The 131,717-nt window shown below is 40.2% G+C and overlaps 1 protein-coding gene across 1 annotated transcript; it reads left to right on the top strand.

Annotated features, from left to right (window-relative positions):
• Positions 1-58,776: 58,776 nt before the first annotated feature.
• LOC308432417 (pyroglutamylated RF-amide peptide receptor-like) lies at positions 58,777-126,665 on the top strand (the record flags this gene model as incomplete). The annotated part of the gene is made up of 6 exons (XM_080932147.1): positions 58,777-59,113; positions 112,306-112,464; positions 118,136-118,197; positions 123,635-123,870; positions 125,118-125,215; positions 126,295-126,665. 6 exons carry the CDS (start codon positions 58,777-58,779, stop codon positions 126,663-126,665), a joined length of 1,263 nt encoding a protein of 420 aa, XP_080788273.1.
• Positions 126,666-131,717: the final 5,052 nt, after the last annotated feature.

Genomic DNA, 131,717 nt, shown 5'->3' with positions numbered 1-131,717 from the left:
CATCTATATTCTTGATGATTGTTCCATTTTGGATTTTTTAAAAAATAAAATTCTGAAAGCCTTAAAAAAAAGAAAAGAGAGAAAGGAAACAGTGACCAAGTGAAGAGATCACACAGAACAGGAAAAATTTTCCAGCTATATATCAGACAAAGAGGGATATGTTAGATAGTAATAACTACAGATTTTTAACATACATACATACATACACACATACATACATACTCACACACACACACACAGAGCAAGCAAGAAAGAAAGAAAGAAAGAAAGAAAGAAAGAAAGAAAGGGAGGAAGGAAGGAAGGAAGGAAGGAAGGAAGAAGGGAGGGAAGGAAAGAATAAATTATTTAAATCATCCAAGCAATAAATGGACTAATGAAACAACAGACAGCCACCAAAAGAAAAAATACAAAAAAAAAAAATCAATAAATACTTGAAAAGGTAACATTATTTCCTCTCAGCGAAATGCAAGTTAAGGCTGCTTTGAGGTTTCATCTCATCCCACTCAGGATGGTTATCATCAAAAAAGCAAATGCTGGTGAGAATGTAGGGCAAGAGAAACCTTTATTTACTGCTTATATGAATTTAAACATTTTCAGTCTCTAATGAAATCAGTGTAGAATCAGCTCTTTAAAACAATAAAACTAGAATTACCATGTGACCCAGTCACTTCTGGGTATACACACTGAGAACTCTAAACCACAGAGATACTTGCACTGTCAGGAACCAATCAGTTTGAATGCTCATCAGCATAGGAATGAGTAAAGGGACTCAAGCTACAACACTATCATTCTTATTAAGCAGCAGTCATGTAAACTAAAATCATAATATTTACAGGGAAATAGTCATATCTGAAAATTATTATGCTGAGTATAATAAGGCAGATACAGCATCTAGATTGTGTGTGAGCATCTTTAAATGTGTGTACATTTGTAGGTCGCAAAACCAGAAGAGAGACCATAAAAAGGGTGTAAGAGACCTTAAAGAAGATGAAAAATAGGAAGAGCAATAGAGCACGTATAATGGGAAATAGAGGAGGTCAATGGCAGGAAAGGGGATGAGATGGGAGGAGGCATAGCAGAGAACAATGGGAAAAATAAGAATAAAGAATAATGTTACATGTGTAAAGACATCATGGGGAAAGTCCTTACTTTGTATGCTACCCAAAAAATATTCATTAATAAAAGAAAAAAATCTGTGGGTTGGGTGTAGGCCTCGGAAATCTGATGCCCCCTGGTAGGAAATGTCTGCTAGCAGACTTGATTTTGTATGTTTCTCTGGCTTCTCAGATGTCCAGGTGACCTGTTCTGATTCCCTTCCCTCAGAGGTATTTTTTTCACTTCCCCTTTGCACCTGTATATAACGACAAACCTTAGCCTTCTCTCCAGCAAGCAATGTGTTAAGGACATGAAAGTCCTTCCAGGCTAAGTTCTTCATGCCGCTAAAAAGCAGTAATATGAATAATTATTTCTCTAATTTAGGAGAGCCTCATCTACCACATGGTGCAAATTGGCTTCTGTTTCTGTTTCCTCAGCCAGTTCCTTGCTTAAATGGGGCCTAGAGCAGCACTTTCCGAAGAATCTCTCTGGAGAGACACAGTGGTACTATCTGATAACCTTGAATATATTATAGACACACTTGCATTCCTGATGTATAAATCTCTGTTCAGATGTATGATTCTCATTGGTGTTAAAGTTTAATTTTACCATCTGTCTGAGAGATTGTTTGATTAAAGACAGAAATAGAAAGATGCAGTTTCAGAAAAACAGGGTCAGTTTTACCCCCCCTTTTTTTTTTTAACTAGTTTTGGGAATTTAGACAACTTTCCCATCATATTATCTAAAGAAGGGTTAATTTTATCTTAGGAACAGTGAGTATGAGGATGCAAACTTAAATCATGCTATAAAGAAAGATTTGTTTTATCATCCTATATAACCATTAAGGTATGCTACTGCATGGGAAGTGTGGTAATTGCCATTTTGCAGTTAAGCAAACAGGTGAGAGGAAAATGCCCATGACATGCAGATAGTGTGGGAATTTTGCACATAGAACCTGGTTTCAAGAATATTCAATGAAAGTCACGCAACGGTAAAATGGAAAGATACTGTCTTGGTTAGGGTTTTATTGATGTGAACAGACACCATGACCAAAGTAACTCTTATAAGGAGAACATTTAATCGGGGCTGACTTACAGGTTCAGAGGTTCAGTCCATTATCATCCAGGGAGGAGCATGACATCATCCAGGCAGACATGGTACAGCTGGAGCTGAGAGTTCTACATCTTCATCTGAAAGCTGCTAACAGAATACTGAATTCCAGGAAGCTAGGATGAGGGTCTTAAAGCCCACACCCACAGTGACACACCTACTCCAACAGGACCACACCTTCTAATAGTACCACTCCCTGGGCTGAGCATATCCAAGCCATCAGTTACCAAAGAGTATGAAATAAAAGAACATGCCTTTTAATACTTTTTGAAACTCAAAGGTGTGTGTTTAAAGCAAGGGCTTTGTGATTAGGGCTGCTTCAGTCTGTGTGTCCTTTGAGTGTTGCTTAGCACTGGGATTCTTCATAATCCTCTCTGTAGTCAACACAGTCAGTGGGCCTCAGGAAGCTTTTGAGCAGTGCATGGAACATTAGGTGAAGTTATATATCTTCTTATAACAAGCTCAGTTTAACTTGGGTTAATAAGTAAACTTACAAAATCCAAGTTTGATTTAACTTGTATTAACAATATTATTGTCACACTCGATTCTAAAGAAGGAGATTCTAATTCTTGTCTTAAATTCTCGTTATAGTATCTGTTTTCTACACATTTTCCAAGCCGGGGGAAGTGGGTGGTGGAGGGATTCTTCACAGGATCCTGGCAGCTTGTTTGCATGACAGCTGTTTTCCCATGGAAGATTCCAGTCATCTGGTCAGGCATGGTCAGAAAAGCCCCCTCATAACTTGCCAGTGTAAATGAACTCTTTGTAATTGCTGCCTCTATTGGGTTGTCCAATGGAGATGCTTCACAAGCAATTTCACTCAAATTAGAAAGCATGATGGGCACTTTATGAGTGTACATCATTTTTATAACCCTCTTTCTTGTGAGCCTGAAAGAGAAAAATGCTCATTCCATTCCAGAAAAGTGGAGTTCACAGTTTTTGTTGTGTTTTGTGTTTTGATGATAGCTCTCGGCTGTTTCCAGCCCCCCTTCTGACTTGCCTGTAACACTGGCTTAGACATTTCTCAGGAGAAGGTGTGTCAGAATACAGAATTGATCAGAGCAGCATCAGTTCCTGATTCCTAGCACCTCCCTGCAGCGCATCCAATCTATGAGGCCTTTAGGAGAAATGCTTCCTTTGATAATTTATCCTCAAGAATGAGCATATGGAAACTTCATTAATTAAACTAAGCCAAAGAGACATCTCCCACCCAACCTATCTCTTTGTGTGCTATCTGTGATGTGGGGAAAGTAGATGACATTTGGCTGATTTCTATAGCCCTAACATTGTAGGGGGTGTCTGTTGCGGTAATTATTAAAAAGTGATGATCTGTTGTTATTCGCACCCAGGTCTCACTCTGTGGGAGCAGCCCTAGTGTGAAGCCCAGCACCCAGATGCTATCACAGGAACCACAATCTGCCTGCTCCACTTGGCTCCCTTCCCAGGCAGTTCACTCCGCCCTCTCTCGACTGTCACTCTTTTAGTCTGGAACTTTGGCTACAGGTTCCCAAGTGAGTGGAGCCACAGGCCACCACACTGAAACCACTCCCCTGACTGCTCCTCTACCATCAGAGAACTTAGCTCACATTCTCCACAGCCCAGTAAAAACATGATTCACAACCATCAACATATCAAACAGGTATATTTGTTAAATTCACAAACCCTCTACACAATAAACTTACAACCAATAGACAAAGACATAAATTGCCCATCTACATAAGATAAACTCGACTCATAAAAAGTCTTAAAAGTAATCATGACAACCTCATCAAGCTAGAGATGAGCCTAGAGTAACATACTTGTCAGCATCCATCCTTTCATCAGTCCCTGAATCTCTGCCTCCTCTTCTGTTCCTCCAGCCTCTTTCCCCACCCACCTCTCCACTGTCTAATCATGTATCAATTTAACATAAACCTACAGGTGTTATTTATCAATGTATCACACACATTGTGAATTAGAACACCACAAGATTTATTATCGTAGTTCAAGAGACCAAAACTTTAGTATCGCAGTGAAATAAAGGAACAAACAAAATGGCGTTCTCTCTGGAAACTCTAGAGACCTAGTTTCTGACTTGACCAGATGCCAGCAGCTACCAGTATTCCTGCCTTATAATTGCCTTTCTCCATCATCAAGGCCTACAGAGCAGTTCATTCAAATACCCTCTACTCTCCTCAGCTTTTTATTCTTGTATCATCTCTCACTCTAACACTCTTCTCTCCAGACGTGGTAAAAGCCTCTCATGGTATCATTGAAATAACTCAGATATTTCAGAATTGTCTCCCTACCTCAAGATCTTAGTCATAGCCACAGAGCCACTCATGCAATGCAGTGAAGGATTTCAGAAACCAGAATGATGTCTGAAAAATTAGAATTGATGTATAAGAAAATTACATGGGTCATTGTTTGGTAAAATTGTCATTGCTGCTGCTTTTACACACACACACACACACACACACACACACACAACACAAACACATGTTTGTGTTTGTGCAAACTCATACATACATTTTTTTCTTTTAATAAACTTCCACTTGACAGTTCAAACTTCTTACATTGAAAAAAAGAGACAGGGGTATACAATTGTTTATCAAGGAAAATCACCAAAATTTCATATTTTCTTCTAAGATAATGCCAAATTCTTGGGACTTAAAATTATTTTCAGTGGTCTATTTTTATACAAGTAGAGAACCCTCAGGCTTCCTCAAGCATAGGAGCAGATCAGGCAACTTGACATGGCAGATCTAAGCATCAGAGTTCTTTGTAATCTGTAGCCTACAACACTATCCTAACCTGAGGCTACCTCTCTGTTCCTTGGATCTTTCTCCAAGGCAGTCTCAGTTGTGTTTGGAGCTAAGCCTGAGCTAACTGTTATGCATAGTGTCCTACCTGCTGTTTATACCTTGTCCTTCTCAGAGAAGAAGTGGGGAGGCCCTCCCCTAACCATATGTAACATATGGTTACCGACTCCTCAGAGCAATGCTTGTTTATCCTCCATGTGATAAATGCCCCTGAAAATTCAATAGCCTTTGCTAATGCTTCTCTCTTACCTCCTTCACCTTAAGATTAAGGATTACTAGTAATTTCTTTTCTACAGTTTTTTGCCTTCCCTTCTCAGGAATTAGTATAGACTCCTATTGCTTGCACATAGTCATTACAGTGATAAAATTAAAAATCAGTAAAAATGAATAGTTTAAAGCAGTTGGGGGAGGGGAGTCCCAAAACCAGAGAAGGGGAGGAATCCCACCCTCTGGAATAATCAATAGGTGAAGAACTTTAAGTTGTTGATTGACAGGGATACTTAAATGGAGTCCATTTGACCCATGAGAGGTGGAGACATGTTGGTTCCCTTTTTAAGGTTACAAAAGGAGATAAATTTTAGACATTTAAGCTTTAACATTGTTTGTAATTTGTACTGAAATCCACCTATTCATGTGTTTGAGTCGGAGCAAGAGCTTTGGAACCAGTTTTAGGCTAAAAGGATGAACACTTTTTAAGATGAGCTCAGGGAAGACAGAAACCTTCCATGGAGTAGAAGAGGCAAAAATTCACCTTATCTTAATTATTCAGTATGACAACTGATTGTAAAAGAGGAGTTTTCCCCTTATATCTAAAAGTCTGGGTGTATATAAATTTAGCATAATGAGAAGCACTTTTAAGTCTATACTTAGAAAAAAAAACAAAGGAAATTTAAGATCTTGAGTTTGTGATTATAATAGCGGATCTGGACGTTTTACCAGAGTTAGACTAATAATTTTCAGAACTCCATTGATTAATGTTAAAACTCTGAGCTTTTGAAGTCTTAATAGAACAGGAGCAGAGCCAGGGGAAGAAATCGAAAGCATTTTTCATTCCTTTTACATGCCTTAAATCACTTTCTCATCACCATTTAAGCTTTCAGTCCTCCAATCTTCAGGGTGTGCATTTACCAACCTTACAACACCTTCTTAGACCCTAAAATCACTTTCTTAGATCCTCACAACTTAAACATCTGTATCCCCAGACCTTTCATAAGCTTGACACCTTTTTCCCCTATTCAAGTATTTACCATGAGACACAAGTGGTGGATTACTGGGAGTAGTCACTGTAAAGTCACTTTATATAAAGGTGTAGTAAAAGCTGTTATCTGAGTCTGGTAACAAGGCGGATTATGTCTAGATCTAGGGACAGCAGCTCTAGAAAAGTGCAGCTTGAGCCCGTTTTTTACACATGAGGCAGATGGAAAGGGTATCTGAAAACTTGGTTTCTGCCATTAAACTAATAAACTACTCACTAGTCTAGTCTTCAACTCCAACAGAAAGCCAAGAAGGATCAATTTCACCCGAGTAAGCAGAAAGTTCACACCAAGAAGTTTCTGAGTCTATTAAAAATGTCAGAAACTTACCTACTACATCAGCAACCACCCAAGGTTCCTCTGTGGATGATAGGGCACCCCATGTTCAGCTGCCAGGCCCAGAAGCCTTGACAGAGTTTGCTGTGAAGCAGGAACTTTGAAGGACTGTTTTATCTTGTCCAGGCAAAGTCAGGCAGTAACCTTCCTAGTGTCCTGCCTGTTTTGACAGTGTTCTGTCAGCAGTTGAGGCAGAGGGCAGTTCATAGCTCAGGGGCCAGCCTTGCCACATTTTAAGCTAGCTTCAGGTAGAGGCTATTCTGTGCCCATTATCTTCTTTGGAGGAGGGGTGCTGGCTGATGTGTCTCTCTATCACAGCAAGGTTTTTTATTAAAAATCTTAGATGCCATAATCTCTGAAGTATTTGAGGACCATCTGCCTATCTGTATATCAAATTAGATAAACCACTGGTTTTTAATTACTTACTTTGAAAACATATGCAGGAGGCTTAATAAGGCTTGTTTCTGTAATTAATTATTTCTGTTATTAGCATGACTGTAAATATAGCTCTCAGTGAATTAAAGGATTTGATCATTTATAAGATGATTACTATCAACTTCCAATTATTAGTTATCATAGTTTATAATAATTTTGTAAGTTTCATAAGACTAGGACTTTATATTATATCCCCATAGGTGAAGCAATTTTGAGTGAAGCTCTTCTAGTATTGAAATAAAACTTTTTAATCATAGAAAGAGTCTGGCAACTTTGCTGATCCTACTATATTGCACCATTATGGAATATTGCAGATTTATGTATGGCTTACTTTATTAAAAAAGCTAAAGCTTAAAATTCAAAGAAGCTGTACCAATATTGCTGTGAAATTGAGTATATCTTAGGAGTTTATAAATCTTGATTAAAGACAAAGAATCTAGATAAATATTATTGTGGACTTGACTAGACCTTAGGAATTTATAGATCTTGACTAAAAAATATACTTTACCAAATGTATGTTGTTACTTACCTAAATTTTCTAGCAGCTTGGTGTCGAGAAATTAACAAAGATGAGTCATTAGACATATATTTTAAATTAGGTTCTGTTAATCTGAATAGACCTTTATAAACTTAAATTTCATCACCATATACAGAATATTTTAAAACACAGTTGAAGCACATCTACAGTATGTTGATTTCCTTTATAAAAAACCCACACATATCTAAAATATTTGAGACTTGTTGCTAAGATGCTAAGATTTTAAGATGACCACATGGTCATCTTAAAATGTTAAAATCACATGACAGGTTGCAAGCCATATGGTCATTTATATCCGGAGGTTACCAAACAACAGGAAGGAAAGCCACATGGCTGCTATTTAAAATATTTGGTTTTTTTCCCTAGTAGATCTATCATTCTATCATTTTATCATTCTATCTATCTATCTATCTATCTATCTATCTATCTATCTATCTACCTATCTATCTATCTATCTATCTATATATCTATCTATCTAATCTATTTATCTATCTCTCTTTCTATCTATCTATCTATCTCTCTATCTATCCATCTATCTCTCTATCTATCTATCCATCTAAAATGATTTATATCCAAGTTATATGCACATATACATAAAGATACCCATATATAGATTTCTTTCATTTTTTATTAGATATTCTCTGTATTTACACTTGAAATGTTATCCCCTTCACCCACCCTGCTCTCTTCCCTCTTCCCCCTCTACTTGTCTTCAAGAAGGTGCACTCGCTCCCAATCACCATCTTCACAGCAGTGCCTTGGCATACCCTACATTGGGAAAACGTGCCCTCACTGGACCAAAGGTCTCTTTTCACTTTGATGCCAGACACTGCTACTCTCCACTACATATGCAACTGGAGCTGTGGGCCTCTCGATGTGTGCTCGATGATTGGTGATTCAGCCAATGAGAGCTGTGGAGGATTTGATTAGTTGACGATGTTCTTCCCATGAGGCCACAACCCCTTTCAGCTCCTTTATTCTCCCCTACTCCCCACTCCAGCACCCTTGCCAGGGTCCCCTTACTCAGTCTGATGATTAGCTGTAAGCCTGCTCAGCTGCATGATTCTGGCAGAACCTCTGAGAAGGCACCCCTATCTGGTTCCTGCCAGCAAGCATCTCCCAGCATCAGCTGCACATGGGGTAGATTCCCAGGTAAGACACCCCCTGAACAATCCCCTCTTCAATCCCTGCTCTTCCACATGATCCTGTACCTCCTCCCATGAGTGTTTTGTTCTCCCTTCTAAGAAGGATTGAGGGTTCAACATTTTGGCCTTCCTTCTTTTTGAGCTTCCTAAGGTCTGTGGATTGTTTCTTGGGTATTAGCTTTCTGTGGCTAGTATCTAATTATCAGTGACTGCATACCATGTGAGTTGTTTTGTGACTGGGTTACCTCACTCAACATGATAGTCTCTAGTTCCATCCATTTACCTAGGAATTTCATAAAGTCATTGTTTCTAATAGCTGAGTAGTACTCCATTGTGTATTTCTGTATCTATCCCTCTATTGAAGGACATCTGGGTTCTTTCCAGCTTCTGGATATTATAGATATGGCTGCTATGAACTTGATGGAGCATGTGTCCTTGTTACATATTGGAGCATGTCTGGGGTATATGCCCAGGAGTGGTATATACCAGCTGGGTCCTCAGGTAGCACTATGTCCAATTTTCTGAGGAACTGCCAGACTGATTTCCAGATGGGTTGTATAGATTTCAATTTTAAGCTTTTTGTTACAAGGTTAAAGCAAAATATTGTGGTGGATTATTTAGATTTTAAAGCATACCCAATGAGTAACTTATGAATCTGTAGATAATATTTTACAGCATAATCCTATGGCTTTTTTTTATTTTTTGAGAGTAGAGTGCAAAGAAATCAAGAAGCAAAAGATTTGTTTTAAGGATGGAGAAGTAGAACCTTAAGTGTGGAGCAGAGCAAGTTTAAATATGAGGTATTTGTGAATCATTTGTCCAATGCACAGAGAATTTGGAAATCAGATGTGCCAATGTCTGGGTCAAGTTGTTATAAAATCTGACTTCATGAAGGAAGAGAGAAAGTGGGGAAGAGGGAGAGAGGGAGGGAAGGAAAGAGGGAGAGAGAGAGAGAGAGAGAGAGAGAGAGAGAGAGGGAGGGAGGGAGGGAGGCAGGGAGGCAGGGAGGCAGGGAAGGGCAGAGAGAGGCAGAGAGAGCACACACACACACACACACACACACACAAGCATGTTTAGCATAGCACAGCATGACTGCAGAAAGCCAGGATGGGGGAAGGGCACAGAGTCCATGTGGACAGGTTGTAGGAGGCAGAGTCATGTGAAGGACATGGCAGACTCTAGAATTTGGAATCAAATCCACAGACAAATGATCCGAACATAACTCAGTGATAGTTCTGAGAGCAGATGCCGCAGCAGATCCCTGTGAGCTGCAGTGTTTGCTCTTGTCTGACTCTGACTTGTTGAAAGCTTTCAGGCAAGAGGTTTACACAGTGTGGGGACGGAGACCAGAAACCAACAGAGCTAGGAGGGAGGGAAACGAAATAAAGAAAGAAAATTTTCTTTTCATGTTTCCCTGATGACTTGAGTGGTATATTCTGTCCAGGTTCGGTAAGTTTAGGAGCTAGGTGTTCCAAGATGCAATTTTCATCGATGAGGAGTCCCAGGCCTGATTCTGAGACTCCCCAGGGACCAGGGGAGACTGACTGAGAAGGCACAAGCTGTCCAGTGAACCATCATTCAATGGACAGGGGCCAAGGCGAAACCCAAGCAAACACAATTCACCAGGTACCAGGATTTTCAAGAGAAGCCTAGGGAAATGGAGACTCATTCAAGCCAAGCAGAGAGAGAACTCACCAAATGTCAGGGTTAAATGGAGTGCCGGGTGATCAGGGAACCAGAAAGCAGATCTGTTGCAGGTTCGGTGGGCAGGTGGGAATCCAGTGTGGATAGACACTAAAAGAGCCCCCTGACCCCACCCTCAACTCCAGTTCACAGGATCAACGTTATGAAATATGATGCAATGAGGGATACCTTTGACAGACCTGAGCGAAGGTGTGCCCCTGAGAAATTATGCCATGCAACAGATCTGGTGTAGAAGAGGTTTATTGGGGGAGGGGAGAGGAGGGGGTATCTAGATAAGGGATAGAGGCAGCAAGCAAGAGAGTTATGAAGGCAGAAGAAAGAGGGGCAGGGAAGGAGCTGAGAGAGAGAGACAGACAGACAGACAGAGAAAGAGACAGACAGACAGACAGAGAGACAGAGAGAGAGGAAGAGGGAAGAAGAGAGGAAAAAGGAGGGAGGGAGAGAGAGGGAGGAGGGGGATGGAGGGGGAGGGCGATGGAGGAGGGAAGGAGGATGGAGGGAAGGAGGCCAATAGAACAGAACACCAAAGAGAGCTGAAGTGGGGTGCTCCTTTTTATCAGCAGCATGCCTGGTAGCAGGTGATACTGTACTCCATTGCTAGGTCCCTGGGAGCAGGCCAGCAGAACTGCCTGTAACTTTGCCATCCGAACTCTGACATGCACACACCACAGCATGAATGCACTTGCACATATACATACTCGAATAAACAAATAAGTGAGCAGGTAAGGGCAGTACAGATTTTAATGCCTCCCCCCAAATTAACATCCGGTCCATCTTTTTCAATTTAGACGTTTGTTTTTAAATCTTGTGTGTATGAGTTCTTGCCTACACATACGTGTGTATGTTGTTGTATGTGTATGCAGTGCTTGTACAGGCCCTGAGAGGCCAGAAGAAGGCATTGAATTTCCTGAGACTAGATTTATAGATGCTTGTGAGGGAACAAATGAGTGACAGGCACTGTGTCTGAATGCCATACAAAAATATCAAGTGTTACTAATGGTTAAACAATCTCTTTATCTCCCTAGTCTGCTTTTTTTTTTAAAGACATTTTTATTAACTCCATTTCATATGATGTATTATGATTATATTGTCTTCAAGATTCCTCCCAGATTGACCTTCACTTATCCACCCACTCAACTTCAGATTTTATTCTTTTATAAAAAACTAAATTGAGTTAAAATTATACTGCCCAACTATTTTTGGGTATGCAGCCAGTTCTGAAGTATGGTTCACACACCAGAGGTCACACCTCTAAGAAAGGCTGAGTTTCCTTTTCCTAGCAGCTATCAAATGCCAACCACTCCTTGGTAGGAACTTTGGGACCATCTCCCCATGATATGCTGGGATTTTTGTCTGGTTGGTTTGTGTGTTGGGGGGGAGCTAGTGTTTAGGTATCTGGAATTTAGTGATTGGTAGTATTTCCTGGTGTGAATGTCCAGTCTTGTCTTTGAACACTGAGTGCTTGGATTTTTGGTTGCTGTTACTTCAACTTGATTGGTTGTAGATCAGCTTGGTATTGCACTGCACAGTGTTTTGATACAGGACAAAATGACAGCCCACAGATTGTGAAAAGATGTTTCTTATCCCTATATATGATTGAGGGCTAATATCCAAAATATACAAAGACCTCATGAAGGTAGGCTTCAGAGAACCAAATAACCGTATTAAATTGTGGAATACAAAGCTAAATACAGAATTCTCAACTGAGGAAACTTGAATGGCTGAGAAGCACTTAAATGTTCAACATCCTTAGTCATCAGGGAAATGCAAATCAAAATGACCCTGAGATCCCACCTCACACCAATCAGAATGGCTAAGATTAAAAATACAGGTGACAGCAGATGTTGTTGAGGATATGGAGAAAGAGGAGCACTCCATTGCTGGTGGGACTGCAAGCTAATACAACCATTCTGGAAATCAGTCTGGTTATTCCTGAGAAAATTGAAAATAGTTTTACCTGAATACCCAGCTATACCTCTCCTGGGCACATACCCAAAAGATGCTCCAACATATAACAAGGACACATGCTCCACCATGTTCATAGCAGCCTTATTTATAACAGCCAGAAGCTGGAAAGAACCCAGACGTTCCTCAACAGAAGAATGGATTCAGAAATTGTGGTATATTTACACAATGGAGCACTATTCAGCTATTAAAAACAATGACTTCATGAAATTCTTAGGCAAATGGATGGAACTACAACATATCATCATAAGTGAGGTAATCCAGTCACAAAAGAACATACATTGTATGGACTCACTGATAAGTGGATATTAGCCTAAAAGTTCACATGCCCATAATACAATACACAGGTCATATGAGCTTAGAAGGGAGAAAAACCAGGGTGTGGATGCATCAGTTCTGCATTAAGAGGGAACCAGGATGATTGTAGGAGGGAGACAGGGACATGGGAGGGGGAGAGAGTAAGGGGGGCAATATTAGGAACTGGAGGAGATGTGAGAAAGGGAAAGAGGGTCAGGAAATTGAACAAAAATATGTAGCAGAGGGTTGAGGGACTGGGGATAGACACTGGAGGGTCCCTGACACCAGGGAAACACGAGGCTCCCAGGGCCAAATGGGGATGACTTTAGCCAAATTGTGAAGAAGAGAAGAGGGAGACAGAACATGAAGAGACCACTTCCAGTAGATAGGCATGGTTCCTTGATGAGGGATGGGAACACCCACCCATCTCAAAGTTTTTAACCCAGAAATGGTCCTGTCTGAAGGAAGAACAGGGACTAAAAATGGAGCAAAGACTGAAGGAAGGGCCATCCAGAGACCACCCCATCTGGGGAACCATGCTGTCTGTAGACACCAAATCCAACACTGTTGCTGTGGTCAAGAGGCACTTGCTAATAAGAACCTGGTATGGTGATTATTTGGGTGGTTATTTGCGAGCAACTGACCAATGCAGATGTAGATGCTTGGAACCAACCATCAGACTGAGCTTAGAAAACTTGGTGGGGAAGCTGGTGGAAGGACTGGAGGAGTGGACAGGGATTGCAACACTATTAGAAGAACAACATAGGCTGACTTGACCACTCAGTTCTTCCAGAGTCTAGACTATTAACCCAGGAGTGCACCTGGAGGGACCCATGGCTTTAGATACATATGTAGCAGAGGATGAGCTTGCCTGACAACAATGGAACGGGAGGCTTTTGGTCCCTAGTTTGATGTCCCTGAGTAGGGAGATACTGGAGCAATGGGGCATGAGAATGTGGGTGAGTGGGGAAGCATTCTCATATGGGCAAAGAGGAGTGGGGAGGGAGGATGTACGATTGGGGGTTGGTAGAGAAGTGGTCAGGAAGTGGGATATCATTTGAGATGTAAATGAATGGAATGATTAATTGAAAATAGAAAATAATAAAACAAGCAAGCAAGTGTGCAATAGAAAGATAGTTTGTCATGAAGGTATCAGGCAATGTAATTTTAAATGGTAGATTGCTTTTCTAAATTTAATTCTCAATTTCTTTGAAAACATTCCCTTTCCCCCCACAAATCCTTTTTCTAAATATCACAAACCGTCTTGACTGCTGTTGATATTTCCAGTTGTTTTTTTTTTTTCAGCCACCCATATGTAAATATTCTACTGTCTCTTCTGAGCCAGCTTGCACCAGGTCCTCATTCTCTGAGTCACTGCCTTCAGCCAACTGTAAAGGCAGTAAGAGATGATCTGCTCTTACTGAAGCTGTATTGCTTAGCACCCAAGCTGTGCCTCTACAGGTTCCTTCGCTATGCCTTCCTGTATATCTATGGGCAGGACAGAGATTCTGGCTGCATCTTCTACTGCTGCTGCCTTCAGATCTCTTGCTATGTGCTCATCTCACCATGGATTCAATGCTAGCCCCGTCACCCTTGTGCCATTTGTTCCTCTCATGGCTTGTTATAATGCTCTATTTCTTATTCTTTGGGATTGAATTCAAGTGTCTCAAACACAATTCCTCTTTCCTCCCTTCCTGCCCCTCTCCCTCCCTCCCTCCCTCCCTCCCTCCTTCCTTCCTTCCTTCCTTCCTTCCTTCCTTTTTCAGAGGAACTTTGATCTGGGCAAAGGAAACCAATAATGAGAAAGGAAGAATATGTCTTTGCTCTTTTAAACACTTTTGAGATACTTATGTATCTCTGAAATATGGAAGCCCATAGCCTATAGCCACAATAAATTTCCTCTGAGGTGTGTGGGTTTGTGTTGAAGAAGATGCATGTCAGAGAAAAACAGTGAAATTTCTAGAGAAGGGATGGATACACATGGATTTTTCAAAAAGGAGACAGGCCTATAGATTGATTTAGTCAGGAGAATTCTTCCTAGTGAGGGCACTCTCCAAACCAACTACCCTGTTTCTTAAGAACAACAACAACAACAAAAAAAAAAAAAAAAAAAAAAAAAAGATTTTAGGTAAGATAGAGCCTGAAGAATTTGGATTTCTAAAAGAGCAATGTGGTTGATGCACAGGCTGCAAGGATGTGACAGTCAAATCGGAGCCATACTCACAGGGGACAATTGCTTCTGAGGAAGATGCAGTGCTACACACAGAGATGACAAGATCCTGGGAGACTGTGCTGAATGATGGATTGACCTGGAAAGACAGAAGTGGGTTAGAAGCACAGGGAAAGAGTTTGGGCAGAAGACCAAGGGTTAGTAACTAACTCGGTTGTGCAGGTGACCGGCAGAAGAATATATCCTTGGTCATTCTTGCTCCAACTATAGGTAAATATTGAGTGAGGGCACACATCAGAAAGACTGGGTTTCGTAAAATGCTGGGATTTATTTTTGTGCCATGAAAATAAATACTGAGATAAGCACATACACACTCAGGGTGTAGGGATGAAGATGCTGATGAAGAATTGTCAACAGGAGCTGGTGCAAGTGTGCAATTTCTTACCCACAATTCTAAGGCTTAAAGGCTTTGAAAGGGACTTAAAATTTTATGCAAGTGAAATAAAGAATGGTGCCAGTGTTTCAAACTGGTGCATATGTGTGTTTGTGTAAACATCTGTGTCTGTATGTATACATGTGGGTGGACATGTGAGTGTGTGCATGTGTAAAGTAGGAGTTTATTAAGAAAGGCTCTGTGGGTCATAAGGCACAGAGACACATGCTGAAGACGTAGATAGTAGAAACCTACATGTGGATGTGACCTCTCCAAAGCTAGGTTTTTTAATTTTTTTGTTTTTGTTTTAAGACAGGGTTTAGTGTAGCTCAGGTTGAAAAAAAAATTAACCTATTTTAACTGGGGTTTTTAAAAGAGTTTATAGTAGGAACTGGATAAATGGTGGGTTAACTTTTGTTGAACTTGTTAGTTTTCTTAGTTGTCATGGTAGAAGACAACAGAACTGCGTGTTCTGTATGTGTTCTTTTCCCACTCAGTTAGGGAGAAGAACATGTACTATGTGCACTTGATGTGCTTCTCTTCTATTTAACAGTGTTCGAAGCCCACACAGTTGATCTCTGGCATCTTTGTTGACTGCTGACATTTACTGTGTGCCATTAACCCTTGCCGTCATTGCTTCTGTTGACTGAGCATGTGTCTTGCTGACTGTTAAACTATTCTCTCCTTGTTTTCAAATTCACATGGCCACCTTGTAGTTTCACCACAGAGCTGACTCCTGTCATAGCTACTAAGATGGAGCTGCAGTCTTTCTTGATTGCCTTGTATTTAGCACCTGTCCGTGGGGTGGTCTGGAATGGTCTCCTTTCTGTTAGAGGCCACCCTTACCTTCACTTTAGTCTGTTAGAATTTGGAGCATTAGAAGTGCAACTATATGAATGGCAACCATTCCTTGCTTATGATTCACAGGGCTTTGTGAGAGGAGCTATCTGGACGGTCATTACCATCTATTCTTTCAGAACCCTGTCCTTCCTTTGCCTAGTCAGTTTGGTTGTCTCAATACAAGCAATTTATAAACACTGCTCTATTTGTATTCCTCAGTGCTTCTAGCCTCTTTATTTTAACCCAGCCTTCTTCTTCTTTTTTTTTTAAATGGATATTCTCTGTATTTACATCTCAGATGTTATCCCCTATCCCCAATCTTCTCCCCACTCCCCATTCTATTACTTCCATGAAGGAGCTCCCTCTCCAACCACGCTCTCCCAATCAGTGCCTTGATGTTCCCCTACACTGGGAAAATGAGTCTTTGCTGGACCAAAGGCCTCTCCTCCCATTGATGCCAGAGAATGCTATCCTCTGCTGCATGTGCACCTGGAGCCAGGGTTCTCTCCATGAAAACTCATTGGTTGGTGTTTTGGTCCCTGGGAGCTGTGGTCTGTTTGGTTAGTTGATGATTTTGTTCTTCCCATGGGGTTGCAGACCCTTCCATTTCTTTCAGTCCTTTCTTTAGCTCCTTCATTGGGGTCCTCTTGTTCAGTCTAATAGTTAGCTGCAAGCATCCTCCTCTGTGTCAGTATGGCTCTGGAAGAAGCATCCACATCAGGTTCCTGCCAGTAAACACTTCTTGGCATCAGCTATAGTGCTTGGGTTTGGTGGCTGCATATGGGATAGATTCCCAGGTGAGGGAGTCTCTGGATGATCTTTCACCAGTCTCTGCTCCTTTATTTGTCCCTTTATTTTATTCCATGAGTGTTTTGTTCTCCCTTCTAAGGACTGAGGCATCCACATTCTGGCCTTCCTTTTCTTTGAGGTTCATAATTTCTGTGAATGTTTTCTTGGGTATTCCAAGCTTTATGGACAAGTATCTGCTTATCAGTGAGTATATACCATGAGTGTTCTTTTGTGACTGGGTTATCTCACTCAGGATGATAGCTTCAAGTTCTATCCATGTGCCTAGGAATTTCTTGAAGTCATTGTTTTTAATAGTTGAGTACTACACCATTGTGTAAATGTACCACAATTTCTGTATCCATTCCTCTGTTGAAGGACATCTGGGTTCTTTCCAGATTCTGGCTTTTATAAATAAAGAAGCTATGAACATGGTAGAACAAATGTCCTTGTTGTATGTTGCAGCATCTTTGGGGTATATACCCAGAAGTGGTATAGCTGGGTCCTTAGGTAGTACTATGCCCAATTTTCTGAGGAACTGCCACACTGATTTCTAGAGTAGTTGTACAAGCTCACAGTCCACCCAACAGTGGAGGAGTGTTACTATTTTTCCACATCCTCCCCAGCATCTACTGTCACCTGAGATTTTGATCTTAGCCATTCTGACTAGTAAGATGTGAAATCTCAGGGTTGTTTTGACTTGCATTTCCCTAGTGACTACTGATGTTGAGCATTTCGTCAGGTGCTTCTCAGCCAGTCGATATTGTCTACTAGTTTGCTGTAAATTGCTTTTGCTATGTGTAAGTATGGGCCTATGAATTCCTGACCTTTCCAAGACTTTTAACATAAAGGTGTGTTGAATTTTGTCAAATGCTTTCTCAGCATCTAAAGAGATGATCATGTGGTTTTTATTCTTTGAGTTTGTTTATATAATGGATTATATTAATAGATTTCCATATTATTGAAAAAAATTATCCTTGCATCCCTGTTATGATGTCTACTTGATCATGGTGAATGATTGTTTTGATGTGGTCTTGGATTCAGTTTGCAAGGATTTTATTGAGTATTTTGCATCAATGCTTATGAGAGAAATTGGTCTGAATTTTTTTAGGGTCTTTGTGTAGTTTAGGTATGAGTGTAATTATGGTTTCAAAGAATGAGGTGGGTTGTGTTCCCTCTGTTTCTATTTTGTGGAATAGTTTGGAGAGTATTGGTATTAGGTCTTCTATAAAGGTCTGATAGAATGCAGCACTAAACCCATCTGGTCCTAGGCTATTTTTGGTTGGAAGGATTTTGATAACTGTATCTATTTCTTTAGGTATTATGAGACAGTTTAGATGATTTATCTGATCCTGATTTAAATTTGGTACCTGGCATCTGTATAGAAAATTGTCCATTTCCTCTAGATTTTCCAGTTTTATTGAGTATAGGTTTTTGTAGTAGGATCTGATGATTTCTTGAAATTCTTCAGTTTCTCTTGCTATGTCTCCCCTTTCCTTTCTGATTTTGTTAATTTGGATACTCTCTCTGTGCCCTCTAGTTAGTCTGGATAAGTATTTATGAATCTTGTTAATTTCCTCAAAGAACCAGCTCCCAGATTTGTTGAAGACATTTACTGGGTCTTTCAGTTGGGAGTCTTTGCTCTCTTCTACACCTATTATCCTTAAGTTTGATCTTCTCATTGTATCCTGGATTTCCTGAATGTTTTGGGTTAGGAGTTTTTTAATTTTTCCCATTTTCTCTGACTGTTGAATCAATACTTTCTATGTTATTTTCTGCCCCTGAGATTTTCTCTTCCGTCTCTTGTATTCTGTTGGTGATGTTTGCTTCTATGACTCCTGACTTCCTTCCTAGGTTTTCTATCTCCAGGGTTGTTTTTCTTTTTGTTTTTGTTTTGTTGTTGTTGTTTTTGTTTTTTTCTGTTCCCATTTCTGTTTTTAGTTCTGGATGGTTATGTTCAATTCCTTCATCTGTTTGCTTGTGTTTTCCTGTGTTTCTCTAAGGGCTTGTACTTGTTTATCTGGGTTCTACTGTATTTCTTTAATGGAGTTATTCATGTGTGTCTCAAGACCCTCCATCATATACATTAGGCATGATTTTAAGTCTAAATCTTGTTTTTCTGGTGTGTTGGGATACATACTACTTGCTGTGGTGGGAGAGCTGGGTTCTGATGTTGCCAGGTTGTCTTGGCTTCTGTTGCTTTGATTCTTGAGGTTGCCTTTTGCATTCTTCTATCTTTGATTTTAGTTAATCTTGTTGACTCTGAATGGAGTTTGTTCTCCTGTGCATCTGTGGGCCCTTGGGCTCTGGAGGGAGATCGGTCTTCGGTGTTCAGCCCTCTATGAGCATGCTGTGGGTTCTGATGGCAATGGCCTTGTTCTAGCTCTGGGTGCAGATGGAGGCCTGAAGGGAACAGACCCAAGTGGTACCACAATACCTGCACCCTGAAAGTTCTAGGAGGTCTCTCCCCAGATAGTTCGTAAAGAGAGAGAGTGGGCTCACCCATGGTATCAGGAGGAAGAGTGCTCCTGCATCTCCTCTGGATGCTCAGCTCTTTGAGAGCAGTCCTGGTGGCTGTGTGCTGGTTCTGCCTGTGGTTCTGTGCCAACCTTAGCCTTCCTAAATACAGTATCTTTTTCTACTGTAATATTTGGGTCAATATGCAGCTATTATCCTGGGCTTTTTTTCTCTACACTATCTAAGGCAAGATAGCTCCTGCCTCAATACATCTGAATATTTTAATGGAATCAATGTTTGCACCCAAATTAAATAATGGGAAATGTTACATCATCAAAAATATAACTGATTGTTTTTCAAATAGAAGCTAACTGGCTATAACAAATACCTCAGAACAAAGCAATAATTTGAAAGTCTAGCTCAAAAATTGCTATGATGCTACCAGGCAAAAAGTGAGTTCTGGGTCTAGCGAATGTGAGGATAGTTTCCTTAGTTACATTTCTAATGTGACAAACACTGCAACTAAGGCAATTTATAAAACAAAGAGTTTAAATGGCCTTGCCATTTCGAAGAATTAAAGCCTATGATGACACAGAAGGGGCACTGTGAAAGTTCACAACCTCATCTGTGAAAAGGTGGCAGACAGAAGCATACTGAGAATGGTGCAGTCTTTTGAAACCTCAAAGCTAGGCCTGCCCCAGTGACACATCTTAAACAATGCTACATCTTCTAATTCTTCCCAAAAGGTTCTACTAACTGTTCAAGCATGAGACTGTTAGGAGGCATTTTAACTCAAACCCCCGAATTTCAAGATATACTAACATGGACCCAGTCTCTGGCTGTAAGAAATAGAATTGTTAGAGTGTTCAATGGACTCATGTTTGATGATTCAGAGATTTTGGGTCATGTATGTCCATGAACTCATACACCATCTCATTCATCCTCAGTGGCAGTGAACTCCAGCCATTCTTCGGGAAACACTGACATTCTAGTTACTGGCTTCTCTTAAACTGTGCTCTTGTGGAGAATTTAAGGCACATGGTTTGGAGCCTTGTTTTCCTTTGTCCAGTCCTGTAACCTGAACACATGCTGAGGGTTCTAAGTCTAGGCCTCCTCTCAGGCTTCTTACCAGTCCCAACTCCTCTCTTATCATTCTTTTCTTTTTGTTCTTTACAATTTCATTTGCCAAAATCATGCATGTTTCCTCTGCTATTAAAAATTCTCTCCTGTAAGGAAGTTCCTTTACCCAAAAATAGCCACCTCAAAGGAAGTCCCTAGAACTGACCAGATTTCCTAGCATTCCCCAATACTATATAAACAGAAAAAGATGCCAGGAGTCACTCAGAGAAGCTATGCTGCAAAAGACACTCTAAGACCAGACCAGATGCTTGGAAGAAGCAGAGACCTGCTATGCTATATGGAAAAGTTTTAGAACGACAGAGTCACTTGGAACAGCCACTCTTTAATGTGTTAATCTTCCTGCATGCTGGGCAGTGTGTGCCAGGGTCCCATATATTGTAAGCTGACACCTGTGCTGAAGTGGACTTTGGTCATGTAGCTGTTTTTGAGTTATACTTGCTTCTATAAGTAATCCATCACCTATATTCCTATAAGTAATTCCAATAAAACTCATTGCTCCACCAAATTGAACTTCAGTGATAGCCATACTTTGGTTGGTCATGGGGTCTTTAAGTGGGCTGAATAAATGTGCTGTTGCATCTCCCCAGAAAAAGTTCTGTCACATAGTATGCATACATTATATTGAGATATCTCCCACCCCTCCCATTCCTAGTGAACCTCTTCCTCTTCTTAACTAATCTCTTCCTACGTGTGAGTCTTCTTTTTGGCACTGGATTTAATTAGATTTGTTTGCATAAGTTTAGGTGGCATAGTATTTGCTAGAGATGTGCAACTTATCAGTGGCTATACTGCTGAAAAAAATTATTTTCCTCTTATGGTAACTATTATCTGCCTTAAAAGTATCTCAAGGAGGTAAGGAGCCCCATTACCTTCTCCATCTGCTCTGATATATTGGTGTTGAAGGGCTAATTTTGTACGGATAACCTCTGCTGCTATGAGTTCATTATAGCAGGGACTCTCATGTTCCTGTGAGCTCAGCTAACAGCCATTGGCACAACAGAACCTAATTGGACGTTAAAAAAACACCATGCATACATGTTTTCTAATAGTTTATTATATTTTCAACTACTTAGGAAAGCCAAGCAACAAGACATCATTGTTAAACCTAAATAGTATATTTTCCTTACTAGAATTGCTCCTAGCTTAAGGAAATTACTACTTTTGAACATCAATTTTGAAGCAATTATAACATGTCTTGTAAAATGGAAACACTAAGTATATAATAAACTACTTTCCCGCTGGATACTGAACACCCAAAAGAGTATTGGATTCCACCAGAGGCTCTTCAACTCTTAATGACTTTCAACTCTTTCATTATTTGAGGTTGCAGATGGATAATAACACTAGAAATACATTTTGGCCATAGCCATTCAAGCAAATTCTGTCTGATAAAGAAAGCCCACTATTGTCTATTTCACCATTCTTGTGTTCTATGTAGATGAAAGCTCATTGACTCTTTCTTTGAATGGTCTTCGGTGCTGCTCTGATTCCCTGGTGCATTAATGAGGCAAACAATGCCTATGGTGTTGTCACTTGTCTGTGTCTTCAAGTCATGATTAGACTCTTCTAAGTTCGTCTTTTGACTCTCTGACGCAGATTTTTGAAGTTGAAATTTAAAATTTTCAAGACTTTTATTGGCATGAGATTTTTTTTCCCTCTTGACTTACAGTCATTTTAAAAGTCAATTGCTAGTACCTACTTAAATCTGTTATTATTGCTGGGATTAAACATTTTCAAAGAACTCTGACTTATCCTGCTGAGAAACAAAGACTAATTCCATCACAATTTTCATACTGTGAGGAATGTAATGTGAGAAATAAGAAACTCCTTATTCAAATTTTGGCTGTTGGCATTCATGTGAGCATCCTCTTTGTTGTTGTAATAGAATTCACAGACTGGGTGTTGATGTCTCTCATCTGTGAAATTTGTAGTTGTGCATTGGAGGACTACAATACTAAGTCTGATAAATATGAGTTCACATATGCAGAACTTTATGTAAACTTTTGTAAGCACAGAAGTCTGAAACCTGTTGCTTAGATTGTAGAAGGCAAGCTGAGGAGCATTTACAAACAGGCTTGTGATGTGTTGAATTGAATGAGACTGTGTTACCAACAAGGATATGGGTTCATACTCAGTGCCAGTAAAGTCATGGTTAATGGTGGAGTGATGGCAACCATTAGTAAGGAAACCTAGATAATGTGTAATATTTATTTATAAATATTTGCCCTTGTACCCACAGATAAGTGTAGTCCTTACTCCTCTCCCAAGAAACTTCTTTGAAAAAGGTGGAAACCACTCCAGAAAACCACAGCCAATCACTACAGGCTATGGAGCGCGGTCTCAGTGGAAACATCTATAAAACCCTTCCACACCTAAGACTGAGGAAACCTATAGAAGAAGAGGAAAGATAATGAGACTTACCAGAGGATCAGGACCTTTGGTGTGAGACTCCTAGTAATGTCAGATGCTATTCCTACGAAGCTCCACCAGTATGATTAGCCAAATATGAGCTGAGTAAGGAAACCAATGAACATGCCAAGGCACATGGGAGAAAAGCCCACGAAGCCTCGACCCTCCACAAAATACTCTAAGCTACAGAGGAAAGCAGGGAATGGGAGAGGTGGTCCTCTCCAGGGACGAACATATGAGTTGGTTGTTCAGTGTCAAATGACCCTGGAAAACATACATGTACTTAACATTATATGAATGGAACATGTTGTATTTGGGAAGAAATATGTGCAGTACCAAGGGACAACAGAGGCCAGGGATTTGAAGGATAGTGAGGCAGGACACATGAGAAGGTTAGGACGAAGGAAAAGAAAGATGTTGTAATTAAATTATAATCTCAAAATAAAATTGACACTTAAATAGCAATTGACATAATGATAATTACTTATAAAAATAGTGATAGTGATTCAGAACTAGACAGTTCAGGGCTTTTCCTCACTCCCTGCCAATGAAAGGGGCTAAAATAACCTCAGTTCCTTTCAGATCTCCTGATGGGGAACTATTAGTATTTCCAACGCAATCTCATAAGCCTGGCATAAAGAATCAAGTGAGCTGCTTGGCACACAGAACTAAATCACTTCTTTTCTTCCCTAGTAGTCCACCTTTGTGGAAAGCCTTTGTACTGGCAAGTTGATTTTCTTGTTGGAAGTGTTTTTAGTGTGCCCATCTGGCTCCTGTTCAAGCACCCCTCTCTGTAAAAGGAGAGAGAATGAAGAACTTGTGTTTCTTGCAGCATCCTGGCCATGGTTTCGAGCTCATGTCCTGTACTCCACTGGAACTTCCCCTACGCCCCCGCCCCTGTGGCCTTTGTCAGATCTTTAGGAATACATGCTCTTCTGACTGTAAGAAAATTATCAAATTCATCACTTCCTTATAAACTCATCGCATTCTTGGTTTTCATTATCATATTGCTAACAACGAGCAGTACCTTGTAAGATGCTTTTCATCACATCGATTGATGTATTGTGAGAAGAATGTGTGCTTGTGCTGTAGTGCATGTGTGGAAACAAGAAGTAGCTTACAAGATTAGTTCTCTCTGTTCCCTCTGCGGGACTCTGCTGAACCATTTCACCAATGCAAATAGTTTTGTTTAATCTTTTTATTATTTATAATCTTACCCCCCCCACACACAAATTCACTTTGCTCCATTTTAATTTCAGCCTCTTATCCCTGCTGGACCCCCTTTTCTTCACAGTGACCTCTTCCTACTTTCATTGTTTTGGTTGCTTTTTTTTTTTTTTTTTTTTTTCATGATATACTAAATTAGTATTGCTTGAGAGAGAATAGGTGCATAGTTACTTACTAGTAGACTAGTGACTATACCATATAAGCAAATTACTCCTCCTATAGCAGCCATTTACTTATACTAGTTCCTTGGGGAAGAATGGAGCCTTTTGAGCCCATCCTGCATCGATGATGAAATGTGGATGGGTAAGTCTCATGCAGGTAAACACAATTTTGTTTCCACAAGTCCATAAACACAATGGCCATGCCACGTCCTGAAGACAGCCTACCATGGCATTTCTTCACAACCTCTGACTTTCATTGATTGATTGACTGATTCATTCATTCATTCTGCCTAATCTTTTGTGATGTTCTCTGAGCTATGGAGGGTGTGATAGAGATGTCCTATGTAGAGATTAAACACTCAGCATCTATTTATTTTCTATACTTTGATCAGTTATCTGTGTCTGCAAGTAACTGCTCCATTGCTTCCCACTACATGGAGAAGCTTCTCTGACCACAACGAAAAGCCTCACTAACCTGAAGACATGAACACAAACACATAAAGGAAGCTTGACCATGTGTTATTTAGAAAAACCATTAGAAAAATTCTCTGAAACACTTCCAGATATAGGCTTTGGACAAGGTGTGAATACTAGCTTATGAAGTGGGGTCTCAAACCAAGGTTGGTTGGCAGCCCAATAGTCAAGCTTCTTCTGCACTAGTAGGAACATCTTTACTGGAAGGTTGGTATTGCAGCTCACAAGGCTCACAGATGGATATGATCATTAATGGATTTTCCCCCCAGAAGCCTAAGGAGAACATTGGGTCACTATTAAAGCTAGCCAGCATCACGGTCATTTCAGTTTCAGCTGCATGTCTCAATGTCCTGTAAGCAAATATGTAGCCTTTGCCAGGTCTTAACTCTAGGTACAGGGTAGCAATTGCCTGGGATTTTTGGAGAGGGGCTCTCTTATCTCCTTGACCAATAACACAAAGGGAGTTTATTCCACATCTGGGTTAAAATTTTTAAAAATACCTATATTTAATATGGCTCCTGGGAGTAGCATTATTAACTACAGGATATGTCTATTCAAACTCTTCCTCAAATTATTATTTTGAGTTATCTTATAAAATAATAGGCTCCCATGCTCTGCTGGCCAGTCTTATTTTTATTTATTTTTTAATTGATACAAACTAGAGCCATCTGAAAGGAGGAAACCTCAATTGAGAAAAATACCTCAATTGAGAAAAATTCCTCAAATAATTGGCACATAGGCAAGCCTGTGAAGGCTTTTTTAAAAAAATGAATGATGGACAGAGAAAGGCCACATTCACTGTGGGTGGTCCTATGCCTAGGTTGGTGGTCCTGGAGCACATAAGAAAGCAATCTGAGTAAGCCATGGAGAACAAACTAGTAAATAGCACCCTGTCACTTCCTTCTTCCTCATTATGGCCTCTGCCTCAGTTCCTGTCTTCCACTTCCAGGCTTGAGTGCCTGCCATGACTTCTCTGGATTATGGGTTACAAGATATAAACTGAAATGAATTCTCTCCTCCCCATGTTGGTTTTCATCGTGGTGTTTTACCATTGCAATAGAAACCTTGACTTATGTGGTTTGTGTTCATACATCCATGGTTTGGTTAATCCCCTCCCCACCCCCCTATCCCTACCTTATTCTGAATGCTTCTGCGCTACTTTTTTTTATCAGTTGCTCTTCTATTCCTTTCCTTTATGTGCTCCTCTCCCATCCACACAGCGGTCACATTCTTCCTTCTAACTTCTAGAGACAGTTCACATTAAAACATGCAAGTCTTTGAGTCTAGTATCCTCATGTAAGACACAATGTGAGGGATTTGCCTTTCATGGCCTGGTTTACCTCATTCAGAATAACATTCCTCAGATTCATCGTTTTCTTTCAACTTCCATTTTTTCTTCCAGCTGAATGAAATCTCACAGTGTATGGAAACCTCACTACCACTATTCATCCTTCAGTTCATGGACATCTAAACTGTTTCTTCTTAGCTAGTATGAACAGGATGACAATGAACATAGACACGCAGGTATCTCTGTCATAAAACATAAAGTCTGTGGGGATCTGACCAGACGTGGTATAGAGTGGTCATGTAGCAGTTCTGTTATTTGGCTTTTTGAGAAACATTCACACCGATTTTCATGGTATACTCACACTCCCAGTGGATACGGGTTTCTCTTTCTATACAAACATACTTAGCCCTTGCTGTGTGTGTTTCTGTGTATGGCAGCCAGTCTTGAGAGGTCTGGGATAGAGTCATAAAGCAGTTTAACATTACATGTTTCTGATGGTTAAGGGTGTTGAATACTTAACTGATATATTTTATGCATGTGGATGTTTTGCTGTATGTGCCTTTGTTACCTATTGTATGCCTGGTGCTTGTGATGACCAGAGGAGGAAACCAGATCCCTTGGGCCTGGAGTGACAGATGTTTGCTAGCCATCATGTGGATGCTCAAAACCTTACCCAGGTCTCTGGAGCAGTAGCCAGTGCTTTTAACTGTTGAACCATCTCATTACCAATGTTGAGCACTTTGAAAAATGTATACCAGCTATTTATATCTCTGTATAGTTTAAAGATTATTGTTAATATTCTGTACATATTGATTAATGCTGGAAATTAATATATTCTTAACCAGCTTTCCCCCCAAATAATCACACAAAGTCCTTTAAGTATTTGAAAGCCTTAGGCCTTATCTTGGCAGACCCTCAACTAGCTCATCTAAGTTAACTCAAGCACCTAGCCGCGTTCAGCCACGTGGCTAGCTATGCCTTCGAATTACCTAGTCATGTGCATCTTCTGGCAAAAAGCCTTTCCTAATTCTCCTTCCCAGAGTTCTTTTCTTCCTCACAGGATGTCCCAGCTTCCACTTCCTGTACATCAGATAATGTCTTAGGTAGGTGAGGAGGAACTGAGACATAATTTCACAAGTGTACCCCAACATTTCTGCACTTGAGAACTCTGTTTAATTTCTTTGTCCATTTGATAGAGTGTTTTGTTTTTTTGATACAATTTTTTGAGATGTTATTTTATATGTATGTTTGTTTGACTGAGTGTATATATGTGCACCTGTGTGTACTTCCCAGAGTCCAGAAAAGGATGTTGGGTACTCTGACACTGGAGTTACAAAGAGTTGTAACCTGCCGTGTGGGTCCTGGGAATTGAACCTTGCTCTACTAGAAAAGCAGCCAGTGCTCTTGAACAATGAGCCATCTTTACAGTCCCTTTGATATATTTTTTTACGAACTGATTATATATTCTAGATACTAACCCTTTGAAATTCTGGAAATATTTTTCCTGAGGATTTTTTTTGTCTATTCTTGGTCTTTTGTATTTCCATAGAAATTTAAAGATTGTTTTTTTCTATTTCTATGAAGATTTGGGTTGAAAGTTTGATAGGGATGATCGCATTTATTCTGTGCACTTGTTCTTTTAGTGGGGTAGCAATTTGACCATCTTAACTCTTCCAATATTTACTGGGAAGAAGAATTAAAGGAACAGAAGAAAAAAACTCACTAAATAAATGCATAATATTGTGAAGAAGCAAAACAAAATTTAAACATATTACTATTAATTCTTCTTTTATGAAACATAGAATGTATTCTCAGACATAATGGAAAGAGAGAAGTGTAAGAAATCACTAGAGAACAGAATCAGAACATGTTTCAGAAGAGAACTGAACTAAACAAACATGAACAGCTTTTGTAACATTATCTTCACTTTTACTGATTTTTAAATATGTTCAAATGACAGGCTTGAATATAGTTCCTTAGGTGCTATTCATCTTGACTTGTATTTTTAATCATGTGTTCCTTTATATGTCTGTAGGGGTATCTGACCCTTGTGTGTGGTTACCCACAGAGGCCAGAAGAGAGCATCAGATCTTCTGCCACTGGCTTTACAGACTGTTATGATCCATCTGTCATGGATGCTGGGAACTGAACTCTTGTCTTCTGGAAAAACACCAAGTGTTCTTAACTATTTCGACAGCCACCCCTCTACACACACATACACACACACACACACACACACACACACACACACTGATATTTTTAGGTAGAGTATCTCTTTGACCTAGAATTTGTTAAGCAGGCTAGACTTACCATCCAGACACAGAAACAGACCTTCCTCCATTTCCAGCCCTGGGGTTACAAGTGTGTTGCCACACCCAGGTATTTTTATATTGGTTCTGGGGAATCAAATTCAAGTCTCCAAGCTGGTAAGGCAAGCACTTACCTCCTCAGTCAGGTTTTCCACATCTTTAAACTCTACATTGGAAAGCCTATAAAAATGGACAATCCCTAGTCTGTAAACTCAAGTAGATTAAATCATAAAGAAATTGAAAACCTAGACAGACCAATAATGAAGAGCAAGATTGGATATGAAAATTGTATTAATTTTTATTCATTTGTTTTCAACCAAAGTACATAAAATAAGTTAATAATTTGATAGTTATTTCATTTTTTTTCTAGATAGGCCCAATTGAAATTAATTATTCCTGTATAGATGAAACAGACATTTAATCTTATTTTAATATTGTATCTCTGGCTTCTCAAACATTTGAATCATTAATCATGATTTTTTTTTATCAATTCTAAATCACTTATGTAATAACTTTGAGATTATATAATCAGAGCAATTAAAAATTTCCCACTAAGCAAAAGAAAGTGTTATTTACTTTCTGATTGCTTGCTTTCTAATTACTTTCTCTACATGGGGATATACTGGAACACTTGTTAATCAATCTTTTAGAAATATGATTTATTTATCAAAACATTTTTAAAAATTTTAATTGATGCTACATATTCATGGGGTAAAAAGTATTGTTTCACTACCAGTATGTGATGTACAATGATTAAATGTATTCGCTCAGATGGTACTTCCTCAAGCATCAGTCACTTCTTTATGGAAAACATTCAGAAACTTTCCTGATAGAGTTTCTAAGTATATCTTACATTGTTAGCTAGAACTAGTCCTCACAATAGCACAGTAAAATTTACTCCTATCTCTGTGGCTTTGTAACTATGTTAGGCTACATAAAAGTCTTAATAAGTGTAAGTCTGAAATTATTTTCCGGTGTCTTCTCCACCCACAATGCTACAGTACTATCAACAACAGGATGACCTTCAGAAACTTTCCAAGCACATAGAAGTTAGCATGCTTTGGAACAACTAAAAATGAAAAGAGAAAGTTAAAGGTTGTGAGCACACTGTGGAAGAGAGACAGAATGAATCTAAGAGTCAAAAGTCAGGAAGATTGTACCCCCCCCCCCCACACACACACAGACATGCCTCTTACCACCTGTAAATTCTCCAGAAAAGGCACCATCATTTCTAGGATCAATGGCTATGTATATTTTGGTATTCTATAGTCAAAGGTCAGAATCCTCCATAATTATTTAACATGAGAAATAACATCTATAGAGTTCACACATGAGACTTTGGGGGTCATTTCTTCTTCATAGCACAGTCTCTGGGCTTTGTGCCCAACTCTGAGCATCCATTTCTCTGCCCAGGGCTTCCTGTCAGATATTACTTGTTCTGTTTCTAATTGCTTTTCGGGTTGTTTGCACCAGTCAGGCATTTTGTTATTTTCTGCCATCCTTGACTCAACAATTTGAACCCAAAGCCTATTCTAACTGGAGTTTACATGGGCACTGAGCTTTGTACCAAAGCTTTGGGGACATACCTCTGATGCTGCTTAAATGTCCCAGGAGAAAACATTGCTGCCTAAAGTGGAAAAAACAAGAGTGTGGGTCTCAGGTGATCTGCACATGCATGATACCCTTGAAATCTTCAATCTGTAGCATTTATGTAAAAATTGCTTATAAAGATTTAAGCATTTTATTGATGTCTGGGAAGACAGCTGTTGAAACCAGGAGCCTATAGTTTTCCTTCCAAATCAGAACACCCACTGGTGTATGGGTGGTCAGCAGTTACAAGCCCTGATTTTTCTGAACTCATCTTAGGGCCGAATCCTTTTCTATGTATCTAGTGAAGACAAATCAAAACTGAACAAAAACCAGCCAGGGCTGGTTCATCTGTAGTGAGATTCCTGCAGTGTTGTCGCAGGCTATTCAGTGTGACCAGGTCAAACTGAAGCTTTTAATGTCAGGTTGAGCACTAGGTTCCTTTTATCCCCAATGCTTACTCATTCTTAAGTGGTTAAATAATTCATTCTGTAACCTTGAGGTTGCTGGTCTAGGTTGGAATAAAAACATTAATTTCTCTTTTTCATAAAGGAAAAAAGACTGTTTTTGCAATTTTCCAATCATGGGTAAAAGAAAACCATTGAGGTACAAAAACACGCTGTAAATACATTGCTCTCTCTTTTAGGAAAGTCTCTGCAAAACAATAAAAAACATTGTCATCACTAACATGCTGAAGCCTCCCTAAACATTTCTGAGATATTCAGGTAACTAGGGTGACAAATACGAGTTTAGCTTAAAATATTTACCTCATTTTTCATTTTCTTTGAAGGAGAAGGTCAACACCAAAGAGCTAAGGCAATTGATTTACTTGGGGAAAAAAAGTAAAAGAAAACAAAAGCAAGGGGGAAATAAACAATTTTTTTTCTGTAATTTCAAAATTAAATTTATAGTAACAAAGAAAAATCATCTTCAATTTAGCTTTTGTCTATGACCTTCCTCAAATCCTTTGTCTCTTCCACCTTTGGGAAAGCAGTCTTTTATTCATTCATTCATCAAAAATATTTTTTGAAGTACCTAAAATTTTTGAAAGTCTGCTATGGGTTATAAGCATATTAGATATAAAGAAGACACAGCTGAGACCTTTACTCAAGTGACTTATGAAAAAGACTTAGTGAGTGGCAACAGAGTCATTTGACACTAGATTTACCTGGAGTGTGACTGTCTGATCTCTGGTGACATGGCAGATTATCTGTGACTAGGTAATTTTCTTTTTTTTTTTATGACTAGGTAATTTTCAAGCAATGGGACTGCTTTCATCTCAAAATTCTGAACTTTAAATGCTCAAGACTATACTGGCTGGTTTTGTGTCAACTTGACACAAGCTGGAGTTATCACAGAGAAAGGAGCCTCAGTTGAGGAAATGCCTCCATGAAATCCAGCTGTAAGGCATTTTCTTAACTAGTGATCAAGTGGGGAGGGGCCCAGCCCATTGTGGGTGTTGCCATCCTGGGCTGGTAAACCTGGGTTCTATAAGAAAGCAGGCTGAGCAAGTCAGGGGAAGCAAGGCAGTAAGTAAGATCCCTCCATGGCCTCTGCATCAGCTCCTGCTTCCTGATCTGTTTGGGTTCCAATCCTGACTTCCTTTGGTGATGAACAGCAGTGTGGAAGTGTAAGCTGAATAAATCCTTTTCTCCTCAACTTGCTTCTTCGTCATGATGTTTTGTGCAGGAATAGAAACCCTGACTAAGACAAAGACTATGGCAACAGCATCTGCCCAGCTACTCACTGGCACCTAATGTCATGTCAACTCCTGGTAGAAAAACAGAAGGCCAAATAAGTAAGAGAGGAAGACGAGAAGCTAGACACAAAGAATGGCTAAGCCATTCCAGTGAGAAAGCATTGATTCATTCATTAGGACTCGCCTAGTGGCTGAAAGATCCTGACTTGGCTATATCTCCCCTATACTGCCACACTAAGTAGCAAGAATTCTGAAATAACAAGCCATAGCAGAGGTTTTTGCTAAGGACTTTGGGCTTTAAGTTTGAAGGAAAGCATTTAATAGAGTTTGGGGTCGGGATAGAGAGATACGCTTGTTTACATTTTGAAAGACAACCTCAGGTACTAGGTTGTAAGAAGAACTGACCTTATAAAACATAAACAGCACCTATACCACAAACACTAAATGGTTGCAAATGTTTGGACAAGAGACTGTGGTGACTTGGACTGAACTAGGGGCTGTAAAAAGGAGAGAAGAATGATGGAATCAGAATTGTTGGAAGGAGAGCTCAATGGTTGTGCTGTAGATTGAATGATGAGCCTTAAAAAATGTATGTCCTTCCTTATCTTATCTCCTGGGACCAGTGAATATGATCTTATTTGGAAAGTGAAGATTTAATCAAGTTCAAATTTTCTAGATGATATTATCTAAATGGGGACTAAATTCAGTGATAAATTTCTTTATGAGAGAACAGAAGATAAGACACACTCATAACAAGGGAAACTCTAATTTAGAATAAAGCTATTCCAGGTATTACGTAAAGAGTATTTGAAAGAACCGGATATGTGTGAAATGGGTAGGATGGTCATTTCCATTTGTGCTGAGGAGAAAGTGGTTTGGAGAGATGAAATACCCTGCCAATTGCACAGCAAGATTGGACTTTACAGTCCCATTAGGGTGTGGAGAATACCTGAATGCCTCCTTACAGAGTAGGTGTAAAAGCAAAACCAAGAATTAGAGAAGGCTGAGAGGTCTGAGGGAGTGAGAGGATAGAGGTTAGAGGTGGAAACAACATGGAGCTTCCCAAGGACCAGCTGGACCCAGAAGACTGCTCTTTTCAGAAGAGTAATGGAGGGCAGTAAACCTGGAGGGACCAGGAAACCAGCATTGGAACCTCTGTTTCCACCCGGCAGCTTTGAAGCACAGAACAGGGCTCCATCTGCCACCTGGACCAGCGGAACCGCAGAGATAAAGGCCTGGTGAGAAGGGGAACAGACTAACCAAGGGGCAGAGAGATCTCTGCTGAGCGAGAACAGAAACCCGCCCCAGCCCCGCCTGATCCAGGGACCAGGAACCCAGCCTTGGGACCTCTGTTCCCATCCGGCGGCTTTGTGGCATAAAACAGGGCTCAGACCAACCACCACCTGGACCAGCGGAGATCCAGGGACAGAGGCTAGGAACAAGGGAAAGCTGAGAACATATCATTGACAACAAGATGGCAAGAGGAAAGTGAAAGAGCATACCCCAGGGAAACCAAGACAACCTGGCAACACTAGAACCCAGCTCTCCCATCACAGCAAAAAGCGGAATGCAAAACACTCCAGAAAAAGAAGACTCAGACCTGAAATCCTACCTCAAGATGATGATAGAGACCCTTAAACAAGAGCGAGAGGAAAAGAAAAAAGAATTAGAAGCTTTTAAAGAAGAAACAAGAAAAACACTCAAAGAACAAGAAGAAAAGAGAACCAAAGAGATGAAGGAATGGAAGAAGGAATTTAAAACAGAAATGGACACAATGAAGAAAACATTAAAAGAGACAATCCTAGAAGTAGAAATCTTAAAAAAGAAATTAGGAGTAACAGATGCAAGCATTTTCAACAGACTACAAGAGATGGAAGAGAGAATCTCAGGAGCTGAAGACAACATTGAAAACATAGACAAAACAGTCAGAGAAGATGCAAAAACCAAAAAGCTCCTAACCCAAAATGTCCAGGAAATCCAGGACACAATGAGAAGACCAAACCTAAGGATAATAGGAATAGAAGAAGGAGAAGAATATCAACTAAGAGGCACAGTAAACATCTTCAACAAAATTGTAGAAGAAAACTTCCCTACCCTTAAGAATGAGATGACCATGAGCATAAAAGAAGGCTACAGAACTCGAAATAGAGTGGACCAGAAAAGAAATTCCTCCCAACACATAATAGTCAAAACACCAAGTGCCCAAAGCAAAGAAAGAATACTAAAAGCAGTAAGGGAAAAAGGTCAGGTAACATATAAAGGCAGACCAATCAGAATCACACCCGATTTCTCAAAAGAGACTATGAAGGCTAGAAGAGCCTGGACAGACATCATGCACACCCTAAGAGAGCACAAGTGCCAGCCCAAGCTGCTATACCCAGCAAAACTATCAATCACCATAGATGGAGAGATGAAGATATTTCAAGACAAATCTAAATTTACACAATATCTGACCACAAACCCAGCACTACAACGAATTATAGGTGGAAAACCCAATACAATGAGGGGTACTATGTCCTAGTAAAAACAAAAAAAAAAACTCCTAAGCAAGAAAAGCAAAAGAAGAAAGAAACACAGACACAACTCAACCTACAAAAGCAATAATAGCAGGAAACAGCAACCACTATTCCTTGATATCTATTAACATAAATGGACTCAACTCCCCAATAAAAAGACATAGGCTATCAGACTGGATACATAAACAAAATCCAGTATTTTGCTGCATACAGAAAATTCATCTCAGAGACAAAGACATACTATCTCAGAGTAAAAAGTTGGGAAAAAAACTTCCAAGTAAAAAGCCCAAAGAAGCAAGCTGGAGTGGCTATTCTAATATCGAATAAAGTAAATTTCCAACCAAAAGTTATCAAAAAAGATAAGGAAGGACACTTTTTACTCATCACAGGGGAAATCTGTCAGGAGGAACTCTCAATCCTTAACATATATGCTCCAAATACAAAAGCACCCACATTCATAAAAGAAACCCCACTAAAGCTCAAAAAATACATCTCACCCCACAAAATAATAGTGGGAGACTCTAATACCCCACTCTCACCAATGGACAGATCATGGAAACAGAAACTGAACAAGGACACTGTAAAACTAACAGATTTATGCACCAACTGGATTTAATAGATATCTACAGAACATATCATCCTAAAACGAAAGAATACACCTTCTTCTCAGCACCCCATGGTACCTTCTCGAAAATTGACCACATAATTGGATACAAAATGAGTCTCAATCGATATAAGAAGATTGAAATATTCCCATGCATCCTTTCAGATCACAATGGGCTAAGGTGATCTTTAATAACAACAAAAACAACAAAAAGCCCATATACACATGGTAACTAAACAATGCTCTATTAAATGATAGCAGGGTCAAAGAAGAAATAAAGTAAGAATTTAAGGATTTTCTAAAATTCAATGAAAACGAAAACACAACATACCTAAACCTATGGGATGCAATGAAAGCAGTACTGAGAGGAAAACTCATAACTCTGAGTGCTTCCATTAAGAAACTTGAGAGAGCATACACTAGCAACCTGACAGCAAAATTGAAAGCTCTAGAACAAAAGGAAGCAGATACACCCAAGAGGAGTAGATGTCAAGAAATAATCAAACTTAGGACAGAAATAGACCAAATAGAAACAAAAAGAACCATTGAAAGAATCAACAAAACCAAGAGCTGGTTCTCTGAGAAAATTAATAGGATTGATAAACCAAATTAACAAAATCAGAAATAAAAGTGGAGAAATAATGACTGAAACTGAGGAAATCCAAGAAATCATCAGATCCTACTACAAAAGCCTATACTCTGCAAAGTTGGAAAATTTGGAGGAAATGGATGAATTTCTAGACAGATACAAGATCCTAAAGTTAAACCAGGACCAGTTAAACCATCTAAATAATCCCATAACACCTAAAGAAATAGAGGCAGTCATCAAAAGCCTCCCAACCAAATAATCCCAGGTCCAAACGGGTTCAGTGCAGAATTTTATCAGACATTTATTGCTGAAATAATACCAATACTCTCCAAACTATTCCACAAGATAGAATCAGATGGAATACTACCTACCTCATTTTTTGAGGCTACAATAACCGTCGTTCCTAAAGCAAACAAAGACCCTACAAGGAAAGAGAACTTCAGACCAATCTCACTTATGAACATTGATGCAAAAATACTCAACAAAATCCTTGCAAACCGAATCCAAGAACACATCAAAATGATCATTCACCATGAGCAAGTAGGCTTCATCCCTGCGATGCAGGGATGGTTCAATATACGGAAATCCATCAATGTAATCCACCATATAAACAAACTCAAAGAACAAAATCACATGGTCATCTCACTAGATGCTGAGAAAGCATTTGACAAAATTCAACACACCTTCATGCTAAAACTCTTGGAAAGGACAGGAATCCAAAGTCTATACCTAAACATAATAAAAGCAATATACAGCAAACCAACAGCCAACATCAAACTTAATGGTGAGAAACTTGAAGCAATCCCACTAAAATCAGAGTCTTGAAAAGGCTGCCCACTCTCACCCTACCTATTCAACAGAGTGCTAGAAGTCCTGGCTGGAAAAATTAGACAGCAAAAGAAATCAAAGGTAAACAAATCGGAAAGGAAGAAGTAAAAACATCACTTTTTGCAGATGACATGATAGTGTACTTAAGTGACCACACAAATTCCACCAGAGAACTTCTACAGCTGATAAACCAGTTCAACAAAGTGGCTGGATATAAAATTAATGCAAACAAATCAGTAGCCTTCCTATATTCAAAGGACAAACATGTGGAGAAAGAAGTTAGGAAAAAGATACCCTTCACAATAGTCACAAACAATATGAAATACCTTGATGTGACTCTAACTAAGCAAGTGAAGGACCTGTATGACAAGAACTTCAAACGTGTAAAGAAAGAAATCGAGGAAGATCTCAGAAAATGGAAAGATCTCCCATGTTCATGGATTGGAAGGATCAACATTCTAAAAATGGCCATCCTACCAAAAGCAATCTACAGATTCAATGCAATCCCCATCAAAATTTCAGCCCAGTTCTTCATTGAGTTGGAAATATCAATGTGCAATTTCATCGGGAATAACAAAAGAAATCCATCCTCAACAACAAGAAAACATCTTTGGGAATCACTATCCCTGACCTCAAGCTGTATTACAAGGCAATTGTGCTGAAAACTGCATGGTACTGGTACAGAATAGGCATGTGGATCAATGGAATAGAATAGAAGATCCAGAAATGAGCCCTCATGTATATGGTCACCTGATTTTTGACAAAGGAGCTATAAACATTCAATGGAAAAAGAACAGCCTATTCAACAAATGGTGTTGGTCCAACTGGCACTCAGCATGCAAAAGAATGAAAATAGACCCTTTCTTATCTCCTTGTACAAAGCTCAAGTGTAAGTGGATCAAAGATCTCCACATTAAACCAGATACACTGAATCTATTAGATGAGAAAGTAGGGAAAACCTTAGAACACATAGGCACAGGAGAAAATTTTCTGAACAAAACAACAATGGCTCAAGCTCTAAGGTCAAAGATTAACAAATGAAACTTAATGAGATTGCAAAGTTTCTGTAAGGCTAAGGACACTGTCAAGAAAACAAAACGGCAGCCAACAGAATGGGAAAAGATCTTTACCAACTCCACATCAGATAGAGGCCTAATATCCAAGGTATACAAAGAACTCAAAAAGCTAGATACCAGAGAATCAACCCACCCTATTAAAAAATGGGGTACAGAGCTAAACAAAACGTTCTCAACTGAGGAATTTTGAATGGCTGAGAATCATCTAAGGAAATGGTCGACATTTTAGCCATCAGGGAAATGCAAATCAAAACAACCCTGAGATTCCACCTCACAACAGTCAGATTGGCCAAGAACCAAAACTCAGATGACAGCAGATGCTGGTGAGGCTGTGGAGAAAGAGGAACACTTCTCCACTGTTTGTGGGGTTGTAAACTGATACAACAACTCTGGAAATCAGTCTGGCGATTCCTAAGAAAATTGAGCATTGTACTACCTGAAGATCCAGCTATTCCACTTCTGGGCATATACCCCAGAGACACTCCAATATACGACAAAGACACATGTACCACAATGTTCATAGCAGCTCTATTTATAATAGTCAGAAGCTGGAAAGAACCCAGATGTCCTTCAGTAGATGAATGGATACAAAAATTGTGGTACATTTACACAATGGAGTACTACTCAGCTATCAGAAACAATGACAACCAAATTCTTAAGAAAATGGTTGCATCTAGAGAATATCATCCTGAGTAAGATAACCCAGTCACAAAAGAACAGACATAATATGCAGTCACTGATAATGGGATACTAAACCCAGAAAGCTCTGCCTACCCCAGAAACAACTCACAGACTGTGTGAAGTTCAAGAAAAAAAAATCAAAACATTATACTCAATCCTTACACACCAAGAATACCTTGACTAATTCTGGGTTACATCCTGTTTTACATGTACTTTTTGCTGATTGTAACTAGTAAGAACTTAATGCAGAATATCAAACCTTAAAAAAAAAATGTGAAGCACTGTCAAAAATGTATTTGTATACATTTATGCAAAAATGCTTAAAATTTGTTCTTTTATCTTTGTTTTTTTAAAAAATAAAATTAAAAAAAAAACAAAAAAAAATTGCTGAAAGAAAAAAAAGCAAAACCAAGAATTTGAATATATTCTCCATAAAAAAATGATGAAAGTTGATTAGCAAATTACCAGCTAAGTATACCCAATATATACATGAACCAAAATATCACATTTTACACTATAAATATAAAAATACATATTAGTAAAAATAAATACAAGTAAAATGACTATGACACCCTAAAATAGTACATGAGGGACTATGGTTCAACATATATAGCCATTTTAAATACTAATAAATGATGAATATGAAATACATGCACATAATTTTATGTGTACGGATGCTTTCCCTTCATGTATGGTGCATACCAAATGCATGCCTGGACCCTGCATGGGCAGAAGAGGATATCTTCTGGATCACAACTAAATCTGGGTCCCCTGCAAGAGATGCAAGTGCCTTAACTTCTACTGAGACATCTGAGGGGTACTGAGCCATCCCAGCAGGCCAGAAGAATGCATCTTAGCACCATACTCCAAAGTATCCTTTGGTAATCAAGATATTACTTGATTTTTCAACATGTTTATGTGAAGAAAACCAAGAAGTAATTTCAGTGTAATTTTAAGTATCTGTATTTTATGTTGATTACTTTGTAAAAAGTTAATGACAATATAAAATGGGTCTAAAAGCATAGCCCATACAAATGTTTGCTATGGTACTATTTTGGTCCATTCAAATAGAGACCATCCCTAAAGAGGAGTGAGGATGTGCTATTGCAATGGTGTTGATTCCCTTTGGGCTTAGAGGTCAGGGTCATGAACATAATACAAAATAGTAATGAGCTGCATGTTCCTGTGGGATTTCCAGAGGTGGTAGAGTCCAGCAACGCTTATTACAGAGAAGAAGAAAGAAATGGGTTCTGCTGAAAAGAGCATCTGTGCGAGGCAATGGACCTCAGTAATACGCAGGCAGAGTAAAGAGCACGAATGCTGCGCAGCCTGGTTCCACGAGATCCGTCCATCTGGCAGAAACTCAGTAGATGGATGGCAGCGGGCTGCCTGGAACTAGCATCTTCAGAGCCACCAATGCGCTCATTCACAGTTCTAACTCAAGCAAAATAAAATAAGAAAAAAATCCGCTAACCAAACCAAATGGAAAACACAACAATAACAACAGCACACCACCACCACCACCACCACCACCACCACCACCATCACCACCACCAACAGGGCTGCTCCTTTTTTAAATGGAAAGAAAAGGTAAAATTTGGAAGTTTTTAAATGACTAACATCTACACTATTTTCTAAGTAGCTGTTTTAACACAAATGTACCCTAGGAGTCTAGATGTGAAGAAAATGGAAAAGAAAGAGGAAGAAATCGTTTTTTTGGCTGTTGGTTAGGGACTCCTGAGCACTCTTCTGCAAAGACCCTTAGACATCCTGGCTCCTGTGTTTACTCGGATGGTCACAGTGTATTGTCACATTATAATTGATGAAAACCTAAAGCCACAAATAAGAAGGTGTCAGTGGCTTCTGTCACCCAGAGCACTGGGCTCCTGAGCACTGCTTTGCTGTTCGCCAGCCAGGTGCACCTGAGATTCTCAGGACACCCATTCCACTTCCTTCCCTCCTTAGACAGCGCCACACATCAGAGTCCATCAGAATCCAGGTCTCTACAGATACAAGATGATTAAAATAATCCCATGCATCTTATCAGATTTGCACAGACTGAGGCTGGCCTTTAATAACAACAAAAAGAGCAAAATGCTCACACATACATGAAAGCTGAATAATGCTCTACTTAGTGATAACTTAGTCACGGAAAAAATAAAGAAACCCAGACAATATTACTGATGCCAAGAAGTGCATGCTGACAGGAGCCTGATATAGCTGTCTCCTGAGAGGCTCTGTCAGATCGTGACAAACATAGAGGTGAATGTTCACAGCCAACCACTGGACTGAGAACAGGGTCCCCAGTGGAGGAGTTAGTGAAGGAGTGATGGAGCAAAAGGGATTTGCAACTCATAGGAAGAACAACCACATCAACCAGGGATTAAACCACTAACCTAAGAGTACACAGGGAGGGACCATGGCTCCAGCAGCATATGTAGCAGAGGATGGTCTTGTTGGACGTCAATGTGAGGAGAGCCCCTTGGTCCTGGGATGGCTTGATGCCCAAGTTTAGGGAAATGCCAGGGTGAGTTGGCTGGAGTGGATGGGTGGGGGTAGGGGCACCCCCACAGAAGCAGGGGGAAGGAAGATGGGATGGGGGTTTTCAGAGGGGAAACTGAGAAAGGGGAAAATGTGAATATGTAAAATACCTAATTTTTAAAAATGCGTTTCTGGTCATATGCTTTCCATTGCTTTTTATTTTCCACCACTCTTAAATCATTTGTCGCTTTTCCATTCTCCTTTCTAACTACAACACATACACACATACATATACATATATACACATACACATAAAACCATACACACATATATACATACACACACAATCAGAGACATACACCTACATATACACACACAGACATATACATACTTACACACATATACACCTACACATAAGCACATATATATATATATACACACATACACACAAAGACACATATACACCCTCAACTATATACCCCATGCAGTTGTAGATACATGTATACCTGTCACTAATTTAAAATCCAGGTTCCCTATTTAAGGGAGAAATGTGTCATTCGTTCTTCTGAATCTAAGTCTTTTCACTTGACATTGTGATCTCCAGTTTTATCCATTATTTTTTTCTGAAAATGTCATGATTTTATTTTCCTTTACCTACTCAGTTGTCTAGGCTGGTTCTATGTCCTGGTCTATATGATGTGTAAATGTGTGTTATGTTGTCTTGTGGGTATACTCAAGAGTAGCCCAGGGTGATACTGATGTCAGTCCTTCTTTTCCTTCCTTCCTTCCTGCCTTCCTTCCTTCCTGCCTACCTACCTTCCTTCCTTCCTGCCTACCTTCCTTCCTTCCTTCCTTCCTTCCTTCTTTCCTTCCTTCCTGCCTGCCTTCCTCCCTTCCTTCCTTCCTTCCTTCCTGCCTGCCTTCCTTCCTTCCTTCCTGCCTTCCTTCCTTCCTGCCTGAATGCCTTCCTTTCTTCCTTCCTGCCTGCCTGCCTTCCTTCCTTCCTTCCTTCCTTCCTGCCTGCCTGCCTGCCTGCCTGCCTGCCTGCCTGCCTGCCTTCATTTTGTGAGGAACTTCCATAGTGATTTTCTCAGAGGCTGCAGCTCTTCATATCCATCCTCTCAGAGAACATGGATTCCTCTGGGCTCACATCCTCACCAGCCTTTGTTATTATTTGCTTTCTTAATGATAACCGTTCTGATTGGAGTGAGATGATATTTCAAAGAAGTTTTAATATACTTGACAATGCCATGCTGAAACCCACTAGTCTGTGCACTAACATAAAACGTAATTTTAAAAGGAAAAAGCATTCTTCAGCAATGTGGAAAGTGTTAAGTGACTTGCAAGTTTGTTTAAACTATAAACATCCCTTGAGAGAAAGAAGTTTAATGTCCTCTATGTCATCCAGATTGGGTCCATTAGTATCTCAGAGGGTGGCATCCTGATTCCATATGCATTAACATTTTCCAGGTGATTCCAACATGTAACTGTAGTTGAGACGTACTTGACCCAGTTTGTTAAATGACAATGTAATTTATATAATATTTATAATATTATAATATTTATAATAATAAGGAATACTTACCATGCTCCAGCTATATATCACAAGAGTCTCCCATTGTCATAAATTATTTGAATGTAATTTGCCTTTTACCAATATTATTCATGTCCCTCTGATACTGTTCATATCTTTGTGTTAGAGAGGTCAAAATAAGGCACAGAAATAGGATTGGCTGAAGTGATACACATTTTAAGTGGTGACAGTCACGAGGTTTGTTTGCTTGTTTTGTTTGTTTTTGCTCCCTCAGTCTGGCTCTGAGGCCCTATTATTGTCCCTCTGTTCCTGTATCTCCAGGAGCATGTTTGTGGCTGTGGTGACAGCAGGCACCCCCTGAAACGCTTACATTAGAGGTTTGTTCCTTGGTGCTTCAGACACAGAAACGAGAGGCAGATATGGGAAGCCCTCTGCAACCAGCAGCTCTGATTAGAAACTGCTTGGCCTAATACCATTTCGAAACTGTTATGCCCTGTGAATAAACCTCTTTACTCCTTGCCTACAATCTTGGAAGCGTAGAAATTGTAAATTGCTACCTAGGAAATCTCTTTGACAATACTAGCATGCTTTATCATCCACTAATTGAGCATTGCCTTTCCAACATTCTCCATGGGCTTCCCATCTGTTTCCCTGACCACTGGGCCTTGAGACACAGAGAAGGGAACGGGCCTTTTAAAAACCCTGATGTGTGGAATGAAATAGAAAGGGGATCTCCTAGTTGTAGAGCTGATATGTGGGCACTCTGACTGCCCTTTCAACTTGGAACCTATAGACCTCTTTATTCTAGGAAGATGCTATGTTCCTATAAGCCCATTGTAAGTCCACAACATTGCATACAGTAAGCCTCCCGGACGCCACTGTTTAGCAATGCAGCACACTGTAAAGAAAGGGTTGTTAATTCCCTAGATTATGAATTTGATGAGGAGCCTTGACTTACTGTTTGCACTTCCTGAGATCCTGGGAAGACAGCACCACATGTTGCCTGCCTAAAAATTAAAATACATCTAAATGGGGCTTGCTTACTCCCATCAGCGCAACCGTGTGCAGGGACTGACTGTCTATCCACAATGTCTTGAGTGACTGGTTGGCTCCCTGATGTGAGGTCCTCTCTGAGGATCTCAGCTGATGCCACGGAGCTGCTGCTGAGCTGCCGTCAGCAGAGCCTTGTTGTGATTCCTGGAGTCAGTCTGCTGTGAGGCACACAGAACAGTCACTCCGTGTAAAGTGTAAAAAATACACTGTCATTCCCGATTGTCCTACTCCGCTTCCAAACAGCTTGTTAACTTGCTTCATGGCTACTCTTTATATTTCACTTTTAAGAACTCAACTTCATAGCCAAGAATATGGCATACCCCCTAACTCAAGGCAATGGTCCTTTCCTATTTTCTTGCATCCTATTGACTCCTGTCACCCTTAATTCTAGCTCCCAGTCTGAACTTTTTTCCTGCTGCTTAGGGTTTATGATATCCATCGTTTCATGGTCCCATATAGGACTATTACCAGGAAAGCCATTGTCTTAATGCCCTTTTCCTATTTTCATGAATGGCATTGTTTCATGGTCTACCATCTATTGCCAGGCTGCTGTGATCATCTGAGACCTTTGGGATAGTTTTTACTTTATTGTTTCCTGGTGTGATTTCCTGGTGTGATTTTTTTTTTTTTTTTTTTTTTTTTTTCTCTGACTTAGTCTACTTTGAGATTCTGGGGGTATTTCCAAATGTTGGTGTTCTCTATTCAGACCCATCCCCTGGGTCACTTCAGTCCAAGGTTTGCTATATTTCTTTGCACTATGATTTGTAATAAATTCATATTCATATAGAATTTTGTTCTTACTAAGCTATGTTACACACTTTTAGATATTTCTTCTGCTTCTATGGGGGCAATAAATATAGCTAAATTCCTTATTCAATGGTCCAGGTCTTATTTAGTAAATCATTCAGACAGCTTATTTAAAATAAGAAAATCTGAGCAACCAAAAAAATGGCTCTGTGGGTAAAAGAACTAGCAGAAAAAAACATGACAACCTTGGATTTAGTAACCAGAACCTGGAACCCATTGTAGAAAGAGAGAGAGCCAACTCATCACTATGACTTCCATATATGCTGCCTGTGGCATGCTCTAGTTCACATGAAAGAACTATTTAAAGAGCAAATCTGCTGGCGTACAATAATCCTTAGGGCACCAATACCTCAGATCGTTTCTGATGTGTGCTGCATTCCTAATCCTCTCCAGGATCACCGATGAGCCTTCAATACGACACAGACTCATCATTTACCTTATCACATGGTCCCCCCTCCATGACTTTGTCGATGTCACTTGCTAAACAGTATTCATTCTTCGAGCTGCGGCTGAGAATGAGGGTCACACCTGGTTCAATCTAAATTAAATCCAAATGCAGCAGGAGAGAGTGGACATTGATTGAATGATTCTGATGAACCTTTCAGCTCGGTAATCTTCGACTTAGGAATATTCAGGCTTCCTGGCCTCACAGGAGTGTAAAAAAAGAAAGACTCTGCCACCTACAATTATTTATTGTCTTTCCTAACACATACTATTCTATGTGCCATATTGAGGGAGTACTCATAGAGGACAAGAAATTACTACAGTTTCATGGAGAGAGGCTTTAATAGGAGCAGAGATAGAATGCATAGATACAAGGAATTACCTGTGAGGCATAAAGTCTGGTGGGGGGGCGTCAAAGGCTGGGAAGAAGAGGGTAACTGGGAAAGATAACTAAAGATAACTAAAAATGCCTATTTTTTTTTGGGGAAATTAAAAATTTGGAAATTCGCACATACCTGGTTTTCCTGGACTTCTTATTGCCAGAAGACTTTTAGAGACAGCTCTCCAATTGTATGATATATATTTTCCTTTTGCATTTTCACAACTATTTCCATATCAATGCAGAATCAGGAGTTTACTTACACAGTAGGCCAACCAAGCTTACCCTCTTAATTCTGCCGCGAATCTACTCACTGCTGGACTAACCTCGTGCAGAATTCAAGGATCTCGTTTTAGTCATCAGCAGAGCTTATGCCATTTATCTCAGAGAGAACACAATTTTTGGGTCAAAACCTAGCAACCACAGTTCATATTCAGGACTGGTAGTTTGAGACGTGAGTGGTTTCATGTGTCCCGAATTTCCTCTAATTGTGCCAAATCATCAGAAAGCAGCGCACCTGCTGTAGTTTGAATTTGAAAAGACCCACTCATGTATCTCAACACTTAGCTTTCAGCTGGTGGCAATGCTTTAGAAGGTTAGCCCACCTTTAGGAGGCAGAGCCTTATTGGAGAAAGTGAATCCTTAGAAGTAGACCTGGAGGGTTGATAGCCTGACCTGGTTTCTTCTCTTCTCTCTACTTCCTATTTATGCCACTGACTGTCCACATAAGCTCCCACTATGATGATGACCTGTCTTTCCAAAAGCAACACTTCTTCCTTTAGGTCGCTACTTGTCAACGGTTTATTTGTTCCCTGGGACAAGGAAGTAATCATTGCACTTACTTCACCTTATCCTGCTTCTCCACAAAAATAGTTTTTTTTTTTTTTTTTTTTTTTTTTCAGAAGTGATTTGAATTAGGCCATCAGTTTACAACACAGCGTGTTCACTCTTAGGACTGACCACTGTAGAATTTTCACTCCTGTTACTGTACTTCACAGTTTCTTATACAAAAACTAACATGGTAAATTCCTTTCAGATCTCGGAGCTAGGGAAGCTGGTCACTTCTGGCAGGCTGCTCCGTCTCCTCAGTTCTCACACAGTGAAACCTGTTGTTTCTTCGTATTTCCTGTTTGGTCTTGACTCCCCATCAGACGTTGGAAGCTGTTGGAAGCCGTGTCCCCGCAGCTTGTAATGTCTCCTCCATACTTCCTCTGTGAGGAAAGGAGATTCTGTGTTACTCTCAGGAGGTAAGCAAACGGAGAATAAAAATTTGGAAGGTTCTCAGAGGGCCCTACCAACAGGATAAAAAGAAAGTTAAGCAGTTGCTTGGGGTGGAAACTCTGGCCAGCTACATTTTAGGAAGAGATGTTGGGGAGTGTGATGCTTCCTGCATCTGTAAGATAGCTCCATGGTTACAGTTGACATCTGAAGGTTGCAGTCAGTGGTGTTGGGTGGGTTTCCTGGTGATACCTACTCCTAGTAAGCAAGAAAGTACCCTTTCTCCTGTTAGTAACCTCAACAAAATAATCATAGATTAGAAAAATTGGACATTAGGAAACATCACTACTGTGGTCTGTCATGGGTTCCCTTTCTGGGGGAGAGTAGACTGTGTATTGTGTCACCACAGGAAAGGGCTGTCATACAATGATAACAAAGCCCGTTACTCTACATGTACAGGTGGAATTGCCTGTTTGGCTTTTGGACCAATCTTATGTCATGTTCTTCCTCTTTTTCTCTTGTTTTGTCCTTTTATGCTTCTAAAACACTTTCTTAGAAGTCAAGACAGTGTGGGCTGCAATCTTAAAGGATGAATTACCTGCTCTTCCATGTATAACCTGAAACAAATTCCAGTCGAACTCCATGTTTTATCTGAAAGATAAAACCTTTTCATCTGTAAGATAAGAGTGGTAAAAGCTCATTTTTTCCCTTTAATATTTCTCCTTTTCTTTTCTTATTTACTTCCTTCCTGGGTGTTTGTTTCCATTAATAATTAATATTATTAATTATTGTTTATTATTATATTGTTAATTATTAATTAAATATTTCTTTTTAAATTTTATTTATTCTTTTTACTTTATTTTAAAGAACAAAGATAAATGTACAAATTTTCAGCATTTTTGCATAAAAGTATATGAATACATTTTTTAAGATTGTAATTAAGTATTTGTGGGTACATATACATACACATATGTATATATGTAACAATAATATAGGAAAAGAGGCTATTAATTTGAGGGGATAGGAGAGAGACTAGGAGGGGCTGTAGGGAGGAAAGGGGGATGTGATACAGTTCTATTTTAATTAAAATGTATTCTTTTTGTTGTTGTTGTTGAACTTCACACAGTCTGTGAGTTGTTTCTGGGGTGTTCAGAGCTTTCTGGGGTTAGTATCCCATTATCAGTGACTGCATATTATGTCTGTTCTTTTGTGACTGGGTTATCTCACTCAGGATGATATTCTCTAGATGCATCCATTTTCTTAAGGATTTCATTAAGTCATTGTTTCTGATAGCTGAGTAGTACTCCATTGTGTAAATGTACCACAATTTTTGTATCCATTCATCTACTGAAGGACATCTGGGTTCTTTCCAGCTTCTGGCTATTATAAATAGAGCAGCAATGAACATTGTGGTGCATGTGTCTTTGTTGTATGTTGGAGCGTATGTTGTTGTTGCTTTGTTCTTTTGTTGGTTTTTGGTTAATCCTTTGTATTTCTTTTTTAAAAATTGGATATTCTCTGTGTTTACATTTCAAATGTTATCCCCTTTTCCTCTCACTCCCATCCCCCTCCCCCTCAATTAAATATTCTTATAATTACTCTTTTGAATTCATCTTCTTGGATTTTACCTAAGTCACTCTTATCAGAACTAATCTCTAAGGAACTGTTATTTGGTGAGGTTTTTGTTTGTTTGTTTGTTTCTGGTATCTCCTCCCTGGAGCTCGCACATCTCGGATTATCTTTTCATATGTTTTTATATCCAGTTGTTTCATATCATTGAGATTCTTGCAATTCTCATTTTAGATAATATTGCAGTGGAGTTGAGGTGTCACTCCCTCTAGATAATCTAGAATATTGAAGAAAGAAGACTAAATCAAAGGATGAATTTGGGATATTGGTATGATCAACAGTGACTAAAGAACATGAAGGTTGTTAAGAGTCATATTTTTGTAAGAACTGTTCTTTCTCACAAGGCTCTGGTGGTCTCTTTCCATGTTCACATCCAGGATCTTCATTGATCCAGTTTCAGACCAGGCCCATTTTGATGCAATGTGACATCATTTTTTTCATTTGATATTCTCTACTATGCTGTGAGTAGTTTAAAGGCGTGCGTATCCTCATTTGTCAGCTTCCATTGTAGAAACTGCAGCCAAAGGATCACTTATTCTTTTCTTTGTCACAAGTTTGGCTTCAGAAAGCTGGAATTTCCTACCTGGAAATATGTGGTCTGATGTCATACTTTCTTGGGCTTCTGTCAGTCTCACTTTGTCACTGAAATCTTGCTCCTATGATCTCACAGGACATGTGATCCTCATTGAAAGAGTTCACAGGAAACACCCAGAGTATAGATAGTTAATTACATAATAAAATTCAGTCATCTGTCAAGGAATGACAGTGGACATAGCTCTAGAGACTTTGGAGGCCATCTTAATACTGGCTCCAAAGTCTCTACAGCTTTTTGTAAGGGACTTTGCCCTTTCCTATTTGATCAACAAGATCATTTGGAACAGGTCTTATAGGAAGAATTAGTATTACACAATGTTCTTTATCAGAAAGCTCCACGATAGAACATAGGTTCAGGACTCCTGCATCCATGTTTAATAGTTACCTCCCAGTGACTGTCTAGGCCGTTTAGAAGGTCATGCCTCTTCCCATTCCTTTGATCAACATTTAGAGTCCTATCTTTTCAGTCTTTTGATTTGCAATATATTAATTATGAAGGAGAGACCTATCCCTAATGTCTGTCAAGATCCTACTATAAAACCAGGAACCTAGCGATCATTTCTCAAGGGTTGAGACTATAAAAATCATTTAGATATGGTTATTGGAGCAAACTGACTATAATGGTTCAAGGTCTACACTCAGTGAACATTCAGGGGACCAAAATATATAGACTCAAAATTTCACAGGATCATCTAAGGGTAGATCAACTGCAAACAAAAGTTTATTGTTGAGAATAGCTGTATAAAACAACTTAGGAGTGATGGCTGCTCTTTCAAAGGACCTGGGTTGGATGGCCAATATTGGCATAACAGCTTATAACCATCTGTAACTCCAGTTTCAGAGAATCTGGTAGTGTCTATTGGCCTCATCAGGCATCAGGGCCATGTGTGATACACAGAAACATGTGCAGTCAAAACACCCACATTTGAGAGTGGAGCAGGAGCTATCTCTAGCTTAACTGATGTGTTACTTGAATTGACTTCAGGATCCTGCTTAAAGAATATGACAGTCCAAAAATACTGGAAGAGGTTAGCAATTAACAATGCAACAATTGTCTTTCTAAGTGTTTAGGCCATAGTATTAGGCCCATAAAAATAAATCATTCACAAGCTGAGCATAAAAAGGCAGAAATAAAAGGCTGGCTAGAACCAGTTACAGAGAATAAAGCTTGGATTCTTAATGAGAGAACAAACATTAATACATCATTTAACTGCTCATTTGAACATGTACTTAAAGTCACTTCCGTGTTAATTTCCCCTAAGGTTTGTGGGATGCATTTCTAGAGTATCTCGCTTCTAAGTTTTAACATAGGCCTGATAAATTCAGCCCACAAGTCCTGAGGTGGATTTGTAGAAAAGATGGAAGTAACAAAAAAGTATCTTTACACAGAAAATTAGTTGTTATTCCTGAGGGCTTTCCTGTGAATTCTAACTCGCATCTGTCTTCTCTGTACAAAATGAATCTTCAGGCTCACTAAGTGAGTGACACATTCTCTGCTAATATAAACTCAGATAGCCTGTTAGAATCCACTGAATCTATTGGCAAATTGGTTTAAAGCTGGATTGATCACATCAGGGAAGAGACTGCATTTATAAAAGGGCATCCATTAGGCACCTCAAGAGGTATTAGGCTGAGATTCAAGTGAAGGCTGGTGTGGACTCTAAGAAGATATAGGAAGAATTGGTTGGATAAGCTTCATTTACTCATAATTTTTATAAACTACAAGGATGTTAGCAAATAGTCCATCCCTTCAGTTTAGTTAGAAATATTTTGGTCCTATCAACAGGCAGAACACTACAGACAGAAAACATGCACCATGAGAATAGCTTCAAAGCCTTTAAATGTCTGTATCCCGGCACATTGCTTTCCATCTAAGATTTATCTTAAACAACCTTGTGCTTTCTCTAATGTTACAAAATGTCTGCACGATAGCAAGGATTGTTAATGTTACTAAAATAGGAATGTTTTATTCATTATTCAGCTCATGAATTACAGAAACCAAAAGTTCCTTTTCCATATTTCAGTCTAAAATGTATCTGAAAGACTCGAGGATCATTGACCATAACCAACAGAATATTTATCCAAACTTATTTCTAAATGATGTGAGACTGGTTACTGCCTTCAAAGATTTAAAAACCAAAGAGAAAGGGTAAAACTTCAAAGAAATAAAGTAAACTTCAATTTATAATGTAAGATGCAAGCCTAAAGGTATATATGATTTTTATACAATTATATGATTTGAAGACTCTTCTAGTAATGCTTGCTTAAATTACTTTTACACACCTGAACTTATTGATTACCACATATTGATAAATATTTTCCTTCCCTACAATAGTGACAACTGGTGACATCGCACATTTTTCTAGAAGATAAATATCATATATTTTCTCGTCTTTTATTAGTTCTTTGAGGATTTCATACATAATGGGTAAATTTAGGTCTGATTAGCATATTTTATCTCTCAGGAGGACTGAAGTCTTTAAAATAAATGAAGATAATATCTAATTCCCAGAGGTTTAGCTGTAGCTTGAACTATCTGGAAAACCAAGGAAGGACCATAATCACTTTGATGAGATCTTTGGAAACCATATGGAGGAATATTGATGCTAAATACAGCTTGAATAACTTCAGCAGCTTAAAAAACAGCTACAGTAATCATGTTTTTGTTCTATGGGTCTCAGGACCACTTTATGGTATAAGATCCGATATTTCATTTAAATAGGGTGAAGAACTAGATAAGCTCAAAATATGAGTCTGGACTTTATATGATTGCTATCTGAGATGCTCAGGTATGGCTAGATGCTGTAGAAATCTACTAGCTACCTAAAACAATTCTATAATGGCTGCCATAGCACTCAGATTCTAAGTTACTTTCAAATTGCTACATAGATACCAGGACTAAGACAAATTACAGAGAGAAGAGTAATTGGAACTTATCATTTCATAGTGTTAGAGTCCATGACTATTAGGGAGCATTGAGGCAGGCAGACACTGAGAGCTTACATCCTGATTCACTGAGAGATAGCTAACTGGGAAATTGTGCAGGCTTTAGAAACATCAAAGCCTGACTTCAGTAACACACTCAATCCAACAAGGCCACACCTCCTAATCCTTCCGAAGCAGTTCTACCAACTAAGGGCTATGTGAACCTATAGAGCCATTCTTATTGAAACCACTACAGAGTCGCTTTCAAAATATAGACCAGTTCATACATTCATTCTATTTTGTATTACTACCAATTGCTTCATGGTATGGCTATTGCTTACTATTAGATGTTTAAAACCATGTGGGTGGCTGGAATTTAAGGGCTGTGACTTGCTGTTTATGCAGAGTTTTGTAAGGTCTTTCAGGTTTCTAATCTACCAGCTTTGTCGTCACTATTCAGGGTCATGCAGACCATATAGCTTCAGTTAGTAGAACTGAGGAAATTTCCTTCTGTAATGACTGTCCTCTATAGAATGTACACTGGTTAGAATACAACTTCTGGTGTCTCCAGGACCTCTCTTACCAAAAGGATGGTGACTTACTGGCATCTAGAACTATTTTAGAAGGGCCCTATTAGCCTGTAGAATTGGCAACTGAGAGAGAGCATAGTCTAAAATATTGGTTGTCTTTTTAGCTTCTTTGTCTTCAGAACAGATTTGGGCCTCCAAGCATGGTTGCTAAACATTCAGAAGGCCAGTTTTTCCTGTCCTGAAAAAGGATCTGTGGCTTCTAATTCTAGCTTGATAAAAGTAAGTGGCTTTTTAAAAGATTTCCTTTTATTTTTTAGTGTATGCATGTATACACACACACACACACACACACACACACACACACACACACACACACACACACTGCATGCATGCCTAAGGTCCACAGATGCCAGAAAAGTATTCTGTAATGCAGTTGCAGAAGGTTGTGAGCCTTCTGTGGGTGCTGGGACCTGAACCTAGGTCCTGTGCAAGTATAGCAAGTACTCTTAACTATTGAGCCATCTCTCCAGCCCAAAAATAGCCTTTAAAATATATCTTGACTTTGAAAACTTAGGGTTTTTTTTTTTGGTAGTTAAAAGTTTATCAAACTCAGGAGAAAAAAATAATCATTTTTTAAAGAAAACAAGATCATTGAGTTTTTAGATGTTAAGTCAATTTTTTTTCTTTTGCATTTTTATTTTTGTGGTTTCGGTTTGGTTTGGTTTTTGCTTTTGCAAATGTTATTAAGAGTGGATCAATATTTTTGGAAGACATTACTGTAACAAGAGAGTTTTGATTCAGAGAATCAAATGTCAATTTATCATATTTTAACATGAGGAATTTTAAGTAGCACTCTTATTAGAATCCATAGCAACTTTGTATTTGTGCCATCTTTCACAGCCCTTAGTTAGTTAGTTTTTGGTTTGTTTGTCTGTTTGTTTTTTATCTGTATAATAGTCCTGGCTGTCCTGGAATTTGTTTTGTTGACTAAGTCGGCTTTAACCTCACAGGGACCCATCCACCTGTCTCTTTCTCCCAAGTGCTGGAATTAAAGGCATGGCCCAACATATCCTACCATAAACTTTAAAAAACAAAACAAAACATGTTTTGACCTTGTGATTTGTCCTAATTTCTATTTCCATTTTGGAGTATCCATTGGCTTGTAGAACAAAACTATATTTTACCATGTAAAAATTACATGACAAAACTATATTTTAAACCTAGAAATGTATCTACATAGCTTTAATTGTTTAATTTTTAAAAAATATTTTTGGTTTCTTTCTGCTTTTCCTTTACAATATTTCTGGTGTAATTTGAGTTCTTAAAACCACCAGAACCTATACATAGGACATGTCTGACCACTTTTTTTTTTTTTTTTTTTTTTTTGCTTTGTTTTCCCTTCTATCTACAGAACCACTCTAAATTTTAAAATACCAGTTACTAGGATTACTCAAACATATAACTGTGATTGTCTGGCCAAATTGTCTGTATTCTTGAGGAACTTTGTCATTACTTGAGATAATTTGTTTAGTAACTTACAAAAATAACAACTTTTCAAATTAGTTAACCAGTTTTTCTTTTAAAATTTAGAATCAGAATTGTCCTGATGGGATACTTATGAATGGCAAATTAATGGGCACCAAAGGGGAGTTAGACAAGCAAGTGACCTGAGACACATCGAAGGCGCATAGCCAGGTGTAGAAGTTTATACACAAAAAGCATCATAAGCAAGAAGGGACGTAAAGTTCCATGGCCTCACCTGAAAGAAGGGGAGACCAACAGCATGATAAACATAGAAAAACTATTAACTAAAACAGGGGAGAGGATCCAATGGGTGTTGCTGGGGTCTCTTTCTGCCCTCTTCTTGGCTCCTTGCTCTTTAGCTCTTCATGAAGCATCTACAGAAAAAGGACACAGTGTCCAGATGCAAATATAAACAATCTATTGTAATATGGTGCAGAGCGTATGCTCAGTGGGTGATGTTGGACAATGCCCAATGGAACATTGTATTAATCTACGTCCTAGAGAAATATAGAAAAAGTTTTAAATTCTTCAATTCAAGAAGCCTTTTCTGGGGGACTTTGTCTTGTCTAGGTGATTACCAGGCCCATTTGATTTGAGTGTTCCAGGAGGGCCACTTAGTAGAAAGCTTCCTGGTAGACATCTATAAGGCCCAGGGCTCCTGGAATCAGGTGTAGATAGTTTTTAGGTTTTAGTGTTGTTTATCAATGAGCCTCCAGACAGTCCAAGATGTCACACCTCTTTCCAGAACCAGAAAAGAGTAAGGTTCTATTCCGGTAACCAATAATTAGTATCCCACTCTTTCAGTCCTTCTTTATGAAGGTAGACCCATCCCCATGCCCGCCAAGCCTGATAGTATCCAACAGCTGGCAAGCTACAGTTGCATCATTAATTCTGTATGTGTTGGTCAGAATTTAGAACAGAAAACTAATTCTTCTATGGGAAATAAGTATGCTTTCTTTACTTCATCTTCCTCCTAGACCAATTTATAGTATACACTGCTTTCTCTAAGAACCATTTATGGCTATGATTGGTTTAGATTCTTAGAACACATCTTCTCTGCTTACTGAGCTAAGGATATTAATATGGATACATAACCACTCTTCCATACTGACATCATCAGGATGGTAAAATGTTTCCTGTAAAGCCTCAAATAGGAACTATTTTCTGCCTTGGGGCTATTTTACAAATGAGCAACTGATGTGCAACTATTATATAACATCAGGGTAGACAATGATTGAATCAATGAACCAGGTTCATTCTAGTAACACGTCAAAAGTTGTACAAACAGCAAAATTTGAGTTTTACGAAACAACAGAGAGAAATTGGTCTTCGTACTCCCAAAGCTGAATGGAGTCTTAGATCCCTCTGGGGATATAACAAGACGATTTTTATATCACCACGAGACCAGATAGGCAAAATGTTAATTATACCTGAGAAACTAAAAAAAACTGCAAATGTATCTTGGCACTTGGGCTTCCTGATAGTTTAGACGCCCCCTTCTGGATAAATACTCTGGGAGCTGCCATTAAATCTTCTCTACAGTGTCAAACTAGAGTGCTAAGAGAATTTCCTCAGTTGCCACACATGCGCAATAATTGAGGCTTTGCAGACGCAGAAAATTTAGCTTGGTGTATGTATATATTTTAATTTTTTTGAGAGTTTCTCCATGTAGCCCTGGCTGTCTTAGAACTCAGTTTGTAGACCAGGGTGACCTTGAACTCGAGATCCTCTGCCTCTGCTTCTGTTCTGGGATCAAAGATGAGCACGGCATGCTTGTTGCTAAGCTTTATTAGAATTTCATTTGCATTGTGAGTCCTGATCTGTTGCATGATAATTTTTAGTGAGATATTGGGGAAAATTACTCTGAAAAGGAGAACTCATCCGTGATTGGGGTGGATAAGCCCTCTCATAAATAATCGTTATGCAGTCTCTTTTATCAATCGCCACCTGAGATTTCTTCCTTTTCCTCATTCTGGCTCAGCTCTCTGGAGTACATTATTGATTTGCTGAATTAACTTCTGCTTAAAGTATCTCCTATCAACTAGATTCTTCCCTTCAAGAAGATAATAAGAGAAAAACTGTAGCACTCTAGCCCTCAAAGTCAAGAGGGGAAGGATAAAGGAGAGATTAAAAAAAGGAATATGGAGGGCTGGAGAGAGAGCTCCGCAGTGAAGAAAACCCATTGCTCTTGTGGAGGACCAGGGTTAGTTGCTAGCCCCCACATGGTGGCTCACAACTATCTGTAACTCCAGGATCAGTGGCTCCTACTCCCTTTTCTGACCCTCATTGGCATTTGGCACTTATATGGTCCATATACATATGTGCAGATAAAACATTCATTCACATAAAGTAAAACTAATAAATCTAAAAGAAATGTAAAGACTATGAAGTAGTAAAGGCTAAAGTGTCCCAGATGTAGGAAGACAGGAGTTCTGAATTCAAGAGCTTCAGGAAATCCAAGATGAGGCAACCTAAAGAAGTCAGCAGGAAGACACATGCCCTATAACTGTTGTGGCACAGATGGAGATATTTTACAGGGAGACACTTGTGTGCCTATCAGACTACTGAAACAATGGGCCTCAAGAAACTAGAATTCCTCCAGCAACTTCTTGCTGGGAGAGGAGAAAACCAATCTCCTGGGCTAGTCAGAGATTGACAACTTGATGACCATCTTCCACAGAGACAGAGATGGTGGACGGAGTTCAGGACAATGCATAGACTAGAGGCCATTTAGTTAAGCACTACTCTGTCTTCAGCATCACATCAGGATCGTGAGCACTGACTGGGGCTTCTCTATCCTTCTTCACAATTGAATGCCATTGAATAAATAGTCCTTTTCTGCTTTTCACTATTTGGCCCATTTCATTAATTTATCTCAGACAGGTAGTTGAACTTGTCTTATTGGGGCAGGGCTAGAACCCAAAGTCTGGTAATACCAGTGAAACTTAAGAAAGACAAGAACAATAAAGTCTTAAAATAACTCCAAGAGATGACATCATGCCTGCAGGAAGGAACAATCTAAAAGACAATAGGTTTCACCTTAGAGACCACAGAAAACAGACTGAAGTAAGAAAGTCTTTTTCAAATGCTGGGAAAAAAAAAAAACAAAAAAAAAACAAAAAAACTTTACAAACACAGACATATCCATAGAAAATGTCCTTGATACACAAAGGGGGAAATTTGGAAAATTCCTTACTAAAGAAAAACAATGTAACTGTGCGTGTGTCTGTGAGTGTGTGTATGTTTGTGTGTGCATTGTGGGTCTGCATGTGTACATGTCTGCGTGCATCTGTGTGTACATTTTAAAAGGGAAAGAATGACTCAATCTGAGATCCTGGCATAACAGGACAGAACAATAGGAACAAGAAGAGTAAATTCAATAGATTTTTCATTTCCTCTTAGGAATCTTGACTTTTCGCAACAGGTGAAGATAAAATTACTACAATAACAGGCCATTCTAAAGGGCTGTAGAAGACATATTTAAGACATATTTGGAGAAAGCTAAAGGGATATAAAAAATGAATTTTTTTTTTACATTTGGCTCAGTGGTACACCAACAGCAGCAGAGGGTATTGAGTTCTGCATAAGTGATGTAATAAATGCAACCATTGTTACACGTTTGGGTCCTCTGCACAGTCCTGTCGGAGGGCTACCCCAACTTCCATACTCAACTACCCCACTCTAGCTCTTAAAAGCCAGATAAATCAACAGTGCAATGTCTTAAGTGGGAGTTAGGGTCAGAGAGGAGAAGGCTGAGAGCAGGGCATGCCAGCCATACAGACGGTTAGTGTAAGGACCCAAAAGCAGCACTGTCAGAAAGCAGCACTGTTAGAAAGCAGCACTGTCAGAAAGGTCCTTGGGTCTCTAGTGAGCAATGCAGCTGGGAGCTCTTTGTCCAAAGACTCCGTGTGAGGGTGGAAACTCGATCGCCAGCACAATCACCAAACTTGTCTACTGAAAAGCTTTGGACTAGATCTTTAGGTTTTCATGGCGAAACAGGTCATATCCTTCCCAACTTTGGACCATTTTCTAAATGATTTTAGGATTGCCTGTGTGTGTGTGTGTGTGTGTAGAGAGAGAGAGACAGAGAGACAGAGAGAGAGAGACAGAGAGACAGAGAGAGACAGAGAGCGGGGGTGGGGGGACAAAAAGCAACCTGGGGAGAAAGGGGTTTATTTTAGCTTCCAACTGTCTAGCCACACTCTATCATCAAGGAAAGCCAGGACAGGAACTCCAGGCAGAAGCCTGAAGGTAGAAACTGGTACAAGGGCATGAAGCAGTGCTGCTCACTGGCTTGCTCTCTCACAGCTTGCTCAGCCTGATTTTCTATATCATCCCCAATCACCTGCCTGTACTGGCATTGCCCACAGAGAGCTGGGCTCTCGCACATCAGTCTTTCACCAAGAAAAAACCCTCCAGACTTGCCTATAAGCCAACCAACCGAGGTGAGCATTTTCTCAAGTATGGTTTCCTCTTCTGTGCTAAGCTGATAAACAAAACAAAGCAAGACAAGTAGCCGGGACAACATGACAGACCGAGGTGAGCATTTTCTCAAGTATGGTTTCCTCTTCTGTGCTAAGCTGATAAACAAAACAAAGCAAGACAAGTAGCCGGGACAACATGACAGACTAGACAACCTTCTCGGGGCTTCCCATAATGAAAGTGCAAACTATATCCATACAGAAACCAGTCCATGTTTCTTCACTAATAGCCCAAAGCCAGAAATACCCCAACTGTTTTACAATGTCAGCAATATACTCCACAACTCAGACTTACAAAACACCTCCCAACTTGGATAGGTTTATAGCATATTGTGTCAAGGGAGAGGAGATCACCTATGGACAAAGTATACATTATCTGATTCTGTTGATACTATAGTCTTGACAGACGCACAGAGAGGCAAGGGGTGATGGAGCAATGCGTGTGGCCATGAAGAAGTCCCAGAGTGAGATCTGGGTGGTGCTGGAGTTTTGTATCTTGTATCAGTTTTAGGAATCTAATCCTGTTTAATCACAGTTTCTTGTCTGTCTGCCTTTCTCTGTCTCCCCCACTCCATGTCCACCTCTCTTTCTTTGTCACACACACACACACACACACACTGTATCTATGTCAAATTTCTAGGTTTGTACTGTCTGTTAAAACACAACAGAGCAAACTGAACGCCTGAGACCCTCTTTTATGACGGCAACTTCCCTTCTGTAATTATTATTTCAATGGTGAAAAGACTTAAACCCCATTTTGCCATGGGTAGTTGTGGCCCATACATGATTTTACAAGAGGAGAACCAAGAGGCTTTCCAAACCTCAACAGCAGTTTTTGTTCTAACATCTTCAACCTGGGCTGGTGCAACATGGCTCTGCGTGGCTCCAGCCAGGAAGGACACTCCATGCTGGGTGCTTTGCTGCAGGAGGCGGCCCTCCAGGGGCTGTGGAGTGTGCGAAGGGGCGGGGTTCAGATCCACTAAGGTCCAGAAAACTGGATGCTGAGCCTGGCGTGGCGCTGCGAGCTTTCTGAGCACGGCAGCGCCTGGCTAGGAACTTTCTTAGAACTGCAAACAGTTTGGCCCGCAGCTCCGACTTCGCTTTGGTGACTGCCGGCCTCTCTCGCCCGCGGCTCGCACCGGCGGCGCGGCTTTTGGCTTCTCTCCCATACCTCCCGGACCTCGGACGGCCCCACGCGCGGACGAGGCGCCTCCCGAGCCTGGCATGTCGTGGAACTTGACCGCGGAGCAGCTCTCGGCGCTGCTTCGGCTGCACAACCTGACGCGCGCGCAGTTCATCGCGCGCTACGGGCTGCGGCCCCTGGTGGTCACCCCGCAGCTGCCCCCGCGCGCCAGGCTGGCCCTTCTGCTCGCCGGCCTGCTTATCTTCGCCCTGGCGCTCTTCGGCAACGCCCTGGTAGTCTATGTGGTGACCCGCAGCAAGGCCATGCGCACCGTCACCAACATCTTCATCTGCTCCCTGGCGCTCAGCGACCTACTCATCGTTTTCTTCTGCATCCCGGTCACCATGCTCCAGAACGTCTCAGACACCTGGCTGGGGGGTAAGGAGGTCCCCGCTAGGCATTTTTCTTTCCGGTCACCTTTTGTTTCTCCATCAAGAGAACCCCTGAATTCGTGGAACTTCTCTGCAGGGCTTACTTGCTGAGGAGGTGTTTGTTTCTTTGTTTTATTTTCTTTGCCTCTTCTGCTTGGGGCCAGCATCTCTCCTTGCCCCATAAATATTTTGACTGTGGTAACACTTAAGCACAGTCCAGGGCAGCTTGGTTCTTCAGTCCTTTCAGCCTCTCACCATAATTACACGGCTCCCCCCACACGCTGTTTAAAAGAAACCATTAGAATTTTAGCATAATCTTTCAAACAACAAAACATTTCAAAGGTCATTTTCTCCCCTCTCCTTTCCCCCAATTTCCAGGCTTCCTTCCCAGTTATTTATGTGGCTCCCAGACAGGTTTTTGCATGTATTAACCAATAACACACAGATTAAAAACCTTTCACAACAAATATACACTGAAGGGGGAAAAAAAAAACAAAAAAGTCTTGGTTTAGTAATTTGAAGTAAACATGTCCCCTCTTCATTTCTAAAGGACAGGAGAAATTGATTTTCATTAGAAGAAGGGGTGGGACTGGCAGGGAATTCACACAGACTAGGGGATGAGAGAGGCACTGAATACAAGCGGGTTCCAGGAGTCTCAGAACCAGTGATGATGTTTTCCCCACTGCTGCCCGGGCACCCCAGGCAGGAAGTAACCATTCTACCCCTGCTTTCTGGAGTGCTGTAACCCCGTGGGCACATTGGACTTCTTAGAAAGTGGTTGTAAATGCATAAGGAAGGATCCCATGCCTCCTTACCCTGCCGTTTCCGCCCCTAGACTGATTTCCTCAAACTTCTGGAGGCTTTTATATCTCACCTGACCTACTGCCACTAGGAGATCACCAGCTAACACTTCCAATATTGCCGTTTTTCATGAAGTTGGGTTTCATTCATTGTTGGGGATAAGGATACTAAATTGTTCTCACTTTATGATATATTTTCTAGAAAAGCATCAAATATCGAGTACATTGCTTTGGCTTGAAAGTGACCCAGGGTATATAGATCATTTGAAATAGATCATAGGTTAGAAACATTTTATGTTCTCTGATAAAATAATTGCATATGGGCATTCTAGAGTTACCTGAAATAGCTAATTCTATCAATTTAATGGGGAGTTTTGAATTATCAAATACTAAACTTTGAGAGAAAGTCCTAGAGTTACTACTTTCCTGCTCATACATGTATTTAGAAGCGCATTTGTTCTACTGAGTGGTTACATCTTCACTGTGACACCAACCACAAGCATTGAGGATCTCCTGGCTATGGAAAGACCAGGTTTACTACTTTACCCTAACACAGACTAGTTGAATGTGGAGGAGGCTTAATCTTTAAATAACATGTTAAAGTTTGGAGAGCTTTGCAAGAAGAGCCAGGCAGAGCTTCTGTTTCAAGCCAGGTTGAGGGGTGATGCTCTGGACGGTTTCCTAAGAGGGAAGTCTGAGGATTATCTCAAGATCTCTGCCCTTCTCCCACTCTGAGAAAGATGTGTCATTCTATTTTCAACTATTAACCAAGAGTCATGTGTTATTCTTCTATATAGAGATGGAGTAAGAATCAAGTGTGTCAGAAAACGTGGTTTATAAAGGGTGACTATTCCCAGTTCAAGAGAACATACTTCTAATTCTATTACTGAGAGCAGTTAGAGAAGCAGGGAGGTTTTGTGTTTCTGACCCACCTGCGCAGCTTGGTGAAACTCTGCCTCAAAATCCAGAAACAAATCAAAAGAATTGTCATATAATTAAAGTAGAAGTTACTAGGCAGTATTATAGAAGGCCCCTTCTTACTTATCTAGACTTATATTGAGTGACCAGTATATTGAGGAGAAGAAATGGTCTACAGAGGGACTGGACAGGATACGAAAGAGAAATAACTTTTATATTATACATTAGGATGGTATTGCAAAAGTCCTTTGATAAATTAACACAGGTTAACACAAATTAATAAGAGCTAAAATAATCTAACTTATTCATTTGAGAAAGGGATTAAGCATCTGCTATATGGCAAAGGATTTTTTTCCTTGAGACCATAAAGACAAATGAGCTGATATTGTCCCTTGTGGGGCCTCAGAGAACAGACTGTAGCCCAGGTGAGCCAAAGCAGTGTTTAATTTTTAGAAGAAGATTCAGTTTGCTCTTGGACCATGGGGGGAGTTGGGAAGGGTTTCTGAGGCTGTGTTCTTTGAACTGGGTCTTGAAGAATGAGATCATTTTCACAGGGGAGAAGGAGCTATGCTGGTCCATCCTCAGTCTGGGAAGGAAAAGGTCTGATGTTTTAAGAACACTGAGGAAGGTGTTTCAGAACCACACAGCTAACATGTGGGAAATGGTCAGAAATGAGAAATGAAGGCTTCTGTGACTGGGGAGGAAAATGTTCCATAAAAGTGTAAAATATAAACACCTCTCAGATACCTCCAGGGAGAAAGTGAGACTGACAGTGTCAGGCACTGTGGGGCAGTGTAGCCTCCTCCAGAGCCAAGGGAGGGCTGTCACATTTTCTAGTGTAATCACCATTTCCATTTCTCTCTCCCTTCCTTTTCCCAAGAGAAACCATGAACACAGATTTAAAAAAAAAATGACACTGGCATCTAACACATATTTAAAGAGTAAAATGCCTTTGAGTAAAATAAAGCACCTGTATTACCTGAGTCATACATAACCCATAAGCTCTTCGTTCATGAATTTGCTAAACATTTCTCTCCTAAGTATTTTTGACAGCAGTAGTCTGCGGATGACTGCCTTTCCTTCTAGCTCGCTTCTCTCCTGTCCTAGTTTGCTTTCCATTGATGGGATGAAACACCCTGACCAAAAGCAACCTGAAGAGGAAAGGATTTGTTTGTCTTCCAAATCTGGGTCTCTGACCGTCAATAAAGAAAAGTTGGAACAAGAACTCAGGCTTGGAGCTTGGAGGAAGGGACTGAAGCATTGGGTGGAGAGAAATACTGTTTGTTCCTAGTAGGACTGCTCTCTCTTACACCACCCAAGAACATCTTTCCAAGGGTGGCGTTTAAGAAAATGCCTCGCAGACTTGCCATCAGGCAGTTGGATGGAAGCATTTTTCTTAATCAAGGTTTCTTCCGTCCAGACAACTTTAGCACCTAGTGAGCCAGTCTTTTCCCCAAATCCTCAGGTGATGTCTGTGTGGCTGTAAATGGCACTGTATGCAGCTATTCTCAGCCCTGCCTGCGTAGAGCCTCTTCCGAAGAGCTCTTAGAAACTGCTTGTGGGAGCCAAAGTCTAGAGAGTAACTCTCAGCTCAAATCCCGCTTGCTCTGACTTTTGGAGGCTGGAGTGTGCAACAGCTATACGCAGGGACTGTGTCAGGATGTCTTGTTGTGGCTCTAAAGTTATCCCTAATTGGGGTGTTTACACCATAGAAACCCACAGCTATAAATTAGGCCTGCAAAACAAAGAGCCAACACAAACGAAAACACCAGCCAGCCTCTTCCATGGAACCATGGGGCAAAGATACTGTGTTTCTCTTTGATATTACCAGTGCCAGCTGACTCACTAAATCTGTAAACAGAAGATAATTTGCCTGAATTTCATTCGGTAGGAGATGCACCTGATTTGTAGCAGTTACATTTACTGTTCAGCAGGAGGTGAGCTGGTGTGCAGTCCCCTTTATCAAACCAGGTCCCACGCTGTTGTTTTTGGCTCCATCCCCACCCCCCTCCCCTAATTCTCCTAGCTAGCAAATGAGAAGAGCTTTTCTATGCCTCAGGGTACCTTCAACAACATATTTTAATTTCCTTTACTCTCCATGTTAGTTTAGGATGGGGGTGGACTGAAATGGGTCCTGGGATGTTCTGCCTGCTTTCCTTTGGGTCTGTTTGGTCAGATGTCAGGGCTCTGACGGTCGCAACACTGTGACATTTACCTGACCTTCTTTCAAGATTTTTCACGTCACCTCTCTCTCCTATACCTCTGTATCTTGCTTTCTGGTGTGTTAACGATCCCTCTAGTTTCACTGACCAAAAGGGTTTTGTTTCTAGATAAACTCGAAATAACTGAGTTTGCTCTCAGCCATTCTCCAGGGTCCTTTCCTCTAGCTTTCACTAGCTCCTATATTTCTATTATTGCCTTTGCATTTCTGTACCCCTTTACTCTTAACACCCCTGTCTCAATGCATGAGCACGGAAGCGGGGTGCAAGCTCTTCCTTCGTGATTCATTTCTGTGTAGAGCTTACCCTCCGGTGTCAGTTCTGGCCGACTCTAAGCTCGGTGCTAATCAGTCCTTGAAGGGGTAGACGCGTACCCGGTCTGCAGCAGAGGCTGTTACAATAGCATACCATCAGCATGCAGAAAGCCCTCATCATACCTTGTACTTCCGGCCAGTCTCAGCTATAATCACACAGTCTGAATCACACAGGTATTCAGCGTTTTGCAGGTGTGCTCTAGGTGTGGGAAAGCAATGTTCTTGTGGAATATTAAGAAGGGGAGGGAAGTATTCAAGGAAGAGATAGGGGAAGTGGGGTGCATTCATAGTGCTCAGGGCTCCTGAGTGCAAAGCACTGGAATGTAAGGAGCAGGACATAGCAGGGGATGTTCAGAGCCCGAGGAGCTGAGACTGGGGACAAGGTGGGTCTAGGAGAGACAGGCAATAAAAGCTTAAGGCACAGCTGGTCTGTTTTGAAGATCTTCCAGAAGGAAGTGGAAAAGACGTTCTCAGTCTAACTACATTTTAAATTCTAGGCCTTCATAAACTGAGAAGGGAGTGTTTGCAAGAAAACTGCAGGGGTCTGTGCGCATTTCTTGCTACTCCGAGTGTAGAACAGACCAGGGCCGGGAGAAGTATTTTGAGTACACTGCGCTCAGTGACGCCTCCCGCCCTCTTGTGTGGACAGTAACATTAGTTTTTCTAATGATGACTGAAAAAACAGACGCAAGTCAATTTCAGAAAAAGACGTTCCCAAAATAGCCTAAGTTACGGGGGCAAGCTCAAGAGTGCTCATCTTGGCTTCCTTTTGAAAGGTGCTCGCAGGGAAAGGAGGACACCTAGATTCCCCATGCCTGATCCGAGAATTCTCGCACAAGGGGTGGTTCTTGCTCTCGGCAACACAGAACCCCTTGAGTTTTATAGGCTACAGAGACCCTAGTTCCCACCCCTTCATGTACTAAAAGAATTGGGGAGAGTGTGGTGACGGCCCCTGTGCTTTCAAAGCTCCACAGGTCAGGGAACCCACATTATGCTTTACAGCCAAGGCTGAGAAGCACAGAGACAACATAAATGCCTCCAGCACCAACGCTGGTAAACTAACAAAGCGATGGCTGCAGTGCACAGTCCTGTCTCCCTGTGCCAGCTAAATTTTGATGTTAACTTACTAAAGGGATAGAATTTAAAACTGCTTACAAAATGCAGATGGTGGTGGATGCAAGGATTCCAGCAAAGTTCATGGCAGTTATATTACATACAGTCTGTTGTGTCTTTATTGAAGCGCATGACCTTCTTGGAGTCATTCAAGATGACTTTCGAATACTCAGCTCAATCTCTAGTCCACATGCATACGCACACAGGTGAGCATATTCCTGTACACACATGCACACATACCACACATACATGATTTACACATACCATGGGCCATATATACCTCAGAGCACATACATGCAAACACGAGCACATACACACACATACACACAGACATGCACAAATCTACACATGCGCACACATATGTGCTTACAAAGACAGGTGGGAATTCAAAACACAGAGTAGAAAAATAACCTTTCCAGAGAACTTAACCTTATAGTAATTAGCACACCTCACATAAAAGGTTTCCAGTCTATTTTGCCCACAGAGAGTATGGTAACGACGCAGGAGGATGGTTCTCAACCTTCATCAGAATAGCACTTGCCTCTCCTGTTAACAAGCAGACCTTTCCAAGAGGTTTCATGTGCTGTATGGAATGGAATTTTACTCAAATGGAGGGAGGGGGAGGAGAGGAGAAGAAAGAGCGAGTATGGTGCACAGAGTATATTGTACCCAGTTAGTTAGTTTTTAAAAAATGATCTTAATTGGCAAGACCTGTTCAGATCGATAGTCCCAATACTTGCCAGCTTTATTACTTGGAGAGAGATTGTAAAATATCAGTTATGCTTTTCTATGGGTCTTTGCAAATTTACATATGATGACATTGCTGTAATATCAGGACAACCGTGGGTTTCTCTCTTAAAAATCTATTAACAGGAATGATGGCAACTATGAAAAAACAGTTCCATTAAAAAAGAAGCATTCCGGTGGGGGTGGGGATGAAGAACAGCAGCAGTAGTTACTCTTAAGGGGAAGGGAGGATCCGGGCCATGCGGCGAGCCTCTGGGTCGAGAGTCACTAAGTTTTCCCGAGAGATTCGAGTGCAGCACTAACAGCCACCAGTCTTGATTTGGAAAGGCCCATCCACCTATACTTTTAGTTATAGCGACACCGTAGGAGAAAACAGCAGTGACAAAACCCAGAAGTTTTCCATGTCCCCTTAGCTTACAGCTCAAACTGTGGAACCATCTTTTCAGATATACCTCTCATGTCCTGTGATGGTGGCCATCTGGAGGGGACCTTGTGGGGAAGACTCACTCCGGACTGTGTAACATGGGTAGAATAGGTAGTGTAGGCACGGTGTCTCTGGCACTCTGGACGACTTACAAAGTTCCCCCCAGACTTCATAGGCTGCAACATCTAACCCGAGTCTTCACAGGATTTCTAGAGATAACTTTTGGAGCCAGACCCTATTCAAGATCCATTCTTTTCTCTTCCCATGGGAAACTATTTCCAGCCATCTCCCTACTTTGGTTTCAGTTGATCTGAGAACTTCTCATTTCAGTATAGGCTGTACAGTAGATGGAATTCTTGGTTTTGTGACTATGTTACTTCGGACTTAGTGTCTTTAGCCACAAACCTGCTGCGGAATGCTTGACTGCTGATAGAGATGTTTGGCTGGAGGAGGAGAATATTCAGGGCTGTCCAGTGTGTTTTCTACGGTAGGTCACATGCATCTTTGGGGCTGAACTCAGTTGATGGGTCTCTAAGATCCTTCAACACATATCCTCTGCCTTTGGTTTCTTTGATGTTCTCCTTCATAACCCAAGTCCCAAAGTAGGCTTTTTGAGATCAAGATGAAAGCCTACCAAACTCTTCTACTCTGGCATGGATAGGGCTCTCTGCGATTCTTTTAATGTTTCTGTCCTCAGTGGTGGACCAAGTCCCCTGCTCAGTTTTTCTCACACGGCCCCTCCTTATTTTTGTCTGAAGCATCATGGTGGGTTAGTGGATGGAGTTGAGTACCATCCTTAACCCTAACCCCTTCAGCCTGTGCTGTCACTAGAAGCTGTGTTCACTTCTACTCAGATCTGAACACTGCAGGCTCCTGAGGACTTGTACTGAAGTACACAGGTAAAGGCTTATTGGTTGATGTGATTTCACAAAACTAAAATCAGACGACAGTCTTTCGAAGACTGAGTTTTTAATAAATGTACTCTTACCACGTAGACTGTAATTCAGACAATGAAAATCTAAAGCCTCTGTGTCTCTCCTGGGAGAAAGGCTAAGACAGCGTGGGGCAAGAGAACAGATGTGACTTGTGGAATCACACAGCATTGGCTGTCAATCCTGTTTCCCCACTTATGGCTGAATTAACTAGATTTTACAATACATGCCTGGCCTTAAATCAGTCCTTAGTAGAGGACAATGCAGAGATTTATAAAATGATGCCCAAAGCTGTTCCCCGCAGTGTTAGATGAAGCCGCAGAAGAATTGTATGGCAAATGTATATATATGCTGTACAACTCACTGAGTTTTAGCAAAGAATGATAATACATAACCCAGTTTTTAGCATTTTCAGCTTGTCTTTAACATGCAGGTAATGGTTATACCTCAGAGCTAGAGGGATTGCTCAGTGGTTAGACTCACTTGTTCTTACAGAAGCCAAGAAATGGGTTCTAAGCTGCGGTGTTAGGGAGCTCACAATCACTTGTATAACTCTAGCCCCAGGGGATTCAACACATTCTCCTGGCTTCCAAGTACCTATACATACTCTACACACATACACACACACGCACACACACACACACACACGCACACACACACAAACACACAAACATACACACTACACACACTACACACACATACACATACACTACACACACACTACACACACATACACACACACTACACACACATGCACACACACAAACATACACACACTACACACACATACTACACACACACTACACACACACACAAACATACACACACACTACACACACACACACTACACACACTCACAAACACACACACTACACACACACTACACACACAAACATACACACATACACACTACACACACACTACACACACACAAACATACACACATACACACTACACACACACTACACGCACACAAACATACACACATACACACTACACACACACTACACGCACACAAACATACACACACAATTAAAAAAGTCTTAAAGGGTTATTTGTATTAGTCACCTACAAATCTCTTTCTAAGCCACGTATAATGACTTACAGTTAAAATTCAAGAGAGGCCAAGGCAGCAAAATTTGAGGGCATTTTGAGTTATTGGGTGAGACAATGTCTAAGTAAATGAAAGAGAGAGAAAGAGAAAGTAGGGGGGAATCTTCAGTATATGCATGAAAAGAGCAATATTTTAAAAATTTCTTGTGTGCAATAACAATCTGTTACAATATAACTTGGCAAAAAAAATCTTGTTTGATGTTGAGGTAACTATTTAACTGTTAAAATATTGTTTATTCACCTGTACTGTTGGGAAAACATGCAGTTGGAAGGACTGATGTGAGAGTAAAAGATCTCATGCATTAAAAGAGCTGAGCACCTTTGAAGACCTCAGGGAAAGGAGACTACCCTTGTTACAAAGTCAAAATATTACTTTGTATCTATTTAGTGTATTTGTGTGCAGAATAGATTTTTAATCAAAATTGATTTAAAAAAAAGAACTGTGGGAAAGGATGAAGCTCGGTTGGTAGAATGTTAATCCAGCATGGTTAAGGCCCTGGGTTTGACCACAACGACACATAAATCAGGTATACTGGTATACACCCATAATCCTAGGAAGATCAGAAACCGGAAGGTCATGCTCCACAATATAATGAGTTCTAGATCAGGATACCTAGAACCATCTAAAAACTAAACAAAAGTGGCATAAGAAATGGCTGTGTAGTTAGAACACTGACTTCCAGAAGAACCAGAATCAATCGGAGCACCCATACAGTCCACTCCAGCAACTCCAGTTCTAGAGTATTCAAAAGCTTCTCTTTCCATTTTCTTTTTATTGGATATATTTTATTTATATTTTAAATGCCATTCCCTTTCCCAGTTTCCTCTCTATAAACCCCCCACCCCATCTACCCTCCCCCAGGCTTCAATTAGGGTGTTCAACCACCAACCCACCCCCTCCCACCTCCCCGCATGACGTTCCCCTACACTGGGGTATAGATACTTGGAAGGATCAAGGGCTTCTCCTCCCATTAATGGACAACAAGGCCATTCTCTGCTACACGTGCAGCTGTGGTTCCTCCATGTGTACTTTTTTTAGTGGTTTAGACCCTAAGAGGTCTGGTTGGTTGGTATTGTTCTTTCTACGGGTTTGCAAACCCCCTAAGCTCCTTCAATCCTTTCTCTAACTCCTCCATTGGGGACCCCATTCTCAGTTCAATGGTTGACTGTGAGCATCTGCCTCTGCATTTGTCATGATCTGGCAGAGCCTCTCAGGAGACAGCTATATCAGGCTCCAGTCAGCATGCACTTCTTGACTTCTACCAAATTGTTTGGGTTTGGTGGCTGTTTATGGACTATATCTCCAGGTGGGGCAGTCTCTGGATGGCCTTTGCTTCAGTCTCTGCTCCAAACTTTGTTTCCGTATTTCCTCCTGTGAATATTTTTGTTCCCCGTTCTAAGAAGGACTGAAGCATCTGCACTTTGATCTTCCTTCTTCTTGAACTTAATGTGGTCTATGAATTGTATCTTGGGTATTCCAAGCTTTGGGGCTAATATCCACTTATCAGTGACTGCACACTAGGGTGTTTTGTGTGTGTGTGTGTGTGTGTGTGTGTGTGTGTGTGTTTGGGTTACCTTGCTTAGGATGACATTTTCTAGTTCCATTTATTTACCTAAGAATTTCATGAAGTTATTGTTTTTAATAGCTGAGCATTACTTCATTATGTAAATGTACCACATTTTCTGTATCCATTCTTCTGTTGAAGGACAACTGGGTTCTTTCCAGATTCTGGCTATTATAAATAAGGCTGCTATAAGCATAGTGAAGCGTGGGTCCTTGTTATATGTTGGAGCATCTCTTTTTTCTTTTAATTGAACAACTTGATTTTAAAAAACAAAGATAGAAGTATAGATTTTAAAAGCATTTTTGCATAAAAGTATATAAATACATTTTTGTCAGTACTTGATTTTTTAAAGGTTTGATAGTGTGCATTAAAATCTTACTAGTTACAGTGAGTATAAAGTACATGTAAAACAAGATATAACCTGGGAATACTAATTTTTTTGTTCTGTAAAGATTAAGCATAGTAATTTTTCATCCTTTTTTGGCTTTGTTTTTCTTGAACTTCATATAGTCTGTGAAATGTTTCTGGGTTGTTCAGAGCTTTCTGGGGTTAGTATCCAATAATCAGTGACTGCATATTATGTCTGTTCTTTTCTGACTATGTTTCCTTACTCAGGATGATATTCTCTAGATGCATCCATTTTCTTAAGAATTTCATAAAGTTATTGTTTCTGATAGCTGAGTAGTACTGCATTGTGTAAAATACCACAAGTTTTGTTTTCATTCATCTACTGAAGGACATCTGGGTTCTTTCCAGCTTCTGGCTATTATAAATAGGGCTGCTATGAACATTGTGGTGCATGCGTCTTTGTTGTATGTTGGAGTGTCTCTGGGGTATATGCCCAGAAGTGGAATCACTGAGTCTTCAGGTAGTACTATGTCCAATTTTCTAAGGAACCGCCAGACTGATTTCCAGAGTGGTTGTACCAGTTTACAACCCCACCAACAGTGGAAAAGTATTTCTCTTTCTCCGCATCCTCTCCAGCATCTGCTGTCATCTGAATTTTTGTTGTTAACCATTCTGGTTGGTGTGAGGTGGAATCTCAGGGTTGTTTTGATTTGCATTTCCCTGATGGCTAATGATGTCAAGCACTTCCTTAGATGCTCCTCAGCCATTCCATATTTCTCAATTAAGAACTTTTTGTTTAGCTCTGTAACCCACTTTTTAATAGGGTTGTTTGATTCTCTTGTGACTAACTTCTTGAGTTCATTATATACCTTGGATATTAGGCCTCTATCAGATTTGGGGTTGGTAAAGATCTGTTCCCAATCTGTTGGCTGCCGTTTTGTTTTCTTGCCAGTGTCCTTAGCCTTATAGAACCTTTGCAATCTCATTAAGTCCCATTTGTTAATATTTGACCTTAGAGCATGAGCCATTGGTGTTCTGTTCAGGAAATTGTCTCCTGTGCCTATGTGTTCTAAGGTTTTCCCTACTTTCTCTTCTGATAGTTTCAGTGTACCTGGTTTAAAGTGGAGATCTTTGATCCACTTGCACTTGAGCTTTGTACAAGGAGATAAGAAAGGGTCGATTTTCATTCTTCTGCATGCTGAGTGCCAGTTGGACCTACATTATTTGTTGAAGAGGCTGTACTTTTTCCATTGAATGTTTACAGCTCCCTTTGTCAAAAATCAAGTGACCATATTTTTGAGAGCTCATTTCTGGATCTTCTATTCTATTCCATTGATGCACATGCCTATCTCTGTACCAGTACCATGCAGATTTTAGCACAATTGCCTTGTAATATAGCTTGAGGTCAGGGATGGTGATTCCCGCAGATGTTTTCCTGTTGTTGAGGATGGATTTCGCTATTATATGTCTTTTGTTATTCCAGATGAAATTGCACATTGCTCTTTCCAACTCTATGAAGAACTGGGTTGGAATTTTGATGGGGATTGCATCGAATCTGTAGATTGCTTTTGGTAAGATGTCCATTTTTATAATGTTGATCCTTCTAATCCATGAGCATGGGAGATCTTTCTATTTTCTGAGATCTTCCTACATTTCCTTCTTTAGAGATTTGAAGTTCTTATCATACAGGTCCTTCACTTGCTTAGTTAGAGTCACACCAAGGTATTTCATATTGTTTGTGACTATTGTGAAGGGTATCTTTTCCCTAATTTCTTTCTCCACATGTTTGTCCTTTGAGTAGAGGAAGGCTACTGATTTGTTTGAGTTAATTTTTTATCTAGCCACTTTGCTGTAATTGTTTATCAGCTGTAGAAGTTCTCTGGTGGAACTTTTGGGGTCACTTACATACACTATCATGTCATCTGCAAACAGTGATGTTTTTGCTTCTTCCTTTCCAGTTTGTATTCCTTTGATTTCCTTTTGCTGTCTAATTGCTCTGGCCAGCACTTCCAGTACTATGTTAAATAGGTAGGGGGAGAGTGGGCAGCTTTGTCTAGTCCCTGATTTTAGTGGGATTGCTTCAAGTTTCTTACCGTTAAGTTTGATGCTGGCTATTGGTTTGCTGTATATTCCTCTTATTATGTTTATGTATGGGCCTTGGATTCCTGTTCTTTCCAAGACTTTTTAACATGAAGGGGTGTTGGAGTTTGTCGAATGCTTTCTCAGCATAGAGTGAAATGATCATATGGTTTTTTTTTTCTTTGAGTTTGTTTATATGATGGATTTTTGTATATTAAACCATCCCTGCATCCCAGGGATGAAACCTACTTGATCATGGTGAATGATCGTTTTGATGTGTTCTTGGATTCGGTTTGCAAGTATTTTGTTGAGTATTTTTGCATCAATGTTCATAATTGAGATTGGTTTGAAGTTCTCTTTCCTTGTAGGGTCTTTGTGTGGTTTAGGAACGAGGGTTATTATGGCCTCAAAAAATTAGTTAGGTAGTGCTCCATCTTACTCTATTTTGTGGAATAGTTTGGAGAGTATTGGTATTAGGTTTTCAATAAATTTCTGATAGATTTCTGGACTGAACCCATCTAGACCTGGGCTTTTTTTTTTTTGGTTGGAAGCCTTTTGATGAGTGCTTTTATTTCTTTATGTGTTATGGGATTATTTAGATGGTTTACCTTGTCCTACTTTAACTTTAGTATCTGGTATCTGTCTAGGAATTCACCCATTTCCTCCAGATTTTCCAGCTTTGTTTAGTATAGGCTTTTGTAGTAGGATCTGATGATTTCTTGAATTTCCTCAGTTTCAGTTGTTATTTCTCCACTTTCCTTTCTGATTTTGTAAATTTGGATAATCTCTTTGCCCTCTCGTTAGTTTGGCTAAGGGTTTATCAATCTTGTTAATTTTGTCAAAGAATCAGCTCTTGATTTTGTTGATTCTTTGAATGGTTCTTTTTGTTTTTATTTGGTCAATTTCTGCTTTGAGTTTGATTATTTTTTGCCGTCTACTCCTCTTGGTTTTATCTGCTTCCTTTTGTTCTAAAACTTTCAAATGTGCTGTCAAGTTGCTAATCTATGCTCTCTCCAGTTTCTTTTTGGAAGCACTCAGAGCTATGAGTTTTCCTCTCAGTGCTGCTTTCATTGCATCCCATAGGTTTGGGTATGTTGTGTTTTCATTAAATTCTAGAAAATCCTTAATTTCTTTCTTTATTTCTTCTTTGACCCTGCTATCATTTAATAGAGCATTGTTTAGTTTCCATGTGTATATGGGTTTTTTGTTGTCTTTGTTGTTATTAAAGACCAGCCTTAGACCATGGTGATCTGATAGGATGCATGGTAGTATTTCAATCTTCTTATATCTATTGAGGCTTATTTTGTGCCTGATTATATGGTCAGTTTTGGAGAAGGTGCCGTGAGGTGCTGAGAAGAAGGTGTATTCTTTTGTTTTAGGATGAAATGTTCTATAGATTTTTATTAATTTCAATTGGTTCATAACCTTTCTAGTTTCACTGTGTTCTTGTTTAGTTTCTGTTTCCATGATGTGTCCATTGATGAGAGTTGGGCTTTGAGGTCTCCCACTATTATTGTATGGGGTGCAATGTATTTTTTGTGCTTTAGTAGGGTTTTTTTTTTTAAATAAATATGGGTGCTCTTGTGTTTGGAGCACACATGTTAAGGATTGAGAGTTCCTCCTGACAAATTTTCCCTGTAATGAGTAAAAAGTGTCCTTCCTTATCTTTTTTGATAACTTTTGGTTGAAAATCTACTTTATTCGATATTAGGATGCCTACTGCAGCTTGTTTCTTGGGGCCGTTTGCTTGGAAGGTTTTTTCCCAACCTTTTACTCTGAGGTAATGTCTGTTTTTGTCTCTGAGATGAGTTTCCTGTATGCAGCAAAATGCTGGGTTTTGTTTATGTATCCAGTTTGATAGCCTATGTCTTTTTATTGGGGAATTGAGTTTATTTATGTTAACAGGTATTAAAGAATAGTGGTTGCTGTTTCTTGCCATTTTTGCTTTTAGAGGTAGAATTGGGCCTGTGTGTCTTTCTTCTTTTCGTTTTCTTGCTTAGGTATTTTCTTGTTTTTGCTAGGATGTAGTTTCACTCCTTGTATTGGGTTTTCCACTTATAATTCGTTGTAGTGCTGGGTTTGTGGTCATATATTTTGTAAATTTAGTTTTGTCCTCGAATATCTTGGTCTTTTCATCTATGGTGATTAAGAGTTTTGCTGTGCATAGCAGCCTGGGCTGACACTTGTGTTCTCTTAGTGTCTTCATGATGTCTGTTCAGGATCTTCCAGCTTTCATAGTCTCTGTTGAGAAGTCGGGTGTGATTCTGATTGGTCTGCCTTTATGTTACATGACTTTTTGCCCTTACTGTTTTTAGTGTTCTTTCTTTGCTTTGGGCACTTGGCATTTTGACTATTATGTGTCGGGAAGAATTTCTTTTCTGGTCCACTCTATTCGGAGTTCTGTAGGCTTCTTTTATGCTCATGGTCATCTCATTCTTAAGGGTAGGGAAGTTAGTTTTTCTATGATTTTTTTTGAAGATATTTACTGTGCCTATTAGTTGATATTCTTCACCCTCTTCTATTCCTATTATCCTTAGGTTTGGTCTTCTCATTGTGTCCTGGATTTCCTGGACTTTTTGGGTTAGGAGCTTTTTGGCTTTTGCATCTTCTTTGACTGTTTTGTCTATGTTTTCAATGTTGTCTTCGGCTCCTGAGATCATCTCTTTCATCTCTTGTAGTCTGTTGGAGATGCTTGCATCTGTGACTCCTGATTTCTTTTTTAGGTTTTCTACCTCCAGGGTTGTCTCTTTTAGTGTTTTCTTTATTGTTTCCATTTCCATTTTAAATTCCTTCTTCAATTCCTTCATCTCTTTGGTTCTGTTTTCCTCTAGTTCTTTGAGAGTTTTTCATGTTTCCTCTTTAAAATCTTCTATTTCCTTATGCTTTTCCTCCCATTCTTGCTTATGGATCTCTATCATCATCTTTTTCTGTAGTGTTTGGCATTCTGCTGGTTCTGATACTGCCAGGTTGTATTGGTTTCCATTGTGTAAGTTCTTTTGCTTTCCTTTTCCATCTTGTTGTCTGTGTTTATACGTGGTCTTGTAGTCAGTTATTGGTTCCTGTCTTTCCTGTGTACCTGGCCTGTGTCCCTAGATCTCTGCTGTTCCCGGTGGCAAATGGCCTGAGTGTTTGGTCCAGACATCCCCCCCCCCCCCGTGGAATCCAAGTCCCTAAGGCAGAGTTCCTGCTCCCCTGAACCAATGGAGGGGGGTGCTTTCTCTGCGCTCAGGCCAGACCTCTCTGTGCCCAGGCTACTTGCAGTGCAGTCTCACCAGACCTTTGTCTCTTGATCCTGGAGCATTTTTGAGTATATGCCCAGGAGAGGTATAGCTGGGTCCTCAGGTAGTGTTGAAATATGTTCAATTTTCTAAGGATCTCCAGACTGATTTCCAGAATGGTTGTACCAGCTTGTAATCCTACCAACAATGGAGGAGTGTTTCTCTTTTCATGAGTGTTTGATCTTAGCCATTCTGACTGGTGTGAGGTAGAATCTCAGGTTGTTTTGATTTGCAATTTCCTGATGACTAAGGATGTTGAATATTTATTTAGGTGCTTCTTGGCCATTTGGTATTCCTTAGTTGAGAATTCTTTGTTTAGCTCTGTAGCCCATTTTTATAGGGTAATTTGATTCTCTGGAGTCTAACTCCTTGAGTTCTTTGTATATATTGCACATTTGCTTTCTAACAGATATAATATTGGCAAAGATTTTTGTCCTGTTGTGTTGGTTGCCATTTTGTCCTACTGATTGTGTCCTTTCCCTTACAGAAGCTTTGCAATTTTATGAGGTCCCATTTGGTGATTCTTGGTCTTAGAGAATAAGCCATTGGTGTTCTGTTCAGGAAAATTTCTCCAGTGCCCTTGTGTTCAAGGCTCTTCCTTACTTTCTCTTTTATTACTTTGAGTGTCTCTGGTTATATGTGGAAGTTCTTGATCCACTTGGACTTGAGCTATGTACAGGATGGTAAGAATAGTTCAATCTGCATCCTTCTACATGCCGACCACCAGTTGGCCCAGCACCATTTGTTGAAAATGCTGTCTTTTTTCCACTAGATGGTCTTTGCTCCTTTGTCAAATATCAAGTGACCATAGGTATGTGGGTTCATTTCTGGGTCTTCAATTCTATTCTACTGATCTACCTTCTTTTCTCTGCACCAATACCATACAGTTTTTATCATGGTTGTTCTGTAATACAGCTTGAGGCTAGGGATGATGATATCTCTAGAATTTTTTTTATTGTTGAGGATAATTTTTGTTCTCCTGGGTTTTTTGTTATTCCAAATTAAGTTGCAAATTGTTCTTTCTAACTCTATGAATAATTGAGTTGGAATTTTGATGGGTATTGAATTGAATCTGTAGATTGTTTATGGCAAGGTGGCCATTTTTCTATATTAATCCTGGCAATCCATGCACATAGGAGATCTTTCAATCTTCTGAAATCTCCTTCAATTGCTTTCTTCAGAGACTTGAAGTTCTTGTCATACAGATCTTTCACTTGCTTGATTAGAGTCACACCAAGGTATTTTATATTATTTGTAGCTATTGTGAACAGTGTCATTTCCTTAATTTCTTTATTATCTTGTTTATCCTTTGAGTAGAAGAAGGTTACTGATCTGTTTGAATTAATTTTATATTTAGCCACTTTGCTGAAGTTGATTATCAGCTGTAGGAGTTTTCCGGTGGAATTTTTGGGGTCACTTAAGTATATTATTATGTCATCTGGGAAGAGTGATATTTTCACTTCTTCCTTTTTAGTTTGTATCCTTTTGACCTCCTTTTGCTGTCTAATTGCTCTGGATAGGACTTCCAGTACTATATTGAATAGGTAGAAAGAGAGTGGACATCTTTATCTTGTCCCTAATTTTAGCAGAATTGCTTCAAGTTTCTCTCCATTTAGTTTGATGTTGGCTACTGGTTTCCTGTGTATTGCTTTTAGTATGTTTAAGTATGCACCTTGAATTCCTGGTCTTTCCAAGATTTTTAACATGAAGGAGTGTTGAATTTTGTTAAATGTTTCTCAGATCTAGTGAGATGATCATATTGTTTTTTTTTCTTTGAGTTTATTTATATAGTTGATTACATTGATGGATTTTCATATATTGAACCATCCTTGCGTCCCTGGGATAAAGCCTACTCAATAATGGTGGATGATTGTTGTGATGTGTTCTTGGATTTGGTTTGTGAAAATTTTGAGTATCTTTGCATCGATAGTTATCAGGGAAAGTGGTCTGAAGTTTTCTTTCTTTGTTGGGTCTTTGAGTGTGTTTAGGTATTGGCATAATTGTGGCTTCATAGAAGGAATTGCATAGTGTTTCTTCTGTTTCTATTTTGTGGAATAGTTTGAATAGTATTGATTTTAGGTCTTCTTTGAAGGTCTGATAGGATTCTGCACTGGACCCTTCTGGTCCTGGGCTTTTTTTGGTTGGGAGACTTTTGATGATTGCTTCTATTTCTTTAGGGGTTATAGGACTGATCAGATGGTTTATCTGATCCTGATTTAGCCTCTTTTGACCTTCCTTAATACTGCACAATATACTACATAGACAAACAGTCAGGCAAAACACTCATATACATACAACATAAAGACAAACCTCAAAATAAAGTGACAAGAAATTTTAAAAACTGTCACTTTATATCTTAAATGCATGCATTATATATTTGTACAATATAATTGCTTTAATCCTATCCATTTACAGATAATTTATATTAATATATTGAATATTTAATATTCATCTCTTCTATTTAGAAAGTTTTATGATCCAGACTCATCTTTATTACTTAGAAAATAGAGCTGCTTTCATTAAGTGCTGCAGAGGCAGGGACAGATCCCTAGGGCAGGGTAATGGGCTGGGGCTGTGAAGGCTTGTTGGAGTTCACACTGCTTTAGTAATACTTGCCAGACTTTGGCTTTGTAGACGGTATTGATAATGTTGACACCAGATGAGCACACAGTGACACCACGGACTTGTTTCCTACTCTTTTAATGGAGGAAAATCACTTGTAACAACCAACAACACACACTAAATCTCCTTTTGTTACAAATGCACGCGCTCATTTTTCTGTGAATGTTCTTGCTGTTTGATTCGTGGCCTGGAATGGAGAGTAATGTCTGCTGTCTTTGACCACCAGGTCCAGGCCACTATGAAACAGTGACACTGGTTCCATGGTGTTGACTGCTTCTCCCCACAATGCATGGGTTTTCTCCATCTGGACAGTCATGAAGTACCTGACGATGCACTTCAGAGAGAAGATAGTGATAACAGGGAAAAGAATCCCCAGTTCTGAGCAGAGCACTTACCGTGTGCTAGGCACATTATAGTCATTACACAGGTGAAGAAAGGGTGTGCTCAAATGTACTGTCATTAATTATGTTCCGTGTAAAAAGCCACTCAGAAGCAGGGTGATTTAAGCAACCATTGCTCACATTCTGAGAGGCAGCACATTCATTTTGGCTAAAATGAAGGCTTTTGTCACTGTTCTCTCTGGAATCACCCACGACACCATATTCAACTAATGAGCTGTTTGGCACTCATGATACTGGATGTCCCAAGCAAGGGACAAACTATCTCTGCCCAGGTAGTTTCCTTCATCAGTTTTTTTTTAAATTAAGATTTATTTATTTATTTCCTACACGAGAGTGCACTGTTGCTGTCTTCAGACACACCAGAAAAGGGCATCCAATTTCAACACAGATGGTTGTGAGGTACCATGTGGTTGCTGAGAATTGAGCTTAGGACCATTGGAAGAGCAGTCTGTGCTTTTAACCACAGAACCGTCTCTCCAATCCCTCATAAGTTTCTTTTTTGTTGTTGTTTTTGTTTTTTGTTTTGTTTTTTTAATAATGGTACTACTTCAAGCAGGTTAGCACATGGGTTTTCACAGTGTTTGCCTCCCAGGATTTGAAGATGAACAGTCAAGCTGGGCATGGCTCCTTTGATCCCAGCACTTGGGAGTCAGAGGCAGGTGGATCTCTGAGTTTGAGACCAGCCTGGTCTACAGAGTGAGTTCTAGAACAGATAGGGGTACACAGAGAAACTCTGTCTCAAAAGACAAAACAAAAACACATAAACAAACACCAACCAAACAAACAAACAAGAAAACTAAACCAAACCAACTAAACATACAACAGAAAAGAAGTTGTATGGTGTCATTTTCTGACAGAGCAAGTCAAATCTCGGCCCCATATTCAGAGGTCTGAGCAACTTGCTTCTTCATGAGAATAGTAGCCAAATCTACAGAGGGATGAGTGGAGTTTGTAGCCCTCTATTTTGCTGTCTTATAGTAAATGATTTGTGCTCACTCAGGGGAGAAATATGGATGCCAGGATATAACCTGGAGAATGTGCTCCTGTTGAGGTTTTAATTATAGTGGTTAAACTAGAAAATTCTCTCACGTCAGTGAACGGTACCCCATCACCTGCTGCAGTGTGACCTGTAACAGCTCTGTCCTTGCAGTCAGGTTCTGTGAAAGAAAAGTTTTCCTTATCCTTAGAACCTTGATAAAAATAATCTTTCTGTTAACTAAATTTCCTTGGTCCTGTTTGGCACCATTTACACATGCTGCATCTGCACATGCTGCATTGTATAATGCTGCAGCTATACATGCTGCATTTCCATATGCTGCATCTACACATGCTGCATTTCCACATGCTGCATTTGCACATGTTGCATTTGCACATGCTGTATTCTATAATGCTGTTTACAGATGCTACATTGTATAATGCTGCAGTTATACATGCTGCATTTGCACATGCTGCATTTGCACATGCTGCATTTGCACATGCTGTATTCTATAATGCTGCATCTACACATGCTGCATTGTATAATGCTGCAGCTATACATGCTGCATCTACACATGCTGCATTGTATAATGCTGCAGTTATACATGCTGCATCTACACATGCTTTACTTACACATGCTTCAGTTACACAAGCTCTGTGTTAACTCAGGTCATTGGCAACTATTGCGCTGCTCAGGAGATGATATGTCATGCTTGGCTTTTTGAATGTTTCTTTACCGCAACATCTACAAACAATAAAGAATGTATTTTTAATAGCAAGTATTTATACTAAACTAAAAGCTCATCTGAGCCTGATTCAAGCACTGACTTCACCAGCACGTTCTGAGGAAGAACTGTGAGTAGATTCTGAAACTTTCTTAATGGTAAAGTAACAAAGCCTTAGTTAGTCATGGCTTCTGTTTAAAAAAATAAATCAGCATTTAATGAAATAAATGAAAATTCCAGGAAAAAGTACATTTAGTTAAATTTATATTACAGAATAATCACAAAGTACAATATGTTGGCAAGATAAAGGTTGACTTAGTAAACACACTCAATATTCAAATTAAATGTGTATTTTTAGTGTTGGGAAAATAACACATGTGGGTAACTTTATGATATTGTGATGACTTGATTATCTAGCTTCCATCTCACCCTCCAGCATAGAAGTACCACAAGGTCAGAAGCAGGTCTGTTTAATCTAACATAGCCCATTAAATAGTTCTTAGCAAAGATTCTCAACACTTGAATGGATAAATTCATGAATATCATTTTTCCATTAGAGTCATATTTAATGCTTTTGGGGGGTTAATTATTCATTTCTATGATTGCCTATGAAATTGCACCTACTTTTGTTGTATTTTCAACAGGATTTACTTAATTTCCTGGAACATCAATTCAATTTACTTCAAGTAATTGATGATATGGGATGGTTTATTTTGTGGCAGTAAAGAAGGTGGGTAATGCCTTTTGAATATAAGGTAAGAGGTAGGTAGCTGTCATGGAAACTGAAATAGAACCCAGGACAGCAGCTCTGTGAAGCTCAGCAAAAGGAATTTGCTGTCCCCAGGCTCCGCCAGGAATGCAATTCTGTCCTTCTCTGCAGCGAACAAAGGACAACGTATTAAAGTTTATTGCTCTTTGTCGCCAATTTCTACTATTTTGATTTATTCTGCCTTATTGAATTTTTTTTTTTTTTTTTCGCATCTGCTTTCCTCTTTATTCACGGAAGGGTGAGTAAATCCCCGTCCTCGAGAGTTTGTAAAAGCACGGTGTAAAATTCAACTAAGTGGGGTTTGGTGAACAACACCATGGAAATGAATTTCACTGTTTATTTATTGAGAGGAACTTTAGAGGGATTTATTTGTTGCTCGTCACAAACCCTAAAGTCCCTCTCCCTTAATTGAATATAGTCAAGTCTTTCCTTCCCGCCATGCTCAGCGCTACCCTGCACCTTCTCTGTGTAAGGCTCGAGGCTCCTGTGTCTTCTCACCGGTATTGTCAGCACAGAGCTGCAGTTCAGACTGGGCTCTACCATGTTTGGAGTGAGGACCTCAAGGTCATGCCGCTCCTTAAAGCCAGCTCTGCTTCTTGTCCCATTTGAATCCCCTAGATTAAACAAGTCCATCCATCGGGGTCATTTTTTGGACTTCCGGGGCATCGGACTTCTCCCCTCTGTTGCAGTACAGGATGTTTTCACCCCTCTCCCTCGATCCTTTACTCTTGACCTCTCCATCCCTAGCTTCCCTCATTCAAATATTCCTCCAGGCGTTTTTGCCATCTCCACTCTGCCCTCCTGGTTAATTAAATCACCAGCAGAGGGAAATGGCCATCAGAGATTTCCTTGAATGAAGAATAGCAGGAGGAGGAGAGGAGGAAACCAGAACCACTCAGACCTTGCTGTTAGACTTTGATACTGATCGGAGCAAGTGCCCAAAGAAGACAGTTTAGAGGAAAAGAACTTCACTTTCCTCCGTAGCTTCTGTGCTCTTGTCCTACGGCGGAGGGAGAACTTGGCAGCGCAGGGCAGCTCACGGCATCTTAGCTCGCTTCACAGTGGCCACAGTGAAAAAGGGAATGTTCTGTCTCCACATCCTGGCCCCCAGTTTATGGAATAGTACTGGCCGCATCAGGTCCCATGTAGCCTTTGAAATAATCCTCTCTAGAAAGGCTCTCAAAGATTACCAGAGTGTGCCTTGATAATCTTCTAGGCACTTCTTAATCCATGCCGTTAGCATAATGATTAGGTAGCACATGCATTAATAAATGTTACTATTTTCTCAAACCCCGTTATTACCATTCCTAACCATCAATTTTCTCTATATCTTTATGAGTTCAGTTTCTAGTGCAGCCTCAGTTTTTTTCTTCTTCTTTGTTTTCAAGAAAGAAGAATCTGTGGAGACTGAATTGAGTTTTCAACTTGATTGGACTAAGAGAGCTTCACATCAAGTCTGTGTATCTGAGGGTTTTCTTTTTTAAGTAAGGACTGCCATGTGGGGCATAAACCTAACCCATCCTGCATAATGGGGGTGCTTAATGTGGACCACCTGCCTGGAGGCATGAGGACTAAATGATCAATGTTAGCCAGTATGCTTTTATGTTCTGAGTGACTCTGGGTGTCCCTGCTGTTCCCTGTCAGGCTACAGCATCTTTGGCCCTTCAACCAGTGACTCTCTGGAGCCTCCAAGTTTTTAGTGTCAGATCAGAACTACTGTGGGATCCCATTTCCTGGGCTGGAAACCTAAATCTTTGCCTTGGAATCACTGAGATGGCCATTGCTGGAATGCTTTGCTCTGTTGTATAAGTCAATGCATCTGTATAATGTATAATGTACATCCGTATAATGTATAATGTATAAGAAATCCTCTTTGATAGCTGTATTAGGCAGGGTTCTTTAGAGGAACAGACTGATAGAATGATAAAATGTGTGTGTGGGTGTGTGTGTGAGAGAGATAGAGAGAGAGAGGGAGAAAGGGAGAGAGGGAGGGAGGGAGGGAGAGAGAGAGAGAGAGGGAGAGGGAGGGAGGGAGAGGGAGGGAAGGAGGGAGAGGGAGGGAGGGAGGGAGGGAGGGAGGGAGGGCTGAGGGAGAGAGAGAGATTTGTTAGATTGGCTTATAGGTTATGGCCCAATAAGTCCAATAGTGTCTGTCTCCTGACAGAAAATCCAGAAGTCCAGTAGTTGTTTAGTCTACCACGAGGTCCTAAGTAGTATCAGAATCCTAAGAATTTTTCCTATTTAATACAAGCGAAGGAATACCGCAACAGTAGGATATATATATATATATATATATGATTTAGCAGTGATAATGAGGGAAAACAGGCAAAAAGTAAAAGCTTCCTTCTCCCAAGTGTTTTTGTTTACGCTTTGAGGTGTGGTCTTCCTACTTCTAATGATCCAGTTAACTAAAGATGCCTTACATGTGCCCAGCCATTTCTTGTCCACCTGTGTCTGAGCCAAAATCTTGTGGCTAATAGATTAAAACCTTTTAGACTCTATTAACTGAGCAGATGACTTCCACCAACTCAGATAGCATCTTGTTGCTATAGCAAAGCCTGCCCCCTCTTGCTGTGCCCTCCTCTCAGATGTCAGTCAATGTGTTCTAAATTGCCTTGATGTATGACTTTCTTTGTCCTGTAAAACTATAAAACTGCCTCTGTGTTGGAACAGGGGATTGGGAGTAACCCAAATCTGTATTCCTGGGCAATGGTCACTCAAAATGACTCCCAAATAAGCTCTTTATTACTCCCTTAAAATGACAGCTTTAGTCTTGGCACTGACATAACAGCACCTTATGTCAAGTATTAGTACTTATCTAAATTGGATTTACTGCTCGAAGAGCAGTAAGTGCTGAGCTGCTCTTGTAGGAGGATTGCTAGAGCTCAGGAGGGAGAGTTTATACAATATAGTGCTATGTACCTCTTTCCCCCTTTTCTCTCAGAGGAGAATTGGATTTGCTTCATCCTCATGAGGTAATCTGAAAGGGGAACATGTGTTTAGGGTGAGAGTCAAAGGAGAAAGGACATCAAGGGAAAGGAAGGTGCAGTCTTGATGAAACTATCATATCTCCATTAGGACACATAGATCACCTTCTCCAAGATGGTTTTTAGTGAAACAGCTTTCTTTATTCTGAGATAATACACTTTAGGGAGTGAGCATGGATTGGGGGGGCGGTGAGAGCACATTATCAGGTGGGGCTGAGGTGCTAGGAATGTTTCATTTACATGAAGAGGAATTTCAGGTAGTTGCATATACACACACACACACACACACACACACACACACACACACATATATATATATATATATATATATATATATATATATATATATATTCCTTATAGGGAGAGAGGAAGTTAAATCTGTAATTTGGCCTCTAGGCTACCTCAGTGGTGGTAGAAATGGAATATGTCCACCAGAGGATGCAGGTCCAGAAAAGGGAGGGAGCAATTTTTACTCCTGCCAGTCTCAAGATGAGATTTTGGGGGTTTGGTCATATCTTGACCTCAGGGAAATTCCTCCAGTGACACTTGCCCCACATCTCTCCTCACCTTCTGTTTCATACAGGGAAGATGTCATCATAATCCCCAGCCTCTATGCCGACAACAGTTTGGTCTTGGACCGGAACCCAACTGGCAGTGATATTTGTATAGTGGTTTTAGAATTTGGATGAGGATGACATATTAGAATATCTGCCATTTTAGAATTTGGATGAGGCAAGGTGTCGGGATGAGTATGACTGCAGTGGCCTGAATGGGGTGGAGGAAAAAGCCAAGCTATCAGAATGTTTGAGTGGCATGGGGTGTGGGTGGTGGGCTCATAGCATGCCCAGAGATTTTGCCTGAGACCTTTGAGCATTTGTTTGTCTTGTTCCACCAGCCCAGATGGATTGAAATAGAAGCAATATTCCTCCCTCAACACAATGCAAGTCCCTCCCTGATCACCAGTCATTAGTTCCAAGGCCCTTCAGTTCTAGAGAGCAACACCCTCTAGAGTCTGCTGTTGAAGGGCTTAGAGACTGTTCACAGTGGAAGCCAGAGCCTGGCCAACCCTGGCCTGGAAGTCAATAGCCAGATGGTATGTCTGGATGAGGGCTGCACCATGAGAGGTTCTGGTGGTGCTCAGTGATATGGTGAGATCCAGCCTGTTGAGCAGAAGAAAGAAGGTCTTTCTTTCTATCTCCTCCCAGCTGTAGAGAGAATTCTGCAATAAACCTGGGGAACAATCATTATGGAGGTGCAGAAACCTTGAAAATGGGGTTTGATGCAGGAACCAATAGTGTTATTACACCAGAGAACTGGAGGTGGCCATTAGTACATATTGTCTTCGTGACAGGGAACATGACAGGCAACATTAAAGAATGTTCTATAAGGCAAAAGGGGAAGGGTGGATTGAAGAGAGAAATGTTTTGTGACTTTCATGGGGGGTAAGTGACCATTCCGTTCGTGGAATGAGATGTTAATGGGGAAAGCTGCCAGTAGTGGCCAGGAAAGGGAAGTATAACAAAAAATATTGAGAGGGGTTGGGTGGGTGGTCCAGGGGGAGAAGGTCATCTGTATAGTGGACATATTGCAGCCAAAAGAAAGTGGCTTGGATCTCCTTCTGAGTTTGATTTTCCTGCTGAAGAATGTTAATGCAGGTAAAGACCAATTTGGTAGCAGGGTCAAGCTGGCAAGAGACACGTTGGTTGTCTGTGGGGTATTTAACATAGCCATTAGGGTAGAGCTTACCCATGACTTCCACACACCATTGTTCATTCCAGGGATCACTGATGGAAAGCTGAAAATGAGTTTTAAGGTGGGTGAGCATGGTGCCATCCTAACTGGTGGTGGGTTCAATTTGGCATCCCCAGTGTCTGCAGCCTCCATATATGGAGGCCTCCTGGAAGTAGTCACATGTGGTGCAGTAAGAAAGCAGAAGAAAGGGCTGGGGATAGTGGAGATGGAATTGGAGTGCAAAGGAATTTCCATCCTTGTCTGGCATTTTTCAAGTGGGCAGTCCTGGGTTTCTATGATTTCCTTGTGTCCCTTGTTGGGTATGTAGTATGCTAGTAGCATTTAAAAAAATAACAAAGGAAACAAAAGCACAAAGCAAGGATACAACTGATACGTTTATTAAGTGAGGCTTCTGTGACTCTCCAATCACAGGCAGTTGACCCTGCTGTTAGTCACCTGCCAGCTCCGGGTAGTGGAACCTCATTGCTGAACACGCCACACACCCTGTTTGCAGGCCATGGAAAGGTCAAACTGCAACTAAGCTGGAATTTTTATTCTTTCTGACAGAAAGTGCCATGTGGGATACTCATCATCAGCAAGATTACTTAGCTATGGTCCCCATACACTACTGCCAACCAGTTTCTTTGAATGTGAGGTTACCCCAAAGGAGAGATTTCATGTCTGGCACTATAAACCGGGTCAAAATCCCATGGCTAAGAGGTCATAGGCCCTAAAGTGGAAGCTATTTCTGCCACTTTGTAAAATTGGTGTGACCTATATGCTCATAGAGTTGGGCTGCTACCTGCTTTGGTTGGAGTGGTTCTTATTGCGGTGGGCAGCGATAACGTTACGCAAAGATCCATAACTTGTCAAAGTGCTGAAAGTGAGTAATTGCTGACTACTTAGTCATGAGGGAGGCATCCCTGTCACTCTCTGCAAGGCTTGGAGGGAATAATGGAAGAGGGGGCAGAATCATAGCGTGCCAATGAGTGCTGCCTCCTGGGCACAATGATTTCTTTGCATTATTAGATTCTTAGAGTCACAAGTTTAGGATTATTTGGACAAGGTCTGTTTAAGATCAGACCCATCAAAATCCTGCCATGGAGAATGGTGGGCTCATAAGAACCCACCCCTTCCTGAGCATCAGTAGGCAGCTACTGGTTGCTGGTGGAAGAAGATATATCTTCTTCATCGGCTTAGTTACGTTGAAGCTGCCCACGATCCTGCAGATAAAAACTCCCATTCTGATAAATAACCCCAAGGAAACATGGAAAAAATAACAAATAAAACCTCATGAAAATAGAAAGATGGGGTACCTGAAGAAAGGAAGGAAGTTGAAAGTGGATGAGACCAGTTAATAGGGCTACCGTGGTAAACATGATTAAAGAGACTATGTACATGAATGAAAATTTCACAATGAGACATCATTGTGTGTAATTAATACATGCTAAAACACTTTATCAGAAATATTTTTTTTTCAGAATTTGTTTGGGAACAGAATTCTTATCAACATGTATATCAAATGTAAAATGTACAGTTTGAAGTGTTTCATGATTACAGTGAATGCTGTTTATACACGAACAATCTATATTCTCAGCAAAGTATTTTAGGTATTTATTGTTTCTCTAAAACACTTGCTTCAGAAGATCAGCTATGTGGAGTAGCTAGCCGACACGCCTGTGTGCTGTCTCTCTGGGTACTAAAATAAAAGGCCCTTCAAAGGGCTTCTCTCGGGTGCTTTTTTTTTTTTTTTTTTTTAGTGCTTGCTTTTTAGCTGTGTGGACAGAAAAGGTCAGAAGACATAATAGAGCCGGGATCTAGCTCTGGATAAGAAGTAGCCAGGAGAGGAAGGATAGTAGGAGAAATAGAAACTGGACAGGGTATAGAGCTCAGTCAAAAGAGAAAGCAAAAACCATGAAGTACAGGGAAGAGAACCAACAGGTCACAAAAGCAGTTCCAGAGAACTGTCAAGTCTCCTGGTGTGACATGCACTGCTACCAAGAGCTTAGGAATCGCAACTTCCAGACATGGGAACAATCTGCAGCACCAAGCATTATTATCAGCTGCAACCTAGCTCCAAGAGCTGCTACTTTTCACACTCAGGGTATCAATATCCCATGTTGGCATCGCCTGTAACACTAGAGGGCACCGCATGCTGCCACTCACCTTCCTAAGACCAGCGCTTGAAGAATTTCAATTTGCACTTGCCCACAGACAGCTGATAAACCACTGTAAACTCCATACCCATTTTTGCTCTTATTAGAAAACAGACATCCATTTTTTTTTTTTTTTTTTTTTTTTGTCCCTGAGTATCTGGCATCAGTGGAAGGGGAGGCCATTGGTTCCTGTAGAGGTGTCTTGCCCAGTGTAGGGAGATGCTAGAGGAGTGAAGCAGAAGTTGGTGAGTGGGCGAGTTCCCTCTTAGAGGCAAAGAGGAGGTGGGAAGAAGGGGATGGGGACAACATTTAAAATGTAAATACATAAAACAACCAATTAATTAAAAAGAAAAGAAAACAGACATCTAAATCAGCAATAATAATAATAGATAAAACAAAGTCAAACAAACCTGAATAGGAAAAAAACAAACAGAAAAACAAAGAGCCAAAGAAAAAGTACAAGAAACAGGTAGACAGAGACACATACATTGACACACAAAGAAACCCTCTAAAACCTCAAAATTGGAAAGCATATTGTATAAGTAAATATCCTGTAGGAAGAAAGAGGGAGGGAGGAGGAGGGGGAGCTGGAGAAGCACGAGGAGGAGGAAGAAGAGAAAGAGGAAGAAGAAGAGGCAGAAGGAGAAGAAGAGGAAGAGGAAGAGGAGGAAGAAGAAGAAGAAGAAGAAGAAGAAGAAGAAGAAGAAGAAGAGGAGGAGGAGGAGGAGGAGGAGGAAGGAGGAGGAGGAGGAGGAGGAGGAGGAGGAGGAGGGAAGGGAAGGAAGGAAGGAAGGAAGGAGAAAGACAGACAGGCAGACAGACAGGGGAGAGAAAAGTCCAGAACAAAGCTTATAAGACAAAGAACCTCCAAAACTACCACTGAGTTTGTATTGGGTTGGCCATCAACTGCTCGGGGTGGGGCCTGGTTTGTATAGTGAACTACAAAACTCGGTGATATTCGGTTAGAGAAAACTAATTTTTAATTTGTGAGTAGTTATCAACTGGAGATAGCTTCTTAGGCAGTGATGTGGGATTGGGCCTACCATTTTCAGTACTGGGACCTCTCCTGGTACAAATCCATGCATGCCCTGTGCATGTTACCATGGTTATGTGAGTTTATATGTATGTTGGACCTGATGTGTTTAGGTTTTATTTGCTTGGTGTTTTTTATCCCCCATGGTGCTTACGATTTTTCAGCTAGTCTTCCACAGGGCTCTTTGAGCTGTGAGGGGAGGGAACTAATGAGGTATCTCACTTAGGACTGAGAGTTACAATGTCTCTCCTTGTCCAACTGTGGGTCTCTGATTCTGTCTACTAAAGGAGGTAATGTCTCTGATGATGGTTGAGCAAGATACCAATCTATGAGCAGAACATCATTAGAAGTCATTTGTTACTACATTCCTTTAGCAGAACAATAGTCCCTTATGTATCTAGTCTCAGGTTCTGAGCCACCTAAGTATAGGGTCTATCCTGTAGAGTAGGTTTTAAGTCAAATAAGGTATTGGCTTGTTAGTCCCACAAGCTTTGTTCTATACTAATGCACTAGTAGGTAGGTCACTATTATAGTTCAAAGTATTTGTATCTGGGTTGGTGTATGCCTTTCTTCTTTGGAATCATACAGAGTACCTTCCAAATACCATGAAAACTAGTCAGTATGAGTGAAAGCTGTAAGTAGGCATCAGCTCAACTTCTCCATGTTTAATGAGTTGTTTAAGTGCTGACTTTAGCAACAGGGCCTTACCACCAGTTAGTGGATAGTGTCCTATAGTCTTGGCAATAGCCTGGGGATTTAGGGTTCCCATGGGGCCCTTTTGACCATCCACTTGATTAGATATAACTCCTTTTATGAGCAAGAGGTGTCATTTGGTGACAGGAGATGGGCCTCTGTCTCCTCTGTTATTTGTGCATTTTAGGAAGTTTCTACTATATTGGTCTTCCATATAAGACTTCAAATGGTCCTCCCTATATTCCCTCTCTTGCTCCCCTTTTACTTACCTCTCCCTGTTTGATCCTCTCCTTTCAGTCTCTTCCTTCTTTCATGCAAAATTATACTGTTTCTCCTTCCTAGGGTGATCCAATTCGCCCACAGTCCTGTGCTTTATACCTATTTTCTGTGGTTACATGGATTGTAGCCTACTTATCAACTACCTAACAGCTAACATCTACATATAAACTAGTGCATATTATATTTGTCTTTTAAGATTTGACTTACCTCACTCTGTGGGTTTTTTTCCTAGCTGCATCCATTTACATGTGAATTTTATGATTTCATTAATTAACAGCTGGTTGCATTGTATAGAGGCACATTAAAAAATCTATTCATCTATTGATGGACATCTAATCTGCTTCCAAATTTATGATATTATGGTTAGGTTAGTAATGAATATGGTTGGGCAGGTGTCTCTGTATTAGGAAATGGAGTTCCTTGGGTATATGCCCAAGAGTGTTATAAATAGATCCAGCGGTAGACGCATTTCCAGCTTTCTGAGGAACCACCGTATTGACTTCCATGGTTACTGTACCAGTTTGAATTCTCACTAGCCATGTCTGAATGTCCTCTTTATTCCACATCCTCTTCAGTGTGAGCTGTTATTTGTTTTATTGATCTTGGCCAATCTTACTGGTATAAGATAAAATCTCAAAGTAGTTTTGATGAGTAGGGGTTTTGAACAGTTCCCTAAGTACTCCTCAGCCATTTGTGTTTCTTCTTCTGAGAACACTGTTTAGATCTGTATCACATTTTAAAGTGGCTTTCTTTATTTTCTTCATATTGAGGCATTTTTTTAAAGTTCTTTACATATTTTACATATTAGTCTTGCATTAGATGTATTGGTGATAAAAAAAATATATCTTTTCCCATTTAGTAGTTTGATGTTTTGTCCAAATGGTAGTATCCTTTGCCTTTCAGAAACCTTTCAGTTTCATGAGGTTCCATTTGTGAATTGATAATCTTAATTTCTCTGTTCAGAAGGTCCCTTTTGGTTAAAGGCCAATGAGTATAAGACCACCCCTCACATTTGCTTCTGTAAGATTCAGTATAATTGCTTTTATGTTGAGGTCCTTGATCTATTGGGAGTTGAGTTTTGTGCAGGGTGATAAGTATGGTTCTATTTGCATTCTTGAACATACAACCGTCCAATTTAACCATCACCATTTTTTGAAAGATGCTGCCATTTTTCTAGTGTATATTTCTGACTTCTTTATCGACAATTAGGTATCTGTATATGTGTGGATTTATGTCTGGGTCTTCAGTTTGATTTTGTTGATCAATGTGTTTATTTTGATGCCAGTACTATACTGTTTTTATTGCTATAGCTCTATAGTTCAATCTGAGGTCAAGGATGGTGATACCTCTAGTAGTTCTTTTATTATTAGAGATTGTTTTTAATAATCCTGTGTGTGTGTGTGTGTGTGTGTGTGTGTGTGTGTGTGTGTTTCCATATGAAGTTGAAAATTGTCCTTTCAGTTTAGGTGAAGAATTTTGATGGCGATTGTGCTGAATCTGTACAATGCTTTTGGTAGGATGGTGACTTTTATTATGTTTATTCTGCTGATCCATGAGCATAGGAGATATTTCCCTCTCCTGATATCTTTTTCAATTTTTTTTCCTTTAGAGACTTGAAGTTTTTATCATACAAGTCTTCACTTTCTTGGTTAGAGTTACCCCTACGATATTTTATCCCATTTAATGCTATTGTGAAAGGTGTTGCTTTTCTGATTTCTTTTTCAGTGTATTTGTTATTTGTATATAGGAAGACTAATTGATTTCTGTAAGATAATTTTGTATACAACTATTTTGCTGAAAGTATGGATCAGTTGTCATAGTTTCTTGATGCAATTCTTAGAGTCACTTACATATACAATCATATCATCAGGAAATAAAAATACTTTGACTTTTCAATTTGTATGCCATTGATTTCCTTCAATTGTCTAATTGCTTACACTGAGAATTTACATATTACTTTGTTGATTAGATTTAAAGAGAATGGACAACCTTGTCTTGTTGATGATTTTAGTAGAAAAGCTTTGAACTTTTCTCCATTTAGATTGGTGTTAGCTATAGGCTTGCTGGCAATTGAATTTATTATATTGAGATAAGTCTCTCCTATCTCTGATCTCTCCATGACATTTATTATAAAAGGGTGTTGGATCTTGCCAAAGCCTTTTTTGCATCTAATGGGTTGATCATGTTTTTTAAATTTAATTTTGTATTAATTTATGTATTCTAAACCATACATGATTCTCTAGGATGACGGTGGATGATTTCTTGATATATTCTTAGATTCAGTTTATGAGTATTTTACTGACAAATTTTGCATCTATGTTCATAAGAAAAAATGGTTTGCAATTATTTTTTTTCTTTGTGTTCTTTTATGGATTAGTTATCAGGTTAACTGTGGCTTTACAAAAAGAATAGGGTAGTGTTCTTTTGCTATCTTTCTGTGGAGTAATTTGAGGAGCATTAGTTCTTTTTTCTTTGAAAGTCTGGTAGAATTTGTACAAAAATTCTGGCTCTGGGCACTTGGGGGAGGCTGAGAGACTTGTAATTACTGCTTCTATTCTACTGGGTTTGATTCAATTGCTTATTTGATCTCTATTTAACTTTGGTAAGTAGCATGTATCAAGAAAAATTTGTTTCTTTTAGATTTGCCAATTTGGTGGAATGAATGTCTTAAAAGTATGTCTTTATGGTTCTCTGGAGTTCATCAGTGTCTTTTGTTATGTCTCTCTTTTCATATCTAATTTTGTTATTTTGTTGCCTTTTAGTTAATTGGACTAAAAGTTTATCAATCTAATTTTTTTCTAAGAAGTAACTGTTTGTTTCATTGATTCTTTAATATTTTTGCTTTGTTTTGTTTTTATTTCAATTTTATTAATTTTAGCCCTGAGATAGATTTTTTTCTTACCATCTACTCCTTTGGGCATGATTTTCTCTTTTTGTTCTAGAGCTTTCAGGTGTCATATTAAGTGACTAGTGTGAGATTTGTCCAATTGTTTTAAAGGTAGGCACTTAGTGTCATAAACTTGCCTCTTCGGTGCACCTTCATAGTGTCTCATAAGTTTGGGTATGCTGCGTTTTTATTTTTATTCAATTCTAAAAAAATCAATTTCTAAAAAAAAAATCAATTCCTCAACTTTTTTTATTCAGTAAAGAGGTGTTCGGTTTCCATAAACTTGTACGCTTTCTGTATTTCTGTTTTTGTTGATAGTCTGTGGTGGTCTGATAGGATACAGGGGTTTATTTCAGTTTTCCTGTATCTGCTGAGACTTGCTTGTGTTGGAGTAGGTGGTTAGTTTTAGACAGCGAACGTTCCATAAGGTAATGAGAAGAAGGTATATTCTTTTGTGTATGGATGAAATGTTCTGGAAGTTAGAGTTCCTAGGGTGTTGGCTGCTCAGACAAGGTCTGGGGTGGGGAAGAAAGATGGTAGGAGAGGATCTGCATGGCTCCGTGGGAGTCTGGCAGAGACGGAGGAGAAGCTATATTGGAAGGATGGTCTAAAACAGAGCTGGGGATTATCCTGGGCAATGGAGGGTGGGAAAGACAATGAATATCACCTATTGGCTAGAGAGGTAACAAGGGATGCCAGGGAGGGAGGCAGCAATGAGAGGGTTTACACTTCCAAGCAGCTGGACTGCTAGCTGGACAGCCAGGAATACATTGCAGAGTGTTTTCGTAAAACCACCAATGCCTGACAGCACAGATGGATCTCATAGGCACTTCCTTCTTAAGATGCAAATGAAATAAAAACAAATTAAAAAAAACACCTTGGAAAAATAATTACAGAGGACAAAAACTTTTGGAAGACAGACGTCCTTGTGGTAAGCTTAGTTGTTAATGTTAAAAAACGGCAACCAAAACCAAGCCAAACTAAACCAAACCAACCCAAGAAACAAAAACCCAAACAAAAAATCCGAGTCACCATGGAGAAGAGGAGGAGGAAGATGATGCATGTTCATGGTTTCCGGACAGGACCTCTGTCCAGATGGTACATATGCATGATGCTCTGACAGGAAGCATGTCCTGCAGTTTGCCTGTGCCAGTAAAGCCCAAGAGAGCTTCCGTTGTATCTTCTAAACAAGCTAATGAGAATCTAGTTTTAAAGCTACCTTTGATGCTCAGGAGCCTTTGAAGGACACAGCTAACTGTTCCAGAGTTCCACAGGAGCAGACAGTTCTGGGTGCTCCCAGAACTCAAACTGCTCAAAAAGAATTGCTGGGAGAAATGTTCCGGGAGCAAAGCAGGATACCCAGAATAAGTCCTTCCATGAAAGAAGAGTGAACAAAAGGAGATAATACAGAAAGAAGTTGAAGAAACTCAACAGAGACCATTCTTATCCTGACCGCAAATTGACCCAGTAAGTAAGCAACATGGGTAGGCGTTAAGGCCAGGAGAGTGGCCTGAGCGGCCCAGAAACCAGAGAAACTTCTGGAACAGTGTCAGGACTGAGCTGCTCATTAAAGTGGGGATGAGTGTGTATGTCATCATCCATTTCATGTTACTGAAAACAGTGCTTGTTTGTGCATTGAAATTATGGTACAGTGTATTAAACCAGACTGGCCCTATATGCATGTGAACAGAATTCCAGTACTGGCACCAGCTTTTATTTCTTCTATTATTATCATCATTATCATCATCATCATTTTACATTCCAGATTTTATTCCCATTCCGGTCTACCCTTTGAGTGTTCCACATCCCATACTTCCTCTCTGTCATGCCCCCTGTCTCCACGAGGATGCCCCCATCCCATCCACCCCACCAGACCTCTAAACTCCCTGGGGCCTCCAGTCTCTTGAGGGTTGGATGCATCTTCTCTGGCTGAACCCAGACCTGCCAGTCCTCTGCTGTGTATGTGTTGGGGGCCTCATATCAGCTTGTGTGTGCTGCCTGGTTGGTGATCCAGCATCTGAGAGATCTCGTGGGTCCAGATTGATTGAGACTGCTAGACCTCCTACAGGGTCGATCTTCTCCTCAGCTTCTTCTAGCTTTTCTTTAATTCAACCACATTGAGTGTATTGGAGCCACGTGGCCCAATAATCGGGGTGTCCACTCCCACAGAGACACAGATAGACTGAGACGGATGCAATAGGCACAAGGTTTAATTGATAAGTCCAGTATACTGGGGTCATTCTGCAAACAGGACAGAGATGACCCTGAGGTTTCAAAGTACACAATTTTTATACAGTTCTGAGGGCAGATCTTTGCAACAGCATGGGGTTTGGGCATCTCATTGGTGGGTTACAGTGACCCTTGGATTCATTGGATGAGGGGGTTTAAGCTAATGATGATGTATATTTGGGGCTTTTCTATGAGGCTTTGTGGCTGTCAGCTAGCAAATTCAGAGGGTTATCATCCTTGTTTTGTTTATCAGAATTGGGTGTTTTGAAAAAGTCTCAGAGCCGGTGCAACTTAACCTAGCCAAGAGCCTTACAACATTCTTGGGTGATTTGGAAAGTTCCAGGGAGGGGGGACAATTGCAACTTGTCCCTAGGTGGCCTGGCCAAGAGCCATACAGATGCAGTATCTGTATCTGACTCTTTCAAATGGGTGTGGGGTCTTTAGGCATGCACTCATGATAGGTCCCTTTTTGTGAGAACTCCATAGCCTCAGTAATATTGTCAGGCCTTGGGTCCTCCCCTTGAGTTGGATTCTACTTTGGGCCTGTCACTCGCCTTCTTTTCCTCAAACTCTTCTCCATTTCCATCCCCGCAGTTCTTTCAATCAGGAAAAATTGTGGCTCAGAGTTTCGACTGTGGGATGGTGTACTGGCTGGTTTTGTGTCAACTTGACACAAACTGGAGTTATCACAGAGAAAAGAGCCTCTAGGAGACCCAGCTGTAAGGCATTTTCTCAACTAGTGATCAAGGTGGGAGGGCCCCGCCCATTGTGGGTGGTGCCATACTGGGCTGTTTAAACCTGGGTTCTATAAGAAAGCAAGCTGAGCAAGCCAGGGGAAGCAAGGCAGTAAGTGACTTTCCTCCATGGCCTCTGCATCTGCTCCTGCTTCCTGACCTGCTTGGGTTCCAGTCCTGACTTCCTTTGCTGATGAACAGCAATGTGGAAGTGTAAGCTGAATAAACCATTTTCTCCCCAACTTGCTTTTTGGTCATGAAATTTTGTGTAGGAATAGAAACCTTGACTAAGACAGATGGCAATTCCATACCTCTCTTGATACCCTGTCTTTCTGCTGGAGGTTGGCTCTACAAGTTCCATTTCCCTACTGTAGGGCATTTCATCTAAGGTTTCTCCCTTTGAGTCCTAAGAGTCTCTCACCTTCCACATCTCTGGTACATCTATTTTTTTTAAAGTTTGTAATAGGTTTTGCTCGAATTGACTATGAAAAAGCTTAAAGAAGAAGGAAATTTACGAAACCCTCATAGCATATTTATTCATGGTTGTTCGGCACCACTGATCATTGATACTGTGTCTCAGGGCAGTGGTGCTCTGGGGAAACCTGTGTCTTCCAAACTGACATTGCTTTCAATTTTTCCAGAGATGCTTGGTGTTTTCTACCCACCACAGAACCAGTAGTGGGCACAAATATCAAGGCATCATTTACACAGCCATTTTGAATTGCCTCTGAATGTATAATCAGTTTGTTTTGAGAAGCATGTTAGAACTCAGGACTCCTGGTTTGAGGACTACACTAGGAAAAGGGTCTCTAGGTCATCTGCTTTCAGTGGGAGATGACATAAGAAGGAACAAAGCCAAAACTGAGTTTACATGGCACACTAAAACCCAGGGCCTTGAAGTAATGGCTGGCAGGCATGAAGCCCTCATAAGGTTAGAGGGTGACTATGCCCTCACTGCTCTGTGTCTCAGAAAAGAGGAGGAGATGGATGAGGGAGAAAGTCTGGGCTGAGGGACTCCCAAACCCTCATTTTGTTTCAGCACTGTTAGATCAGGATTAATGGAGGCAACGTGGAAATAAAAGAAAGCAGAGAAGCATCTCCAGGAGCAAAATTGTTCTTTAAATCAGAACAAATGAAGGGCCACAGTATCCATGAAGGAAAACCATGTGCAAGTAGCATGGGACATTGACGCTTTATAGGACTAAAGGGGGGAAATTTGGGGATGGAAGAAAACATGCACCGATGAGTTTCCCTGTAGTCAAGATATTGCTATTTGCAGATGATATGATAGTATAATAAAAGACCCCAAAAATTCTACCAGAGAATTCTACTAGCTGATAAACACCATCAGCAAAGTGGCTGGATACAAGATCAACTTACAATAATCAATACCCCTTCTTTATACAAATGATAAATGGGATGAGAAAGAAATTGGGGCAAAGTACAGGATAACCATGCTACAATCCACAGACCCAAAGAAGTTAAGAAACAGGGAGAGCCCCAGGAAGGACTCTTGGGTCTCACTCAGAAGGAGAAATAAAATAGACACTGGAAGTGGACGGAGAGAGAAAACTGCATGGGAGAGGGGTTGGGGAAGGGAATAGAACTTGGGATCAACTATGGGGAGAATGAACATGTGTGGTAAGAGGGCTGGGAGAGAGAAGGGAACTAGGGGTCAGGTGGGGTATCTGTGGAAAAAGCTGGAGACCTGGGAAGATATGGGGGTGGTTCTAACTGAGACTCCTAGCAGTGGGGAGTATGGACTTATGACTCGTTTGAAGATTAACTATCTACACAAAGTGTCTCTGGACTGTTAAGCCCTGACTACTCATTGCTATCTTTAATTGAAATTATCTTAAAAAAAAAAAAAAACACCCCTTTTAATGACTCAGAACCATGAGTTTGTCATCTAGCCGTCAACTAGTATTGTTTAATCAACTAAAAACAGTGTAGAAACTTTAACTATTAAATCAAGTTTATAGTACTGTAAAGATTTTAATTTTAACTTTGTATCAATTAGAATGATTCTTACTATTGAAGATATGACTTTAGCTTAGTTACCAAAATAAGATTATGGCTGTATAATCAAATCTGGCTAATTCCTCCCTGTATGATTATGACCATTTCTAAATTCTTAATATAAACAACCTTACAATAACCACTTTCACCCCCGCAAAGTTCAGGGAATCAGGCAACAACTTTTCATAGCTTCTTCAAGCTGAATATATGGGTGTTGAGAAACTGATGCCCTCTTCTGCACTAGGCACACTCATGATATACAAACATACCTGTGGGTAAAACAACTGTACACATAAACTAATAAATAAATCTTTAAAACTCATTTGGACTAAGTAATCTGTTTTATTTCGTTTTTGTTTTTCTTTGCCTTGTTTTTCTCCATTTTAGTAGGTATTAGCTCTTCTGAGCTCTCGGGGGGAAAATGAAATCTGTATACCAACTGTGACTAGAACTCTGGTTGGATTTACTTCCATAACAGAAAAGTCCACTGGAATTGAATGAAATAATAGAGCCTAGGAAATGTTCTTACAGTGTCCTGTACTGATTTGTCTGCTAATGTTTCTGAAATCAGTTTGATTTCCCCCAGGCAGGCTGAGCTCCTGGTGTGCTTTGAAAAGCCCATCCCCCCCCCCCAGTCTATTGGCATGATCATAAAGCTGTAAAGATGTGCTCTGTGAGAAACACTGCTTATATGCACAATGGTTATGTCACATTTACGTCTTCGGGCAGGGTTTATTTCCTGTTTGCTTGCTTGCATGTTTGTTTGGTTTTGGAGACAGTCTTGTTCAGTAGTACTGGCTGGCCAGGAACTTGTGATCTTGTTGCCTTGGCCTCAGTGCCAGGTTGACAATAAGTCACCAGCCAGCACTGCCAACTACATTCACAGCTGCTGGAACTTAACAAGCCATTAGATGTCATAAAATCAGGTGCAACTTTATATATCCAAAAGACAGCATTTATATGACAGTTCTATGCTTTGGCATGTGTTTTTCTTATGAAGAACACTTGCTGAAAGTAGATACTTATGGATTAATTACTAAGCTGATTCATCAATTAATTAAAGTGATTCCTGCTTGTTCCTTCATGATTAAGTCATATGGACTTGAAAGTGAATTTTTTTTCCAGAAACACAATTCTAATAATGTTTCAGTTAAAAATAACTATAGCCACACATGGCGTTACTCAGGGGCTGGTAAATGACTCAGACAGTATAAGTGTTTGCCTTGTGAACCTGAAGATATAAGTTCAGTTCCCAGAATCCACACAATGAAAGTTACACACTGATTTCATTTTGGTACCTGGTATCTGTCTAGAAAATTGTCCATTTCCTCCAAATTTTTCAGCCTTGTTGAGTATAGGCTTTTGTAGTAGGATCTGATGATTTCTTGAATTTCCTCATTTGTTGTTATGCCTCCCCTTCCATTTCTGATTTTGTTACTTTGGATACTCTCCCTGTGCCCCCTAGTTAGCCTGGTTAAGGGTTTATTGGTCTTGTTGATTTTCTCAAAGAACCAGCTCCTGGTTTTGTTGATTCTTTGTATAGTTCTTTTTATTTCTACTTGGTTGATTTCTGCTCTGAGTTTGATTATTTCCTGCCGTCTACTCCTCTTGGGTGTATCTGCTTCTTTTTGTTCTATAGCTTTCAGCTGTGCTGTCAAGCAGCTAGTGTATTCTCTCTCCAGTTTCTTTTTGGAAGCACTGAGAGCTAGGGGTTTTCCTTTTAACTTAATACTGCTTTCATTGCGTCCCATAAGTTTGGGTATGTTGTGTCTTAATTTTCATTAAATTCTAAAAATTCCTTAATTTCTTTATTTCTTCCTTGAATATGTTATCATTAAGTAGCACATTGTTTAGCTTCCATGTGTATGTGGGCTTTTTGTTGTCTTTGTTGTTATTAAAGACCAGCCTTAGTTGATAGTGATCTGATATGATTTATTGGAGTAGTTCAATCTTCTTAGATCTGTTGAGACCTATTTTGTGATTGACTATATGGTCAGTTTTGGAGAAGGTACTGTGAGGTGCTGAAAAGAAGGTATATTCTTTTGTTTTAGGATGAAATGTTCTGTAGATGTCTGTTAATGCATATTCATAACCTCTGCTAGTTTCTCTGTGTCTCTATTCAGTTTTTGCTTCTATGATCTGTTCATTGATGAGAGTGGGGTGTTGAAGTCTGCCACTATTATTGTGTGTGATGCAATATATGCTTTGAGCTTTAGTAGGGTTTCTTTTATAAGTGTGGGTGCCCTTGTATCTGGAGCATACACAGGGATCCCAATGAAAGAGCTAAAGAAAGAACTGAAGGAACAGAAATGGTTGCTACCTCATGGGAAGAACAACATTATTAACCAACCAAACCCTCCACAACTCTTATGGACCAACACACCAACCACTGCGCACAAATTGAAAGACCTATTGTTCTAGTTGTTTATGTAGCTGAAGATAGCAGTGTCTGCCATCGATGTGAGAAGAGGCCTTTGGTCCAGGGAGGGCATGTTTTCCCAATGCAGGGGAATGCCAAGGCAATGGGGTGGAGAGGGTGATTGGGAGCTAGTGCACCTTCATGAAGACAAGTGGAGGGGGGGGAGGACAGGCGTGGGATGGGGGAAGGGGATTATATTTCAAATGTAAATACAGAGAGTAATAAAAAAGAAAAGAAAACAAAAGAAAGTTAGATACACTGGCACACATCTGTTATCCCAGTACCCCTAAAATGAAATAGAAAGTAGAGACAGGAGAGTTGTTCTGTAGCTGATGAGACAGCCAGCTTGGAACATACGCTGCGGCAGGAACAAGAAAGACCTTGTCTACAAAACAAGATGGACAGAAAGGACGCTGTCTTCTGATAGCCATCTCATACCCGGTAACACAAATCTACACTCACATCATATATGTTTGTATGTCTGCATACACATACTAACACGTAAAGTCTCGGGTGGAATACTCAAGTACCACTGTTCTTAGTATTCATCTCCTATCAAGATTTTGTCTTTTGTTCCTATAATTTAGGCGAATAGTGATTTCTACTCTGCCTCCAACTCAATCTTACTTTAAAAATAATACTTCCCATTATTATAAATTAGAAAACAATTCAGAAATGATCAGCATTCAGCATTCTTGTAGAGAAAAATCACTCCAAATTGTGGAGCTCAAGCTCTGGGAGTTTGATATTAGATATTATAAAGTAACCTTATTATCCAGCTTGCTACTGTAGAAATTTTTAAATTTTGTATTAAATGATGTATTAAGGACCCCTAGGTCGTGTAAAGGCTTAAACTAGGTAAATAAGTGAGTAGTAACGAGGACAATAGAAGGCAGTCATCAATGTTATTACTGTGGCCAAATAGCACATTGATTTCTTTAATTCAAACACATTATGTTCCCACCCCTATGTTATTGCTTAAGGCCTCACAAGTGAATTAGATTTCCTCTGATTAAAGGAGTGGCTCAATATTCTTTTATTGTATCTTCCCTGAACTACAACCCTAAGAGCATGCCAGGGTTGGATCTAGTCTCCTCCCTCCACATTTGTAGCAGATTCACAGCTTGGTTGTCATGTGAATCCCCTAACAATCGGAGTGATGGCTGTCTCTGACACTGTTGCCTGCCATTGGATCCTCTTCCCCTATCTAGACTACTTAGTTTGGCCTCAGTGGTAGAGGATGTGCTTAGTTCTTCCGGGAATAATGTCCCATGGTGGGCTTATACCAAGGGGGGTATCCCCCTTCTTGAAGAACAAGGGAAGGGGGTAATGTGGGGAGGGGTTTTCGAGCATGGGACCAGGAGGAGGAGAGGGAAGGCCAAGATTGGGATATAATGGGAATAAAAAAATAAATTGTGAAAAGGGGAAAGTGGATATTTTCCCTGTAGAAATCTGAAGCCGTCATTTGTGTGGTGTGCAGTTCGCTGGGTTTGATAAAACCTTCCATACTGAAAGTGGCCCAGTCCCTGTGACCATGGAAAGTCAAGATTTGTTTAAATATGGAACTGCAGTATGGCTGTCTCTTGGGTAATATAAAGAGGATAGCCAGAGGCATTTGTGGAGTCTAAGGCTGTCTTGGATACCTCTTGGGGACAGAGGCAGAAGGAAAATGAGGAAAAACTGTGGCAGTTAAAGAGAGCAGTGGGGGCGGAAGCTGTCAGCCAGAACAACCTGGGAAGTGGCTCAGTCTGGGGATGAGCAGAGTTAGGAGGCCAGTGCTGAGGCTTTGATGTGTGCTACAGATATTCATCAATATGGACTGAAGGAGCCTGAAGGTTATCGTGGAGCATTTCTGTAGGCCAGATGCCCAGCGAAGGGAGGTATCAGGAGATAAGGGGAGTAGCTCCATGTGGCAGACAGAGCTTTTCTTCCCAGGTCTCTAAAGAATGTTGACTGTAGGCTTTTATCTCTCCCCCAGAAACTGTGTCAGCCAAGCAGAGCCCAGACTGTCATCTCAGGACAGTCAATGGTACTGACTTCTTGAAGTTTGGGACCTTCATATCCTGTCATAGAGGAGTTTCTGTCAGTTGTAGTGCATCTTTAGTTCACTCAAAGTTGAATCCCCAGATGGAAATCCAATTGCATTCATATTGGTGAAAGTAAATAGCCTGGCCAGTAGCAAACCTGACTCATTTACACTTTAATTTACTTAGCCATTCCTTGACCTCTGACATTAGTTCTGTTGACACAAAAACCTCCAGTTTCCATCTTAAAGAGACTAAGTGACAGTTTATTCTGGACCCATCTTGAGTGACCATGGCTCAGACACAGATGTAGGTCATCCCAAATTCTACGTTCCAATGTGGAAGCAGTTTCACGACACTTTCTAGGACAAAGAAGATGTACATACAGGCAAATGTAAAATACACTTCTGTACACATCAGAACGATGGATGGACACTGGCAAGATGGGGGAGCTTTTGCTATAGGTCCAAGATGACAATTTTAACTTTTAGGTTGGTAGAAGCTAGTGGTCTGCTAAGTTAAATGGTTTTTTCTCTACTAGCCACAAGATGTTAGCTCTGACGGAGGCGGCAGGAAATGGCCATTCTAGAGGGCTAGAGCCAAATGCTGCTGCAGTTCTCCCCAGCCGTCCATCTCTGCAAGACAGAGAGCTGTGCGTTTGGCACATGCACACAATGAGCTGCGTAACATCTCTCTACGCCCTGTGTTTTAAAGGCATTTTGAAGGTCACATTACAATACATTCTGTTAACTCAGCACTTCTTTCTAATACTCTGAACATTCCTGTTCATTTGTCAGTGTATATATAAAAAGTCCATTCCTCCCAGTTACTTCAGAATGGGTTACTTTAACCATTCTAGGTATGATGAAACCATTATTTTTGATTTTTATATTATTGTCCTAATGTTTAACCAGTGCTCATTTTAGTCCATTATTTGAATGGTCTAATTTCTGGTCATTCGTGGGAACTAGAAAATCAATTTACTTATTTTCAATAGCATTTTTAGCTATTAGAATAATAAAGATTAGAGGCTACTATTATAGATGGGTTTATTCTGGTAAATTGGGCTTTTGGCACAGATACACCAAAGACATTTCTTACAATGCGATTGAAAGGACCACCCCAAGGATCGCAGAATTCCTGTGAGCTACAGACCCACTCATTGAAAACCTCCAGGTGTGGAATCTGGGGGTCCCTAGGATGAGTCCATTTGTGTAGACCTGGCTGTTCAAGCCACCCCCAAAGAGAGATGTGTCTGTGCTCTCTACTCTTAGATGCTTGACTTTGACAGGTATGTTTGAATCTGGAGGGCAGGATTCGAGATGGCAAAGTGGGGATCCTGCAGTAGTGATCTGTTATGAATCACTAATATAGCACTCATATTCATATAATGTGAGCTTTTCTATGCATGCTCCTTTGGTTGAATGAAGCCTAAGTAAGGAAGGGCTTCCAGACTTTTCTCTGGTGCTGTTTCTATGTTAATCTCTGGAACTTTTGCCTCCTCAACATTTCTTGTTCTGCTGTCTCATATGGACAACCAGGACAGGCAAAAAAAGAAACATTTCAGTGTAAAGAAGAACCAGACTGAAACCTAAGAACCTACAACCTAGAAAGAAGAGTTTCTGTTTATTTCTTTTTTTTTTCTTATAGAAGGGAATTTAGAAACAAACACTAAGTTGTAATTTTCCTTCAATGAGATGTTTTAATAGATGTTTCTTCACTTGCTACTTTCCCCATGGGATTGTTGTTGCCTTCTGAGAGGAATACATCACCAACTCTGGGTAAGAATATAAAAAGTAAAATGGGGCCAGCAAGGTGGCTCAGCACATAAAGGTTCTCACTGCCAAGCTTGATGACTAGAGTTGGCTCCCTATGGGCTCATACAGTGGAAGGATAGAGTGGACATCCTCAAAGAGAATGTCACCCTCAAACTTAATAAAGCATCCTAAAAATTTTATACACACACACACTCTCTCTGTCTCTCTCTGTCTCTCTCTGTCTCTGTTTCTCCCTCTCCCTCTCCCTCTTCCTCTCCCCCTACCTTCCTCTCTCCCTCCCTCCCTCCCTCCCTCCCTCCCTCCCACCCTCCCTCCCTCCCTCCCTCCCTCCCTCTCTCTCTCTCTCTCTCTCTCTCTCTCTCTCTCTCTCTCTCTCTCTCCCCCTCTCTCTCAAGCTGTCTTCCAAACAAAGTTGGAAGAACATCAAGATCACAAGTACACAAGTAATTGCTTTGCAAAATATGCCTGGTATTCTCTAAGGGAGGTCTGTGCTTAGGGTTAATGATACAAGAGGAGGATGCGATGTGCTACCTCATTTGACTCAGTGTGAGATGTACTCTGCAATTGTTACTTAACAAAACAAGACTGGCTTTAAAGGAGCCAGAGAAGTTGTTAAAAGATCATTTGGTGTCATGCTGTGAAATCAGATATTCAACTTCATTGAGAATATCAGTCTGCACAAGTTAGGCACAGTGATAACCTGAAATGCGTCAAACAAATGAACATCATTTGCAGATGACATGGCAAAGGTGACAAACTTGACCCTGAACATGGCAGCCTACAGTTGCTTCATGTTTCTTGTACCACTATGCAAAGAATTTTGTAAATGTGAACTTGAGACTGAAATGAAGTGCAGTTCTTTAGCTTGGTAGCCTCAAGTGACAGCAATGTCTGAAAAATCCATCTAGAGGTCCTTACCACAATATAAAGAAGATAAAGAATGTGCCAAATTTTGATTTGAGGTTCATTGCTTGACTGACTTTGCCCCCATCCACCCAGTCATTCATTTCTGCTCTTCACACTTATTGTGAGTGAAGATATCTTAACTTCTTCCTGCTTCCTCTTTTCAGACTTTCAGCTTTCTTTCTTTTTCATGAATCCCTGGTCACCTGTTCCCCTCTTTCTCTTGCAGATTTCACCTGAATCTTCTTACATGTCTATCCATTGCTATGTGCTGGCTGCTCTGCTTTGTTGGAAACTAATATAGAACAGCTGAACACAAACTATTTAAAATTAAAAAAATAATCTTGTAAGAGTTTTGTATCAGAGACTGTCAGGTCCAAAGGAAACTTCAACTCCCCCCAATGAAACTGGTTCAGTGTACTAAAAGAAGTCCTTTCCCTTATCTCTGGCAGAAGGGACCTGTGGCTACTGTGAAGCCCATCAGCAGATAGAAGCCCATGCTGGTCTCCGGGGTCCCTCGGTGTCACAGACACCTGTTACACAGCTCAGAATCCATGTTGCATCTTAACCTTCACAGCCCTCCCCTACCCTAAACTCTGCAGCTCGCAGGCTCCTTCTCCCAGTTAGGTTTTGTCTGTATAACCCTGCTATTCATGATATTCTCTCTGTGTCTCTCTGTCTCTGTGTCTGTCTGTCTTTGTCTGTCTTTCTCCTCTCTCTCCTCTCCTCTCCCCTCCCCTCTCCTCCCTTCCCCTCCTCTTCTCTCCCCCCTCCCCCTCTGCTACTGTTTCTTTGTTTCTCTGATTTTGTCTATGTTCTCTATTCCCCACTGTTCTCTGCCTTTCCACACATTGCCCTCGCCAAGTCCAGCCTGATGGCCCTGTTCAGTCAACTTCTTTTCTCTCTGCCATGGACACTTCCAGACGCCTCTGGCTGTTCTCTCTCTCTCATATCGACAATAAAAATCTTCCCTTTAACTTCAACATGGAGTGGTTAGGCTGTCAGATTATATAGAAAACTATTTTAAGAACATTACATATGAAATGATAGTTGCCCTGTGTTTCAGTTACACCCAATAGAATCTGTAGGAAATGGGACATTTTTAAAGGGATCAGAACATATTTTCACATAGACTGCCACATTTTCAGAGACAGGTTACTAAGGTGAACTGCTGCTGCTTGCTTTTAAGAGTATAGTGATTTTGCAAATCAGAAGCAATCCCCATTTAAAAGACTTTTAAGAAAGAGAGAAGGTGCTGACCGGTAAGTAAAAACGTAGGTGCATAAGACAAAGGCAAAATGTCTATATAAGGGGATTTATTTTTTAAACATAGAAGGATCTGATCAACAGGAATGCTCTGAAGAACTATAGGAAAGTAGTCACTAGGTTTAAAAGGATCATCAGGGCTAAGAAAAAGAAGAAAACAAATAAATGATATCCCCCTTTCCCAACCCCAAATAAAACAGAAAAGATATATGTATGCTTCCTCGTTCCCTTATTTTAGAAGTGTAATCATCAAGAAATCAATAAAGTCTTTCTAGTAACACACAGCATGTTTATAAAAAAACAAAAAGCAGAGTGACAATGTTTATACATTAGCACCTGCAGTGCATGCCAAAAGGCATTCTCTTTAAAGGGAAGGCCATCTTGAGTATGCTATTACAACAGCCATTTTCAAATAGCTTCTTTTGCTCATTCTTCAAAAGTGACTTGGAAAAGATTTGTTAACAACAAGAGTAAAAATACAAGAAACACACTCACGAGTGCAAACTGGGGCAGCCACATTCTCTAAAAGTCATTGTAGAGAATTCCCAGTCAGCTAAAAAAACAAACCTGCCACACCACAGAAGCACTTATGGCAATCAGCAGCTTGTTAAGGGCAATGTTTTCTCTGTTTCTCCAGGTCACACTGTTTCAGGGAGAAAGTGACATCATGATTAGCAAATAAGTCTTACAAGCTGTGCTTTCAGTAAGTCACCAAATAAATCAGTATCAAGTAATTGGGCTTTTTTTCTACCCTATTTAATTTCATTAGCTCTACCACCCCTGGCCCTATGCCCAAAAGACACTTTACTCCAGATACGGGCTCAGCCATGTTTACTGCTGCTCTATGCATAATAACCAGTGAATCAGAACAATCTAATGTCCCTTTACAGATGAAAGGATCTGAGTGGACTTAAGGCCCCACTGCCTGACACGGAACCCATGCCTGACACTCTTTGATTGGCCAAGAACCTGTTTACACAGGCCATAGACCAAGGGAAGAACCAAATCCTATTGTTTTGCCTAGGTAACAGATCTAAAATGACTCCTGGCTACATTGTGGTATACCCATAGACTAGTGTCTTACTTAGCCATCATTAGAGAAGTTTTTTCCTACATGATGTGGGAACTAATTCAGACACAACTGGACACCGCAGAGTAAGGATCTTGGAAAATGCAGACCTAAGTAAAATGTTTTCATCAAATGTTCCCTCTCAGGAATCGGGGGATTCTGCCGAACAGGAAGCACAGAGAGTATAAGAGCCAGTAGGAATGAAAGATTACAAGAAAAAAGTGCCTTCCATATACAATAGCATCGACACACATATTAATTCACAGAGGCTATGGGAATACACATTGGGCCTGCACAGTTCTAAGCCAGAAGGGGTCTGTCTTAGGGTTTCTCTTGTTACATTGTGACACCTTGGCCAAAATAACTTGAGGATGGAGGATTTTTGGTTTGATTTGTTTTGTTTTTGTTTCTTGTTTTTGTCTTACACTTCTATAGCACAGTTCATCATCAAAGGAAGTTAGGAAAGGAACTCAAACAGAGAAGAAGCCTAGAGATAGGAACCAATGCAAAGGCCATGGAGGGGTGCTTTCTGGCTTGGTCCTCCTTGTGGCTTGCTTAGGCTGGAGTTTGGTTTTTTTTTTTTTTTTTTTTTAGAACTTGGGATCACCAGCCTGGGGATGGACCATCTACAATGGGCTGGGCCCTACCTGATTAATCACTAATTAAGAAAATGCCTTACAGGCCTGTCTATGATCAGGTCTTATGAAGGCATTTGCTTAATTGATGTTCCCTCCTCTCAAGTGACTTCAGCTTATTTCAAGTTGACAAAATACTATCCAGCACAGGGCTTCAGTGCTGCAAGGGGAACTAGACACATGTCCCCAATCCTAACCCAGAAGCTACTTCCAGTTGATAATACTTGTAAAGGAAAACTAGTTTCCTTCAACTGAAACTCACTTGGAAATATAAACTATACTTGAATCTTTACTACAAGCAAGGTGACAGACAAAAAACAAACTCAATGGGATGTTTTCAAATGTTCTCTTATAATTCTTTGTTTTGAGATTTGAAATTTTTAACCTTACTTGTCTTTTGCTTATCTATTATGGTTGTCAATTTTGTGAGATTTTTAATGGTGTCTGTGTGTGTGTGTGTGTGTGTCTGTTTGTCTGTCTGTCTGTCTGCCTGCATTTCTCGTCATTTTTTTTCTTGGTTTTTGTTTTGTTTCTGTGTGTTTTGTGCTGGGTTTTGTTTGTTTGTTTGTTTAGTGGCTTTTCTGGCCTGTTTGTTTTCTAAAGAGAGAAAGAAAGCATGGAGTTGGATGAATGTGGACAATTGAGGATCTGGGAGGATTTAGGAAGAAAAATCATGATCAGAATATACTATATGAAAATATTTACAATAAAAGTATTATATATATGGAATACTATTCAGATATAATGAAAAATTAAATAGCAAAATTTGTATACAGTTTATGATGAAACTAGAAGAGATTATATTGAGTGAGGTAGCTCAGACTCAGAAAGACAAATGTCTCATGTCTGTACAATCTGAGGTTCCTAGCTACAAATCTGCAGATGGAGCATAAAATTAGAGTGACTGTAGAAACCAGGGAAGTAAAAAGAGACCAGTGAGAGTATAGGGGGTGGGAAGCAATAGAGAGGAAACCATCATGGTACAAGAGATCTGATTTGGGGGGTAAAAGATGAGGCCCTCATTAGGGAGGGGAACAGAGATATATACAGAAGGCTGGAGGAGAGTAAAATAACAGTAACATTATCTGAGAAAGTCATAAGGAATCACACAATTAACTATCATCTTAAAATATCTATAATATACACAAATTGGTATATAGAGTTTTTATTATGAATGGGATTTTCCCATTTGGGTTCTCTCTGATAGCTAGAAGCATCTAACAAAAACTTCAATCCAGGGAAGAGAAGCTTTATCGTCAGAGGTGTCCAAGAGAGCCTGCAACATTCCAGGTTATTGCTATTGCCCTTGGTTGCCAGGAGTGAAAGTTAAATTCCTATTGGTAAGGATGCCATGCACTTCAGAAATAGGGCCCAGAGACCCTTGAGCTATAACTGACTTCAAAGCCTTCTTGAGGACTCTAACAGGACAGAAAAGTACCATACACGCTTCCAAATGAGGGGATTAACCAACAGTTTTACAGGGCTTTTATATCTATGAGCCATATGATTGATCAGCACGCCATGGTAACTCTAAAGTAAAAATACTTTGCTAGTAAAGGAAGTTTGCTGTGATATTATGTTCCCTAGTAATTCCAGAAGCCACAGCTATAAAAATCTCACCAACATAACCATTCAAATGTGAGCTGAGTAGGACACAATGAACATGCCACAAGCACGGGAAGAAGTCAATGATGCCACAACACTACAGAAAACACTACAGGCAAGTGAGTGAAGCCGGAAGCTGTTGGGGTAGACTTCCCTGGGGAAGATCACACCACCTGGTTTTCCAGTGCCAAATGGTCATCCCTGAAGACATACATACAAGTAACACTGCATGAATTCAACAGGTTATATTTGGGAATATGTATGTTTATACAAATACATATATTCATGTAACACCAATTGATGAAAAAAGAAGTCATATATTTGAAAGAGAACACGGAGGGAATATGGGAGGACTGGGAGGGAGGAAAGAGAAGGGAGAAATGTTGTAATTAAAATGCAATTTTAAAAATAAACCAAGGAACAAAGAAAAGAATGCACAAGTGATACATCCACTGTGGAAAAGGTGCAGCAGCAGCAAAAAAAAAAAAAAAAAGAAAAAACAAAAACCCAAAACAAACAAACAAACAACCCACAAACAAACAAACAAACAAAACCCAATTCACTACAGTCACTAACAAGGTTAGAAATAAATTTGGAATGTTGATTTTAAATAAGGTGGCAGTGGAATGGGACAGAGTTCCATTAAAATTCCATTGTTAATGAGCAGGAAGGCAACATATGCTGATAGATGCATTAGTGGCACAAATATTGTGGAGATAACCAACTGCTCTCTGTTGGATTTCATGCCTACTATTTCAAATCTGACTAAAATCCCATGTATGGATGGAGGGCTCACAAAAGTCTAAATGGACACCGTATCAAACTGCCTTCTAAATTCATGTCTTGACCCATAAATGTTGGCTTGAGGAAAAGAAAGCAAGTTTTCTTTAGAGGTACAGTTTCTGCTAGGTCCACTATACTCCATCTAAAGACCATAAACCCACAAGTTTATACCAGCGCCAAATGGTCCCAATGGGTTCATTAAAACAAAAAAAAAGAAAGAAATGAAGTTGGGGGATGTGTAAAGTTAGAAAGTACAATGGATCTGGAAGGAGAGGTGGGGTGACTATTATTAAAGTACACTATAAGAAATTCTTAGTGTATTTTAAAATTTTTAAAAATACGTTTTGTTGTTAACAAGAGTGGCCTCGCTGTGAAGGCAAATCCAGTGTTATCCAGAAACCACAGAGAAATACACAGAGAGTTTTAATGTTGAGGAGCAGGTTCACATTCTTATTCAGGCTGGTGTGTCTCATGATCTGCTTTCTGTAATCACGAGGCTCCAGAAATCTGCTGGTGAAGTTCCAGTACAAACCAAAGGGGCCAGGTACCAGATATACAAGGCTGTGGGAGGTGGATGTTTCAGAGAGCAAGTTTTCTTTTTTTCTTTAACCTTACTTTTTATTCAAGAATTCAGCTTATTAGATGTTGGCTATGTACACTGAAGAGAGATGATCTTTATTTAGTTCATTTATCAAAAGGTAAATTTCTTTCAGAAACACATCATAGGTATAGTCAGAAATGGTGCTTCACTAGATGTTTAAGGCATTCATTATTCCAGTCAACCTGACATACAGAATTAATCATCATTATGGCACTTGAAAGAGATTTCTGTGAGCTAGGAGGGGAAGTTATTTTAGAAGGAACATTTCAAGGATACAGAAATGCCATTCAGAGGCTTCAGGTGGATATGTGCAAGAAAGGAGGCTGCCTTGGAGGTGTTGAGAGAAATCTGTAAGAAATTCTCAAGGAATTATGAAAGTATCTTTAAAACATCGTGGTTAAAGTGGATTGACCTCATTGTGAAGGTGATTACAGGAATCCAATGTTGTTCTGAGAAGCAGAATTGGTCTAGCATGAGTTTGAGCTACAGACCCTTTCAGGTCTCCTCCATGAGTTGCTGGTGCCCAGATAACAATTAATTAGGAAGAGGTAAGAAGGATAAATGCTGTATTCTGTCAGTGTTCTCCAGAGCAGGTCCTCAACCTTACTAATGATGTGACACTTTAATATAGTTCCTTGTGTTGTGGTGACCCCCACCCCTAATTTTTTTTTCTCACTACTTCATAACTGTAATTTTGCTATTGTTATCAACCCTCATATAAATATCCGTGTTTTATTAGGATCTTAGGAGACCCTGTGAAAGGGTTATTTAACCCACAAGTTAATATCCACTGCACTAGAAAAACAGAATTTATAGAATATATCTCTACGTGTGTATCAAAAGGAAATATTTTAGAATGCCTGACAGGCTGATCCAACAATGGCTGGCTGTGAATCCAATGTCTAAGAGTCCATTTATTGCTCGGTCTGTGAAACTGGATATCTCAGCTGGTCTCTAGTATGCACTGGAAGAAGTGGGCTCTAATGCCAGGGAAGGAATGTACTTGCTCGCAACGTGAGAGCAAGCAGGGAAAGAGAAAACAAGTTTCCTTCTGTGTTCTTCATACAGGTTCCCTGCAGATTAGAGCTGAATCAGTGACATCTCTTCCGACCTAAAAACTCTGGGTTAGAAGAGGATCTTCCTATTTCAAATTAAACAATAGCTTCTCATTCTTTAATTCCACACATAGTCAAGTTGACACTCAAGAATAGCCATCACCGACACCAAAAATAGCAGACATAGCAGAACGGAGCTTACGATTCAAATGGTAAAGGGCCAGGCAAAACAGATAAACACCCAGCATATTTAGCAACATATTTAAATAATTAAAAATGATCACACAAATCAAATGAAATGTGTTCCCACTGTAGCCTCTTGCTCAGCCACAGCAGAGAAAATAGAGTCAGCCAAAAGAATAGTGTCAGAAGGCTTATATAAAGCATTGGGCAGAGAGCCAAAAGAAAAGTGGAAAATACAAGCTTCATCTGGGGACTCTGATAGCAGCTATTCGCTTGCTATGATTTCACAGAGAAGCTAAAGGGGAGGAAGCAGATGGACCTTGCAGCCAGAGCCCCTTCCTTAAACAAGAGTCACTGCTGTTGTTGCCTTTTATTTTAGTTTTGAGTCGAGGTTTTATTATGTGACCCAGGTTGGTGTAGACTTCTTTATGTAGCCCCGACTGAACTCAAACTCTGGATCTTTCTGCATTTATCTTCTGAGGGCTAGGATTGTATATAAGTCCACCACCTCGACTTACTCATATGAACTTGTTCCTGCCTATCACCAGTAGCTACATTTGTTCTCATTGCTTTTGGAAGCATAATTACTTGACATTGAGAACACTAAAATCAGTCAGAGAAAGAAGATGTAAGTCCAGATACACTTTTTAAAAAAGAATTATGTTGTGTCTGTAATGTTATACTTATAAAGCCTTATGCAGAGGTTTAGAATTAATTTATTGTGATAACTGAAAAGAGACAGACTGAATATCATTATTTTTCAAATATTTTTTCTTTCTTTGCTATAGGTGCTTTCATTTGCAAAATGGTGCCATTTGTCCAGTGCACTGCCATTGTAACAGAAATACTTACTATGACCTGCATTGCTGTGGAAAGGCACCAGGGACTTGTCCATCCTTTTAAAATGAAGCGGCAATACACCAACCAAAGGGCTTTCACAATGCTAGGTATGTTTGTCATTTTGTGTCACTGTCACAAGGCATATGAGTTGAAGAAATATAAGAGCAGATTCGTCTTTGCTGGTTATTTTAGTCTGTGCTCTCTTGGACCTCCTGTCTCTGGGCCCTTTGTGTAGTGAGGCAGAGCATGTGGTGGGGAACATTGCCAGAGCAGGTTCATACCTCATGCCAAATGAGGGACAGAAGGACAGACAGCAATGATCTAGGGACAACAATGGCTGGGGACCTATGCCTTCCATCCAGACTCACTTCTCAATAAACTATTCAACTCAATTTTATCAATGGATTAATCTGCCTTTGAGGTTAAGGCCCTCCCTTCTGAAGTTCATTAGTTGACAACCAAGCCCTTAACATAAGATTCTTTAATGTACATTTCAAATTCAAAGTGTAACACTTGGTAAGACCACCAGATGTACCAACTCCATGTTAATGCCATTACAGAACAAACCATGTCTAGGCACTTTTAGGAGTAGCTTCTCATGACGTATATCAGGATTTGAAAGTACAGTCTTTCCTTTTGAATTCACCCCACTGGTTCTCTCCTTTCTGTCTCAATCCTGAACATGTGTCATTTTGAGTAGTCAGTTTAAACTGTAAGCTTGTAAGTATTTCTTTCTCCTAACCAATAATACATAAGGGGCATTGCCACAGTAACATCCATTAGACCAAGAGGCTGTTCCTCTCAGGTAGGCTTTTAACTTAAAAGGGCAAGTAGATTTTGCCAGAGAGCAAAGGATGTGCTTTTTTTTTTTTTAAAAAAAAAAAAAAAAAAAAAAAAGAAAATTGGAAAAATAAATTGCTTTCCTGAAAAATGCCATGTTTTCAGTATCTGGTACAGAAGGTCATGGGGTACATGGAAGCCAGGTAGAGTCCTAGAGATACCTGACAAAGACAAATGCATTCCTCTTCACAATTTCATTTCTGGAGACCCTAGATGTTCAGCTCACCGTAACTGTCCCCACTGAGTGTGTAGAGACAAACAGCAGCTTTAAGGAAATGTCCTAAAGCCCAGCACAGCAGAATGGGAGAGTTTGCTACTCACTGATGATGAGAACGCAGTGTGCAGATGTGCGTCATTGTTCGTCATTGCTAAAGACCCACAGGTACGAATAGCTAATGTGAGAGTGAGAGAAACTTTACTATCGTTCATGTGGCAGGAATAAATGGTTATTTTAATTACAGAGATGTATTTAGTAACAGGATGTAGAATTCTAGAAAACACTCCCGAAGTCTTTGCAACGCAAATTTTTTTATGTTTAGTTTTAAGCAGTTGAAAGTGAGCAGACAAATCGCTAGGAAAAAAATCATTAGTTACTGTGAAATGTATGTTATATCTTCTTTAAAAATAACTCAAATATCTCTGGGCTTCTAATAATTAACAACTTTCCAATATGCCACACCAATGTATAGGTGTGGAAAGAATTTAAAGTAAGGAATACATAGAGAAGGAAGAATATCAAAGAGCAAGAGAGAGGGGGAATCTCAAGGTCATAAAGGTGAAGTGGCAACATGCAGGTAAAGCTTTTCCAACTAAAATAATTCAGAGAAAGTAGCAATGCTTGAAATGCAGGTAACTCATCTCCCTGTGGGAGCTGGTGTGTACTCTTCCCTGACATCTTCTGTCGCTTTAACGCCATGGACCATTCCTGTCAGTCACAGACTCTGTGCCTTCTGCCTAGACTCCAGGCTTCTGCTGAGGGAAGCATTTAGACTTTCTCATCCTGATAATGTAACTAAGTATGTCAGTAATGTTCTTTTCACCAAAAGGTTTCTGTATCTCCAAGGTCAGGAGCCCAGTAGAGGCAGAGAGTTTCATTCAATTAGACTCGATGCCCCCCATAAATTGATATACTGGAAAAGTGATAGGGCATAAGATATGCAGCTAGAATAGAAGAAGGGGGTTTGTAATGTGGAGACAGAGACACACAGAAAGACTTAAAAGCCTTTAAAAGTGACTTGGATCATTGAATTCTATGATATTCTGTGGGTAATGTCAATTTTGGTATGCCTTTCTAGTAAGCCCCAGTCATAGTTTGAGTCTCAGTTACTATAAAGCTATGAAGCTATAAGTAATATCCTCTTTTCCAAATGATACAAAACCAATAAAGAAAGGACAAATAAAAATTTAACCTCTTCTTATCCTGTTAAGTTTCATAGACTGAAATGTTCTTTATTAATTAATCTATTTTTCTTTGCCAATGGCACATAATTAAAGTAATTTCCCTCAACAGACTCACAAAGGACAAGGAACTTGTAAAGTGTGCTGTTTTATATTTGTGTTTGTTTTGTTAATACCCAAATTCTAAGTAAGTAAGATGGTGTCATATAATAGTGCCCAAGAGAAATTTATTTTGAGGTTTCTGAGTAAGATGATGACAAGACACTGTAGCTTCTCTTTCCAAATAACAAACTTTGCAAGAAAAAAGAAAAGAGACATGCCCCACTCACATACTAGCTTTAAAAATGTGCCATGGAATAAACTTAACCAGAGAAGTGAAAGACATCCAGAATGAAGGCAAGCAGGTCCAACCACTCTGGGAATCAGTCTGGTGGTTCCTCAGAAAATTGGACATGGTACTACCTGAGAACCCAGCTATACTATGCCTTGGATACCGAAAAGATGCTCTAATATATAACAAGGACATATGCTCCACTGTGTTCATAGCAGCCTTAGTTATAATAGCCAGAAGCTGGAAAGAACCCAGATGTCCTTCAACAGAGGAATGGACACAGAAAATGTGGTATTAAAAACAATGACTTCATGAAATTCTTAGGCAAATGAATAGAATTAGAAAGTATCATCCTGAGTGAGGTAACCCAATTTCACACACACACACACACACACACACACACACACACACACACACTCACACACACACACACACACACACACACACACTCACACACACACACACACACACACACACACACACACACAAAACCCAAAACCAACTACGGTATGAACTCACTGATAAGTGGATATTAGTCCAAAAGCTCGGAATACCTAAGATACAATTCATAAACCACATGAAGCTCAAGAAGAAGGAAGACCAAACAGCAGATGCTTCATTCCTTCTTAGAAGAAGGATCAAAAATATTCTCAGGAGGAAATACAAAGACAAAGTTTGGAGCAGAGACTGCAGGAAAGGCCATCCAAAGACTGCACCAGCTGGGGATCCATCCCATATACAGCCACCAAACCTAGACAATATTGCTGATGCCAAGAAGTGCATGCTGACAGGAGCCTGATACAGCTGTCTCCCGAGAGGCTGTTAGAGCATGACAAATACAGAGGCAGATGCTCACAGGCAACCATAGAACTGAGAACAGGGTCCTTAGTGGAGGAGTTAGAGAAAGGATTGAAGGAGTTGAAGGGGTTTGCAACACCATAAGAACAACAATACCAGCCAACCAGAGCTCCCAAGAACTAAACCACTATCCAAAGAATACACATGGACAGACCCATGGCTCCAGCTGCACATGTAGCAGAGGATGGCCTTGTTGGGCATCAATGGGAGGAGAAGCCCTTGGTCCTGCCAATGCTCATTGCCCAATGTAAGGGAATGTCTGGGTGGGGAGGCAGGAGGAGGTAGGTGGGTGTGTCAACACCTCATAAATGCAAGGGGAGTGGATGGGATAGGGGATATGGAGGGGAAACTGAGAAAGAGGATAACATTTGAAAATAAATAAAATATATCTAATAAATAATTAAGTTATAATATTTGTATGAAAATGAATGTCAGATTTAATGATTATGTTAAAATACCTGCTTTTTCTTTTATAGCTACATTTCCAGTGTCTCCTCTCCTCCCTCTGCCCTCCCTCTCTGTGTGTGTGTTTCTGTATCTGCCTCTGTCTCATATCCAATTTTCTAGTGTTTAGTTTTTACATATGAGACAAAGAATACATTACTGCTCTGGGGTGTGAAAGTGCAGACTCTAAGGAAATCAGTCTGGGACTTTTTTAAGGAAACAATGCCATGTGTCCCTGCTTTGCTATTAAACTGTATTCTATATACCTGAAGGACTCCAACTCAGCATTGTTAATAAAAGCAGAAGGGGTCTTGCTATTGGGTTGTGGTATGCTAATATTGGGTGTGGGAAGGGACCAGCAGGAGCAGGAATAGAATATGGGGGGAACAACTGGGGACTGGAACTGATGTACAATGACAACTAGGTCTAAATGATGTAAGGGTCATAATGAAACCCATTTTCTTATATGTTAACTTTAAGATTAATGTAAAGTACATGTTTTGGATGCTACATAGGTTGCTCTTCTGTTAAAAGAACATAGTGCGTTTTGAGAGGACCTGATTTCTGTTTCCAGTTCTATATCAGATGGCTAATAAGTGATTGTAACTTTAGTACCAAGAAATCCGATGTTTTCTTCTGTCCTCCAGAGCTATCTGCACACACAGAGTTATGTTCACTCACACACACACACACACACACACACACACACACACACACACACACAAAATACATAGATACAAATAATAAAAAATAAATCTTTAAAAATGATCCATGTGTATTAGAGAATAAATGAAAGAAGGTGGTCTGTAAAATATCTAAAAGTGTTTTCATTTCAGCACTGTAGAGATGACTCAGTGGTTAAGCGCACTGGGTATTCTTTTAGAGGACTGGGGGTTTGAATCCCAGCATCTACATGGTGACTCATAACTGACATTAGTGCCAGTCCCAGGAGATCTAGCCCTTTTTCTTGGACTCCCTGGACATCGGGTATGTACATGGCATACATTCATACATACAGGCAAAATATGAATACACATACATAAATTTAAGAAATCATTAATTCATCTAACAAACATGGATCAACTCCTAGTAAGGGCTGAGAATTTTTCTTAGATTCTCATTTGGAGAAACAAAACTGTAAGTGGATTGTCCTTGCCCTCCATCCATGATAATGGAGGTTAAGGAGACATGAACAGTGTCATAACATCATAGGCCCAGAACCACTAACAAAGTAGTTCATTAGGAAATGACAGCAACCATCAAGTCATCTAGGGAAGGTGACTTCTGGGTTATCTCGGAAACAGATGAACAGCTGATAACAGATGGTCCCATCCACGGTATAAATACAGTATGGATCAGGCCATTCTGGGATGCAGGAAGGGATGTGAACCATATACATCCTTCCCCAGTAGGGTCTAGGTGGGAAGACAGACACTGGAGAAAACAGAGTATGAAGACCTGGTCAGACTGTACAATGCAATCTGGATGCTTACCTTCTAGACAATGCAGTCATGGAAAAGAAGTTTTAACACTTGAAAAATGTCGGGGCTGGAGAGATTGCTCAGTGGGTAAGGTTGTCTGATCTGCAGGCACGAGGACCTGAGCTTGGATACCCAACAGTGACATAAAAAGACAGGCATACAGTGTGCCTGCAATGCCACATGCAATAAGGTAGAAAATGCTAGATTGGGAGACCTGATGTTCTGCTCTTGCATGTTCACACACACGGGAAAGCACACACATACACACAGAGGCACATGCCCTCCTGCCCCCCCATTTTTATAAAGACCAAAGATAATTGCTGTATTCTGTGACAGAGATGATGGGGATACCGGAGACCAGGAATCGTGATGATTACAGACATAAATATGCTATGCTACATTTTATAACTGTCATGTGTTTTGCAGGTGTGGTGTGGTTGGTGGCTGTCATCATAGGATCGCCCATGTGGCATGTGCAGCGACTTGAGGTAGACTTGGGCTTGAAATATTTTCTCACGCCTCCTCCATTTCATTTTTCTTCCTTTGCAAATTTTGAAGCAAATTTATATGACCTCGACCACTTTGCCGCAATCAAAAAAAAAAAAAAAAAAAAAAAAAAGGTCTGAGAAATTCTCTACCCTGTTGTTTAAGTCTAATTTCTAAAAATGTAATTTCCAAAGACCTTCTCCATTTTCTAAGCTCAATGTGTTCTTTCTAGAATATCCTAGTCTTGTTTGGTATGACAGTTCAATGACTGTTTTGACTTTCTTTTAGGTCACTTAAAACTGTAAGAGATCGTCTCTTTGCTAGCTTATTTTCCTATTGTCCTAGCCAGACTGAAATATAGCCAGTTAGAAACATGTCCAGTTCTTGGGTTCTTCACTCCTTCATCTATTCCCACATCTTTTGTGAGGCTCTCTTTACATGAATAAGGATTTATAGTGAAAAAAACAGGAAAGGACTGGGGTTCTGGACAGCTTAGCCTATCTACTGGGGTGTATGTTAGCTTGGTTTGTAATGTAACACAGGCATTTGTCTTCAAAGAGAATACAATCCATCATACATCCTGGAATGTAATGTAATGTAATGTGATATATATATATATGTATGTATATATATGTATGTTTCCATGTACTTATTTTAAATCCAAAACTCAAGTCAAGCTCTCTTTTTGACCACACAAAATTCAGACCCAAAAAACAGACTGCTGTGATGTCCAGTCAGAGAAAGTGACTTTAACGGAAGTGGCCTGTGGGGGACTTGATATAGAATGATGCTCTCAAAAACAGTAAAACAATTAGAATTTAGAAGTAATCAATTAGAAGGCTAGGTTACCAGACAGGAATATCGACTCATAAGAAACCAGTTGTACAGGCCACAGACAGGAGTGCTTCTCTCAGACTGAGCCTCAGTGACTCACACTTATAATCTCGGCACTGAGGATACTCTAACAGGAGGATCGCTTTGAGTTTAAGGTCATCTTGGCTGCATAGTGAGTTCTGGGACAATCCTAATTATACTGTAAGACCCTGTCTCTAGAAACAAACAAAAATGTAACTACACAGATGTGCACATGCATGTACACACACACACAGACAGACACACAAGCTAAGAAGAAATAAGAGTAATGTTAACCACCAGCCTGGTTTTCGGTGAGTCAGATGATGAAGCAGTTCTATGCTGAGCACTAGAGGGACAGTACAGCAATGAAGCACCCTCCCCCATCATTGTCCCAGACAGAAGGTTCATATGACCAAGACTGTGCCTCCTGAACACCATGAAAGCCTTTACACTGCAGGGGAAATAGGCATTAGCCAAACTAACCATCCAGTCATTAAAGACACAAACAGGACCATCTCAAAGGACTGATGAGGTGACTCAGTGCCCAGAGCCACTGCAGTGAGTAATTGGAAGGCCACTTCTGAACACTGCACACACAAAACAGCACAGTGTGACGTACAAAAGCACAAGAACTGTTCTAACTAGCACAGGTACAGGGCAGCTTCTATTTTGAGGCGTAAACATCTGGCAAAACATCTGGGCTATCGCCATGCAGTATTGGTATGATGGTAGGCACGGTAAGGTTTAAGTGTGACCTGTGCACAAATAGACCCATGCTTTTAAATGATCTACGCCCCGATGATGGTGCCGACTGAGGAGGCTGTGGCACCTTTCCGAGATGAAGGGAGTCTAGGCCAGTCTTAGAGATGATGCCCCCCCCCTCCACAGCTGTCTCTCTGCTTCCTGCCTTTGATCAGTATAATCAGCCACCATGAGTTCCTGCCCCCACATCCCTGACCTGCTGCCTGACAGCCTTACCTTCTCCATCATGAAATCATGAGCCCCTATTATTCCTCCCCCCAAAATGGTTCCTGTCCGGTATTTATTTGTCACAGAGAGAAAAGTAGCGCATGCAAGGTACCAGTGTAACAGAATTGAGACACTAGAGATCCATGTCTCTAATCATTGGATTGCAGCAAGGATCCTGCACCCTGCAACAGAGAGAAAAGTTTTATCAAGTGACTCTGCGATACCCTGCAGGTTGAAAGGAAGGACAGTGGTATCCTACCCTGTCCACCGTTCAGAATTGACCCAAAATGTACTTGAGATTGAACACTGGGTGGTAAAATCACAGACAACTCATAGGAAAATGAAGAAGCAGAGACTTGAATGAATTTGAATTTATCAGTAATATCTTGTTCTAAGGATATGTCAGGGAAATGACAAGCCAGGGGAAAAGTTATCACACGTTACCAGAATCTTGCAGATCAAAGTCCATGTGCAGGAAAATAAACCTTGGGGATCAAAAGGTGTTTATTGACACTGATGTAACACTTTGTAAGTTTTTTCATTAAAATGGCAAAAACATCTCAGTCTGATAATGCTTTTTAATAGAGGGACAGTGTAAGCTAATTTGAAATATATGCCAACATCTTCATTATATTTTAACACGGAGAACCTAGACCAAATTGAAACCTTGCACAAGGTTCTGAACAAAGATATTTGTCTTAAAATAACGGGAACAACTGAAATGTAATTTATAACGCAAAGTGTTCCTTTGTACCTTGTTAAGTGGGGCTAGACAAATGTGGATCATTCCAGAGCACACCACATCTTTTAACTGGGGTTTCAAATGAAACCTGAGGTGAAAATCATTGAAGAAAGTGGCCAGAGGGTGAGGGCACTTGTCCCATCGTTAGAGTCCTTGTTCAGCAAGTGACCCTCTAATACTAAAATCACAAGAATGAATAAAAGTTGACCTCTCTCTGTGTGTGGGTGCGTGTGTGTGTGTGTGTGTGTGTGTGCACACGCGCACGCACACACATGTATGATACCGACATGTAGAGTGAGCTGGCCTCTGAGATCAGAAAGTGGCTCTACTCTGTGGCTACCTTTGAAAATGTCATCTGAGAACTTAGTAATGAAATATATACGAAACTTCCAGCAGGCCCTGCAACTCCTGTAGTCATATAGATCATTAAATCCTTGTGACTTCTGTCAATCACAAGAACAGGGTCCGCTCTGCTACAAGATGCCCAGGGCAGTGCCTCAGTCACATAAAACCATAGTAAGGATCAAATGAAAACTTGATGATAACTCTGGCAGCACATGTACTGTAGCTGGAATAATTTAAAATCTTTTCTTTCCCCTGGCTTGAAACATTCGTGGGTTCCTGGGTTTGTTACCTCCTCCCCACACTCAGACACCTCTCTCAGAGAGCAAGACCCAGGGGAGAGAGGACTGAGCAGATGTCTTGGTGCTGACATGGGTGTGGTCCAAGACTGATTCTTTCCTTCTGAGATTCCCAAGAACATCTTTGAGGTTCTGAATGTGTCTCCATCCTCTACCTGTTCGTTATTCATCTCAAAAGCCACTGTGGTTGATTCCTTCTGCTGGTGGTTTCCACACACCAGCAGAACGTTTTATAAATGAAAAAAAAAAATTGGTTTTCAATCCTGGACTGCATTTTCTGCCCACATAAATCAAACAGATTTATCATTTTATTAAATTTTTATTACACATTTGCCAGGTATAAATCATTTAATTTGTACAAAATGCGTCTGCCTGATCTAATAGGCAAAGCCTTGCCCGTTGCTAAACACCAGTCAGATCCAATTTGCTTCTTGTCAGGAAAAAGTCAGACTTTGGTTTTGGAATAGGTATTTTAATGTGTATCTCAGAACCATGTTCATTCTGAAGCCCTATTAGAGAGAATGGGATTGAGAGTGGGAGTCAGAGCCTGTTCCTAGATGATGGGCAGCGTCAAAACCATTCTCCATGATGCTCTCTTACTCTGGCTTCCCTGGGCTTTCTCAGCAGTCCACAGGGATGTAAATGAGAGAATTCAACTAAAATTGTCCTTAATTTCCCCCTTAGTGAATAAGAATATGAATTCACTACACCTTTGACCTCATCAAAACACCGTGGCTCCCGAACTCTGGACTGACTTGAATACAAATGTATTCAGGACAGGGAAACAGCAGCAGACATGCTCAGTGGATTTATGATGCCTGGGCAGGGACATGTGTCATTCAAATTGTCCTCAGCAGCAAGGCTTAGCTTGGCTGAGGGATATGTCCGGCTGAGTTAGAGTCACTGGTGGTATAAGCAGAAATATAGAAAGAGCTCAAACCCAGCCTCCATTGTAAGCAGTGGAAGACTGCAGAAATGTTTGCTTAGAAATAACAAAATCAGCGTCAAGTGCAAGAACTCCTTGGGAGTGCATTTGGCTTGCATGTGTGCAAAGCCCCTATGGCCATAAAAAATGACAAAGAGAATGTAAACTGGTTGCCGTGAATCTGTCTTAACATGTGTTTGGGAATAATTTGTTTGTCTCTGCCACCTTATGAACCCATGTAGAGACTCATCATTTAGGATGTGTCTGTTCATGGCCACCATGGTCACTAACCCTAGAAGGTGTCTCTGCATGGCCACTATGGTCACTGGTCTTTGTGGGCTCTATCCTCATTGAGTCAGAAATAATTTTATTTTCACATCTGTTTTCATTAAGCTTATTGGTTCACTAACTTCTTTAATATCATCCCTAATTGTATTCATGAACAAAACCAACTCAAACCATCTTAAATTTTGACTTGATGCGGAAGACTGGTGATCAAATTTGCTGGGACGAAAGGCAGAAATCTATCATTTGGAACTCCACAGTGACTGAGATTCGATACATTCTCTCCTCTTCATTCCTGTCCCAGAGTTCAGACTTGGCATATATTTTAAATGCTTACTTTGCTTCCTAAAGGAGCCATTAGCGTTTGGTGCTACCTATCATCTTGTGAACAGTGAACGTAGAACTTGGAAGAAGAGTTCACTGGAAGACTTAGAAAAGTGATTTATTGAACAAATACAATTAAAATATCTGTATTTGGCAATAGGATAAATCCAGCATCTCATTCACTTCCGAATTTCAATGCTATCAGGTGTCTTTCCGTTGTGAAGACAATCTGAGGATTCTGACATGAAATGATGCTAGAAACACAGCTGGGTTGCTCTTACTCTAAAGCAGACTGCCAATGGCATTTCATGAGAAATTAAGAAAGCAAATGCTTCAGCCGAGTGAATAGTAAACTCTCTAGCATGTGATGTTCAATATTGCCCCATGTATATACCCCCTTAGCAAACTGAACACTTGCAACCAGTAGAAATAAAAGTTGAGAAAGGTTAAAAAAATGAACATAGCAAACACAGCCCTGCATTCCACTTAAAATCAAAAAGTACAAAATCCTAGTTGTCCAGGGAAAAACCTATGAATTTCAGCAAGATAACTATAGAAAATGAGTCAGATTTGAAAATTCAGCAGCAGATACCATCTGGGAGATTGTAAAAGATGCCCCAATGGAATGACTTGGGGATACATCTGTGTTTTGAATGCTAATTCCTGGGGTTTGTAACTGAATTGTTCTTACTGTAAAGATTAAGTATGACTTCCTATATGAAAAAGAACACATCTGCTGCTTGGAAGAGTGGAGCAGCCCCACGCACCAGAAAATCTACACCACCTTCATCCTCGTCACCCTCTTCCTGCTGCCTCTTTTGCTGCTGTCTGTCCTCTACGGGAAAATTGGTTATGAGCTTTGGATCAAGAAAAGAGTGGGGGATGGCTCAGTGCTCCGAACAATTCATGGAAAAGAAATGTTCAAAATAGCCAGGTTTGTTGATTGAAGTATTCACCAGTGTTTAAAATATGTTTTATTAATTGTCCTGGAAGGGGCAGTTGCTTGGGTAATTCAGCCTTTACCATCAGTTATAATTCAATTTCCAAGCAAGGGCTCATTTGAAATCATGATATACATACACAGGGGTGGTGTCAGGACCCCTGTTATCCTCGCTCACTGCCAGAAACATCAATAGAATGTGGAAAGCCGTGCTTCAGAGGATCCTGGGAGAACTCACATGGCACACGATCACATCAGCCCCTAGTCCCTCCTACTTGAGAATAATGTTGAAATACTGAGACGGCCTGAAAAGTCTTTGAAACCCTTAAATGCTACTTATGCTAAGTGGGTATTATTGATGCTTTGTATTTGAACTCAAAGGCAGTGCTATCTCATTTTATTTATTAGCATCAATTTCAAGAACACGTTACTGCTGCATTTGTAGTTACCATGACATAATTTATGTCGAGTGACAGGACAGCTCAAACAGACAAGCAGTACCTTGCCTAGATTAGGGAGTTGATGGTAGTTGATTAATTCTTCAAGTGTGCAGTGACCTCTAGTGCCCAGTTTGTATAAAGAAAACTTCCCTCTAAATAAACAATGAAGGCTTGGGACAGGGGCGAACACTTCCCTGGAGAAAAATGACAAACTACAAGACTGCACATTTGAAACTGAAAGCACCAAGCAAATATGTATCTGTATGGCTGTAAATCGAGTTTTTAAGGCATGAGGAATGTGAATTATTACTCTATTAAGAAGTTTTAGTTCTATACTTGAAGTTCACTGTATTTTATAAGTACCAATGTTTAGCTGTCAGAGATATGGACTGCTTTTAAACACATGCTAAGCTAATGAAATCCATGTCCCTGCAGAGACACCCCTGACTTTAAACCCAGGGGATATCATTTATTCATTAACCATCCCACTGTGAATTAAACTTCTCTCTTTCCCGGTTTCTATCTCTGTCCCCTGGCTTATTGGGAAAACGAAAGACATACTGTATGTCTGTACGTTAGTAGAGTTACAGACCCATGCTGAACACATGGCAGGGATGTGAAAGGTATGAAAATTGAAAAGATGGGGGAACGCTGATAATCTCCCCATAGCCTCAAGAACTCAACTAGTGAGTGCAAGCACGTGGCTAATTGGCGTAGGCTCAGGTAGTAATGCATTTGCTGTCAACCTGACATGTCTGCTGACACAAAGTTAACCAATGCTGTGTTTGTTTGTGGGTCTAGGAAGAAGAAGAGGGCTGTGATCATGATGGTGACAGTGGTGGTTCTCTTTGCTGTGTGCTGGGCACCTTTCCACATCGTTCACATGATGACTGAATACAGTAAGAGTCAGTCAGTCAGTCAGTCTGTCTGTCTGTCTCTGTCTTTCTCTCTGTTTCTCTGTCTCTGTCTCCCCCTCACCCCCTTCTCTCGTGACTAGTTTTTTTTTTTTTCCACACAAGAACATACATGAATTGACTGAGTTCTCACTGTTGCTGTCCACTTGGATAGTCAAATGTCAAATATTGATCATCGCATTTGTACCAGGTCATCATGTAGTAGGTGACCGTGCATGACTAGGACTAAGTTATTAACGATTACAAAAGATGAAGAAAAACTACAAGTTTCTCAGATCTTCTCCCTCCTTTCCTTAAGCTGTTATCATGGAGAGAGACCTCGAGAGTCTTCTCTGTGTGTAACCTTGCCTTGCACTGTGAATTTAGTGTATCTAGGATGCAAGTCAAGTGCCTAAAAGCTGTTACCGTTTATGTGTTCTTGGGACTCAACATGATTGTGTTTTTGGAGTCCAGGAGAGCATTTGAAAGGTTACTGAGCTTTGAGGGTATATGAAGCTTGGTGTCTTAGTTAGGGTTTTTTTTTGCAAGAAAGAGACACCGTGATCATGGCAACTCTAACAAAAGCATGTGTTTAATTGGGGCTAGCTTACAGTTACAGAGGTTTATCCCACTATCATCATGGTGGGAAGCATGGCAGCTTTCGGTCAGATATGATGCTGGAGGAACCAAGAGTTTTACATCTTAACCTTCTAGCTTAACTGGAGCATATATCAGGCCTCAATACCCACCTTCTCAATGACACACTTCCTCCAACAAGGCCACACCTACTCCAACAAGGCCATTAAAAACACCACTTCCTATGGAACAAGTAGTCAAATGCATGTGCCTATGGTGGCGATACCTATTCAAATCACTACACTTGGTATCATTGAGTTGAAGTGTTTTGAGTTCTAAAATACCAGGCACCAGACAATGCATGGATGAATGAGTACATATTACAGAGGTACTTTTATCCAGATGCCAGATCCCTTTGAGTCATTAGCCACGTGTACAACTGAAAATCCTTATAAATACATATTTCTTGATGAAGTCCGCAAGCATTCTAAAGCGTTACTTTATTTCAGGTAATTTCGAAAGGGAATATGATGAAGCCACAATCAAGATGATTTTTGCTATAGTGCAAATAATCGGATTTTTCAACTCCATCTGTAATCCCATTGTTTATGCACTTATGAATGAAAACTTCAAAAAGAACTTTGTGTCTGCAGTTTGCTATTGCGTAGTAAAAGAAACCCCCTCTCCAGGCCGGAGGCATGGAAGTTCAGGGGTTATGGTGATGCACAGGAGAGCAAAGTTAGCTGCTGCTGGAGAGGATGCTGGAGAGATCAAAGAAGAAGCAGTTGAGGGCAGCAACATCGACATCAAGTGGTGTGAACAGCCAGAAAAGAAGAAGAAGAAGAAGAAGAAATCTCAAGTGGCATCTTGTCCTCCTTAGTTCTGAGATTCTGAGAACTCTGCTGTAGATGTGAACACTGACTGTAACGGTGTCTTCAGAATGAGTACCTGTTGTACTGCAATCTAGAGAAAGTCATCTTGAGACAAAGTCAGAGAGCTTTCATGCTAACAATGTTGACAAGCACTTGGAAGGCAGGAGATTCAAGAGATTAAGGTCATCCTCAGCTGCATGATAAGTTTGAGGACAACCTGGGCTACAAGAGACGCTGTCTCAAGAAGCCATAATAATTAAACAACCATACTTACTAATGACAATGACAATATTTTCTATTGAAAATGTATATAAACAGCAATTTTGAAAAATTATTGGCTCAACCTTGTGATTAATAGGTGGAGTTTAAAAAATTTTTTTAAATGTCTTTTATGCATATGGGTGGTTTGCCTGTGTGTGTATCTTTTTACCACATACATGCCTGGGTTCCCACAAGGGGAAGGAGAAGGCACCTGGTCCCTTAGAATTAGAGTTATAGATGGTTGTGAGCTATTACATGGATCCTGGTAATTAAACACAGGTCCTCGCTAAGAGCAGCCATCTCTCATGCTCTCTCCTGAGTTTTCAATATCTTATATAAAACTCAGTGGTTTTAGATAGTAATTTTCTTCTATGTGGTCAGTGTAATATGATCTTCTACGTATTCCTAAATTGAATGAAAGCATTAACAGTGCATTTTCTTCCTAGAATATTAATTTAGTAGTTGAGTGTCATGTGTGACTGTCAAAGTTATGCCTCATTCTTTTGCAAAGAAAGCATGTACCCTAGTCAGTCGGTCCAAGAAAATGGAGAAGCAGTCAAACATGAGTGAAGCTCAGAAGTTACATCAACTTCTGTGTTGACTGCCCTCTTAAAAAATCTTTGTTTCTGTGAAAAATGACATAGATGCCTGCTCTACTTCATGAAGTCACCATGAAACCAAATGAGACACATGTAGAAAACCATTTGTCATCTACAGCAGTCTTGCATTCTGAAACGTTGTCTTGCTCTTTTCTCCAGCCTCTCCTCTCCCTGCTCTGAGTTTATTTGTGGCCCAACTTTTTTCTCATACACATATCTGGTTTCTCTACTAGAAAGAATAGTTTGAGGGACCTCATGTGTTGACAGGGTCATTCATGTATACACACACACACACACACACACACACACACACACACACACCGGTTGACATGTTAATATATAATATATATAGTTAAAATATAAATATTTGAGATAAACTCTACTGGTATGAAAGATCTTTTCTAATATGAATGTAATATGTTGATGAGAGCATCACTAAACTCTACCTGTGAAATTTTGCTCTTCCATGTCTGACCCAAGAGATGAGGTGAAGATACTCAATAGATTTATATACCCAGTTTTCTTCCCTGAAACCTCTTTTGTTTTCTATCTCTGTCACAGACTCAGAGGCTACCATCAGAACACATGGTCCTTTCCCCTCCAGCATCTAATACTTTCAAAGCCTCGTCATAGCCTTGTAGCCTAAATGTTTCTTCTGCTTTCAGTTTCTGGCCTAGATTCTTCTCAGCTGATAAAAAAAAAAAAGTCAAGAACACCCAGACTGCTTTGTGGTTTAAGCATTAAGACCTGGGAACCAAAAAGTTCAGATTACTAGCTCCTGAGAGCAGACTGTCTGTATGTACATGAAGCACACATGGAGACGATGAAGATGAAGTCATGTGTGGTATTAGGGGACGGTAAATGCCAGTATGACAGAGAAATCAACAAGTCAAAGAGAAGGAGGCTGGTTTATGTGTTTGGGAATGGGTCGTTTAGGTCGTATTGTGAACTGTGCATTGTCGTGTCCAGCTATGCTGTTGGAAAGCAGTGCTTTGTTAAACACCAAGCATTAAAATAAATCTGAGTCACTCACGTTGGTTACCTTCATTTGTTGGCCATATCTATATGACTTCCTCTATTTCACATGTTAGTAGAAATCATGTAGGTCTGCTAGTAAAGCCTCTCCATTATTGAACATTAAAAAATTCTCAAGTAGTTCAGACCTAAGCTTAAAATATTTAGATACTGGAAAATGGTGAATATTTAAAATTCTGGCTATCTTATGAAAATGTCTGATGCCAAGGCCTTTGGTCTACGAAGGTCAGTGTGGGGGAATGCCAAGGCACTGAGGTGGAGAGGGTGGTTAGGAGCAAGTACACCTTCTCTCGAAGACAAGTGGAAGAGAAAGGGGGATGGGGGAAAGAGGGGGAAGGGGATAACATTTCAAATGCAAATACAGAGATTATCTAATAAAAAGAGAAAAGAAAGGAAACTGATGCTGAAGAACATCAAATGCTTCTTCAGATGTCCACCGACTAGATATCTGAATTTCTTCCCTCAATAACAACCTACTTAACTGTCAGTTCATCTAATGATTGGATTAATAAAGATGTTTAATTTGGGAAGATCGTCATAAAATTAGCCCATTAATGTCATTTTATCAAAACGGTAGAGAATCAATAGATTCTGTGCACACTCCAGACCTAGAAACACTCCTTTACATTTTGCTAATATGGAAAATGTTTCTTAACTTCCCTGTTCAATTTAAACATCGATTCAAATACATGAATTCTTTTGACCTGGAAGCATAATTTTCAAAAAGAAAATAGACACTTCATTGAATGCTGATTTAAAAGGTGAAGCATAAAAGTTCTTTTGGCTATAACACAGGGGACTGAGCAAAAATAAATGCTTGCCCTGAAATTGCCGACTGGGTCGTGAAAAAAAAAGAGGAAAAAATGTTCAGATGAAATGGGCAAGTGAATAACCTGGGACTTCAGAGAACTGGCTGCTTTCAAATGGGGGAGTGTTGGAGGTAATGAAGACTGGGAGTCATGGGTAAGGGAGAAAATAACAGCAGTTGATCAGAAACCAGGAGGCAAAAAGGGCCTGAGACAAACAGGGTTGTTCTTGAAGCACTAAGCATCCTTAGTCGGAAGGTGATTTCTGGGATATTAAGTTTCTGTGCCCTGAAACTTCTGAGCTTTGGGATGTTTCTGCCTTCTGCTATTTACTTACCATCCTGGCTTTCATCTTTTGTGGAAGGTTCCTGTTTTCCAGTGGCCAAATCCACATAATACAGACTTGTAGTCCTCTAGTTCACAGAACCGACACCCATGCCCGTGACTGAGGTCTTCTCACTCTCCCTTCTCTCGCCCCAGCCACTACCACCCACACTCCCTTCATCTGCTTCTCACTCCCTTTATTTCACAGGGGGAAGGAATTCTGCAGACTTGTTTAAAGAGACAGCCTTACGAGTGATGCGATTTGAATTTATTTCTGTTCATGTCCCCTTCTAACAGCACAGAGGACACAGGGAAAGCATTGCTCCAAATCTGGCAGGGCATAGATTATGAGACATCTATACAGTACCTGTTTATTCCCAGCATCAGCATTTCTGACACAAATGTATAGTTGCTTGTATTTCTGATGCTTCCTCCAGGTGTTTCCTGTACAGTGTCAGCTTTAGAACTTTTGGTAGGCATGCAGCCAAAATAGCCGATTCCCTTTTGGATCTTCTCATGGTTTTTAGCTCTTTATTCCTCTTACTTAAGCTCTCTTTCTGAGTGTTGTCAGTTTCTCTCTGGAACCAGACAGGGATATGGTACCTGTGCCATCTCTCAGTCTGCTTCTCATAAGAGCTTTTTCTCTGCAGACACTGTTTGTCCTTGTTTTTCAGAATTTTCTACCCATTATCCCAAAAACGAACTTGATGCATGAAGCAATACCAAGTGAGCTGACAGTCTTGGCTGAGCAGTTTCATAGCAAATTAGTCAGAGTTTGGACTCCGCTTGGTGCTGCTGCAATTTTAGATACACTGGATTGAAAGTCCCACAGTGTCCTTGCTCTGTGTCACTGGCTGCCTTTGTTGTCCCTGGACATCTTTTGTAAAAAAGAATCAGAGCCTTCAGTCTTTGAGCTGCCTGTGTGAGGTCCTGAGATGGATGTGAGTCCTGTGGTCTTATGGTTGTATGTCAACCTCTCAGTATGCTTGTGCTGTGGGCTGTGCTTTTCCCCTCTTTAAAGAAATGGAAAAGTTGGGAGTAAAGGGACAGCAGCTGATCCATGACCTACTCCCAATGTGCAATATGATTCCACTGATAGATTTTCCCATGGGGAGCCAAACTCTTAGAAAGCATGCTATTCTGCATATTTCAAAATGGTGGGTTTTCTTTTCTTTATCCTGGCTCTTTATTGTGAAACACTGCGGGACTTCTTGGAGGTAAAACTCATATTTTGTTTCTCCATTAGCCACTACAGAAATGAGTCATTTCCCGTTCAATTTAGTGGCATAAGAACATTTAGCTTGTGCACAATTAATAAAATGTTCACAAGAGCCACCATGCTCAAAGGGTGAGAAATGCATAAAAGTAAAGCTTACCAAGAATAACATTCAAGTTTGGTCTCTGCAATGTGATGTCTAAACAAGCCAAGTAGGTGGTGACTCAGAATCAGCATAAGTTCACAGTGAACACTGATGTATTCTCTTCACTGAGGTGAATATGTGATATGTGAACGGTTTTTTTTTGTTTGTTTTTTAAGTGAATTAGCCTTTCTGGATTTGTTTCTTCTTTAATAACATCATGCAACATTGTTGCTGGAAGGGTTTATATCACAATGTTTATTAAAACCTATTTGTGTGGTGCTTGCAAATTATGCCTGTCTTAGTAAGGGTTTCCATTGCTGTGAAGAGACACCCGATCAAGGCAACTGTTAAAAAAGGACAGGATTTAATTAGGGCTGGCCTACAGGTTCTGAGGTTCAGTCTATTATCATCATGGCAGGAAGCATGGCAGCATCCAGGCATGCATGGTGCTGGAGGAGCTGGGAATTCTACATCCTTACCCAAAGGTATCCAGAAGCAGACTCTCTTACAGACAACTAGGAGGAGGGTCTTAAAGCCCACCCCAAAGTGAAACACTTCCTCCAACAAGGCCACACCTCCTAATAGTACCATTCTCTGTGAGCCTAGCATGTGTTAACCACCACAATACTTACATCTGAATTATTAGAGCAGGTTTGGTGCTGGGTTACTTTGAT

Source organism: Micromys minutus (assembly GCF_963924665.1).
Source record: "Micromys minutus genome assembly, chromosome: 18".
In the NCBI taxonomy this organism is placed as follows: domain Eukaryota; kingdom Metazoa; phylum Chordata; class Mammalia; order Rodentia; family Muridae; genus Micromys; species Micromys minutus.
The sequence above is the reverse complement of the archived record's forward strand: the minus strand, read 5'-3'. Positions and strand labels throughout refer to the sequence as shown.